A 138003-nucleotide genomic window follows, 5' to 3' on the forward strand; every position below is an offset into this window, starting at 1 on the left:
GAGATTAGTGGGAGAGCAGGAGGGAGAGCATCTCCAACAGATACTCTAAATGGCCAATAATAGCTATTATGGGCCATTTTCTTCCTCCAACAAATGTTTCAAAATAAAAACTTTACATGTATGAAAGTGCACCGTAGCAGCTTGAACGATTTTTTTTATATTCTTTTCTATCCTTTCTCTCTCACAAACATGAACACAACCATTCCCACATGTGTCATCATTTTATTGGTGTTGACGTAATACACTAACAGACTCTGTCAAGTGATTTGATAAAATTTGACAGCAATAACTTATTTTGGTCTACCTGAGGGACTTTTGAATTATTTTTTATACCGCAAGAAGTGATTTGTAAATTATGCTAATCACTGTGATTGATTTTGCATTTTTTTCTTAAAAATAATTGAAAATAAAAAGAAATAGATAATCTGTTGAAGTTTGTATTGAAAAATGAGTAGCTAAAAAAAGAAAAAAAAAAAAAAATTTTAGATAACTAGAGCCACTACTGAAGATGCTTTGAGGACCAAGAAAGGGAGCAACGGTAGTGAAAGAGATTTTTTTTTCTTTTTTTAATTAATATACTCTATATCTTCTCCTTAAGTTTGGCATAATTAGAAGTGCAATTTTTTTTAAGGTCCGCAAAATAGGAATAATTTTGTTTTGTTTTTTTTTTTTTGTTTTTTCTCTTGAAATTGAAGAAAAGCACGGCTAATGGACTGATAAAATCGAAAACTTGGAGAGCTAAACTAAAACGAATGAAAACACGAGAGGATAAAAACATCACTTCTATTTGAAAGCTATCTTCTCTCTCTTGATTCTCAAAAGCAAAACACCCCCCCCTCCCCCTTCCCCCTTCCCCCTGCCCCTGTCCCCCTCCTTTTCCCACTTCTTATGAGGCTCCAACTGCCTCTTCAGAGGTCTTACATGCATCATTTAAGGCCCTAACAGCCTCCTTAGAAGCCCTATCCGCCTCTTCGGAGGCCTTATCTTGGTTCATCAACTCTGCCAGCTCCGCCTCTACCGCCGATGGCCCCGCCCATCTCCGTCCTCCATTATGTCTTCAGCCATATTTGTCAAGGATGTTGGGTCGAAATTTTCTAAGCTAGATCTACCTTCATCTGCTAGATCCAAATTGACATGCGCCACTCCATCGTGTTTCCCGCCGTCTTCCGCTTGTGCCAACACCAGCATCGCCTCCTACAGACATTTGCGCACCGAAGTATGGTCTGCAAGCGCCAGCGAGTGGTGGCCATGTTCTGTTCCTAACCTTCCCTCGTTGCTGCTGTCAATTTTTCGTTGTGGCCCTCTACCTTCCGGCTACATCTGCTAGTGTTGGGTCTTCATGAGCCAGTGATTGGCTTTCACGCACCGAGATCACGTGTCAATTTTTTAAGGGTGATGACGTGGATTTCTGTTAATTTTTAGACAGAAATACTTTCTCTGCCTTTAGCCATAAATGAAGTACCATTTGAAATACAAAATGAAGCATTGAGGGCAAAAAATAAAGTCTTTAAACCACATGGGACAAAAAGGTATTTAACTTTTTTTTTAAAAAAAAAATAATAAAAAAAAAAAATAAATAATAAAAAAAAAATAAAAAGAAAAAGGAAGAAAAATTAGGGAGTGCCAACTTTTCTATTAGGAAAGTTAATAGAATAGGAATAGAAAAGGTTGATTTGAAATTAAAGAAAGGCATAAAAAGGAGGTGATCGATAAAATTGAAACCCAAAAAACACAATAAAAACGAGCAAAAGCACAAAGGACTTATATTTGATTATTTCCATTTTCCATCTACTTGGAGCAAAAGCATAAACTCGACTACCTTTCCCTCGATGTTAACTTACAAATTAAATATCGGCAAGGGGAATCCACCATTAAATATGTGGAACCATATGATGGATTTGTCATGACCAACATGTAATCTTACAAATTCAATGATGGATTTAAAAAAAAGGTGGGAAAGAGATGGAATTGTTACATCTCTCTTCTCAAAAGGAACGCTTAGAATGTTCAAACGAAATATTGAAATTTTGGATTTGTTGTATGCTAAATTCCGTGCATTCATGGATCTCTTTATCATGCAGTGTCTCTCTCTTGAAGGCATAAAGAAAATTTTTAGCTTTTATATGTCTATAAATATATAAGTGGATAAAGAAGCATTCGCTTTTACCAGTCTATGTACATTCCTCAACCTTCATCAAATGAAATGGTCCCCAAACTTTGGTCCACCACCTTGAAAACTTGGGACTTGATCTCGATCAAGATAGAATTGCATTTGGCCGATAATGTAGTTTTGTAGGTAGAATATCTCTGCTCATAAGAAAATACAGTAAGCTCAAGCCAAAAATAAGTTTGATGCTCATCTCAAATTGCAAAATCAGTGCACCAGAAAACAAGGCATATGATGCTGAGAGCTACCTATCCTTCCTAGTTAAACTCATTTAGCCGATATTTCTCACATGAGATAGATCATTTCTGTACATTTCAACAGCTAATAACCACATACAAAGTGAACTAGATTTTCTAATAAGGTCATTGTTAACGGATGCACTCAGGGCAATTGCTAAGGTGTACTTGATGCACCTTGGTAGTACAAAAATGTTTATAATAACCACTGGTTTCTGAAATTAGATTTTAAAATTTATAATAGGAAGGACATAATTGTATATTCACATCACTTTTGTTATTTATATGAGGGAAAAAATAGATGAAAGTCTTAGATCTAAGTAAACTCGGATATTAAATTTTAAAAATTGGAAACTGGGGTTTTAATGTCAAAAACACTTGAAGTACAAGGGTCTTAGCACATTTTCCCCAAAAAAGACTAAAAATTTACAAAATATGTTGAGGGTATTTTGGACAAAAGGTATAAATAGATACGAAAGCATATATTTTCTGAAACATTAATTGTATTTTAATGACATTTCTGCTGCATTAAGTACACCTTAACTAGTGCCCTTAACTCATTAACAAGACTATCCAATACAAAATTAGGTGCATGTATTCTGATAAGTTGCAATTTGTGGGTGCTGGTGATTTAGCTATTATCAACGCCTTCATGTGATCACCAGTGGTGGAAAGTTACTCCAAGTTCTGTGAATTCAGTTGCAATAAAGGCTGAGAAACAGTCTCCTAATCCCATTATCTAACAATCCAATCTTTTTGTTTATTTATTATATACTCAGTCATGCATATGTATCTTACATGTGCACAAATGGGAGGTCAGTTGCATGAAAATCTAGATTTTCTATGATAGTATAATGAATACTGCATTCTTACCTTTGTCTAACTTTGAGCATTCCGGTGCCTATTGGTATTGGTATACCCATGATTATGCATTCACTCACTCCTTCAATCCTGTCATCCCTACCGTTTATAGAAGCACTGAAAAGATGATCTGCTGTCTTCTCAAAAGAAGCCAGCATCAATATACTTTTTCCCATTTTTTGGATGCCAAATCTTGTGATCCCAAGCACATCACCCTGTTACAATAATCATCCATATATGAGCATATATCCTAACCATAACCACATGTCAAACACACCAAAGCATAATATGAGTCAGTTGCTTTAAATTTAAGTTCCAGGTTATAAAATATAATACTCCCTCCATCCCAAATTGAGTGCCCATCTTCAAAAAGAAAAAACATTCAAGTTTTTGGGCATTTTGGGAATAATATTCTCCATTAAAAATTACTGTCATTTGTAACCAAGAGAGACTCATTATGGGAAAGAGGGAGTACAATGTTACAAGATGGGGAAAAGGACGAACCCTAAATGTCATCAAATCTGCCAAGAGCATCATATGGCGAATGTCGATGCTCATTCCATGACTTTCCATTGTATATTTTATCTCCTCGATAATACACTTCCTTGCAGCTTCAATGCCAAGTGTCTGCAGCACTTCAAGAACATGATTACTTGTTGTTTTACGTCCGTCAATTCCTTCAGTTCCCATAACTTCTTTAAGACCCGTGCTAAAAAGATGCATAACATATATTAAGATCACATGAAAGAACAGCTTGTGACATACAGCAAAAAAAAGAGTGACTATAATTGAGTACTATCTATCCCTATTGTGATGTTATGCAAGATGTCAAGCGATATGGTAAAAGCCTCTTGGATTTCTTGCCTGCTATCATGGCAGTGGTGAAATTATCCTCTGCCATCATTTTTGACTAAACATTTCACATTCAACAAGAATACTTACAATATTTAATACAAAATAACCAATTTCCATTGAGGCAGGTCAACTTAGCTGTTTCTCTACCAAAAAAATCAATCCTGAGTCACCATCAATCAAATAGTTAACGCCATCAATCAGTAGTTAATCTGATTGCTATCTCCCACCTTGATCTCTCAATTGAGGATCTTTTTTTTCTTTTTTTTTTTTTAAGTAATGTCAATTCATTAATAAAGTGCAGAGGGGTACAACCCTAATATACAGAAAGTATACAAGAGTGCCCCTAATAGGAACGAACAAAAAACAAGTTTAAAAAATCTACATAAGTATAAACACTCAAGTTATGATGAGACGCTATCCCTAATCTATACAATGAAAACTAACAAATGAGCTTGTTAATTTGAGATAAAGGAATTCTAGGGCCTTTTTTTTTTTAATGCAATAAGTTCGGGGGAAGGGTTTAGGAGAATTGCAAATACTGAATTCATAAAATTTGAAGTTTTGGAAGGTAGGGTACGCTTCGTAAGAAATCTCACTTGGTAAGTCACAACTAGAAAGGGGTAGAGTTAAAAACAATTCACCCCCTCAAAGTTGTCACTTATTTTCAATTTGGCTACCAAAGTTTAAAAATTTGCAATGTGCCCCTACAAAGTTTCCAGAATTTTCAATGTCGCCATTCCGTTAGCCTTTTCCGTTAGACCAGACGGAATGGGCATCACGTGCGTGGCATGTGACTTTTTCGGTGCTAAAGTCTCCATTTTACCCTCACTCCAAAATGTCGTTGTTTATGCTTGCGATTGGTATACCCATCTTCTCTAGAACTCCATTTTACCCTCACGTGCATCACGGCAAACCAGACAACGCTGGAGACACCAGACCACGCTGACAACAACGTTGTTTTTTGACAACGAATCTCTTGAAGGCGTCTTCGTGTAGATCATCGAACCCCGCTGCGTAAACGAACTGCTCGGTTTCCAGATCCTTACCAAATTCATTTCAAAAAGTTCAAGTACAGAAAGGGGCCAAAAAAGAAGCAAAGGAAATGCTCCGTTTTAATTTTCGCTACGAAACTCTGAGAAAAAACAGAAAATTACATTCGCAGTTCTTGAATTTTCCATCATTCAAAACTTAGGAAACTAAAAGCCAAACAAACACACACACAAAAAAAAAAAAAAAAAAAAAAACAGTTAAACAAATAATCGACGCCTTTAGCTCAAAACAAATGTTGTGGGTTGGTATTCAGCCGGATGTGTATCTTGGGTTTGAGTCGTATGTCGACGTGGTTAATGCTTTGATCACTATGTATGTGAAATCCGGCGATGTTCAAAGTGCACGATTGGTGTTCAATAGAATGGAATGCAATAATTTCTGGGTATTTTGAGACAGTTTGGAGTCGATGTTTCAGTGTATAATTCTTTAATTCATACGAACATTTACAACTACTCGAGTCTCGTATGGGCACATAACTGACCATATTTTCGACTTGGGTGTAAACTATTTATGTCCGAGGTATTTAGCTCAAAAAGACTAGAGTCGTATGAGTATATTCGTGTCAAAAAAAGGAGTGCTCTTGTGTCTCGCCTATGTCCCTTGTCTGGGAAGCCCATGAGCGTGAGAGAGCATCTCTCGCGCCTCACTCTAAGCGTTATAAGCAGAATTGTATTGGGTAAGATGTATTTCAGTGAATCCGAATCCGAAACTTCTGCAGCAACATTCAAAGATACATCATTTCTTATGAAATCAAGATGCATCAACTTTATGTATCTTAAACTTGAAAATAGCATAAGAGGGAAGGGGGGTGCGATCCCTGTCATTCGCTCCCTTCCAGTTAAATTTGCCAAATCAAAATATCAGAGTAATTCAAACCAAAACCAATGTGGCATCCTCATACCTTTTCAAAGAAATTTTCTTCTTAATTTACTATGTGAATTGAGAAAAATCTCCAGCCAACAAGACAAACATAAATAAATACCAAATTTGCAGAACAACAAAAATAAGAAGAGGAGCTGCAATTACGCTTATTGGAAGAAATATAATATGCAGGTATCATAAATAATTACTCAAATATATTGAAAAACATAAATAAACTAACCCTTCTACTAGCAAACTGTACTTGGTGGTCTTCATTTTTTTGTTTTCTTCTTTCTTAATGATTGCACGCTCAACCGTTTTTATACCCTGCCATCCATAAACCAGTGAGTACCCTTCTGTTCTAAGCTCGCAATTCAACTAAATGGGAAAAAAAATAGTATAGTCTTTCATCAGATGATAAATTATGAAAACCATAGAGGGTTTTACCTTTACTACAACTGTTGGAAGCAAGTTTTTAAGAGAGTGGAGTTGAAAATGAATTTTACTTCTATCAGTTTCTGGAGAATGAATTTCCAACTTCCCAACATCCAAAACCTTAATATGCTGCAGAATAATACGACCTTGAGATATTAAGAACATAAAAAGTATAAGAATAAAAAACAATACTAGAAAATTCTCACCTCTTGCTTCAGTTTGAGTTTTGGAGTTTGTATAATCGATTCTTTCACAATATTAGCATCTATACACAATTGTACATCTCGAATTCTCTCCATATCAAGCGTGACAACTAATGAAGCTAATCTTGAAGTCATTACGAGTTTTATACTCTTAGCAACCTGCATCGTGAGGGGATGGTCAAATAGGTCACCTAAAACATACTTTATGAAGAGCTGAAGGGGATACAAGACTATGTGCATCTCACCACAAGACAAAAACCGTGGAATACTTAAATTAATCTATTAAGGAATTATTGAGCAACTTAGGTTGAGAAATGATAAAAAAGAATAAAAGAAATAGCATAATTACTTCTGATATAAATTGAATCACTATTTTGGTATTTTCACTTCTTAGTTGTTGGATGACCTATTTTTCGACCAATGAGAGAATAATACCAGCTAACTTATCAAATCTGTACATGAAGGCAGACTTCTTAATGTAAATAAAATCACTAATTTTCATTAATTAAGAGCATTATATAAACTTCATTTAATGATGAATATCACATAGAAAGCTAACTTTTTGATAAGTAATAATTTCATTGAAAAGTGCTAAGGGGCGTAACCCTAGTACACAGGAAGTATACAAAAGAGCCCCTAATCAGAGGAGATAAACAAACATGAAAGTAAAAAATCAGTAAACGACAAACGACCCGGGCTATGTGCCGACACCCGCAAATATAACATATTAAGCACATTTCTACAAAGAGTCCCAACCGTAACCTCCACATCCTCAAAAAGCCTAGTATTTCTCTCACGCTACAAGTCCCACAAAACACATAAAGGAACCTGCTTCCAAATACGGATAGCAAAACCACAACCTAGCAAGGTGCCCCAAGCACTCAATAAATCTAAAACACTAATAGGCATAACCCACTCCACCCCGAATAAGCTATAAAAATAACTCCAAACAGCCCGTGCCACGTCACAATGTAGAAGAAGGTAATCAACAGATTCCCCATGCTTTTTGCACATAACACACCACTCTACCACCACAATACCACGCCTACGTAAATTGTCATGAGTTAAAATCTTTCTTAAAGCAGATATTAGAAAGCTAACTTAAAAAATTAAGAACATGACACAAACATTCCTCCGATGAATAAACATACCTGGCCTAAATTTGTTTTCTCAATGCGACCTCGCACCATCCGTGCAGTATTCACATTATCATCATGCTTGAGAGCTGCAGTGATGATGGGTGTACTTATGTTTTTGGCTCCATTTATTATTTCTTTGATACGAGGAACTCCAAGTGTAATGTCTAAATAAGAGTCAAAGGACCACGTTGAAATCTAACCAGTTAATGGCCAAAGGCCTTAAAAAATATTAACCAAGTCATACTTGGACATTACAACGGAACTATTCAATCAAGGATACTCATGCTTGCAACTCCAGCAAAGTGGAAAGTTTTAAGTGTCATTTGTGTCCCAGGCTCTCCAATACTTTGAGCTCCAATTGCTCCAATTGCAGTTCCAGCTTCAATTTGTTTTAAATGATAACGAGAGATACAGGTATTCAAGAAAACCTAAACAATGGGTAAAGAAAGCAAATTGTATTAGATGGGAATCATAAAAAAAGTTCTATATCAGAAAAGAAAAGAAAAGAGTGCAACCTACTAGCATAGAAAAGATAGAGTAGGAATAGCAGCTCAATGTAGGAATCCTATATAATAATCTCAAATTCAACAAAGGAGAGTGTTTGACTACATTGTCTGATTCTCCTTTTATCAAATGGTTTCTCTTTTGTTTTCATATAGTCTCTACTACTTTAATCTGCACCATCAACAGAAAACGTGTCAGGTTTGTTCCAACTGTCATAAGCTTTGACATTCACCGAAGACAAGTTAGGTACCATGTATTTGTAAAAAGAATCATTCTCTCATTAGGTCAGAAAACCACTTTGAATGCAAAAGCTACTTCAATTTTGTACCTCACGATCAATCTGATTCCATGAATTATTTATGTTGTAGGTACTCTAGGCCGATACTTTGACTTTTGTGCCTTGATAATCAAATTTGCAAATTACATAGCCAGCTTCCCCAGGTCCTAAAATGGTCAACGTCTTTTTTTTTTTTTATAAGTAAATGAAATTTTATAAAAAGCGTAAAGCGCCCCCCTAAGTACACTGGAAGTATATACAAGGAAACGTCTAAGAAAACATAGAAAAACGAACAAGAAAATCAGAATAACTAATTGACACGGGTGACAAAAAGGCCTCCGTCCAAAGATACAACATATGAAAAAACGAGGCTACAAAATCCTCCATGGAATTCTCCAAGTCTTTGAAACACCTAAGATTTCTCTCATTCCAAAAACACCAAAGAATGCAAATAGGCACCATCTTCCAAACTACAGCACTCCTTGACCTACCCGCCTTCCACCAACATGCAAATAAATCGACAACTCTTCTAGGCATAACCCAAGACATACCAAACCGAGAAAAGACATGATTCCACAAAGTAGAAGCCACATCACAGTGAAGAAGGTGGTCCACAGATTCCCCGTCTCTTTTGCACAAGTAGCATCTATCCACAATAATGATCTTTCGCTTCCTGAGATTATCCACTGTAAGAATCTTCCCTAGGGCTGTCAACCACGCAAAGAAAGCCGCCCTCGAAGGAGATCCGCCACACACTCTTCCAAGGGAAACGACTACCCTCACAGCCCGCCAAGGAGCTAAAATATGACTTAACCTTGAACACACCTTTCTTGGAAGGGACCCACCGAAGCCTATCTGCACGATCTCTACTCACCATGGCTAAATGTAACACATGAAAGAATGAGGCAAAGACACCCACTTCCCAATCATGCGCCTCTCTAACAAAGCTCACGTTCCACTAAATAGAGCCGCCCAAAAACTCCATATTATCCGCAACGGAAGCATCCTTCATCCGAGCAATACCAAAAAGAACAGGAAATGCTTCCTTCAACACCATATCCCTGCACCACAGATCATGCCAAAATTTTGTTATAACCCCATCCCCCACCTCCAATCTAGAAAAACCAGAGAAAATCCCCCACCTTTTCCTGATATTCTTCCATAGCCCCACCCTATAGGCACCTACAGGCTCGCAGGAGCACCACCCACCCCATAAACTACCATACTTGGAATCCACCGCAACTCTCCACCAAGCTTCTCTCTCTATTCCATACCGCCACAACCATTTACCTAACAAAGCATGGTTGAACATCAACAAATTCTGAATACCCAACCCCTACTGAAATTGGGGAGTAGACCTTCGACCACCTCACCAAGTGAAATTTAGACTCTTCACCCAATCCACCCCAAAGAAAATCCCGTTGAAGCTTTTCTAAGCGAGCAGCAACACTTCTCGGGAGATGGAACAGAGACAAAAAGTAAGTAGGCACATTGGCAAGGGTACTCTTAAGGGCAACTCTACCACCCTTAGAGAGATACATCATTTTTCAACTAGCCAAACGATGCTCAATCTTCTCAACAACCCCGTCCCAAATATGAGTGGACTTATAGGAAGCCCCCATAGGAAGACCAAGATACTTTGCCTGCAAAGTGGCAAACCCACACGCTAAAATGTCGGTTAGCCTTTCCACTTGATCAACATGCCCCACTGGAATTAGATTTGACTTTGCCAAGTTAACCTTCAAACCCGAAGCTGCTTCAAACAGGAGGAAGAGACTCCGCAAATTACGCAACTGAGAAGAATGGGCACTACAAAAAATCAGAGTATCATCTGCAAACAGAAGATGCGAAAAATTTGCGTCACCTACTTTAAAACCTTCCAACAAACCCCAACTAACTGCAGCTGAGATCATGCGGCTCAAGGCTTCCATCACAAAAACAAACAAAATGGGTGACAAAGGATCCCTTTGTCTCAGACCTCGAGAGCTACTGAAAAAACTATAAGGGAAGCCATTGATTAATACCGAAAACCGCACAGACGAAATACAATGAGCTATCCACGTACACCACTTTTCCCAAAAGCCACACCTCCTCAACATATACAAAAGAAAATCCCAGTTAACATGATCGTATGCTTTCTCCAAGTCCATTTTACAAATGACGCCTGGCACCTCGATCTAAGCTTGCTATCAATGCATTCATTAGCAATAAGTATCGGATCAAGAATCTGCCTCCCTTTGATGAAGGCGCTCTGAGATTTGGATATGACCTTCTCCAAGACTGACTTCAATCTGTTTGCTAGAACTTTAGCAATAATCTTGTAGATGCCTCCCACTAGGCTGATAGGCCGGAAATCTTTGATGAAGTTGGCTCCTGGAACCTTCAGAATAAGAGAAATAAACGAAGCATTCAGGCTCTTCTCAAACAAACCTCTGGAATGAAATTCATAAAAAACCTTCATAATGTCCACTCTCACGACATCCCAGCACGCTTGGAAGAAAGCCATAGAAAAGCCATCAAGACCCGGTGTCTTATTACCATTCATAGCTGATACTACCTTCTTGACCTCCTCCTCTTTGAACGCTCTCTCCAGCCAGCTAGCATCAAAATTTGAAATAGAATCAAAGGAGATACCATCCACCATAGGCCTCCACCTACTCGGCTCATGAAAGAGCTTTTGATAGAACTCGACCACGTGTTCGCCAATTTCTGTCTTATTAGAAGAAAGAGTATCCCCAATCAATAAAGAGTCAATAGAGTTTTACCTTCTGTTTGAATTTGCTATGGAGTGGAAGAATTTAGTACACTTATCCCCTTCTTTCAACCACAAGACCTTGATTTCTGCCGCCAACTCACCTCCTCCAAAAGAGAACACCTTTCTATCTCTCTGACTATCTCTGTCTTCTTCTGAAGCTCCTCCTCAACTAAAGCCCTACTTCCTTCAATAGAATCAAAAGCCTCAAGTTCTTCAAACAACTTCCTCTGTTCCTCTCTACCTTACCAAAAACCTCTTCATTCCAAATCTTCAAATCCTTTTTCAGGGCCTTTAGTTTACAAGCTAAGGCAAAACTAGGAGTACCATGAAACGAGTAAGAATCCCACCATTGTTTCACCTTCCCCACAAAGCCTTCCGCTTTAAGCCACATGTTCTTAAATTTGAAAGGCCTGCTCCCCCTAGAGATGTCACAACAATCAAGAAGAATCGGAAAATGGTCTGAATAAAGGCAGGGAAGCCTCTTTTGAGATGACACAGGAAACCGAGCCTCCCAATCAGGAGAGACTAGAAAACGATCAATCCTAAACCAGACAGGGGGATCAAAGTAGCGTGACCAGGTAAAAGCACCCCTAGCGAGAGGAAAGTCCACGAGACCATGCTCAGAGAAAAAATCAGAGAAAACTCTCATAGCAAACCTACAACCCTCACCAGACCTTTCACTAGGGAAACGAGCAACACTGAAATCGCCTCCTATACACCACGACAAGCTCCACCAACTAAGGATCCCAGCCAACTCATCCCAGAGCAGACTCCTATCAATATCAGAATTCGGACCGTAAACACCTGCAAAAGCCCAGACGAATCGATCCACTACATTCCTAAAGGAAACTGAGAGAGTGAAAACCCCCAAACAAACATCAACTTTCTCCACCACCCTTTTATCCCACATGACCAATATGCCCCCTGAGGCCCCACTTGAGTCTAGACAGTACCAATCCACATGATTGCAGCCCCAAAGACTGCGCACAAAGCTACTCGAAATATCATGAACCTTTGTTTCTTGGAAGCAAATAATATCTGCCTTCCAATCTCTGAGCAAGTTACTAATCCTAAGGCGTTTGTTCCTCTTATTCAGCCCCCTCACATTCCAAGACAGAATTCTTGGCTTCATAACACAACTAGATGACCCCTCGTCTTCCTTTTCCCATGGCTTGAGCATGAGCCTCTAGCTTTGTAGTTAATGGAGCACTCCAAATTCTTTACCTCCCTTATTCCCTTCTTACCCCGACATGACAGAGCTCCCTCCTCTTCAATAAAAGACAAGAAATCCAACAATTGTAGCTTATGACCCTCAAACGATATCCCTAAGATGAGATAAATGGCATTCGCACGCTGAATGACCCAATCAGAGTAACCTGAGAGATCCCCCTCTGAATTAGAATAGGTATTAAGAGGAGACACCGTTTCCAACCTAGCTTCTCTATCCATCACATCCACGTCCCAGAGAACCTTCCCACTTTCTGCCACTGCAATAGGCTGATCACCCTCTTGAAACACAACCAAATCTGAGCACCCATTTAGCTGGCTGTTGGAGTTCCCCACACCATCCTTTGCTTGCAGAAATAGGTCAACGTCTTATCTGATTCTCAGCTCCGATGATTGCCACCATATGACACATTGTTTCCAACCCCCTACCCCATCTAATTTTCCACACATAACCACCTACTTTCAGGAGTTCTTCATGCAATATACATATTTTCAATTCTGAAAAGGCCTCAAACGCCTACGACAAGAGAATGGAGGCAAGTGAAGCTTTGTAGACTTTCCAAGACCAAGAACTACAAAAACAATCTGCATATAGAGTTCTTCTGCTATATTCATTTGTTATGCTAAGGTACCAGTGTTCACTTCAACCTGCACTTTTTTCTATGAGCTCTTCAACTTGCTTTATTGGTATGAGTATCTCTATCCACCATCTTTTATCCCCCCCCAAAGCTGATGTGACGTGGTTCCCCCCCCCCCAAAAAAAAAAACCCATTTTCATGCACCATGTGCTGTAAAGGACCACGCCACATCAGCTTTAAAGAAAAAGGAACCTGAAGTGCAAAGGCAGTGTACTAAAAAACCCTAAAAATGACACGGGCTCATCAAAGATATTGAAGGATGTTCCAAATACAGGCTGGTGACTTTGTGAATCAGAATTATTTAAAGTACGCTTAACAAAACTCACATCAATCAATAATCAACAGCATCCTCTAGTTCTAGATTTTGTTTTTTTCTTTACTCCTAGACACTTCTAATGACATTTTTAGCACCTAACACCATGCAATCAATTCTAGATCCATCAGAAAATATGAAAAACTGACATGCATGAATAGAAGGTGCTTACAATATTTGAACTTGAAATTCAGTGAGTAAAGCATTGGCATTTAAGAAGATATTCATTTTTTTTCCCGTTACAAAAGGCAAACTAACTCCTGCTTGCAAAATTTTGAGAATAGAACATTAAGTACCTCAAGCTGTTTTGGGGTAACTCCAGATATATTTTTGACAATTTTTTCCCGAATTGCTGAATTTTCCTTTGCAGCAAGATTTTCAACTGATTCAAATGCCTCCCTTGTTTTTGTTAATGATTTTACATATTCATCTAAGAAACTCTTGAAAGAATTTTTAAAAGCCACAGAGCAACCACCCTCAGGTGTCATATCATCTTCAGAAAGCCTGCTTTCTACTCTTTCAGACACTTCAGAAGGAGATAGATATTCATTTCCTCCAGCAGGACATGTGGCCTGTAAATAGACACTATCAACTCAACTTCCAGAATATGAATATCATGGTAAGGCAGGGTTTCAAACCTTGGCTTTCAAAAACAACCGGTCAAAATTTAAAGGAGCTCCACTTTTTCCTTCCATGTATGCGGGATCCATGCCATCATCTCCATAGCGAAATTGAACTATACATCCACTTGCATTCCGTACTGTGTTATCATAATGAATGGCTAGGTCCTCAAGTGCTTTCATCAATCGTCGTGACATATACCCGGTGTCAGCTGTTTTTACCTGCAATAATCACAGCAATTAAATGATAACATGTTTTGCAGCCAAAAGCCCACTTTGTCTGTTTGTTGATGATAAGAATTGAACTAAACCCCCACGCCAAACTCTGAAATACCATCCCTGCACCACTGTTCTATAAAGGCTTCCACAAATCAACAGATGATGGCACAACTATGTATATAGAACTATGTTTTCATGTCACAACTATGGGTAATACCTAAAAAACTATTAGGTAGCAGCAATAGTGTTAACCGTATCAATTGGCATCACGCATGGGAAAATGGACAGCCATGACTAAATCAAAAAGTGATCCATGCGATTTAGGTGAGACAAGACGTGTCTTAAATGTGGCTGACACAAGTCCGTTCGAACAGAGGTATCTTCCTCTTGAAGCGAATGTAAAGTATGCAAAAATCCGAGTCTTTAAAACCTGAAATGAAGGGAGAAAGTTTCATTTCTCCCTTCCAAACATTCTAACAACCATGAGAGGTGAGAGGTAAAGCTTGAGGGTGTTGTAAGAGTGTTAGAGAAAGGTTTTTGAAAGGGAAAAAGAGAGGAAGCAAGGGAAGAGAGAGAGAGAGGCTTGAGAAGGAGGGGAAGGCTTGAGAAAGAAACTCTAAGGGTAAGTTTCCACGCATTTCGAATTAGTTACTACATTTTAATGTTGATTTCATTGTTGTGGATCATGGGAAGTTGCTAGCAATTTTGAGACGTGAGTTTGTAGTTTCAAAAAGAAAGAAAGCTGAATATAGGGTTTATCGATGTTATAAGTATCATGTACTTAGGGGCGCCTTAAATTTTTTTTTTTATAAAATTTTATTACTTATAAAAAAAAAAGTATCATGGGTCGTGTTGTTGTGCAAGCATTGCGAGTTTTAGTTGTGTTTATTGGATGGAAGTGGATAAAATGTGAGTTGTTTACGTTTTGGGAGAAGATGAGAGAACAATGTAAAGTTAGAGTTTGAATAAAAAGGTGGGATTTTTAGAGATGTAGTTGGTGTTTTTGGTTGTGTTTCAATTGATTGTGTGGTATGGCATAAACGAAGAGATTGGTGAAGGAAAGATTGGGTTTTGAAGTGGTTTTCACGAAGAAAGGTTTGGATCAGGGGGTTTCAATTTGAACGGGAAGGACCTTGTTCGAACGAGGAAGTAACCGAGAGCTCTGTTCGCAACTGTCGAACTCTGTTTGAACAAGCTAGACCTAGAGAGCCCCATTCCCAACTACGTTTGCAGTCCGTTCAAACGGGATAATCTAGAGTTGAAAAGTAGGGTTTTCTAAGGAAGATTTTAGGGTTTGAAGCGAGATAGGATTCGCAAGAGGGATTCAGAAGAAATTAAATAGGCTTTTAATCCATTGTGAGAGGTTGGATCAGAACATTGGGGTTTAAGGAAATAGGTTCAAACTAAATAAGGTATAAAACGTTTTAAGGTCGAAGGAAGATAAGAAAAGTAAATAAAGGTTTAGTTTCAAAGCCTAACCTTAGTTTAAAGAAAAGTGAGAAATGCTACATGAGGACGAAAAGAAAGATGGTGGGATGAGAAAATTAGTTAACGGAACTAACAGATTAGAGTGTCCTTGAGAATTAGAGTTTTAAGTGGGGTCTCTCTCTAACTAAAGAAAGTCGTGTGAAGTAATTGTAGGTTTTGAAATAAGAACTCCGCAAGGGGCATTCGAAATAGAAGTGATTACAAGTGATGAAACAACACGTTGCAGTAAAGGTATGAAGGGATTTAAGCATATCGAAGTAAGCAAGTTTATGTTTGTGCTAGTTCTTTTCATGAATGTTGACGCAGGGCATTTTATAAAGAAGGTTATGCGATGTTTTCAAATAAAAGTCCAGGTGCCTTTTAGAATGTAAATGATGAAATGTACGAAAGTGTTTTTATGCATGAAAATGTGGGGTGAACTAGTTTCCAAATGTTTTTACAAATGATACATGTCTTACTACAATGTTTTCAGGTATGTTATAGTATGCATGTTTTCTAAGTTTTATGAGAAGAGAAGAAAGGCTAAGTGGTAAAATGTTTTTAAGATAATGTTTGTATAAAGGGTTAAGAAAGAAAAAGTAATATAGGAAATAAGAAAAAAGAGACCACAGTTTTGCGTGTAATAAAATATTTATAAACTTCAAAAGTTTGGGTAGTGCAACACACCAGAGGGTGTGGCCCCATGGTGGATTTATCCCCTGCTGAAGCCCTAACCAAAGGAGGCCGGGGTACAAGGAAACTATAGAGAAGGGTTTAGCATGCCAATCTTGCTGAAAGATGTTGAGCACAAGAAGCACAACCTTTACTCTGGGGGTTAATCAGAGCAATGATATGAGCACAAAACAGGAAAGGAAAAAGGAAAAAAAAAGGGTTAAAGGAAAAGTATAAAGAATATAAAATATAGTAAAGAAAAGAAACAACATAAGCCTCCCAGTTTTAAATTTACAGTAAAAGTGTAATGTTTTACAGAAAAGGGTATGTTTTTGGGTTTACAGAAAGGTGTGAAAAGAATTACCAAGGGACGTTTTCAGAAAAATGACCAATGGATTTTAGCAAGTTGATTTGTGTATGGTTATGAAAGGTTCACACAGTCACACACTACTACTTGCTTGCTTACTGAGCCATGAAATTATCATTCCACCTATAATCATCGTTTGCAGACACAGGACAGAACAATGTCAGGTAGCAGATCTAAGACGACAGAGATCAAAAGCTCAAGCTAAGTGGTAGTAGAATCTAAGGTATAAGTTATGGGTTTTTTTTTTTTTTTAATCTAAAAAAACACTAACGGGAAATCCCTCCAAGTTAAGGCCACTTTGTGTACCCACTCCTAAAGGGCAAATCCCAAACCCATACAAGGCGCCCTTCCAACACGGATCGGGTAAGACTCGGCTTCACCACAGGTGCGGTCCCAAAGAATTATTTGCAACCAAGGAGATTTGAATCTTAAACCTAATGGAGATACCACAAAGTCCAAGGCCTTCACCACTTGAGCCAACTCCTTGGAGTTAGTTATGTCATGGTTTTATGTAAAATTGTGAGCATCATGATGTATAAAGTTGTTAGTTTGTAGGATGGTGATGTAAGGAATAATGAGTGATAGAATGTGTTAATTCTCACAATAATTTACAGTAGACTTGGTAATTCAAGTTGCCGTGTCAACCCGTCGGGTTAGCGTGTCAACCCATTTAGCTAACTTGGTAAAAAATGTGTCATTAACGCATCATAAATATATCATAAACGGGTTAACGGGACATAAACGTGTCATAAACAGGTTGGCGGGTCATGAACGGGTTGCCGGGTCGTAAACGGGTTATAGCCTAAACCCATACCTTATATATTCGTGTCGTGTTCGTGTCAGATTCGCGGGTCGTATCAAAATTGCCAAGCCTAATTTACAGTTGATTAGAGCTCTGATGAACTTGTATGTATGCAAGAGAGAGAGTTTTTAAATTTACCCACTGATCTAGTCTTATAGTTTTATATATTTACACCGCAATATGTTAGAGAAAATACTTTAAGGTCAAGGAGGAAGAAAAACGTGCCAGATATTAACTTATAATAGGTGTATTTATCCGGAGTGTTACAATAAAAAAGAGTGGACTGGTCTGTGTTGTCCTTGTTATTGTTGTAAAACTTACAAATTTCAAAGCAATTAGCAGGAGCATTCTTAAGACTATAAGATATAGTAACAAGCACATCTGACGATCAAATTTCTATCAATAGTTGATAGAAGACGGGTTTCTTCCACTCTGCCTTTTTCCCTCTGGCTTCTACAAGAGGTTGAAGATGGCTTTTGATGGCATACGGGCTCAATGACTGATGAGCATTGGCAGATAATGGGTAATTTCTCGCACATAAATATTATGTGCTACTTTCAATCCATGTTAGAGAGAGATGCCAATGACAGTACCACATTTAAAAAGACATCAGGATTTAGAATTTGTGGCAACCCACAGTAAAGGCACTTAAACTACTTATACATTAGTAGAGGACAGACATAGACACAGGCCAGACATTAACCTCATTTGTATTGCTAGACAATTACAATTCACTGTATTCAAGCCAATAGGTTGTACCAACAGATAAATCACACAGTGAGGAAAGTGATAAAATTTTCATCCAAATGCACTACAGTTTATCTCAAATATCCACAGTTAAACATAATTGAAAAGCTAGATAGAGTGGTTATACCGCCGTATCCACAAGGCCTTCTCGTCCTCCCATAGTATGGAAAAAAAACTCGGTGGCTGTTAAACCACTATAGAAAGAATTAGCAACAAAGCCTTTAGCCTGCATCAAGAATTTATAAAGGCCTCTCAATGCTTCAAACACATGATTTACAAACAATTTAAACATATTAAAATGCACCTATAACCCTATGTTATCCCCAACATTCAGTATTTACATATATACATCTCAATTAACTTGCTCAACAAAGAAAGGTTGATCAGTTGACAGTTTTTTTTGTAGTAGATTTCAATCATTTAAAAAAAAGAAAGAAGTAATTACCTGATTAACTTCGAGATTTATAAAGCCATACATAGTATACACTTTGAAGCCATAATGACAAAAAAAAAAAATTGAATCCTACTTCCCCCTATTCAATTAAGAACCCCATGAAAGATAAGAGGTGCACCCACTTTTTACTGTGTTTTTTTGGGCGTACGAAGTGCATTCATGTTAGAGTTCAGTGACCAGATTAGGTTTTTTTTATTAAGGAACAGATCAAAGGTGCATAAATTCTTTTTTGTGCTGAACTAGGGACCATGTTAGAAACAGAAAAAGGGTTTTCAGCTCTAGCTTGAGAAGGTATTGATAGTGGCAGAAATAGCAAGGCAGTCAAGGTGGCACCATGGTGCCAATGATTCTATTTAATAATGCATGTGGTAATAGCTTAATGAGGGGCCACTGTTTGTGGTGACATTGTAGTTGAATAATGATGGGGGTGGTTACAGGAAAAGGAGTATAGCAATAGCAAGGATGTAGTGAAAACAGCAATGGCAACCACATCGTAGGTTCATGACAATAGCAACTTAGCATTGGTGATGGCATTATACAAGGGCACATGCTATTCAGAGTATATAACATGAGGATGATAGCAAAGGCAGCAATTGAGCAGTACCAAACTAGTAGAACTTCTGGTGCAACATAATGTGGGCATGGAGATGGTGACAGCTGGAAAGCTGTAATCATGGGAGCAAACAACCAAATAGTGAATTGGCAATGTGATGAAAGTGGAAGAAGCGGTTGTTTAGTTTAGCAGGTGGTTTTCGCATCAATGACACAAATAGGAGTGATGACCATGTGCTTGTTGCTGGTGATTTTATATGTATATAAGTAATTCAATATTAGTAAATAAGCGCAAAGAGAGCACAACCCTAGTATACAAGAGAACCCCCTAATCTAGAAAAAAAAAAGTTAAAAAAATCTGCAAAACTCAAAAACAAGCAAATTATGATGTGCTGATATATTGATATCCACGTATAGAAAGTGTTGAACATGATCTTCCGCAACTCTAACACCGAAGACTCAAAATCTTCAAAGCTTTGAACATTCGCTTTCTCCAAAGGCACCACATTAAACACAATGGAACCAACCTCTATACTTCCATAAGTTTACCACGCCCTACCTGACCTCCCCAACTCACCAACAAATCGATCACCCGCCTAGGCATAACCCAATCAATACCAAACAGATTAATAATAGATGCCACCCACACATCTTTTCTACGTGTAATATTGAACAAGTCTAGATTAGATATCTTCAATGAACTATCCCCACACCACACATCATGCCAAAAATTGACCTTTGACCCATCACCCACCTTATATCTAACAAATTTTGAAAACATTTCCCACCCACTTCTTATAAATTCCAACTTTTTTTTTTCAAACTCCCACTCCAAAAAAATGGCCCAGTTACCTCCTTAGAGCACCAATCTTAGATAAATAAAGTTCTTTCCATCCAACCAGCCGACATTCCATTTTTTTCCCACCTCCTTATAAGAAGCACCCAATGACAAACCCAAATACTTTATCGGCAACGAAGATACTCTACAACCAAGAATACTAGCCAATTCTTCTACATCTCCCATATCGCCTACAAGAACGATTTTTTATTTTGCTAAATTGATCATCAATCCCAAAATTTCTTCAAAACATAAGAAAATACACCGCAAATGTCGTAGTTGTACGAAATTTGCATCACATAAAATCAAAGTATCATCAGCAAACAGTAAGTGATACACTGCTAACTCTTCATTGTTCCTCGACCCAACTGAAAATCCGAACAAAAGTCCCACATCCACTGTAACAGCCATCATCCTACTCAATGGCTCCATAACCACCACAAACAATAACGGCAATAATGGATCCCCCTGCCACAATCCATGAGTTACTAAAAACATCCGGACGGTGAAACCATTTACAAGAATGGAAAACCACACCATAGTAATACAATGTGTTATCCAATCCCTCAACTCAATTTCTCCCCAAATCCACATCTCTTCAACAAATAGAGTAAGAACTCCCAATTTACATGATCATACGCCTTCTCCAAATCCAATTTGCACAACACTTTGAGTTCCCCAGATCTAATGAGACTATCCAAACATTCATCAGCAATCAGCACTGAATCCAAGATTTGTCTACCTCTGATAAATGCATTTTGTGAATCAGAGATAACCTTTCTTAATACCAATTTTAGCTTGTTTGCTAAAACCTTGAAAGGAATTTTATAAACCCGACCCACTAAGCTATTTCGCTGGAAGTCCTTAACGTCCACAACTCTTGCCTTCTTTGGATAAGAGAAACAATGGTTGCATTAAAACTCTTCACAAACTTCCATCGACTATAAAACTCCTTAAAAACTACCATGATTGTCCTCTTTCATTACTTCCAAAGACGTTTGGAAAAAAGCCATAATGAAACCATCCGGCCCTAGCACCTTTTGTTTTTTATAAGAGTAATATCATTAATAACGCAAAGCGCAATCAAGTACACAGGGAGTACACAAGAAAGGCATCTAAAAAGAAGAAAACAAAACAAGGAAATCATTAAAACTAATCACTAAAGGTGTGAGGAACACAGCCGTCCAAGAGTACAAAGAATGAAAGAAAAATGAAATGAGCTCTTCAATGGTTCTTTCTTTGTCCTCAAACTATCTATCGTTACGTTCCCTCCACAAGCACCACAAAAGACAACAATGAACCATCTTCCACACGACCGCACTCCGAGAGCAACCACCCATCCACCAGCAAGCGAATAAATCAACCACCCAAAAAGGCATAACCCAAGACAAACTGAAGTAACTAAAGATGGCATTCTATAGAGCGCGTGTGACCTCGCAATAGATAAGGTGATCCACAGACTCCCCATTCATTTTGCACATGCAACATCTATCAATTACAATGACACGCTTCTTTCTGAGATTGTCCAAGGTAAGGATCTTCCCTAGCGCTGCCTCCCAAGCGAAGAAAACCACTTTCAAGGGAACCTTAGTCCATCAAATACTTTTCCAGGGAAAATGAACACCCTCTTTGCAAGCAAAAGCCTTATAAAAATATCTAACATCAAATTTCCCTTTGTGAGAAGGAGACCACCAGAGCTGGTCTTCCCCTTCACAATCCACTCTAGAGGAGTACAGTAAAGAGAAGAAGGAAGCCAAGACGTCCACCTCCCAGTCGTGGGCCGCTCGAAAGAAGCTAACATCCCACTGATAGGACCCGCTCACCACAACCAAGTGGTCTACAACGTGTGCATCCTTGTTGCAAGCTATGTCATACAAAATTGGGAAAGCTTCCTTAAGTGACATCTCACCACACCACACATCATCCCAAAATCGGATCCTGGACCCAATTTCCAAAATAAGTCTGGTATGGCTACGAAACAAACTCCACCCCTTCCTAATGTTCTTCCAAAGCTCCACTCCGTGAGACCCAGGGGGGTCTAAGGAACACCAACCAGCCCAAGTAGAATTGTACTTTGCATCCACAACAGATTTCCACCAAGCCTCTCTTTCATGGGCATAACGCCACAACCACTTCCCTAATAGAGCCTTATTGAAGATCCTCAAATTCTGGATGCCCAAACCACCTTCTGAAATAGGGGAACAAACCATAGACCAACTAACTAGGTGATATTTGAATTCTTCACCTATGCTTCCCCACAAGAAATCTCGATGCAGCTTCTCTATATGACTAGCAACACTAGATGGAATAGGGAAAAGAGAAAGAAAGTACATAGGAAGATTGGAGAGAGTGCTCTTTATAAGGATAACTCTACCACCCTTCGACAGATACAACCGCTTCCAGCTAGCCAGCCTCCTCTCAATCTTATCAACTACCTCATCCCAACTGGACTTCTCCTTAAAAGGGGCCCCCAACAGAAGACAGAGATACTTTAAAGGAAGAGAGGAAACTCCACAGCCAAATGCAAGCAAATTCATCCATATTATCCACATAACCCACAGGAACCAAAACTAACTTAGCCAAACTAATCTTTAAACCTGAAACAGCTTCAAAGGACAAGAATAACAAACTTAGATAATGAAGATGATCAGGATTAGCCCCGCAAAAAACTAAAGTATCGTCTGCGAACAACAGATGAGAAATGTTAATCACCCCATTGCTGCCAGAACCCACAGAGAATCCTAAAAGGAAGCCCCTGTGAACAGTAACAGAGAACAACTTACTAAGGGCCTCAATCACGATGACAAACAAGAGAGGCGACAGAGGATCACCCTGTCTAAGACCACGAGAGCTGCTAAAAAAACCAGATGGGGTGCCATTCACCAAAACAGAGAAACGCACTGAAGAGATACAATGCACTATCCAAGAACACCATCTCTCCCCAAAGCCACATCTCCTCAACATATACAATAAGAAATCCCAGTTGACATGATCATATGCCTTCTCAATATCCAGCTTGCAAAGTAACCCTGGTTCGCCTGATTTGATGCGACTATCCAAACACTCATTGGCTATAAGAACTGAATCAAGAATTTGCCTACCTTTCACAAAAACATTTTGAGGATTTGAGATAATCTTCTCCACAACCCTTCTAAGTCTATTTGCAAGAACTTTTACAATGATCTTGTAAACGCCACTTACAAGACTGATAGGCCAAAAATCTTTAAGATACACAGCCCCAGACTTTATCGGATTTAAGGCAATAAAAGTGGCATTAATGCTTTTGACAAACTTGCTATGAGTGTGAAAGTCCTGGAATACCCCCATGAGATCTGTCTTGATCACATCCCAGCAGTCTTAAAAGAATGCAAGAGAGAACCCATCAGGACCTAGTGCCTTATCACGGTTCATGCCTTTAACCACCTCTAAAACCTCCCTTTCCTCAAAAGGAAGTTCTAAAAGGCCTCAATTGCATCCAAAGTGTCGAAAGCAAGGTTATCCAACCTAGGCCTCCAACAGAAAGATTCTGCAAAAAGAGACTCATAAAATTGAGCAACACAATCCCTAATAACCTGCTGATCGGAAGAAATAAAGCCATTGACTGAGAGCGACTCTAAGGAATTGGACCTCATATTCGAGTTGGCTACCCAATGAAAAAATTCAGTGCATTATTCTGTCTCCAGCTAATCTCCTCCTGTAGAATAGAATTCTCCAGATCTCTGATGACCACACATTTCCTCACCTTTTCTTCAGGAGTTGAGCCACGTTGTTCCTCCAACCTATCAAGAGCACACAATTCTTCCATGTGCATTTTTTTGCGGGACTCCACATTACCAAACTCTTGTTCATTCCATCTCTTGAGATCATTCTTTAAAGCCTTAAGCTTTTGAGAGAAGATGAAGCTAGGTGAGCCTTGAAAATGGTAAGACACCCACCAAAGTCGCACCCTATCCACAATGAATAGGCCTTTAACCACATATTCTCGAACTTGAACGGTCTGGAACCCCAATGAATGCCACCACAATCAAGAAGAATAGGAAAATTATCAGAACACGGTCTTGGAAGCCTTTTCTATAAAGTACTTGGAAACTTGACTTCCCAATTTGGAGAGACAAGAAATCTATCAAGACGAGACCAAGAGGGATTCTCCTGATCATTAGACCACGTAAAAGACCCTCTTGCAAGAGGGAGATCCATAAGACCATGCTTGAAAATAAAGTCCGAAAACTCCATCTTAGCAGCGTTAAGACGAACGTCTCTCGATCTATCAGCAAGAAAGCGTGTGACATTGAAGTCGCCCCCAATGCACCAAGGCAACTCCCACCAAGAAGAAAACCCAGCCAACTCATCCCACAAAGAACTTCTGAAAGCGTCAAAGTTAGGACCGTAGGCCCTAGCAAAGGCCCAAGAAAAGTCATCAGCAACGCTTCTGAAAGAACAGGCAACAACAAACTCACCCACATACACGTCTATCTTCTCTACAATCCTTCTATCCCACATGATCAAAATATCACCAAAGACCCCACAAGAGGCTAGGTAGCACCAATCAATAAAGTGACAACCCCACAAACTTCTCACTATACTATTAGAAATAAACTCCAGTTTAGTTTCTTGCAAGCAAATAATATCTGCCTTCCATTGCCTAATTAAGTTTCTGACTTTCAACCACTTGCCACACTCGTTTAACCCTCTAATATTCCACGAAAGAATTTTGGGCTTCATAATAAACCTCCATGCGCCCTCCCTTTGCACCTACCACGAGAGGTGCCGCCACTATGCGCGTCATAATTAATAGAACAGAGTAATCTGTTTAGTTCCCTCATACCTTTGATGCCCAATATCGAGCTAGGACCCGCTTCCTTCTTATCATTACTGGCAATGATAGCCTCAAACATGGCCGAAAGCGGACCTTCATAGCCATCACACGTAATCCCCACCGAGTGGCTGTACTCTAGAACCGCCTTCAAAAATCCCCCTGAAGACTTCTTGCCAGAAAATCCCCTAACCTTGTCAATAGGACAACAAGACAAAGGTGAAGGTTCTTCCTCTGGGATCAAAACTAGTTCCAACCCATTCCTGAGCCCCAAACCAGAAAGCCCTAGCACCTTGTCACCATTCAAATCCCTAGATTTTTGTATTTTTATCCGGCCCTAGATTTTTGTCTTCACTTTCTAAAGAAGAATAACTTTCTCCAATTCCTTAGACATATCTTCCTTCCTCCTCCTTTCATCCTACCTTAAAACTCGATCCTCTGCAATAAAATTCAGCTCCCTAATACTCTCCAAAAATCATCCTTCTTTTTTTATAAGTAATAATTCATTAAAAAACGCAAAGGGGCGCAACCCTAGTATACAAGAAGTATACAAAAGAGCCCCTAATCAAAGAAAATAAACGAACATGAAAGTAAAAAATCAGCAAACGACATACGACCCAGGCTATGCGCCGACACCCACAGATATAACATATTAAGCACATTTCTACAAAGAGCCCCAACCGTAACCTCCACATCCTCAAAAAGCCTAGAATTTCTCACGCAACAAGGCCCACAAAACACATAAAGGAACCTGCTTCCAAATACGGATAGCAGAACCACGACCCAGCAAGGTGCCCCAACCACTCAATAAATCCAAGACACTACTAGGCATAACCCACTCCACCCCGAACAAGTTATAAAAATAACTCCAAACAACCCGTGCCACGTCACAATGAAGAAGAAGGTGATCAACGGATTCCCCATGCTTCTTACACATAACACACCACTCTACCACCACAATACCACGCCTACGTAAATTGTCATGTGTTAAAATCTTTTCTAAAGTTGTTGTCCAAACAAAGAACGTCACCCGCTTTGGAGCTTTAACACGCCATATACCATTCCAAGGAAAATAAGCCGCCTCCGGCGCCTCGTGACAAACTAATGCTTTATAAAAAGTCTTCACTGCAAAATGCCTCTTCTTAGAAAGATTTCACACCACCCTATCAACCTCTCCGTGCCGAATCTGAATAGAGTATAACTGTTCACAGAAGGATATCACCATCTCCACCTCCCAATCCTGAGCATAGCAAAAAATCCTTCTTTTTCTTCCCTATATCACCAAAAACCTCTTCATTCTATATCTTCAAATCTACTTTCAAAGCTTTCAACTTACTTGCCAACATAAAACTTGGTAATCCTTGAATGCTATATGACACCCACCAAGTTTTCACCTTTAACACAAATCCCTATGATTTCAACCACATATTTTCAAACTTGAAATACCTACTACCTCCACCTGACACCAAACAATCCCACATCAATGTAAAATGATCTGACAAGATTCTTGGAAGTCTCCTTTGTAAAACATCAGGAAAATGTTCTTCCCATTCCGAAGATAGAAGCAATCTATCAAGTCTAGACCAACCCTGCAAATCTAAATTATTTGACCAAGTAAAATTCCCACCTACAAGCGGGATATCCAAACGGCCCTGCTAAAAAAAAAAAAATGTCTAAACAATCTACCATAGCTAGTTAATGTCTGGAATCACTTGATTTTTCACTCGGAAACCCAACAACATTAAGCCAACTAACCAAAACAACAAGAGACTCAAGAAAAGACAAGCTTAAAGACAAAATAGATAACAAAATATGGTCCAAAACAATCTAGGGAAATTGTATCTTATCCTTATATGTCTTTTAACTAATACGGTGGATTTGTTTCTTTGAGCTTCCATTAATTCTACGAGTCAAGAATATTATGGAAAATTGAATATTTGCTAGAGGTGATGTATAATAGAGCTCGTATTGTTGTCCATCAAAAGGTTTTACATTGGTCCTGTTCTTTCAAGTATTTTACTTCTTTTCTCATTCCTATTACAACCGATGAACAAATGCCTGCCAGCCCCTAACAAATCTAAATGTAAAGAGGCCAGCTTATACACAAGTCAAGTTTCCTTTTGTTTAAAGAAAAAATGATCTTATAAAATTAATAGAAAAACACACACACATATTATAATAGGTGATATATATATTATAATAGGTGATGGAAAAAACAAGAAACAATCACAGTTTACCCCCACAAACTACTACCCCATTCTCAAACACACCACCAAACTATATATCACTACAACTCCTAATTTGAAATTTTAGTTTCAATTTATTCTGTCTAAATCAGGCATTAATTTGAATGAAAAAAGTATGTAAATACAACTAAATAACCCTGGACATGAAGGATAAGGCTGATTTCAATTGTAGTAAGACTCGATTTTCATGTCAGGGGCAATTTGGTTACTTCACATGCTTCTCCATCCAATTTGACAGTTGATTTGGATGGAGGGGGTAAATTTACTTCGAATTAGGTAATGAGTTGCAACAATTTAAAATTTGGTGGCACATTTGAGAATACAGTGGTACTTTTCAAGGGGGGGGGGGGGGGGATAAAATGTAAATTACCCAAAAAAAATAATTCAATGCAAAATGCCAACTATGCCATAGCTAATGTACTCTAGAAGGTGGGTGCAAGAATCTTTTTTCCCCCTTCATAATACGCCTTAATTACTAATAAATTATTCATTGTTCATCCTTACTTGCATACATACCGTAAGAGATCATTCATAAAATCCCAAAGAAAAACCAAGATAAGAAAAACAAAAGTTCTCACATAATTAAACCATTCAACAATAAAGATCTGTAAAACTTACAGCAGGGGTTTTTGCTTTTCGAGGGAAATGAGGAAGGCTCCGATCTATGAACCCATTAGGAGCACGGCGACCCCCAACGGATTGCTGTCCAACACAAGCAATCATTTGGCTAATATTGATAGGAGAACCTTTGGAACCACACTGGGACATAATCAAGGGACTATTTCTCCAATGTAGCTCTTTCATGCAGACCTATCAAAGGAAATAACATCACCAACCAATAGCTACTCCTTTAAAATACTTTCCTCACAAACAACAATGAACTTGAAATGGCAAATGTTGATGAAAAGGTAATAGTCTTCAAACAAGAAACTTCCTCTAACACTCGTTATCAGGAACATACGATTGTAATCACAGGCTATGCTTCACGATTTGTACTCGGCATTCCCGAAAGGAAACCTTCAACAAATACAGGTAGGAAATGTTTCAAAAAAATTAAAGAAATCAGAATAGTACCTTGCCAGTTTCATCTCGAATATTATTTAATATTCTAGTTATCTCAGCCTCTAGTGTTTGAGCAGCATCACAACCAGTTTCAGGTGGTAGATTTCCTTCATTGTACAACTGTATTTTTTTATCACAACCTTGATAACCTTTAAAGATTGTTTCCTGTCTCCTATCGTTCAAATATTTACTTGGTTGGACATCATCGATCCCAATTGAGAACCCATGATTACCTATCCATCGAGCACTGCACATATGCAGGTTTCGACACAATTATTCACACGATAGTGTTTAATCTTTGTTTAATTGAAGACAGTATTGATGATATCAATAATAACAGGAGTATCATTAAAAAAAAAAAAAAACAAAACAAAACAAAAAAAAAAAACAAAAAAAAAAAAAAAAAAAAAAAAAAAAACAAAACAAAACAAAACAAAAGCATCAAACATCGACATAGGAAATTGGATTTAAATCAGCCGCCTACAATTATGATGAGATGACAACTAAATATTACAACTATATACATTCTACGTGTACAAACAGTATGTTGAACATATATTCTACTGCAGTTATTACATAACAAAGGCAACAATGAAAATGAAACTTCTACAGGAAATAGGAGACATGATAAAAAGATCACCATCAGATGACTTCAACTTAAAAGTAGAGAGAAGCAACCTTTCTGGAACGGGGTAAGTGTCCACGAAGTAATCCACATCCTCTAGTAGTTTTCTCTTACTCTCTTCAAAAGTAGGGGTTTAACGCCGTACACTCCATTACCTCCCAAATTGATCATATCCTTATTCACCACTTCTACCAGACAATTTTAGACCTCCCTCCTGGTCTTTTCACTTCAACTTAAATCAAATATTGACAAAAAAAAACTTACATTATATAACTCTTCCTCATTAGGAAGAGAAAAGTTCATTATTGCGGAAGACAAAGTCTCAGATATTTACAAATATTTCTGTAAGTCTACTTATCTTCCATTCAGTAAAAGTAGTTCATTTTTCATAATCAGGGATCTTAGATAGTCTCTCAGATCCCCGGTGACCTTCACGACTCGATGAGGTTTTAACGTACGTGGTCAGTGGAGTCAAAGGATTTCGAAATGGAGGTGGGGGGAGGCACTGCAGGTTTGAGGATCCAGGAAAGATGTCGAGGCTCATTGAGGTCCATTCTCCTAAATAGAGACAAAACAGCATTGTTGAATGGCTATTTTGAGAAACTGGTTGCAGTTAGAGACTCAAGGGTCTTTTGGAACCAATCCATTCCTGGTTATCCCAGGATCCTAGCCCAGAGACACTCAAACAGGTATGGCTACTTTCTGGTGTTAGAAGAATTTTGAAGGTGGGAGAACTGAGAAGGACTGGCTCGGTCCTCGTGCCGGAAGGGAAACATGGTGAAGGGTGGACTCGCGTTGCCTCTGAGTTTTGTTTGGCCAAGGGTCCTCCGCACTGGACAGGATGAAGGCTATAGGAAATAGCCTAAGGCTAAGACAGTGATAGGAAGGAGGTCCTATGCAGAGGTTCTAGTGGAGACGTTACCACCGCTCGAGGAGTGTTTTGGGGCTCCTTTGGAGCCGCTCGCAAGAGTTCCAAGCTGGTTGCGATATTCCACTAAGAACTCGTCCCAAGTTACGGCAAAGAACCATAGCAAATTGGGGACCCATGCTCTGACGAAGGTTCTTCGCGCTCGGGCGAAGTCTATCAAAGTTCCGACGAAGCCAGCGGCACGGCATCCTCTGGTGCTGGGCAAGAAGAACCAGAAGATGATGGTGAAGACAGTGTTCCAGGTGAAGGCTCCGGTGATGTCAACGTCTCAAACGAAGGCTCCGACCGAGAACTTTACTACTTTTCCCTTCCAGCGATGCTCTGTTTCTGTTAAGTCTACTCCGAATGGACAGGCCCTCTCTGACACAGCATCATGACATGGTGGCTGCACGACATTCCTCTTTAGTGAAAGCTCTAAGGTGACATCCCTTAGAGAGACATTAGAGTGCCTAAAATTAGATATTGAAAAATGCCTGAAGAAACTGGATACAAGCCTCTGCCCTTCCTGTGCGAACGAGCTTTTGGGCCGCAAACCCACGCCCTCTAAAGGCCTTGTAGACCAGCACAAGAGACATTTCACCCGTGCTGAGAAAGGGAAATCCAAAGTGGGCTCTATCTCGTCCCATTACAAGCCTTCGGGTCAACCTTTTTTCTCTGGGATGGACCCTGATTCTCTCCCTTTGCAGGACCAGTTAAGGCCCATTGGAGGGCTTGTTTTTGGGCTAGATCCAGGCTCATCAAACTCGAAGGCTTTCTCGGGTTTGAAACCAAATCTAATGGACCCGTGCCCCTCTAACCTGAAGCTGTCAACATACGCAGTCCAGCTCGCTCCGATGACCTCTGAGGCCTCCACTGTCGCAACCTTGGACCATGCTGGATTTCTCGCTAGCGATTTCTTTGTCCCTTTCCGAGCCCTGGGGTGGTCCCTTGCCTCGCTATCCCGAAGATGTCTTCAGGCATGGTTCAGGCTGCTCTGGTGATCTCTAAGGTCTCCATTGCCGCCCTGCCCCTGTGGGTCATGTCGTTGTGCTCTCCTGCGACGAGCCCTTTCTGCCCAATTGCCAGCCTTGGGGTTGGTTTTCCTCCAGCTCTATTTTTTACCACGTCGGAGATTATACCAAAGCCCTCACCTGGGGTGGGTTCTCCTTCAACTCTTCTTCAGATCAAGCCAAAGCTATCGCCGCTAGAGGGATTGGTCCCAGCATCGCCAGGCTTGACTGGGTTGACTGGGGGTGTAACCAACATATCCATGGAGTCAACCTTCCCTAGCTGAGTGCACCGCTGTGTCAATTTTTCTTCCCCAGCAAGAGGCTCGCCAACAAGTCACAGCTGGTGGTTGCATTTTGTTTGATTTGGCTGGGAGGGGTGCCCCTAGGTCTTTTGTGGTTGATGACTCGATTCTATCCTCAGCTCTGAATCCTTCTCAGTCCAGGTTGGTTTTTTCTCCCCTCTCATTCCTCCATCGGTATTGGTCCCTCCCTCAACGGCTCTATCTCCCCCATCCCTAGACTTGAAATGTATCGACTTGGAGGTGGATTTATACTCGGAGGTGGAGCCCACCCCGTTGTTATGTTGTCCAGCAGTTAACGATAAGGAGTATTCTGGGCAGGGGCACTCTGATTGGATCTTTTATTTAGTCAAGCAGTTCAGGCACGTCGTGGTGCTCTCGTGCGACGGTTTTGAGGAACAATTATCGGCCTTATTTGCAGCTATTATTGCCAGCAATGCTAAACAAGGAGTGGGTTCTTCCCCAAAGGCGGGAAAAAGAGGTACGAGAGAATTGAATGGTTGTTCTGCTCTATTAATTATGAAGCGCATAGCGACAGCGCTTCATGTGGTAGGAAAAAGGTGAGAGCTCAAAAAGGTTTTCATGAAGCCTAAATTGCTCTCATGGAACGTGAGAGGGTTAAATGAGGATGACAAGCGGTTGAAAATCAAAAATTTGTTTAAGGCAGTGGAAGGCAGACATTATTTGCTTGTAGGAAACTAAACTTGAGTTTATTTCTACCAATATTGTGAGAAGCTTGTGGTTTTGTCATCATGCCGGCTGGTGTTATCTACCTTCTAGTGGGGCGTCCGGTGGTATACTTTTAATATGGGATAAGAGGGTTGTGGAGAAGATTGAGGTGTGTGTGAGGGAGTATGTTGTGGCCTGCTCCTTTAAAAACATTGAAGATGACTTCACTTGGGCTTTTGCGGGGATCTACAAACCTAATTTCGATAGTCTTAGAAGGTCTCTTTGGGAAGAGCTAGCTGGCCTTTTTAGTTGGTGGGACATGCCTTAGTGCATTGGAGGAGACTTCAGTGTCACCCGATTCCCTTGCGAAAGATCGGAGGTAGCTCGTTTTCGTCCCGCGATGACGGAGTTTTTAGACTTTCAGAGCAGGGTCTCATGGATCTCCCCCTTTCTGGGGGGCCGTCTACATAGTCTAATAATTCCTCTTGGTCAAGACTTGATCGGTTTCTCGTCTCTCCGAATTGGGAAGCTAGATATCTTGGGCATTTTCAGAAAAGGGTCCTAGATTGTGCTTTGACCATTTTCCTATTCTCCTTGACTGTGATGGTATTCAAGAGGGCAAAAAACCTTTTAAATTTGAGAATATGTGGCTAAAGGAAGCTGGTGTTGTGGATAGGGTGAGGCAATGGTGGTCGTCCTATAGTTTTCAAGGCTGTCCTGGCTTTATTTTGGCTCAGAAACTAAAGGCTTTAAAGTTTGATTGAATAAGGTGGAACATTCACGTGTTTGGTAATGTGGATTCTCTTAAAAAAGCTTGCCTCAAGGAACTGTGCACTTTTGATAGACTTGAGGAAGAGAGAGATTAGTTGGAGGCAAAAATCAAGGGTTCTTTGGCTTAAAGGTGATAAATGCACAAAGTTCTTCCATTGGCTTGCTAACTCGAATAGGAGATTCAATTCTATAAAGTCGCTTTCTGTAAACGGCTCAATTATTTCCGATCAACCGGTTATCAGAGATCCCATTGTTCAGTTCTATGATACCTTATTTTCAGAACATTACAACTGGCGGCCTAGACTGGATAATCTTGCTTTTGACTCTTTAGATGTGGAGGAGGCCCTTGGCTAGAGCTTCCGTTTGAGAAGAGAGAAGTCTTAGAGGTGGTAAAAGGTATGCATAGAGATAAGGCTCCAAGTCCCGATGGCTTCTCTATGGCCTTCTTCCAAGACTGCTGTGATGTGATCAAACCCGATCTCATGTGGGTTTTCCTTGACTTCCATGCTCGTAGCAATTTTGAGAAAAGCCTTAATGCTTTCTTTATTGCTCCAACTCCGAAGAAAGCTAGGGCGATTGATATTTCAGACTTCCGGCATATTAGTCTTGTGAGTGGGGTCTATAAGATCATCACTAAAGTTCTTGCTAATAGAATGAGTAGTATCATGGAGAAGATCATTTCAAAGCCACATAACGCTTTTGTTAAAGGTAGGCAAATTCTAGATTTGGTCCTCATTGCTAGTGAATGTTTGGACAATTGTTTCAAGTCTATCGAACTTGGGTTGCTTTCTAAGCTGGATATTAAGAAGGCTTTTGACCATATCAATTGGAAATTCCTGTTGTACATGCTTAGAAGATGTGGTTTTAGGGAGAAATAGTGTTCTTGGATAGCGCATTGCATTTCCTTGGTACGCTTCTCCATCTCGGTAAACGGCTCTCCAGCTGATTTCTTTAGTAGCTCTCGTGGGTTGAGGCAGGGCAATCATCTGTTTCTTTTTTTATTGAAATAGTCATGGAGGCTTTGAGCAAAATGATTACTGCTACTGTTGATAGAGGTCTTCTCCCAGGTTTCTCTTTGGGATCTAGGCCTCCTACCGTTAATATCTCACACTTGCTGTTTACGGATAATAAATTTGGTTTCTTGTGGGGCCAACCCTAATCATCTTCGTTATCTCCGTGTTCTATTATTACTTTTTTGAAGTTATTTCTGGTTTAAAGGTTAATCTGGCCAAGTCTGTTTTGGTTCCTGTGGGCAATGTGGATAACGTGGATGAGTTGGCTGGCATCTTGGGTTGTGGGACTTCCTCTCTACCCTTGAAGTATCTTCGTATTCCGCTAGGGGCTTCTTACAAGGCAAAGTCTATTTAGGATGGCATTGTGGAAAAGATGGAGCGTCAGTTGGGCAGTTGGAAAAGAATGTATTTGTCCAAGGGAGGCAGGGTCACCCTTATTAAGAGCACTTTTTCCTACCTACCTACGTACTTATTGTCCCTCTTCCCCATTCCTGCTAGGGTAGCTAATCGAATTGCGAAGCTCCAACAAGACTTTTTATGGGGAGGGATAGATGAATAATTTAAATATCATCTAGTTAGCTAGGCTAAGGTTTGCTCTTCGATCTCTGAGGGAGGGTTGGGTATCCGCAACTTGAGGATGTTCAATCGTGCTCTGCTAAGTAAATGGTTGTGGCGCTGTGGAATTGAGAGAGATGCTTGGTGGAGAATTGTGGTGGACTCCAAATATGACAGTTTATGGGAGGATGCTCCCTTGAGCCCACAGGAGCCTCTAGGGTGGGGTTGTGGAAGAACGTTAGAAAAGGTTGGGAGACTTTCTCAGGCTACACCAAATTCGAAGTGGGGAATGGGACCGGGATTAGCTTTTGTCATGAAATGTGGTGTAGGGAAATGGCTCTCAAGGTAGCTTTCCCTGCCATTTTTTATATAGCCTCTGCGAAGGATGCCTCAGTTGCAAATAATTTGGAATTTTCGGGCGGTCCAACCAGTGGAACGTGAGCATTGCTAGAGAGGCACATAATTAGGAGGTGGATGTTTTTGCTTCTTTCTTCCAGGTGCAGAATTCAGTTAAAGTAAGAAGAGGTGGTGAAGACAAGCTTTGATGGGTCCCTTCTAAAAAAGATTTATTCAAGGTCAAGTCTTTTTTCTACTCCTTGGCTTGCTCTAAAGGCACTCGCTTTCTTGGAAGAGTGTGTGGCAGACTCAAGCTCCTTAAGGGTGGCCCTTTTTACGTGGTCGGTGGCTCTTGGAAAAATCCTCACCTTGGACAATCTCAGGAAGCACCACGTTATCGTGATAAACAGATGTTGCATATGTAAGAAGACCGACGAGTCCGTGAACCATCTTCTTCTCCACTGTGATGTGGCTTCTGCTTTATGAAATTCTCTTTTCAGTCTTTTTGGGTTGTCCTGAGTTATGCCTCAACGGGTTTTCAATCTGCTTGCTTGCTTGCCGGTGGTCTTTGAGTAGGCCAAGGAGTGCTACGGTGTAGAAAATAGCGCCTACTTGCCTCGTTTGGTGCTTATGGAAGGAAAGAAATAACCGGAGCTTTGAGAATTTGGAGAAGACCTCGGAGGAGATTTTATGCTCCTTTTACCACACTTTGTATCTTTGGACTACGGCTTACATGTCCCATTTTTCTTTTAGTTTTCATGATTTTCTAACTCGTTTCTCTAGTTAGACGTTTCTTTTTGTATACTCCCAGTGTATTAATGGGCGCCCTACACTTTTATTAAGATTGACTTATTACTTATAAAAAAAAAAATTAAAAAAAAAAAAAAAAAAAAAAAAAAAAAAAAAACTCCTCATTAGCACATTCACCAATTAGGATGCAAATGGCCAAACCATTTTAGACAACTCTCCTTTATCTTTTCCCTAATAGGTGCCACCCCAACCTTTAAATACATAACCTCATCCTAAATTCAACCTTTTCTAGTATTTCCACTTATCTATCTTGACATTCTCATATACAGTACACCTCATTTTATGAGCATGTAGCTTCTTAATACTCCAATATTTTTGTAGCAAAGAATATAGTTGGTCTTAGCAGTTTAATAAAAATTTCCCTTCAACTTAATGCGGATTCAACAATCACAAAATACTCCTAATACTTTTCTCCACTTCATCCATATTACTCTAATTTTATGGGCAACATTCTCCATTATAAAATAGGCTTTTGCTATACTCTAGTTTCTGATAGGGTTGCAATTCCCTTTTGTCGAGTGAATGCCATAGATTTGATAGTTACAGTTGCAAACTTCATTTTAGTGTGTGATAATAAGAATGCTCTTTTTTTTTCCCCTTCTTCATTGTCTTCTCCTTTTCTTTTTCTTTTTTTCTTTTCAACTTTTTGTATTCTCTTGAACAACTTCAAACTATAACTAGACCTCAACACCCATAAATCTTAAAAATCATACTTTACCAGGCCCAGCCCTTTCCATCATCACACAATCAAACATAGCAACCAAAAACTTCAATCTCTTACCATTAAAGTCACCGCTCATAGCTTCAAGGTTTGCTCTTCACTTGACATAATTGACCCCCAAAACCATTCTTCCAAACCTTTAGCCACCAATTGAACATTTAATTGAAACCTGACAACTCAAACTCAGTCATAGCCGGGAAATTCTCCACACCTGTCAACTTCAAACTCCATCAATCTTATAATTAGTTCCCACCACCTTTCTTTTGCAAGACATCCCATGAGTTCAAAGGTTGCAAGATTATTCCACATAAGTGGATTTTCCCGCTAACTCATCAGAACTTATGCGCATAAGAAAAACTAGTTCTATCAGAAAGTCACCACTCCATATGCTTGGACCATTTCGAAAGAAAGGAAGAAATCAACCAAGCATAACTTCTAGCTCCAAGTTATTCAAACAAAAGCTATGGGAATGATGTTGGTGGGCCCTCACTAAATTTTTACAAAAGCTTATGATATTAAAGTATTTCCTATTAGGGGTTCTCTTGTATAGTCCATGTGTACTAGGGATGCATTCATCTGCGCTTTATTAATGAATTGACATTACTTATAAAAAAAAAAACATGGTAACCATTTCAGAAGTATTTCTCAGCTTTAGAGAAAAACCTAAACACCATGAGGAAACAAAATGCCTACAATTTCTTGATCTAACATAACCCTACGCAGCATTGACCACATCAATTAATAGACATACTCCGCAATACATATGAGTTGCGGCAGTTCCTCTTGTGGTTGATCCACCAGCTCGCTCCTTCCCACATTCTCAAAGAGAATTCCTTCATACTGGGCGTGATTTTACTCCCACCCAATCTCTCCGACGTAAACCTGACAACGTTCAAATCCCTTCCAATACACCACAGCATTGGCCACTTAGCAACCACACCATCATCATCTGATTCTGACCAAAGGTTTCTCTGAAGTTGACTATTGTTAGGCTCATACACACCTGCCAAAGCCCATTCTTGACTACCCTCTGTATTCCAGGTCAGAACCGAGATGGTGAAAGGGCCAATAGATGAGTCAAGCTTCTAAAAAATGACAAACATTTACTACCATGCTATTATGACATACAAATCACATTTTCTGAGATCCTCAACACTATCCAACATCACATGCAAGTTTTTCTATGTAGGAAAATTCAAGCAGAAAATTATCATTACAGAGCAGAGAAGGCGAAGAGACTAGCCAGCCTCCAAACAACATAAAAACAGCACCAAAAAGAGACTGGAAAATTGAGAGAGATAGACAAAGATAATCGTAATGCATCAGCAAGAAAGATGTGGATGAGAAGGTTTAAATCAAGATGCATACGGTTCAGCAGACAAGTTCTTTTGAAACAAATCACTAAAAAAAATCAAGTCGAATAGGGTTCAGAAAACCAACAAATAATGTAAAATACACTTGTCCCTGCCCGAATGCAAAAAGCATGTATATCAGCATATTTTCCAATAAACATGGACATATAAAGGTCCAGATGCGCAATTGAAAACCTTAAACCAAAGCATTAATAACTAGGATCAAATTACAATTGCACACCAACCAAGATGGACAAAAGGAACTCACAATTAATAGAATTTGTGCCAGACAAATACCTCAATTTAGCTAGACGATTCATGCATGCAGCAGCAGCATGTGCTTTATAATCTCTAAGAAGAACAGAGAAAAGTCCATCCTTATTGCCATTTCCTGGGGAAGTTACATATAAAAGAGCATGCACATTGATTCATCAAAAGCCAATAACCCAAGCTAAAAGAATATCGCAAATGAACTTTATGAAATTGCTCAGAGACCACAAAGCCCAAAAATTCTCACTCAGATACCCAAAATAGAGGGCAAAGCACAAGATACCTAGCCCAGCTACAAAACCAACAATCTTGAGATAAGTTTCTAAAAAGATCAATGGACAAAAAAGTAGTACCCAACTCAATTTACATAAGCAGAACAGATGATAGTATGCCAATACGACTCAGGAAAAAGTTCTTAACTGAATAACCGAATTGAGTACCCTTGCCTTGGTACACTACAAAAGAAAAAAGAAAAGGAAAAAGAAGAAGAAATAAAAAAGAACAATTTTCTCTGACTATTCAAGCATTTTTCAGATTTTGAAACTATGGCCAGTTTAAGGGCACCACTTGAGACGATTTAAATATCAACCCATTCTAAAAACATGAATATTCCAGACAAACAAGAAAACTGTTATTTCACAAACCAAAGATACTAATTCAAAGAGGAAAACAATCTGAAGTTGTATTGCTATTTCATGAGGCAATCCACATTGATGTAATGAAAGCGAGGGCCCTACGACAATGACAGAACAACCTGAATAATCGACCCATTTACCAAGGAGAGTCTCACGAAATCTTCCCTCTTTACCTACAATTAAGGAAGAGTAAAATCCAGAAATCCACAAAGAGTAATGTAATAATTTACCTAAAGTAGCTTTCCCAAGTTGCCCAGATATAAGCTCACTATTACGGAAGTAGACAAACCCATCATTAGGGCACATGGCTTCTGTTTCTCTTTCTCCTTCTTCCTTAGGCTTGATGTAGCTTTTCTCCTTTACAGTAAGATTTACATAAACTCTTACATTTGCATGTGGTCGGACTAAAACACTAAATAATTGCTTACCAGTCCAAAGCTCTATTGGCTGCAGAACAATTACAACCATATCAATGATAGCAAAACGATACCAGCTATCCAAAAAATATATCCATTTCTTTTCTCAAATAACCTGTTTTCATAAGTTTCAACACAGAATATTCCTTTTCATTCCATCACCAGAAGAACACTAACCATGCCAGTATGGACATACTTCCTCAGCATCAAACTAAAGAATCTAATAATCAAACAGAACAGCACTATTGCAAGCAGATATAAAAACAAAGAAGAAATGCATTCAGTTTAGGAAGGTTGCCCGATATAAAACATGTGCATTTGTCAGAAAGAGAAACATCAATATTGTCTTAAAGATACGAACAAATAGGTACACGACCAGCAATTACAAGCCAACAAAAACAAGAAATGTAAACCTTCGACAACAGCACAGGGTACAGAGATTTATAATATTTTGCAAATTTGCTAATTAATTTGAAAACACAATGAAACGAGTAACATCAACAAAGGCACAAAATATATAAAAGGATGACCAAAACAATAACCTATGCGCCTCAAGTTCCTCAAACCGTTAACAATGGCTCATTCTATCAAGCCTAACACCCTTAGTATTCATTGAATATCGATTTTTTGCTACTGTGGTCAATCCCAAGATTATAGGACAATATTTGAGATTTTCAACTTCTAGCCATCCTTTCACTCAATTTGCAACCTCAATTTGTTTTGATGACAATCCAGACCTAGATCTTTTTACAAATATAAAAAGCTCTTCACAAATTGTCTATGCTAGAGCAGATTCAGTTCATTATATAGCAGAAAGCACAACCTATTAATGACCGCATTATACAATTTTCTTCATCATCTGGTTAATTTACAATTTGGTAGAACTACTTCCATTGGTCCCTAAGTACTCATTGACTGGTCACTCAAGCTCCATGATTCAGCTTGCTATCCAAAAAAATCTCCCCTGCTCTACTGAGAGCTTGGCAATGAGGAAAGTTAGAGCAATTTAATACAACATTTTTTTAAAAATAAATAAATTAAGATTTAATATTTTGGCCATTCTAAGAGAAGGAATAATAAGTAAAATTAAATTAAATTTATACTGGTGATAAGAAACGTATATCCAACCATGAAGCAACATAGAAAATCCATCACTTGACCTATAATTTATTGGACAAGTCAACAGCTTAAACACAAAGTAAAGTATTCCTTGACAAACTACTCCACAAGCAACTGAGTCACCAGCACGATACTTATCCAAAGTGGTTATCCCTTTCAAGAAGTAAAATCAACTTGAACTGACATAATCGAAACATTCATTTGGCTTAATACTATCGCTAACCAAATTATAGAAACTTCATGGAGCAACTACTACGACATGATTCAGCCAACGCTACGTCATGTAGTTTCCACACATGAAGTGCAATGGGTGTACACCAAACACTCTTCATATGGCATACAGTTTCCACACATTGCTATGTTTTCACTCGGTTGATGATACAAGTGGATAGAAGAAGACAGAATATCCAAAAACTAAAGTTGTAAATAATAACACCTGTCTTTAGACTGGACAGAGATTGAAATAGTGACAACCCAAAAAGTTAGTCCCCACATTGAATGAGTGGATTATAAAGGTACTGAAAGGTGCTAAGTCTCACATTAGTTCTTTACTAGGTGACACTAGGTTTTCTAAGCGATTCTAAGGAGCTACAATTGCAACTTGACTAGTCCTTTTGGAGTGATGGCACAATTGTGGCTAGTGTTTTCCATGAGCCGTTATAAATGGTATATGAGTACCTAGTAATACCATGTGGCACTGCAGCACTGCATGGCGTGAGCCCTACCTAAGACCTCAAGGTTTTGAGTGGGGGAGATTGTGACACCCCATAAAGTTAGTCACACATTGGGAAGATGATTTGCCCACATTGAGTAGGTGGATTATAAAGGTGTTGATGGGTACTAAGTCCCACATTGAATCTTTACTAGGTGAGACTAAACTTTATAAATGATTCTTAAGAGCTCTAATTGCAACTTGACTAATCATTTTGAAGTGATAGCGCAGATGTGGCTAACATTTTTCCTGGGTCGTTACAAAAACAGACAAACAAAAAGAGTGATGCAAATCAGGAAACCATGTGGACCTTGTAATATTTGCATGAAATTATATATGCATGTATCTTTGCATTACAACATAAATATAACACACACCTTAAGTATTGCAGGAGTTGGCAAATCAACAAAATCCATGGCATCGACCATATAAGAACACATGAGAGAAAAAGTTGCACGGTCATAAAATGTGTCCTTCCTTGTTATGAGAAAAGAAGATGTTAGAAAATCTTGAGTGGAAGCAACCAAAATCTCTCCATTTTTTGGCGTGCATAAATTGTTTTGCACCTGAGAATTACAAGTATTAGAAAAGAAAAAGATGCAACAAATATGAATAGAAGCATAAACGACTTAGAAATTAGAAAACATTCTTTTCCACAAAATACATGACTGAAGATTAAGAACCAAGCATTCCTTTTCATCCTTCAATAATACTCAAAGAGAAAGGATATTTCAACAAGGCTGCATGCATTTGATAAGAGAAGGGATCTAGTCAATCAGAATGGTTAACAAGGAAAGCAACAAAGATGTGTAGACTAGCACCCCGTGTAAGAAACATTTCAAGAATAAAATATAATTTAGAGAAAAGTAAATGAAATAATGAAAAGTAGAGATATGTTATGGTGTAATAGATGGAGCACAAAGGACTCCTAGGACTCCTAGGTTCTGGATCAATAAGATAGTTAAAGTTGGGCAAAAACCATTTAAAAACTTCTAGTCTATGGAATTTCGTTCGAACAAGAATGGAAGTTGTTTGAATGAAAAGGAATCTCCATGTGTCAGTCAAATGCGCAAGCTAATGAAAACAGACAACTAGGATTGAAACCTAAGGAATCTCGATAGAACGAGAATGGCATCTCCACGTGTCATCGCCATCGGGAGAGGTAGGTGAAGATAGATGACCAAGATTGAATTTGTTAGGCTCATTTGAATGAGGTACAAGTTTCCTTTGAACGAGCACAAAGAGTGGACGAGCGTTAGGTAAGATTTGACACTCAAATTAATGAGGACGCCACGTGTTTGTTCGAACGAGGCAGAATCTCATTTGAACAAGATTAAAATTTCAACCATAAAACTGAAGTTCATTTCTTCCTTGAGGAGAGAGAGAGAGAAAGACAGAGAGAGAGATTCAGAGAGATCTTGGTGGAGAGCCTGAAGAAAGGGAAGCTTCAAAGGGTAAGTTCTGCTCTCTAAATTCTTGATTTTTTATTGTAAGTATATGAATTGGTTTCTTGAGGTGTTAATGTTTGGTAAAGTTTAGAAGTGTAAAATTGGTTTTGTGTTTTGAAGTTTTAGTTTGAAGTTGTGAAGCAAGGGTTTGAAGATCGTGGCGTTTAAGTGATGGTATTGGTGTCGTTGTTCTATTATTGTTTGAAGAAAAATATGAAAATGGAAACTAGGGTTTTAATGAAAAGATGAGATTTTCAATATTATAGGAGATGTTTTGAAATTGTGTTTGATTGATAATGTGTGGTAGAATATGGAGGAAGGGATTGGAGAGGAGAAAACTAAGGTGTTGAGTGATTTTCACATTGAAAATCTCATGATAGGTATTCTCATTCAAACGAGATGGTGTGTCGTTCAAACGAGCTTGGACCAAAAAGCCTCAGTCGAAGCTTGTTCAAACAAAGACTAGAATGGGTGCCTCAATCGACCTTTGATCAGAGCTCGTTCGACCAAGACTACTCAACAATGAAAAAGTGAAGGGTTTTCTAAGGAGAGGGAAGAGTTTAGGGTTTAAGGTGAGATAGGTTTCACAAGGGGACTCAAAGAGGGTTAAATTCAAAGTAGGATTTAGGAATTCGTAATCTAGAACTACGACTAACGATACAGTGTAAATCGCATGCAACAAGCAAGACGCAACTAAAGCGTAGTGACATGGGGTTAAGCTATCAATAGTAAGTAAACTTATTTCGCAAGCAGACAAAGATTTATTGCACAAGTTAGCAAATGAAAGAATGCATAAATGCATTTTTGGTCCTTGTCTGAGGCTTTGACAAATAGCTCCCTTGGTTTTAAAATGTGATTAAGCACCCCCCCCCCCCCTATGGTAAGGCCAAAAAAAAAAAGGTGCCGGCTAAAAACTTGAAAAAATCCGTTAATATGCCACATCAGCACTAATCATAGTGTGACATGAGTCACTTATAATAAAATATAAAATAAATAAGAAAAGAAAGCATGGGGGTGGCCAAAACTTCCCCCACTTGACAATAGCTATTGTGCCTGAAAAGTTCACATTGTTGGTTGCCACAACATTATAAAGGCACATTTGCCAAACTTGTGGCTAGGTAATCAGGCTCATGATGATAAGATACATCATGAAATAGCCTCCGAAGTTCATGGCTCCACCAAGGAAGAGCCCAACCCATGTTGGTGTCAGCTGAACAATGAGGCCATTGAAAATTGCCAGGTTTGCTCCAACATCTCTAAGAAAAAGAAAGTCTATTCATGGCGTCTTCATCATATACAAGAGTAACTTTAATCTTTTTGGAGCAAATATTATAGATGTAGGCTGTTCCAACCCCGGCCATAACCAACTTAAAAGGAAAAAACCGAGAATTATTTGCCTTTTACCGTATGCGCCGCAAATGGGAAACAATCCCCTCCGATTATCCCACCCTCAATGCTATAAAGGAAATTAAATTAAAGTAGCCAAAAGAGGAAATTTCTTATACAGGAATAGTAGGGAGAAAATAGGGGGTGGCCGAACCACCTCTATCCATGGGGGTGGCCGAACCACCTCTATCCATTGGGGTGGCCAGACCACCCCCCACATTTTTTTCTTTTTTTGATAAGTAAGAAAGTTTTATTAGAAAAAGCGTAAGGTGCCCCTAAGTATACAAGGAGTATTCACAGGAACAACTAAAGCCAACCCACAAAAAGCACCCAACAAAACCCTAAAGCCCAAAAGGAGCACCCGAGAACAGCCCACAAAAGAACCCAACAAAACCCACAAGGAGGTAAGCCCTAAAACCCGAAAACCTCTAAACCCACGAGGGCACAAAACCCTACTACATGAGAGCCTTGCCTTTCCCGCGCCTAGAGGAAGCGCTTGCATCGCCGTAATTAATGGAACTTTTCAAATTCAAAAGTTCCCTCTTTCCTTTGGTCTTTTGGCAAGCTATTATCTTATCTCGATGGAATTCGTCTTCCATGGCATCAAGGATTGCCAAAGACTCCTCGCCATGAACCCCGTCCAACGTCAAGTCTAAGGGCAACCCATCTCAAAAATCAACATCCTTCTCCCAAACAACTAACTCCCCATTAAGATCAAACCTGACAGGCCATTTCTGAGATTGAGAAGAACCATTGCCCTCTACGGATGAAGGAATGATGCGACATCCTGAGGGAGAGTGAAGCCCTATCATCCCAACATCCTTGGCCTCCCGAGACGCGGTAGGGGCTATCGCAGCCGGGCGAGGGTTTAGGAACCCCTTTCAAAGGAAACCCTTCTTCACAGAACCCCTAGAATTCTTCACCGGAGGCACTGCAACTACTTCCTTTCTAGCAGAACAAATAGGCGTCTTCAAAGTAGCCAGAGAATCAGCTAACAGCCCCTCATTCCACTTCACTGAGTCACCTTCCCTGAGATCCCTAGCCTTCCGGTAATATCTCTAGAAAAGTTTAGCAGACTGTATTGCGGGGAGAGAAGAACGAATCTTCTCACCCAACTCAGCTACCCTTAAGAGAGAACGAATATTCTTTCTTTCTTCTTCTAATTTTTAATTATTTATTTTATATTTTGTTTTTTAATAAATTTTTTTATTGTAAGTGACACGTGTCACACTGTGATTTATGGGTGAAAATGCGGGCGGTCATCCGCTATCCGCATATGCACTGCGGATGCGGTTTTAGGATATGCACATGCAGTTAATAACTGCATCATATATATATTCACTAAAACGACGTCGTTTTGGATTCAATAAGTTTAGGATCTTTAGGTCATGTTAGGTTTTTTTCACTATCATCTCAAAGTCATACCTCACTACATTTACTTTTTTTTCTTTTCTTTGAGTAATCCAAATCTCGATTACTCTATGAAACCATGACCCTCTATGGCTGATATTCATGAATTGTGTAACAAGTAAAATCTTAATTTATTTAAGCTTGCATATAGTAATAACCGTATTATTTAAGCTTGCATATAGATTTGGATAGTAATCCAAAATGGCCATTACCGCATATGCGGATAGCGAATAATAATCGCATTTAATAACCGCACGAATGCGGAACAAGAAAGTGAGAACTGCATTATGCGGATGCGGATATTGCTAATAACCGCATCCGTATTTTCAACCCTACTATGATTGGTGCTAATGTAGCACGTTAACATATGATGTCAACTTTTCTAATGGCAGAGACCAATTTTTTTTTCTTACCCTAAGCAGTGATTAATCACTTTTTAAAACCTGAAGAGCTATTTGTCAAAACCTCAAACCATTGGGACCAAAAATGCATTTATCCCAGGAAAGAAAGAAAGATTTCCTTGAATATAAAAAGCAAATGTTTTCTTACATGTGAGTGTAAATTGAATCTTTATTGCTGAGAAATGCTAGTTAGATATTATAATTTGAGTATGTTAAGATATGGAAGTTAAGCTATGAAAGTTTAGTTTATGAAAGTATGTGTTATGACCAATATGTTTATTCAAGATAAGTTAGATGGTAATAAGAATCACAGTCCCTATAAAGGGTCCGGTACGAGAATTACGGTTCCCTGTAAAGGGTCCGGTAAGAGATTTACGAATACCCGGCAACAGGATTTTGGTACGAAATTATGGCTCCAAAGGGTTCCAATACAAGTTATAGTTACCTTGTGATGGTGTTTTCAGTACGAATCATTTACAATTACCCATATTTCAGAATTCCAATACAATGAGTACGTAAGAAGTATGATGTTTAAGTAAGAAAGTAAGATAATGTATATATGAAGTATTATGACGTTTAATTTAAGTATAACAATGTTCAAATTAAATATTATTTTGTTTCATGCTAACTATTATGAAGTTTTACGTTAAATTTATGATGCTTTATTTTATAATTTAAGATGGCTTTTTTTCAAGCTTGTTGGGATGTGATCAAGGCAGACATTATGCAGGTATTCCAGAATTTTCATGCTAGTAATAAGTTTGAAAAAAAATTCTCAGTGCCTCCATTGCTCTCATTCCGAAGAAATCGGGGGAATTGATCGTAAGGACTTTCGACCTATTCATCTTGTGAGTATAGTTTATAAGATTATATCCAAAGTCCTTGCCAAAAGGTTGAAAAGGTTGTGTAGAAGATTAATTCGAAACCCTAGAATGCTTTTATTCAAGGTAGGAAAATCCTTGATTCTGTTCTTATAACAAATGAATGTCTAGATAGTATAATCAAATTTGGTGAGCCAAGTGTGCTTTGCAAACTAGATATTGAGAAGGCTTATGATTACGTCAATTGGGACTTCTTAATTTACTTGTTGAGAAGGTGTGATTTCAATGAGAAATAGTACTCTTGGATAGCACATTGTATTTCTTCGGATGCAACCAAAACGGCAATCCGTCTGGTTTCTTCAATAGCTCCAGTGGTTTGAGATAAGGAGATCATTTGTCGCCTTTTCTCTTTGTTTTTGTTATGGAAGCCTTAAGTAGAATGCTTTTTACAATTGTTAATGGGAGATTTCTGTCAAGCTTTTTGTGGGGTCTAAGCACTCCGGTGTGCTTAACATTTCACATATGTTATTTGCAGATGAAACTAGTTTTTGTGGGGCTAAGCCTGACCACTTTCGCTATCTGCGTGCTTTATTTTTATGTTTCGAAGCTACCTCTGGTTTGAAGATTAATCTGGCTAAGTCGGAATTGGTTCTTGTGGGTAATGTTGATAATGTGGATGAATTGACTGGCATTATGGGCTGCAGGGTTTCTTCTTTGCCTTTGAAGTATCTCGGTCTTCCATTGAGAGCCTCCTATAAGGCCAAGTTTATTCGAGACAGAGTTATTGAAAAGATAGTGTCTGTTGGCTAGTTAGAAAATGATGTACTTTTCTAAGGGTAGTAGAGTTACCCTATAGAGAGCACACTTTCCAATTTTCCTACATATTTCATGTCCTACTTCCCTCTCCTTTCGGGTGTTGCAAACCGCATAGAGAAGCTTCATTAAGATTTCTTATGAGTCGGGCTAGGCAAAGAGTTCAAATTTCACTTGGTAAGCTGGACCAAGGTTTTTCTCTGGTCTATGAGGGAGGGTTTGGGGTTCGGAACTTGTTGATATCCGATCGTGCTCTCTTAGGAAAATGGCTATGGCGCTGTGAGCATGAGAGAGAGGCTTGGTGGAAAGTTGTGGTGGACTCTAAATTTGGCAGTTCGTGGGGTGGGCGGTGTTCTAATGAGCCTCTAGGGTCGTATGGGGTAAGGTTATGGAAAAATATCAAGAGGGGTTGGGGGATGTTTTCAAGTCATACCAGATTTAAGGTGAGAGATTGCGCCAATGTTAGATTCTAGCATGATCTGTGATGTAAGGCCCTAAAGGAAGCTTTTCCAGATTTATATGGTATTGCTTGCACGAATGATGCTTTTGTAATGGCTCACTTGGAGCTTTCTGGTGGCTCCAATCGGTAGAACGTAAGCTTTGCTAGAAGGGATCATGATTGAGAGGTGGACATCTTTGTCTCATTTTTCAATTTATTGTATTCGGTTAGAATGAGACACGAAGATGAAGATGAAGACAAGCTTTGATGGGCCCCCTCCACAAATGGGTAGTTCGTTGTTAGCTCCTACAATGTCCTTGTTTGTAATGATTGCATTCCTTTCCCTTGGATGAATATCAAGTGGACTAAGATTCCTTTGAGAGCGGCTTTTATTGCATGGTCGACGGCCCAAGGGAAGCTCTTTATCATGGACAATCTTAGGAAGCAACATGTCATTATGATCGATAGGTGTTGTATGTGCAAGGTACAACAAATCCAGCACCCGTTGCGGCATAACCCACTCCACCCCAAACAAAATATTAAAAAAAAAAAAAAAAAAGCTCCATATACAAAATTTAGTTTTCCAAGAATAGATTACAAAGGTTTATGAAAGGTAGTTTTCCAAGAATATTTTACAAAACATAGTTTACGAAAGGTGTTTTCTAAGAATAGTTTAAGAAAGATAGTTTACAAAAAGATTTACAAAAGGTGGTTTCCAAGAATAGTTTACGAAAGATAGTAAATACGAAACTATTTGCAAAAGGTAGTTTACGAAAATACATTTTCGAAGGATAATTTACGAAATGAATGTTTTATAGCAAAACATTTGAAGTTTTTAGAAAAATGCTAACGGTGTTTACAAAATAAAGTCTTAGTGTTTTAACTAGGCTCACTTCATACGCTTCTCATAAATGATGTTTACTTACGAAGTCGTGGACTCATAGTTCCAGCTGTAAAATGTTATTTTACAGAGCACGTTGATGCAGAAGACGAGCAACCGGAGTTATCAAAAGGTAAGAGCTTCGAGGCTATTTTTATTGTATAGTTTTGGTGCAGTTAGAGCTACAACCTAATATGTAAATATGACCAGTGTAGTTATTAGATGGATTATGATGTTTAATTAAAGTTGTAAGTTGAACAGATGATGTATATGTGACTATGAACATATATAATATGTTTATTCTTTAGTGCTCTGGTGATACTATGAATGATGTCTTTAGTTTACAAAAAATAAAATAAAAATTATAGCCATTTCCATTGCAAGTTTAATATCCAAGTGCATTAGTAATGCCTCAAGATAATTATAAAAGGGATAACTTTACTTACCCCCTAATATTTAGGCACTTTCACAATGTACCCTTAAAGTTTAAAAAATTTCAATGTCGAGTCACCATGTTTTAAAACTTTGCAATATCACCCCTCCGTTAGGAAACGGATGATGACAAAATTCCCAAAATACCCCCATTTAAAAAAAAAAATTAAACATAGGCTTGTGGGTCACCACCCATGGCTAAGGCCAGCCTTAGACCCTTTTTTTTCTTTCTTTTTTTCTTTTCTGTTTTTCCTTTTTAAAAATTTTTAATTTTTGAATTAAGGGTAGTTTTGTATTTTATTATTTTTACAGGGGTATAAGGGACATTTGACTTGTTTACCGTCTGATTTAACCCTAAACTCTAAAGGTAGGGGTGACATTGCAAACTTTTAAAACATGGCAACCCGACATTGCAACTTTTTAAACTTCAAGGGTACGATTGCAAAAGTGCATAAACATTACCCATTATAAAAGGAATAGATTATCAGGGGGGGGGGGGGGGGGGGGGGGGGGGGGGTGTTACAACATGACTTTAATATTTGGTCATAGATCATCACCCAACTTTCTATATATTGTTATTCATACCTACCATTAGGTTCCATAAAGGTTGCAGAGACCAATAAAAGCACTAGACATAAAGAAAGAACATAAATAAATATGACATAGAAGTATTAGGACAAATGGAAAGCTAAAATATTAACACTAGTATATCAGGTGGTAGTAGAATACATAAGATTATAGTGTTAGCATAACAGAAGTAGAGACCAATATAAATACAACAACCTCCTGCATCTAGCAATGTCTTCTAGCTGAACGTAAGTAGTCTACTTTGTCCTGGTGTTTTCAACAATTTTTTTTTTTGATAAGAATGTTTTCAACAACTTAGATACTACATTCAAAATCCTCCATATATATTTTAGTATATAGTAGCAATACATGATAAGATACATAATTAGTTACAGACCACCTGTATTATACGCAGAATCACTTATTCAAATTGAATTTTCCAGTCGCTCAATTGCTATTACATAGGTATTTTAAACTATCACCATGATCTTCCTCGTTACTTTTGTAAATCATGACTTTGACATGTCATTATTAGGCACGCATAATCTTCACTTTACCATTCTATATATCATTTGCATATAAATGGAAGATCAATTTTACAATCGTAGATGACATCAAACACATCACAAAATTTGGATCCATAGACATGACAGATAACCACTCCCAAAAACCTAAATGACAGTAAGATCAATACGAATTTTACCCCCATCAACATAACAGCTTCTGTTCGAGCCTCCTCCGTTTGTGGGACATGCAAATTCATCTCATCGCCATCAAAATCAGCATTATATGGATTGCACACAGATTCATTGAATCTCAAGGTTCTCCAAGGCATAACTCTTGCCTGCATGGACAATATGAGAAAGAGTAATCAGATAAAATAAAATAAAAAATTGTGATACTAACTGACAAACCTGTATTAATGGTAATCACCCTATGACACATGATAGACATCCGATGCAAGCTTGGTTGCCTGTTAAAAAGAACAATGTCCCCATCTTCCAAATGGCGATGGACTATGTCACCATATTTCAGTGCATCAGCAAGTTTCCTTCTAACACTAGGAAATAGGATCCTGCAGCACCCAATTGTAAATCTCACATCATTACTATTACCATTTGCTTTTGAGAAAACAGTGACAATAATAATCCTTGCCTCATACAGCCATCCGCATGTGTGAGCGTTCTCGCGCCAGGGTATTTATCGGGGCCATTACTGACACACTGTCTCAACTTCTCTATATTATGGTGGGAAACACGTTCAGGATAGGTTAAGATTAGAGCCATTTGGATGGGAATTGCAACCTAAACCCAATAAATAAATTAAAGAAACAAATCAACAGCAGGCACAATAACAGCAGAAAAGTTGTTCAAGCTTTAGTACAATGCCTGACCTCAGTAATTTTCAGATTAGGGTCAGGTGATATAACAGTCCTGCCAGTATATTCAACACGCTTTCCAGACAAGTTCCCGCGAAAGCGTCCCTGCTTCCCTTTGAGGCGCTGAATAAAACCACCTAATGGCTTCGTAAGTTGCGGTGTATATGGAACACGAGCATCACTATTTATATACAGTGCGAGCTCAACTTGAAGATCAAGCCAACCATCCTAAACCAAAATTCTCATAATAAGCATAGTAATCACACTCTGGGACCAGAAGTAATATTTGCCGTCCCATTAATTTTTTTCTGTGGCATCTAGAAAGATAAAATTAATACACATATCCAAGCACAACATAAAAATATGTGAAAATCAGCCTTCTAAGTAACTCACACGATATAAAAAACCTATAACTCATGCAGATATAGTTTTATTAAAAAACTAAGGAAACATTGAGAAAATAAGCAATAAAATGGGCAATAGCTTCAAAAAGAGACTAAATTCAATACGAAGGAGATAACAAATATAGAGAGAGAGAGAGAGAGAGAGAGAGAGGGCCTTGCAACACAGAGAAATGTAGAAGTCAAAGAAATGTAATAAGGAACGAGTGAACAAATTCACTTAGGAACAGCATATTAAACATCTACAAAATTAGTTATAAACTAGGGGGAGAAGGTGCAGTTAAGCTAAAGCTCATGGAAACTTATAAAGTAATGTTGCAATCATTTTCAACCACAAATTATATGTATGTCATAAAACATTTCAGATCATATTCCAGATAATGTTAAAAATATGAATCTTAGATTCCTCCTCACAAGCAGGGCCATGCCATGCCCTGGATCAAATAGATCGGTCTATTCTAAAGTCAATCCAACTAAATTCCCACCATATAGTAGAAAAAGGCACGTGAATTGTATGACCCCATGAGAACCCATGCACCAAACATGTAGGTTCGAATAATCGACAATAAAAATAGAGAATGTGACTTCAAGGAAAAATATTAAAAAGTAATACTAATAAAAATAATATCACACTCATTCCTGAGGAGTCTGCACATACAGAGTTAATTGACAAACACAAAAGGCAATGGAAAAACAACATTACTTAAGATGTAAAAAAATTAAATAATCAACATCATCTACATCATTTGACACAATCATCAATTACAGTATTCAATGTCGGACAAACTTGCGCATTAAAGGGTTCAAATCCTCCATCATACCAGACATTTGGATGCATAATTTGCTTCTAGTAACTCCTGGCGAAGGGCAGCATTTGTCTGAATAATTTTCTTTAACCTCTCAGTAATGTCATTTTCATTGCTGTAACAAGGAAAAATGAAAACCCATAAGGATAATTTGCAGCTACAACATCATCATAGCACTCACCACAGAAGAAAAGCTAGTTGATAAATAAAACTGAATTTTCTTTAATAGAAAAAATAAATACAGTTGAACTTATTAGACTTATGCTGAATGACCTTTGGGATCCATCCATAATTACGGAAGGACGAATCGATATAGGAGGCACAGCAATATTTGTCATGATGAGTTTCTCTGGTCTATCAGAAAGATAAAGCAACTCACAGTCCTGCAATAAAATGAAATGAAGAGATTTTTTATTTACAAAAAGTGAAGCAAGGAAAAGTCCAACATGCTTCATTTTAACAATTGCAGGCACCCACTATATCCTAAACAACAAATAAGAAAATCATGCAGAACATAATAACGTCCAAATGACAATGGAAGTATACCTCATCCAGCATCCTTTTGAAAAGAACAAGAACTTGGACAGGGTTAAGAATACAAGCCACATTGAAGGGCGCCCTGGCCTCTTTTGTGTGAGAAATCGCTGATCTAAATTCTTCCATACTCGCATCATTAGATTTTTGACGCTCATGAATAAAGCCCGGCAAAGACACTGCTCTCTTAACCGAAACTGTTACACATCACATAACATGGTAATCACCACAACATATCATCAGATTAAAGCTTTCAACAGTTAACAGACATCAAAACAGAAACCACAGCATCATTAAATATTTTAACAAAAAGTAGCAAAGCAAGCATTTAAATAACGAAGTTAGATTTAATGGTATGTTAATGGATAGACCACAGATAACAATTAGCATAGTAATTCCAAAGGGTAGCTCAATCGGCTGGGGACCACGCCACATGAAGCGGAGGTCACCATTTCGAATCTCCCCCTCCCCCTCCCCCTCCCCCCTCCCCTTGAGGCCAATTACATATAAAAAAAAAAAAAATTAAAAAAAAAAAAAAAAGGGTCAGCATAGCAAACAACAATCTAATCTTTCACCTTGAGGATGATAAAATCGTAAGAAGTAGAAGGCTAGAAGCCAAACCATTTACATATCCGCATCTTGAGCACTTCACTGCTTTATTGCTGCTTGTCAAGTTATTACACTTTTTAACTATCTCTTTCATCAACTCAGTCTTCTTCAGAGCCTCCAGTTTAGGACTTCTCATCTTCTTCAAATACTCTATACGCAAGTCCTCCCCCAAAAGTATACGAGCACATGACTGTAAAGAAACCTTTGGAATTAAGAACTGAGAAGGCCAGTAACATAAGCAATAGAAATCAAGACTAGCTCTTTTAAAATACATTCAACAATTACACCCACCCCCCCCCCCCCCCCAAAAAAAAAAAAAAAAAAAAAAAACTCCCTTAAAGAGAGAACCAAAAAACCATTGTACCACACAACCTTATCCCCATTGCTCTCTAAAAAAGTTAAGTGTTTGTTCAGCCATGGAAAGGGCTCAATTTCCGTATGTGAGACTTAAATTTTCAGCATTTATTGTGTGAGACCCATATGCAACTTCTGATGGAGACTCCAATCACATGGTTAATAAGGTGGCAGCATAAGGAGTCTAGGGCTAAGACTGTTTTAAATTTGAGTCCCTAATTATTTCAAACTCCGTTTTTCCAAGCAGCCATCAGCTCAATCAAGATTCATTATTTTCCTCACCTAACCGTCCCAAAACCTGTCAGACATCGAAACCCGACCAAAAATCAGTCAAGAATTCATCAAGCATCTTAATAAAGTGCCAACTTATCACCATGGTTTGATGCTAGGTTTATCTATCTTCTTCTTTCCTTCCCTGTTACCTTTCTATATCCAGTTCACTGCAATCAGGTTACTCCAGCCCCCAATTACAACAAACCAAGGCCTAATTTTTCTAACTTGTCAAAATATTGTAACTTTGTTCCCCCCTATAGGATTTAAAGTGTTTTGGTTAATCTGCATACATTAACGTATGACAGTAGCTTGAATATATAAAGAACCGAAACATCTAGATAACCTCTAGATGTGATTTACATCAATAGAACTTGTAGCATAAACTATCTATCCTTATCCCTTGATTATAGAGACCTAGTATGTTACAACTCAACTAGCTTAACATTTATCTAAAGAGGATGATACTTAAACTAACTCTTTCACTTTAGCTTCATCACTAGTAGATAAGTCGGTGATCCAATACGCCCCCTCAAACTCGACGTGGGTAGCTGAACGTTGAGGTTGGATGTGAGTAGAATGAAGCGTGCAGTAGCCAAAGGCTTTGTGAGGATGTCTGCCAGCTGGTCTTGCCCTGAAATAAAGCCTACGACAAGAGTCTTTGCAGCAACCATGTCTCGGACAAAATGATAATCGATTTCTATATGCTTTGTGCGAGCATGATAGAGTGGATTGGACGTGAGATATGTGGCTCCAATGTTGTTACAATGCAAGATTGGTGGTCATGGAGAAGTTACACCAAGTTCACCGAGTAGAGTTTGAATCCATACTAACTCGGCTGATGCATTTGCAATGGCTTTGTACTCTGATTCAGTACTAGAGCGAGATACCGTTGGTTGTTTCTTGGAACTCCATGAGAGAATGTTTTTACCAAGAAGAACACAATAGCCTGAGGTGGAACGTCTGTCATTTGGACAGCTGGCCCAATTTGAATCCAAGAAGGCAGTGAGTTGCTTGGAGGAGTTTCTGTGAATGCAGAAAGTATGTGAAATGGTATACTTCAAATAGCGCAAGATACGCTTCACTGCAGACCAATGAGAATCCCAAGGGTCTTGCATAAATTGGGAGACTTTGTTGACCGCAAATGCAATATCAGGACGAGTAAGTGATAAATATTGAAGAAAGCCCACTGTGCTTCGGTACAGAGTTGTGTCCGTAATGGTTGATCCTTCAAAACAACTAAGAGTGGTGGAAGCCGCTATAGGAGTAGAAACAGGCTTCGCAAGTACCATGTTAGTCTTTGTTAGAATGTCATGAATATACCTTTGTTGAGATAGATGTAGGCCATCAAAATTAGAGGTGAGCAGGACCCGCCCCGCCCCGACTCCCCCGTCCCACCCCGCCTCGCCCCTATTTTCACGAATTTTGAAGTTATTTATGCGGGCACGGGTTGGATTTTGTCCAACCCGTGCAGGGCGGGGCACGGGTTGGGGTTTTAAAAAACCCTGGGGACCCACCCCGCATAAAAAAAACATAAGGAAAAAAAAAAATAGAAAATCCCTAATAACCTACCCAGCACGCCTCTTCAGTTTTCATTTTATCATTTTGTTTCTAGACTCTTCCTCTTCCTCTCATCAGAAGATTCAGAGCTTCACTTCAATTTCTTCTAGACTTTCTCTTCATTTTTTCTCTTCTCTTCACAGACTTCAGCCTCCCCTTGCACCACTCTTCACCTTCTTCAATCTTCACTTCACTGTTTGGGTTTTGTTATGGGCACTAGTCGGAGATCCAACAAAGATGGGTTCAAGAGCGGAAATGGGGAGAACTTATCAGAGAAGGTGCGAGAGAGATAGGAACATGGGAAGCTTGCAACAGGTTTGCAGGTGTTTTCATTTTTCAGAGAATTAGAGCTTCACTTCATTGTTTTGTATATGGTTTTTGTTGGAAATTTCAGATCTGGTTTTTGTTGGTATATCTATATATGGCTTTTGTTGGAAATCTTAGATCTGATTTTTGTCCTTGTTGGTGTATCCGTATATGTTTTTTGTTAGAAATCTCAGATCTAGCTTTGAATTGATGGATTTATTTGTAGAGTTTCTATCATGACGGCAACAGCAATTGAAGAAAATTGTCTACTCTTTCTATACCCGCGGGGATCCCCGCATACCCGCGGATCCCCGCCTCGTGCATCCCCGCCCCAACCCCACCCGCCCCGCACGGGGGCAAGGGGATTTTAGCGGGGTGCTTGCGGGGCGGGGCCAAAAAACAGGAATCCCCGCCCCCCCGCCCCATGCTCAGCCCTAATCAAAATGCCATGTAGCTTTAACTCCTAGGAAGAAATGTAGAGGCTCAAGATCTTTGAGTGCAAAAGATGAGTAAAGATCACTTAAAAGCTTAGTAATAGCTACAGGATGGGAACTGGTGACGATGATATCATCGACGTATATCAACACAAAGATAGTAATGCCATGTGCTTTGTAAATGAACAAAGAAGAGTAAGACATGGAACTGTTGAATTTCAATTCAAGTAACCGTGCACTTAAGCGCGAAAACCATGCGCGTGGAGCTTGTTTTAAGCCAGAAATGGCTTTGTGAAGCTTGCATACTACTGTTGGATAAGTAGGATGCTGAAATCCAGGAGGTTGGGCCATATAAACTGTTTCGTGAAGACGACTATGTAGAAAAGCGTTGCTGATATCAACATGACGAATTTCCCAACTTGCAGAGACAGCAATGCTTAATACAGTTCTAATAGTTATAGGTTTAACCACTGGGCTATAAGTTTCAACAAAATCAATCTCAGGTTGTTGATGAAACCATTTTGCTACTAAACAAGCCTTGTACCTTTCGATTTGCCCATCAGCCTTTCTTTTAATTCGGAATACCCATTTTGAGCCAACTATATTCATGACTGGTGAAGATGGGACAAGAGACCAGGTACCATTTTTTAGGAGAGCATCAAACTCAGCATTCATTGTTGCTCGTCACTCAGCATGTTTGCTGGCTTGAGAGAAGCAGGTTGGTTCATCTTCATGCAATGCTATGGAGGCCGTGAGGGCTTGAGAAGGTGAATACTTGATCCTGCCATCAGTGAACTTTGAAGGTTTGACAATCAGATTCTGAGACCGTATGGTCATGCCATGGACTCGGATTAGAGGAGCTGACTTAGTTTCAGTTGAAGAATCAAAGGGAATGACAGGATAAATATTTGGGGAGTCAGTGTCGGTTTCTGTGGGATATGAAGCAGATGTATATGGATTTAGGAATGGAATGCTGATTGCATCATTCCTAGAATCAGGCAGTGTATGATTTGATGGAATAACTAAAGGAACAGTCACGGATGTATGAGATTTGGAAGAAAAGGAGGTGCTGTGAAGATTGGATTTTAAGAAGGGAAAGTTGTTTCATTGAAAACAACATGTCTTGCAATATATACTCTACCAAAAGGGAAATGAAGGCATTTGTACCCAAGGTGATTTTTGTTATACCCAATGAACACGCAGGATGTGGAACTGAAAGAAAGTTCGGTAGAGTTATATGGACGGAGGAATGGCCAGCATTCACAACCAAAGATTTTTAAGAATTTATAATAGGGAGAGTTGTGAAAGAGATACTCATATGGAGACTTGTTCTTTGTGACTTTAGAGGGGAGTCTATTGATTAGGTAAGTGGTTGTTTCAAAAGTTAAGTCCCAAAAACTTAACGGTACATTGGCAGTGGCTAGAAGAGATAACCCAATTTCAACAATGTGTCGATGTTTCCTTTCTACAGTTCCCAATTTGATGATGGGTGTGTGGACAACTTAGACAATAGGAAATTCCCATAGAAGTGAGAGAGGTCTGAAGGGGGCGAAATTCACCACCATTATCACTCTAGACAGAGATGATTTTTGTATTGAAATAAGTTTCAACGAGTTGTTTGAACCAAAGAAAGGTAGCACACACTTCAGATTTTGTTTCAAGAGGATAAAGCCAAGTATACTTGCTAAAATCATCAACCACACTTAAATAAAACCTTTTATTGTTTACAGAATTTTGCGGAGCAGGACCCCATACATCAAGAAATAGCAATTGTAAAGGATTGCTAGAAATAGAAGGAGTACTACTGAAATGAAAACGATGACTCTTGCCCTGGTGACATGGGGAGCAAATGGAGGAAGACTTTGATGAAGACACGGGCAGCTTATTGGTTTGAATAACCTTATTGACAATAGGAGAAGCTGGATGACCAAGCCGGAGATGCCATTGATCCAAGGATACTTTCTCACCAATGAAGGCAGCAAGAAACTTAGACGAAGAAGTATGAGAGGATGGCCATGGATAGAGGCCGAACTTACACGGGCCTTGGAGGAGCAGCTGCTGAGTTAGGAGGTCCTTAACACAGAAAAAAAATTTGGATGAAATTCAATGAAAACATGGTTATCTCGAGTGAATTGGTTTACAGAAATAAAATTTTTCTAAATTTGAGGGACATAGAAGAGGGAGAATAAGTTAAAATTACATGAAGGTGTGGGTAAGAGACCACAACCAGAATGTGAGATGTGCAAACCTTGGCCATTTCCTACACGAATCTAGTCGGTGCCAGTGTAGTCTTCAGTATGCATATTGAGGTTGGAGAGTTCATTTGTAAGATGAACATTTTTTTTTATAAGTAATTTCAAATTCATCAATAAAGCGCAGAGGGGCGCAACCCTAATACACGGGAAGTATACAAGAGTGCCAGTGTAGTCTTCAGCATGCATATTGAGGTTGGAGAGTTCATTCGTAAGATGAACATTTGAGCCGGTGTCCGGATACCATGAAGAATCTAATGGAGAGGTGACAGAAGCCATGTTGGCATGCAGAGGAGAGGTGTCAGTCTGGCAGCCTCGATCAAATCGAAACCGGCATGTAGCTGTCGTGTGTCCTTGTTTGTGGCATACTTGACAGGTGGGGCGTTGGGACTGACCAGAACCAGAAGAATAAAATTGTTGAGGTGGACCTCTACCAAGGCCACGGCCCCTGCCGCGAGAGAAGTTGGTGTTGCGGTATCCCGAGTTGTAGCCACGGTTATTCCTTGGATAGGATGGGCTCTGACGTTGGGCAGTGTTGGCAGTTGAGATAGAAAAATCAATGGATGATTTGTGTTGCTCTAAGCGCATCTCATGAGAAAGCATGAAACCATAGAGTTCGTTGAGAGAGATGGAGTCTTGGCGGGTGGTCACAGAGGTGACAAGGGGATCATATTCTGGACCAAGACCAGCAAGAATGTTGGAGACGAGTTCTGAGGCATCAACCGGTTTTCCAACAGCAGCTAAAAGGTGGGAGAATCCCTGCGCTTTTTTATAGTAGGTGGAGATTGAGAGAGCTCCTTTCTTCAAGGTGGCCAATTGTTGTTTGAGCTGCATGATTCTTGATTGAGATTGAGTGGAGAAAAGGGTCTCCAATGTTATCCAGACTTCCCGAGAGGTGGAAAGACCAATAACATGTGGTAAGGCTTCAACAGAAAGAGTAGAGATGATGGCACTGAAGAACATTTTGTCTTGATGATACCATGTTTGGTAATCCGGGTTGGAGACTAGAAGACCGGATGTGGTGTCAGCAATAAGCTAAGATGGTCGTGGATGAGTTCCATCGACATAGCCAAAGAGGTTTTGTCCCTCTAGGAAAAGGACCATAAGGAATTGCCATAAGATTGGTTGAGTTTTTCCGAAATATGATGATGCATATTCTGAAGTGTTATTAGGGTTGCAAAAGGGGAAATAGAGGTTACAGGAAGGGGGTTGAACCAGGAGGTGATGCTTAGTTAGATTCGGCTTTGGAAGTGGAAGTAGCCATAGACGTTTGTCTTGAAAAGGCTCTGATACCATATAGGATTTAAAGTGTTTTGGTTAATCTGCATACATTAGTGTATGGCAGTAGCTTGAATATATAAAGAACCAAAACATCTAGATAAACTCTAGATGTGAATTAAATCAATAGAACTTGTAGCATAAACTATCTAACCTTATCCCTTGATTATAGAGACCTAGTATGTTAGAACTCAACTAGCTTAACATTTATTTAAAAAGGATGATACTTAATCTAACTCTATCACTTTAGCTTTATCACTAGTAGATAAGTCGTGTGATCCAATACCCCCCCTCCAAAAAAACAAAAAAAAAAAAAAAAAAAGAGAGAGAGTAAATTCTCATATCGCTTTGGCGCTGAAAATTAAGATGCTACCTCAGATTTGGATTTCAAACATATTTTCCCCCTGTAGCTTTCTTTGTGATGCCTCTTAGGTTCTAGACTGTCCAGCATCAAAGAGGTAGGTATATAAACCTCTTAAATTGGTATGGCTGTAGCTAGCAGAGGCCAGCTAAAAAACTATGTGAAAATTCTGGAACTCAAACATAAGAACATTAATTGAGTTCTTCGCTTGGACTGAACAATTAGAGTTGGGCTGATTATTATCGCCTTGAAACAGTGGTGCTCCTTGCTCTTTTATTTTTCGACATGCTCGCTGCGTCAATATGAGCTTGCTGGTCATATGCCCAAATAACTAAAAGATGCTAAGTGTCAATGACAATAACATACATCACAACCCAATGAACCCATGTCAAGCACTAGTAAGATGCAAATTATGTCAAAACTGAAGCAAACACTGTGTTATTAACAGTTGCAAAGACCTAATATGGCTGGTTATTTCTAGAGAAACTTAAGTACAATGCTCAATCCAAGATATACCAGCATAACGCAAAAACCATTAATTGTGAAACAGCTCCGCTTTAGTTATAGAAGTTTGTATATGTGTTTCAAAGGGGAAATTAATTTCATTTTCTACCAGGCCTCAACCAGCGGGCAAAAACCAAACAGAAATTATAACTCGCCAGAATCCAGCTAACATGTGCTTCAAAAAAGGCCTCATCCACAAGAAGCTAGGGCAAGCCTTATGATTTCAAGAAAAACTAACTAACTAACAATGGAGAATAAACCTTTTTCTGGGAATCAACTTCACTAAGGCACACCAATGATCAGCCACACCTCACCAAAAGCTTGACAGGCTTCTTATTCTTTTACCTTTTTTTATTATTTTTGAGAATAGAAAGGGGTGAGGGGGATCACATCCTGTGCTTTGGATAAAGTACAAATACAACGTGCATTTATAGGGGTTGTCCGCAATCTGGATGTTTTAACAGGGAATGCTATTATAATTATGTCTTTCTAAGTCAAACTAGAGACAATTATTAGCAATCATAAAAGCAACCTTTTCTAAGCTCATTGCACAGGTAAATGACAAAGTACAGTATTCCAATGAGCCAAGAAACACCATGCTTGGTTAGGTCTTGGAACACAAATCAAGCACAGGCACATAGCTCAACCCTGATTTTCAGTTCAGCCCAAAATGATGACGTTTACATATTTACTAGTATGCTAAATTTATCTACTTTGCCTAAATCCAAAAATTCAAAGATGTAGTGATGGTGAGGAGAGAACATCATAGGTTTAAGTAGAATTTATTTCCACATGAAGAGGCATATCTATTATGATGATGCAATTTTTGCACTCAGATATCAAAATTGTAAATCCAGGCCAACCAGCACTCAGCTAGAAAACAGATCTTATATCCGAATCAAGTCCAGGAGAAGAACTGTACAGTCAAGTTGCTTTATCCGACTACAGGTTACAATTTGTAAAGAGACTAAGCTTGAGGTGGTTAAATTGTGATTGGGGAAGCACGATTAAGAAGTATTTATGTTGCTTAAACCCCAATTTCCCCATGAATACCACTTTTTAAAAACCATTCACTGCCAGTCGCATTTTAAGAAACTATTACAACCTCAAAATAACAGTGAAATAAAGAGTTACTGCAATCATGCATATAACATGCAAAAATTACAACAAATCACAACACGCACAAACCATTTTAGGAAACATAACTTTTATGCAACCTTATAGTAACATGCCAAAAAAGAAAGAAAGAAAAGTGGGGAAAAAATAAATAAATAAGCAGTCTGACCTTACAAATGCACTTCAACAAGTCCAAAATGGCACCCATATATCCAACATTGTAAACAGGGAGGGCGAGTTTTATGTACCCAAAGTGCCCAGGACATTCATTAAAACTACCATCGCATGTTGCACATACGCTAGTCTTATTTGGAGGGCCCTGAAATACGCGAAAGGAAAGCCTTGTAAACCTCTTAATGCAAGGAAAAGTAAAAGTAAAAGTACATCAAGTCACATTGAAAATAAACCATCATAATAACTACATCATTCTACCATGTAAAATTTCATTAGACTAAATAGAAGAATGAGATTGAGTGCGAGCGATGACATTTACAACGAGTGCCTCTGTTGTGATTCATGGCTGTTCACCTGAGCCAGTCCAACCTACGCTGGAAACAATGGGCTTGGTTTGTCCCTAGGTCTAGTCGATTGAACAGTCTCCTCCGATAGATTTGGTGGTCCTTGATCAGCATGGGGTTCAGCACAAGGGAGAGTTCGGGGTTCAGAACGTTGAGGAACCCAAGATTGTGCAATGTGCGATGGAGATTGGCCCTTTATTGAGAATTTCTTGTGGAGGTGATGGGGAAATAGTTAATGAGTCTCTTGACAAGCCTTCATAAGGAACATTGTCAAGAGGTCTCGGCTACTCTTTCTAATCGTGGCACAACAAGCAGAAGAAACTCAAAAACTTGGAATGTTCCATTAATTTTGAAGGCTTTAGTCGTGGCAAAGGGAAGGGGGCTATGTCAGTATTATGAGGTTTCAGGTTGTGTTGTTGGGGGTGTTTTCTGGTAATTGTGGTGGGTCTCAAGGGTAAGGGTGGGGGTTTCGTTGTGGGTGTTGTTTTGGGTTGTTGTGGGTCTTTGTTTCCTTTTTGTTTTCCTCTTTCTAGGTGTTCCTTTTGTATACTCCTTGTGTACTTATGGGTGTCTCATGCTTATCTTTTCTTTTCTTTTTATAAATAAAATTTGACATTACTTATCAAAAAAAAAATTTACATCGACTTGGATCAGAGCATATGAGAAGACGAGGATAGCATTCATGTGTTTTTAGTGTGGGGAGGCAGCCACATTCTTCCTTTAGAGGCTAACCAGGATTTAGATGGATTGACGACAATGGAATCAAACCGCAGTACCTTCCGTTAGATTAAATTTTTGCAAATTATTCTTAACTATATCCATTTTGATTAGTCTGCATACTACATACAAAAACAAATCCATGCCTCCATAATCCCCATTGAATTCATCACCACAATTGTAAATGCGTGTTTCCACAACAAGAGCATTGGATCCTGTCCGATTGAGTAGATTGGACTTAATTTCAGAAATTGAAACAGTTAAAAATCCGTGCCACTTTGAAGATTTTCTTTTTCTTTTTCTTTCTTTCTTTCTTTCTTTTTTTTTTCTTTTTTTTTTTGTGTGTGTGTTTTGGGTAAGTTAGATCACTGAAGATTGCTTCAGCAAGAAGCGTAGCGCCCTTCAAAGGAGCCATAAAACTTGGGTTCCGATACAATTTACTCTCTTAGGCTGATTGCTAAGCACACCTCCCAACCAGCACATCCACACACACACAAACAAACAGAGTAGGGAGGGGGTAGAGAATACCATGCGGGTATCCAATAAGCCGCCTTCGATAGGATTTCTTCTGGCATCGTAATATTGGCCTTTATATACTTGAACCTCCGAGAGTTTGCTGATCTCGGATTCGGAGAAGGTGCTGAATTTCACGCTTTTTCTGCGGAGAAACGTACACTAAAAATTAAAACTACAAAAGCTTAATCATTCAAATAGAGCTATCGAAGAACAAAATCTTATGCCTTTCTTTGCCCACTAGAATATGAAACTCTCGCTCAATCAGAACGAAATTGAGCGCAGCAGCTAAGATTCTCACATTTTGCGGGGCCCCACGTCCTCGACGTACGGTTGCTTGGTGAAGGCTATGCCTTCGGTTTGCGCTCTAGCCATGTTTGATAAAAAAACCGCAGAGGGGGAAACTCTGAGAACCAAGACAGCTGTTAGCGCTTGAGGGCTGGGTGACGAAGATGGCACTGCCTGGGGTTTTAGGCAATTAGGCTTTGGGGGCAATAAAATGCGCGGCAGGGTTTATGGGCGTGCGCAAATGATAAATAAAGATTTTTTTCTTTTTCTTTTTTTTTCTTTTTTTTTTTTTTTTTTTTTTTTATATATATATGCGACTGAAAAGTATAAGCAAGGAAAAAAAATAAGAACTAATTTCTAAACAACAGAGTTCCTTAGATCTGGATCAAGCGCAACACTGACAAACTGAGTAGTAGGGGAATAAGTTGATGAGGAAAGGGTGGGAATGCTGCTTGACGAAAATCGAGCTGCGGCCCAATGTGCCACATAATGGGCACCGAAGTTTGCACTTCTATTGACTTTCCAAGCTGACCAAGAAGAATCAGGAGGGAACATGTCTAGCGTTTGGTGAATGATGTCAGTGATACGCCAATCCTGAACAATAGATGACTGTTGTAAAGCAAGGATAACTACCTGAGAGTCACCTTCAATAATAAAACGATCAAGTTGAAGAGATAAAGCTAGGGAAACAGCAAGTTTTGCAGCTAAAGCCTCGCCTTTATTAGGAGAGCAATTGGACTGGATCTGGGTAGCCATCTTTACCAATCTGCCTTCATGATTGCGACAGATAGCAGCTTGACAGGAAAAGGAATCACGAATGGCAGTATCAAAGTTGAGCTTGTGCCAATTTAATGGAGGACGAATCCATTTTTCCGGCGTAGGGCATAACTTGGCAGACCATGCATCACAATGTTGATGATAAGTAGTGACTATTTGCCTAGCAAGATTACGAGCATCAAAGGACATGCCTTCATGGTAAGCTTTATTGCGATGAAACCAAAGAAGATCACAAGCTACAACTGCAAATACCTGAAAACGATGTAATTCCAAAGAGGGAATATGAAGAAGAGCCTCAGGATATAAAATTACTCGCACCCAGTCACATAAGTGTGGGGAATCCAATGTGGTAGAATCAAGAGGCCAAGGTGAGAGACGCCAAACTACTCTTGCAAAATGACAGTGAAAGAAAGATGCCGAAGGGAATCAGGTCCTCCCTTACAGAGAGGACAAGAAGCATCTGGACGATGTGTAGGAATAATTGACTGTAATCGCTGAGTAGTTGGAAAAATATTCCAAGCTATTTTCCAAATAAAAATTCGGAGTCGATCTGTAAGTTGAAGTTTCCAGATATCCCTCCAAAAAGATGACAAAGGAGACAGATGGGATCCAGTGAAATCATTATTCAAGATAAAAAGGTAGGCCGAAGAAGTGCTGAACCTCCCAGAAGCAGAGGGAATCTAGAGATATCCTTTTTGAGATTCATCTGAAATTGGTAGCCTACCAACAGCCATGGCAGAGACCGGATCAAAGAGGGTCGACAGAAGGCGTTTATTCCAGCAACGCGTTCCTGGCATAATTAGATCAGAGATAGACAAAGGAGGCAAATATCTCGAATTTGGACTACGGGGAGAAGGTCGATAGGAAGGAAGGGTCGGAACCTAGGCCGTTTTCCAAATGCAGTCAGAGCTATTCATAGATACATTCAGACAGGATCCTGCAATAAGATATTCCTTGCATTTCTGGAGTCCTTTCCAAATCCATGAAGCTGTTACAGCAGATGAAGTAGAGAAGAAAGAGCCATAGTGGATATATTTCTTTTGTAAATGCTCCACCCATAAGGAATTAGAGTGCAAGAACTTCCAACCAAGCTTAGTAATGAGTGCTAAATTTGTGATTGCCATCTTCCGTAATCCAAGACCCCCTTGATTCCTAGGAAGACAAATAGAGTCCCAAGATTTAAGACATAGATTACGATTCTTGTCCGGTGGAAAACCCCACCAAAAGTCTTTAAACCGACAATCTAATATTCTACAAAGAGAAACAGGCAATAAGAAGGTACTCATTGCATAAGCAGGAATTGCCGCAGCCGTAGATCTGATGAGAACTGTTCGCCCAGCCTGAGAAAGAGTCTTTGCCCTCCAACCACTAATTTTGGAAAGAACTTTATCAATAATTGGCTGGAAAGCTTCCTTGCGAGAAGAACCAAGTGTCAATGGCAATCCCAAATGGAAAGGCCGTGATGGTGATAATCAGAAAGGCATTATGCCCAAAATACTTGAAACACTGGCTGAGGGGGGTATTCTTACTGAAGAGGATGGAAGACTTCCCTGAATTAATTTTTTGTCCCGACCAACTGCAATATTTTTGGAGACAGCCCGAAAGGGCGAGAGCTTCAGTAGAGGTAGCCTTTGCAAAGATAATTAAATCATCTGCAAAAAGCAGGTGATTTATTGGCGGACAAGATTTAGCAATACAGATGCCTTTGAGCAGCCCCATAGATTCCTGCTGATGGAAAAGTCTAGAAAGTACTTCAGTTCCCAGAATAAAGAGAAAATGTGAGAGAGGATCACCTTGGCGTAACCCCCGAGATGGCGAAAATTTCCCAAAAGGGGATCCATTAAGCAAGATTGAAAAGGAAGTGGATGAGACACAAATCCTGATCCAGTTAACCCATGTAGGGTGAAACCCCAATTTACTCATAACAGATAATAAGAAATCCCATTCCATTCTGTCAAATGCTTTTTCCATATCAATTTTTACTGCCATCAAGCCACCTCGACCTCTTTTGGACTTAATCGTATGAAGGAGTTCATGGGCCATAACCGAATTATCCTGGATCGTCCGAGAGGGAACAAAAGCATTGAAGGCCCAAGCTGCTTTGGACCAAGAGCTATAAAAGTATGGTTGTGCTCCTTCAGAAGATGATGCTTATTAAAGAAATTCCAGACACAACTTTGCACCACTGGTTTAACTAGAGCCCAATACTTCTGATAAAAAATCCCCGTAAACCCATCCGGTCCAGGTGCTTTAGTTGCTCCAATACTAAATACAGAATCATGGATTTCTTGTTCGAAGGGGATTGAACAGATAGACAAGTTGTCTTCATTGGAAATCACAGTGCCAAAAAGATTAAGCATCTCATCTGGAATAAGCGGAGCAGAAGTTGTAAAAAGATCTGCAAAATGAGCACACAGTGTATTCCCAATAGCCTGACGATCCGAGATCCAAGCACCACTGGATAATTTTAGGAAGTCTATAGCAGTCCTTCGACGTTTGATAACTGTGGAAAGATGGAAAAACTTTGTGTTTAAATCCCTGCATGTGAGCCACTGCTCACGGGACTTATTTCGCCAAAGTGTTTCTTCATGACGCCTGAGATTATCAATTGCTATACGCAAACCACGTTCATGAAAAGAACACGTAGACAAGGAGGTGGACTGTTGTAAAACATCCAGCTGGGAGGTCAATGATAGGATCTGTTGTTGATTATTACCAAAAGATATACGATTCCATAGCTTGAGGGCTAATTTAGTTGAACGCAATTTCTGATTTAAGATAAAGCCCAGGGTACCAAAACAAGGCGGTGACCAAGCCATGGAAATAGTAGAATAGCAATCAGGATGGTGAGACCAAAATTCCTCAAATTTGAATGGTCTTTTCAAATTAGAGTCGTAATGGACCGTATTTAAAAATAGAGGATTGTGATCAGAGGCAGTTGCCGGGAGATGCATAATAAAGAACGATGGAAATAGATGGACCCACTGGGAGGAAGCCATTCCACGATCCAAACGTTGGCGAATAAGCTGATGACCATCCCAATGATTAGACCAAGTAAAAGGATTTCCAATAAAACCTAAGTCAATCATACCAAATGAATTAACAAAATCATGGAAAGAATCTGTTGATAAGGAGGCATATGGCAAACCGCCCATCTTGTCTTGCTAATATAAAATCATATTGAAATCACCAATACAAAGCCAAGGACCCGAGAAATTAGCACCCAAATGCATCAAATTATCCCAAAAAGGAGGTTTACCAGTAGCATAAGGGGATACATAAATACATGAAAGCATCCAAGGTTGATTCGGAGGATCAGAAAAACACCAAGCATTTATAATATTTACATTGATTTGGAAACACTCTAGATCCACCCCCATATTCCATGCTAGCACAAGACCTCCTTTAGAACCACAAGGAGGAGCATGGACCATCCAAAAAAACCCAAACCATTCAAAATAATACAAGCAGCAGATGGTTGAATTTTAGTTTCAGACAAAAACAAAATATCTGGAGAGCATTTCTGAACCTTGGCCCGTAAACTGCGAATTGTAGAGGCTCAGGCACAATTCCATGCTAAGATTTTCATTTCTGGGGAGGTAGACCCTCCTGGTCCACCCCTTTTTGATCTGTTGCCTGCACAGAATCTGTTCCTGCTGGAGAACTCACAGCATGAGAAGCCTGGAGTTGTGAAAACACATCTAGTCCTCTTAAAGCACGGGTGAACCTTCTCAGTGGCTTCCCAGAGGATGGACCAGAACCAGGTATTGAACCAGAGGGAACAACAGCAATTGGTACCACTGGCTGGGAGGATACAGTCTCCTGTAAAGCCAAAGAACCTGATTCCTTTTGATCAATGGACAAAAAGGAGCCCACTGAAGCATCTCCATCCTGCAATGATGTTAGGGAAATAGCTGCAAGCTCTAGATTAGATAAGAGACCCGGATACAAAGGATGAGATATTTGTTTTTTTAGAACAGCCAGGGGAACATCATCGTGTGTCCATTTACGTTTAGCATGTTGGATAACCGGAGAAGGAGAACGAAGCCTAATGGCGTCAGGGGGCAAGGGAAGTCTTGGGGAAGTAGGTTGGTCAGCTGGTTTAGTATATGGGTGAAACCTTGAAAGAGCAGGGGAATGTTGGAAGGCACGGGGTGGAGAAGATGGGGAAATGGACTCAGTAGGTACTGGAGGAGGGATTGTTTGAGAAAGGGATGCAGTAGCTGGAGCTAGTGTGACTGTTGTGTATGGAGGATAAATTTGGAAGGGTGGACGGCCTGAGAGACCATGAGATTGAAGAGGTGGGAGGACTTGGGAAGAAGATTCAGCTGCACTGGTAACCGGACATGGCGTTGGCCCCTGATTGAAAGACTGAGCAGCAGGGGTAGAAGAAAGGCTCCCTATAGGTGAATGATAAGACAAAGGCATTGCATGAGAAGGACTAAGAACGGGCATTGAGGAGAATGGATAAGGCCAGCGGCTCAAGAAATCAGTAAAGTGGGCCGGGTTAGAGTTGCTAATTGTGATTGGGCATGGATGGGAAATATTGGATAGTGATAAGGTGGAAACCGGATCAAAGAAGCCCAGAGAAGCAGCTGGAAACAAAGTTAAAGGACCTTTACCTTTATCCACTGCCGACAGCCGAGATCCCAAGGGCAACGTGGAAGGCAAAGAACAAGGAGTCAAAAGTGTGCTGCTCGAGGAAACAAAAGGATTGTCACCCACTCGAGTGCAAAAGTCCAGCGGCAGGAAGTGAAACTGCTGGGGAGAAGACACGTAGCTTGCGTGAAGAAAAGAGCCAGCAGGAGGAGAGAACAACACATGAGGAGGGAGAGACGTCTGGGATTGTATGTGCATGTCATGGGTGCCGAGAGTTGACTCCACGTGGCTGGCTGGCAGAGGAACACTGGGGCTAGGCACGAGTTGAAGACTCAACTCAGCTCCATGGACAGGACTTGAACGAGCATCTGAATGGGAATGGGAAGTCCCAACAGAAGATAGGCCAGAATCAGAGTCCTCTCAGGATGGTGTAGAATGAGGACTTGGGCGTAATCCAACCAAAGAAAAAGTCTGCAAAGGTATACGATATTTATCTGGACAATGACGATGAGAAGGCTGAATACATTGAGTTCGTTTGTGACCAATGAGACCACACAGCGTACAATAGTCACCAAGCCTCTCATAACGAAAGCTAATCCACAGAGGATCACGCCCAGTACGAGGAAGATGAAACCCCGAAAGAAGAGGCTGAGAAGTATCAAGTTCCACTCGAAACCGTAAAAACGGTTGACAAATAAGACCTTTAGCATCATGATGATCCACCGCTAAAATTTTTCCCAACCGTTGAGCAATTATAACTGCATTAACAGCAGCCATATTCTGGCAAGGAAGCCCATGAACCTGAACCCAAAACGAACAAAGGTTGAGATTAACCTCATCAAGTGCAAGATCAGGAGACCAAGGCTTTAAAAGTAGAAGAGAACCACGAACGTTCCAAGGCCCTTGATCGAGGATAGTCTGAATATGTTCTTGATTTGAGATTCCAAATAAGTACTTATGATGGCCCACAACAGCAAACGAGAGAGGAAGAGCAAACTTCCATGCATGCTAGAGCGTATCCCGAACAGTTTGTGAGTTCATTGGCTTGGGAGAAAGGAGCTGACCCAACAGAGAGAACGCTCCATGTTGAAACTGTGGAGATTCTGTAATAGAGGCTAGAAGAGGACTTTCGAGATCAAGAGCTTCAGTACTCTGGATCAAAGCCTGAAGAGTAGGAGGAAGGTGATCCATGGAAGGGAAAGCTACAGGATGGGGTTTGAAGAAGAAAGAAGTCACACCAATGAAGGAATGAAGGAGAAGCTCTCGTGGGAGTTACAGAGCGAGTTTTTTTATAAATAAAGCTTTTTTAATATTATGAACTTCGGTCCATGGACCAGTTGCTTGCATATATGGGTGGGTATTAATAGTAATTATTTGGTATTATCCACGTATGCATATGCAGATACAAATTTTAGAGCATACGGATGCTATTAATAACAGTGTCCGTATATTCTTTATATATAATGTGTATGTGTGTGTGTGTGTATATATATATATATATACACATGCACCACCCCCGGAGCGTCTTGGGTGTCCACCATATGGCATTCCACTGGTGGTCGCACCCACCCCTGGCTCCTATTATGGCTGACCGGTGGTCTGCCGGCCAGAATATTTACATAGTTGGTTTGTAATTTTTTTTTTTAAAAAAAAAGTTTGGGATAAAATAGAAAACAACTCTTTGGGAATTTATATTCATTCTCGTAAAGAAATAGTTATTCCCACAAGTATAACTATTCATAAAAATAAACTCGTACCAAATAAATTTCATTCCAATGTCAATTCTGTGAATCATACAAGCCTTAGTTTTTGTATAACAACTCTTTGGGACCTACTCTTCTTTATGCTACATTTGCTTTCGACCTAAAATGTTTTCCGTCATAAATTCTTTTCAACGAAATCATTTTACAGAGAAAAAAAATTGTTAAAAATATTTTCCGGCATTTGGCTCGTATAAAAAAAGGCCAACTGCTAAAAATCACTAATGACGAGATTTCTTCACTCGTCAGGATTCCGACCAATTTCGCCGAAATCTAAGTTGGCAGGATTATGGCGAAGATGGCCGGAATCTGGCCATTTGTGCCGAATTCCGGCCGTATTGGCCAAAGTCCGACCAAACTGGCCGCAATATGGTCACCAGAATCCGACAACGGTGCTGGAAGTCGCCAAATTCAGACACCGGCCAAATTTTGGGTTGTTTGGCCTAATCTGATGGTAGTCGCCGGCGCCAGAATCCAGCGATCAAAAATCAAACTTCGGGGACCCTATGTTGTAAATTTGGCAACCAACAAATTACAATGCCTGATGGTGGCGGATTCTCACAAACGTGCCTGCAAGAATGAAGAGTTTAAATCCAAAAAATGATTTATGATTTTTAAAACCGTAAATCATTTTCCAAATTTTTTTTTTTTAAAAAAAAAAACATAAATCATTTTTCCAAAAATAAATGAGCCTTTTACGGTTAAACTGAAAATGATTTCCGTTGATTATCATTTTCGGTATCACCAAACACTGAAAAATACAGTAAACTAACATATTAAGTTATTAATAGTGAGAATATATATATATAAACACACATATATCACATCACACATGGTCAAAAATAGTTATATATTATACTTATAGTTTCATCGTTATTTAGAATATATTAAATTTACTATTTGCTCACATTATACATATACTATAGTCTATACTCTTTAGTTATATATAATAACATATTGTTAATTTGTTATTTATAGACTATATTTATGTACTGTATTTTATAATATACCTTATATAGTTACATATTATATATTTATGTTTTTAATAAATGTATTGAGGTTGTTTACAAACTCGGACTTAGACTCGGACTCGAACTCCACTTTGATCACACATTGAAACTATAATAGCCTAACTCGAGCTCTAGTTGAGTCGAGCTTATCGACTTATAAACGAGCCAGTTTTAAAATCTTAAAGCTCGGCTTGACTCGACTCAACTTGATTACAGCCTTAAATTATTAGTAAAAACCCAGAAATGGGCAAGATTGTTTCGATTGAGTTTGAAATCGTACATGGCCCTAAAGCTCCTAATGCATGTCTTAACACTCCTTATGAAGAAACCATATTTATATTCATCGTGTTATATTTTGGTGGCTTAGACTATTTTGATATTCAGAATACTCATGACTAGGGGTGTATTTGTACACCATGTGTATTATTACTCACAAAGTCAATGACTTACACTTGTATCTTTTTCTCCTATAAAATATGTGTTGTTTTATAGTTGGAATACTTTTAGATGTTGGATTGAGATGGACCTCGAGGTTGATAGTGTCGTTTGGCGTAGTGATATTGATTCGGTTATGTTTCAGGATTGATTGTAGAATTTTGAAGATCACTCTTAGTAATTAGTACTTTTGAGTAATGTTGTAGGCTTAGCATTTGAGACTCGATTGAGCATTAATAATTTAATTTGGATCTTTTATATCAATAATTTGTATAATGCGATTTTCAGTTAATGTAATGACTCTTAATAGATGCTCTGATTGTAATTAATGTTGATAGAATATTTTGGTGTAGTCTTCTTTTTTTAAGTAGTATAGATCCCTGAGTCTTATTCCTGGTGGAATAGGACTGGGAGGGGCATTACATGATGGTCCAGTGGTTTGAAAAGGAGAAACTCAAACTCAAAAAATGATTTACGAAATTGAAAATGTAAATCATTTTCCGAAATTATAGAAGCTTTTTTTGGTTATTTTATGTTTGACTATTAGTTTTAGTCGCACCAAACATATGAAAATACGAAAAACATGTCTCACAAAATACTTTACACCCAAACAAACCGAGCATTACATGTATTCATATTTTAACAACCAACTAACTACACCACTAACTATGGTAAATATAGCTAGTAATATATATATAATACATATATTAAAAATCAACTTCTACAAAACCAATTAGGTCCTTACTTTAACCATCATAATTGTTAGTATTTTATGTTGGCAATATTCTGGATGACAAAAATACCTTATGTAACGGTTGCATTTTAAACAGGCTTATCGGTTTATTCAAAGTCTTCAGATTATATGGATAGTGTTCGTTTCAAGCCATGTGGCTGGTCACAAAGTTCTAGAATATATCCATGAAGACCCCATGCATTTTTCAAGTCAAATCAACCGGTTCCTGTGCAACCGTCCAGACAGGCCTTTGAAGGCGTCCGGACGCCCCTCAGTGTCTAAAAGCTTCAGCGTTGAAGACGTCTGGTCGTCAGAGCAACACAGTCCAGACGCTAGGTCAAGCTTCTCCAATTTCTACACGGAGTTGGATTTCAGTCGACACTATTTGGGAAGTTTCTGCAAGACGTCTGGACAGTGTGGCAACATGTCCGGATGCTATCCAACATTCTAGAATATTCCAGGTATCCTTTACGAACACAGAAATGAGTGATAGTAAAGACCGTTCGGACGCTCGGCCAAGCCATTCGGACGTGGTCCAATTATGGGAAGAATCGTGCTATTCTAAAAAAGCGGTTGGAAAAGACCGTCTAGATGAGGCTAACTTCCGTCCGGACGCTCCACAGCCAGAGTTTGAATTTGTCTAGAATTAGGTTTTCTAAAACCTATAAATAGATGGCTCTAGGCTCTTTATTTGTAAGAATTCAGTATAGAATTTCATAGTGCTTAGAGAGGGTGTTTAGGGAGAATTGAAGATCCGCTAGCTCTCTAGCCGTTGCCGGTGTATGAAGTCTATCTTAGATATCGGCCATAAGGTAAATGATTCCTTGAAAACCCCTTCAAATTGGAGACTTGGTTGTGAGGCGTTCACGATGGGCTTCGTGTCAAAGTTAAAGGTATGACTACTGCATCAGAGGTATGTGAGTACGAGTATCTTGTAACTAGCTTTGTCTTCGGTATAGTGGATATCTTGGGTTTGGCTGCCCGGAGTGGTTTTTCTCTTCACAGAGTTTCCACTTCGTCAACAAATATCTTGTCTCTTTTATTTTCCGCATTTAAGATATTTTGCAGCACATGAACACACACTTGGTAATTTAGAAGTCATTATTTATTTTCAATTGGTATCAGAGCGGGTACATTCTATTTAAAAGATTTAATTCCTCAGTGTGACAATTATCTCTTTGTGACTTCTATTTTTTTATTACACCTTTTATCATGGATTTTTCTTAGTTATCTGAAGAATATTATGATATTGAGCTCTCTAAAGTTTTTCTAAATTGGATAAAATGGTTTCTCTAAAAGAGCTCATAAAGGTAAAGCAAGAAAAATAGTCTTTGATTATACAATTGTTTGAATCACATGTTTTGATTGATTCTTCGAAATATGAAAATACTATGTTGCTTAATACTATCAATAAACTTGAGAATAAATTAAAAAAATTCTTAAGTGATAATTTGAAAATGCATGCTTTGTATTCACTCAGATGGCTATAACATGCCTAATTTAACTATTGATGACTTAAGTATTTCTACTTCATATGCTTCTGATTCTGAATTAGATTTTATTGATATTAAGCATGTGATAGAAGATACAGCTTGTTTATATAGTTATTGCTTGACTAATCATGTGATGCTTAAATCCAAGGAATCAAGAATACAAGGTTAATTTATTCCTAAGTATCATAATTGTGGGAAGATTGGTCATATTAGGCCAAATTGTTATTTGTTGAAATCCCACAGGCCTTGGATTAAGCAGGATGCTTTGAGAAAAAGTGAAGTTGAAGATTCTTCTTCATCAAAATATGTCCCTCCGCATAGGAGACATATAAAAGGTAAGGGCAATATTGTTTGTAAGAATGCTAACCATATTTTTGTAGAGAAAGTCAAGCAACATTTCAACAAAAGAAGCCTGCCCACCTGTCATCACTGCGGCATCACTAGTCACATCAGATCCAAATGTCCACAGCTCCAAGCTCAGAAGAAGAAAGCTCAGAGGAAGTTGCCTACTAAGACCACATCAGGTTCCACGGCATCAGCGACTACAACAGCGGTTTGTTTCGAAGAACACATCAAGGCACTACAAGAAAAAGCTGCAAAAGTAACCATGCCTATTGAAGGGTTGCTGAGCTTGTTACAAGGTATGCTGAGGATAATGCACAGTATGAGCAATACTCGATCACATCTACTACGGGTACACCAGGTATGGGTCAGAAAGGATGAGACCATTCACCCCTTGAGGGGGAGTAGACTCACTTAGTATAGGTGCAGTCTCACCATGTCTAGGATTTTGGTTCATAAATCCTAGTACATATCAGGTATGTTTGTATTATATTGATTGTCATGGTATAGTCAAACCTCTCTCCCTGAGGTCAAGTTTGTTCTTACTTACATGCTTTGTCTAGACATATGTTCTTTTCTTTTTAAGCATGTCTTTGTTGTTTTTGTCTTTTATTTTTCAACAAAAGGGGGGGGGGGGGGGGATAAAAGGATGCAGATTTTTATTGTTCCCTTATATGGCTTATGTTTAACTGATGTTTCAGTTCTTGATGCATTAATTATTTTTGCATTTATATAACTGAGAGTTTATACTTGATATCTGCAAAGTTTCCCTGTTGTATCCATACTAGACAGTTGCTTTTCTCATGCAATGAAAAATGTGCACTATCCAAGGCTTCCCTAAGGTACACTTTTTATCACTGATTTTTTGCTTTTGAAAATTATTTAAAAGATATTTTTGTGTGCTAAGATGGTCAAATTGGCCAACTCGCTAGTTGAACCTAGACCTCATAAATTCTAGCTTTCTCTCTAGGTTGCAGCACTAAGTGATACAAGTAATTATAATTCTGTGTTTATTGATATATAAATAAATTCACTGCTTCTGTGCTGACTCAGCTATTAATCTTGTCCTCTATGGTGCAAGTAAAAAAGAAAAATAGTGCTGCTTCTTAGGGGGAGAGTATCAGATGTGGGTGAATAGGCTTTAGTAAGATAACTTTTGACTGATCTAACTATGAATTTCTCTCTTATTTAGAAAATTCATTTGCTTTAAATCATATCATCGAAGACAATACCTTATTGAGAAAGCTTTCACACACACACACACACACGCATAGTATGAGTTAAGTTTACTATTGAAAAAAATTTATTTGCAGGAAAATTTTTGTGCTTATTGACTCTTAACTCTCAATTATATCTTGGTATATTTTTGAAATGCTGTTGAACTGTTGTATCAGTTATTTATACATGCGTGTTCTGAAGCTAATGTTAGAGAAAATATTTTTCTAAAAATTTTCATCTAGTTTCAGCTTTCCTGTGTGAAATGTCTGGACAGACCTTTTGTGTCCGGACGCGTATGGCTTTCACGTCTGGACGATGTTGTGCTATGTTCGGATGCACCTGTTTTTTTTCCCCGAATGTTGTTCTTACAGAAGGCGTTCAGACAAGTTAGTGTTTCGTCCGGACGGGATCTTTTCTGGGTAAATATTCGCGTTCCTTTTGCTTCTTGCCTTTAGCACAACATTGCATTGTTTGTTTATATATTTTTTTTCTTTCATGTTGTTTTTTTTCTCATGGTTTTATCCCGAGATTTTGGCATTCTCTGCACATCTCTTCTCATTCCCAGGTATTTTCTTTGAGTTCTTTTATTCTTTTAAGCTTTGGTCCTTTTTAGAATATTAGAATAATCGTTGTTTGTGATGTTGATTTGAGATATTGAGCATGATTATTCTGTCTTTGTAGTAGATGGATATTAATATATCTGTATCTTTTGGATTGCTCTATTTTTGCATTCATTTGTGCATCCACTTGACAGCCGTCTTTACACCACATACTTCTTATGGATAAAGGAAAACCATTAGTATTTTTGTCTAATCTTGTCAGGAATATATCGTTCTGCAGCTTCTAGCATAGTATCAGACAGAGGGCTCTTTGGAAAACTGACTAGTGTTGAATTCATATGTTCAAAATTCCAAAGGTCTTAGATTTCAGATGAGCTCGTTCCCCCCGCTCATACATAGTCTTCTGTAACTTCTTCCTCTAGATCTGCACCAGCTAGAGATTCAGTGGTTGAATCTTCTTTATCGTCTTGCAGACCACTTGTTTAGAGGATTTCATTTTGCGGGTGATTGGTTTTAGGCTAAAAGACTCAAGTGACTGAAGATTTTCAGTCTATGGTTTCCCATCTTTAGTTGCAAGAAGTCGAAGTGGCTCAAATTCAGGAGATGTGATATCTTGAGGTTTTAGTTTTATCTTATGTTGATTTGAGCTTTTGATGAGACACTTTACTATTATTCTTGTTGTTTTGAGTTTTAGTAATTGTGTTTTTCTCTTATATTCTATTTACCCTTTATCATTTTGTGACAAAAAATGTGAGTATTTTTTGTTGTTTTTGGACTGAGAATGTATTTCCAAACCGGTCAAGTATTTTTTGTCCCAGAATGGGCATATGGAGAGTTTGTTAGTATTTTATGTTGGCAACATTCTGAATGACAAAAACACTTTATGTAACGGTTGTATTTTAAACAGGCTTATCGGTTTATTCAAAGTCTTCAGGTTATATGGGCTGTGATCGTTTCAAGCCATGTGACTGGTCATAAAGTTCTAGAAGATGTCCATAAAGACTCCATGCATTTTCCAAGTCAGATCAACCGGCTCTTGTGCAACCGTCCCGACAGGCCTTTGAAGGCGTCCGGACGCCCTTCAGTGTCTAGATGCTTCAGCGTTGAAGACGTCCAGATGTCAAAGCAACACCGTCCGGACGCTAGGTCAAGCTTCTCCAATTTCTACACAGAGTTGGATTTCAGTCGACACGATTTGGGAAGTTTTTACAAAACGTCCAGAAGGCGTGACAACATGTCTGGACGCTATCCAACATTTCAGAATATTCCGAGTTTCCTTTACGAACGCGGAAATGAGTGATAACAAAGACTGTTTGGACGCTTGACCAAGTCGTCTGGACGTGGTCCTATTATAGGAAGAATCGCACTATTCTGGAAAGGTGGTCGCATAAGACTGTCCGGACGCTCTACAGCCAAAGTTTGAATTTGTCTAGAATTAGGTTTTTTGAAGCCTATAAATAGATGGCTCTAGGCTCGTTATTTGTAAGAATTCAGTATAGAGTTTCATAGTGCTTAGAGAGGGTGTTTAGGGAGAATTGAAGATCTGCTAGCTCTCTAGCCGTTGCCGGTGTGTGCTCTTTGTTTCGTGTGAAGTCTATCTTAGATATCGGCCCTAAGGTAAATGATTCCATTGAAAACCCCTTCAAGTTGGACACTTGGTTGTGAAGCGTTCACGATGTGTTTCATGTCAGAGTTAAATGTATGACTACTGCATCAGAGGTATGTGAGTACGAGTGTCTTGTAACTAGTTTTGTCTTCGGTATAGTGGATATCCTGGGTTCGGCTGTCTCGGAGTGGTTTTTCTCTTCACAGAGTTTCCACTTCGTCAACAAATATTTTGTCTCTTTTATTTCCTGCATTTAAGATATTTTGTTGCGCACGAACACACATTTGGTAATTTAGAAGTTATTATTTATTTTCAATAACAAATGAAAATATCATAGGTACACATTAAGTAATCAAGGATCTATTTTACAACAATTTTTTTTTTGATAAATAACGTAATATTTTTTACTTGCGTTCACTTTATACTAATTGCTTTCATTTATTGTGTAATATTTAATTTAAGGAATATTATTGTTCCCTATCTCTCTGATTGTTTGCCTGGTGATAGAAAATTACCCCAAATTTCTATTTTTGATAATTAATTTGGCTAAGTAACAAGCAAATCCTTCCATAATATTATCTGTCCCATTTTCAATTGCAGAACTGCCGCTGATATCTCTTTCACGTTAGCTCAATCAAATTTTGGGTTAAATACCTTTTTGTCCCTTGTGGTTTAAAGACTTTTTTTTTTTTGCCTCCAATGTTTCATTTTGTATCACAAATGGTACCTCGTTTATTAATAAAGACGGAGATGATACTTCCATAAAAAATAGACGAAAGTTTACATCATCACTCTTAAAAAACTGACACTAATGGGAGTGGCTGAAACCACTCCCAAGGGCCAAACCCTAAATCGATTCCTTTTTCTTTTTTTTTTTATTTGCCCTTGTAAGGGTGGCTAAACCACCCCCAGACAGTCTGGTATGGGGGGGCTAAACTCACATCTAGGCAAAACGAGGGTAGCCAAGCCACCCCCAAGGCTTGGAGGTGCTTGAACCACCAATAGTTTTTTTCTTAAAAAATTATTTTTTTAAAGTTTTTATTTATTTTTAATATTTTTAGTTAGACATAGGGACATATGTCGATTTTTTAAGACCAGTGACATAGATTTCCATCAATTTTTGGATGGAAGTTGGACGGAGGTACCGTCTCCATCTTTAGCCATAAAGCAATGTATCATTTGTTATATGAAATGAAGCACACAAGAAAAAAAATAAAGACTTTAAACCACATGGTGTCAAAGGTATTTAACCCTAAATTTTTTCACGTGTATCAAGAATCATATTATCATGCCATGCACATATACACATTATGCCTGAAAAATTAAAAGCACATAAAAAATATAAAAAATAAAATAATAGAAAAAGTACACATATCTGCCTCATGCAAACTATCACCTTATTGTCAATGTCCCCCCAAACTACTGATTGTTGTTAATTTCTCGCCTAAACTATAAAAAAAATGTCAATGTACACCTCTCATTTATAAGTAAATTAATGGGACATTGATAAAATTGGTAGTTTGATGGAAATATTGACAAATACTTTTTGAAAGAACAGGGTCTACCGCTCCTTTATAGGTTGGACCTCTACCCTTCCACCTTTGTAGTGGGGGGCTGGGGTGGAGCCACACCCAATTGTCCACCTCTACAGCAGTGAAGAACCATCACTATAAAAGAGAGTGCATGAATCTCTACCCCGACAGAGCTGGTAGGGGGTGAAGCCACTCCTACCATCAACCTTTACGAGGATGAAAATCTACCCTTACAAAGGTGGTCGGAGGTGAAGATCCACCATCGTCCTTTGTAGACATCGTTTTCCATACTCGCAGAGGTGGATAGTGGGAGGTGGTTGTTTCACCCCGCTACCCTTTTTGGGAGTGGAAGGGTGGAGTGGACTCTCTGCCTCCCCTCTCTCTTATGGGACATGGTAACATGTCTCTTAAGGGTGAAAGCCCACTCCTCTGAGCGACGGTGGACTCTACTTTGATCACCCCCTGTTTAGGCTTTTTTTTTTCTTGGGGGGGAATGCCAAAAGGGGCACTTTTGACATTAAAAATTGGATAGATAATATTATGGAATGACTTATTCGTCACTTAGCCAAACTCAAATCATTAATTGTTAAAATTAAAAATTTGGGTCTTAGATAAATACTTTCTCGGCTTCAATAGATCGAGTCAAAGACAATTTGCAACCAATAAAAAATAGGTACTAACTGGATATATATATGAGAGCTCTTTCTATAAGGACCATATGTAAAACCCCCATTTTACAGCCTTCATTCAAACATTGCCACGTTAGCTAAAACCACCTTAAAGAATAAGAATGAAAGCAGCCAATCCCTTCATGGATACGAACACCCATGACCCTCAACTACCGGCGACTGCAGCGGCCGGCACCACCCTTGCCATGATCGGTGCCACCCTCAACCATGGCCGGCTCTTTCTTCTTTTCCTTTACCCCTGACCCACCGCACCAATCCACCGAACCACCTTGTCAGGCTGCCTTCACTGTGATACCCAACCCCATTCGACCCATCCGGCAACCACTGCCATTCAACAATCAAAGGAAATCAGCACCCAACCATTGCCAATACGACCATATCCCCTTCACTGATTTTTCTTTTCCCCCATATCCAGATTTTCAGTCCGCACAAAGCTCGTCAATTGGCTTGCAACTCTCATCAATTGGCCATGAACTTGGCATTTCCTCAAATCACAAACCAAATTGACCCATACAAGCCACCGACGACGAACAACCAAGCCTCTAATATGGAAATCATTCCACCACCCCCAATCAAACTAAGCCAATACCCAAATCCCAGCCACCGTTGATACCCAAACCGCAAAACCCACAAACAGAAACCTATAAACCCCTCACGACACTGCAATCCACCACTGCACATGAAATGGTATCCCTGCCTCCACCAAAAATTTCATTTTTGCTGCCAGTGATCTGCGCCATCAACTGGTCCTTCGGCGACAGAGAGATTCTGGGAGACTGAGAGGTGCGTGGCGTTCGGTTGGGAGAGGTGGGGCGGCGGCGTTCGGCTGGGAGAGATGGGTTGGCGGCGTTCGGCGTGGGGTGGTTTGTAGGTTGCTGGTTCTTTGGGCAATCCATGGGAGATTAGAGAAGAAAGTAGGGAAAAGATCGAGTATTTTCGTGTTTATTGTAATTTTTTGGTTTTTGATGAGTTGTTTGCTTATAATTGGTTGCTGTAAAATAAGTGTTTTACAGTCCATCCTTATTGAAGGTATTCTCTCTCTCTCTCTCTCTCTCTCTCTCTATATATATATATATATATTTAGAACAGGTACTAACTGAATATTGAATTGAAGAAACACTCAAGAAAATTACACTTTACCTCTTAAAATTTTACTCAAATTATAATTTTGCCTCTAACGGTCATTTTTTCTCAAATAACTATTTTCTAACAGTCATTTTTTTCAAGAGAGCCACTTTTATATGGTTGTGGCAAAAACAAGGCCTTTTCTGCCTTCCCATGAATGGCTGACATGATAGCCTGAAAAAAAAAAAAAAATGTAAATACACTGGATCTAGTCTCTTCAAGTTTTGCTTTGCTAGAAAAAAATTCTGGAACATCACTCTCCTTCGCAGAGGCACCGCCACCATTGTCAATTAATTGTCGTCATCTACAACTCTTAACAGGATGTGTTGTTATTTTACTCAAATCCATGAATTTGCTTTTTGGGATTTCTTGTTTTTGTTACAGTCAGTCTCCATCGTCGTACTTTTCTTCTTCTTTTTTATATGCAGTCAAAGAAAAGTCATATTAAGTGCTCAACACACGCAGCGAGAGAGAGATTATTTGTTTATGGTGTTGTTTTGTAAATCTGGGGCCTCAATTTCAGTGTCGAAAGCTGCTGAAATCAAGTAAATGGCCGAGACCTGGATGAATAAACAAGGAAAAACTCACCGCCTCAGATGAAGAAACAAAAAAACTGACCGACCCACATGGGGAATCAAAGGACTTTCAACTACCTAGATGAGGAAATCAAGAAATATCGACAACCCAAGTGAGTTCGCAGCTTGTAAAATCGCAATATCAAAGGGCAGAAAATTGACAAGTATACACATAGCAAGCCCACACAGAAACCGTTCAAATCGGAGATGAAGACCAAATGAGCCGTGCTCAGATGAAACGCCAAAGCTCTGCAAATCACACCTGGAAGCCGAAATGAACCAAAGAAAACAGGGAAGGTGGAAAAAAACCAACGAAAAATCACAAGGTGATGGGTCAGCCTCACAAGGAGGTGGAAAAGCCTCACTAGAAGGTGGGTAATCCTCACAAGGAGGCCGGAAATCCGCACAGGGTGGAAGAGGCAAAAGGGGAAAAAGTTAGGGCAGAGTTTTGGTTAGCCCATATTATTACTCGTTCTATCAAGCCCAACATTTGATGATAAAGTGATGAGGACAAGTCCTTCATCCATTGATTTGCTCTCTCAGGCGCTGTGCTTAGCCAATGTGGGAGACGACGTGGCGGTGGCGGTGGCCTTGGTGATCGGCGTTTCTTTTCTATAGAGACGCAGAAATAGGTAAATGAGAATTTTGTGGATGAAGATGAGTGATAGAGAATAGGTTCCAGTATTTTTGTCTCACTTTAATTTGTTGTTTCAGGCCGACGTGACACCCTCTTATTGGAAGGCATAAAAGGCCTAGATTTTGCCATGACATGATAGAAGTATGGCCTTTTTTCAACTGTCTTTTTGTTAAATCTATCATTTTTCTTAACGCAATAATTTTTAAACGGTCAATTTTCTAATGGTTATATTTTTAGCAGGTGTATTTGCCAATGATAAATATAAATGTAATATCTTTATACCAATATCAAACATATTTATGAAAAATACATAACCAATCATAATTTTTAAATTTCATATTATCGCATTATGTTAATTTTAAAATGACAAATTCATTTTAATTAAAAACTCATCTTCACAAAAAACACCAAATAAAACCTTTCATTTGCCAGCAGCATGAACATATTCCACCAAAACAAACTGAAATTGATGAACAAAATTTTTTTTACTAACAAAGAAAACTTTACAAAAGTCTCTAGTTTGAAATAAAATGCAGCAAAATCATTTACAAACAACACTTTCATAGAACTAAACTGTAGAAAAACAAGATAACTCAAGATCTTCCATCCAACCCAAGATCTGCAAAACCCATTCAGTCAACTATCAAAATTTCATCAACAAACAAAAATTAAGAGACTCCCAAAATTAAAAACAACCCAGGGCCAGTTTGGCAAATCACTCCCGCCCCAAATTTTTGCCTTTTTTCCTGTCATGAACAGTGACAGGAAATTTAAACCACTGACTTCATGTTCCCTTTCTCAGCTCAGTTTAACGTCTTGCGAATTGTTTAAGTTTTTCTTCTCCCGTTTTTCGAGTCCGTCTTCTCCACCTGCTCAGCTTCAGCTTTTACTTTTGACTCCTTAGTTTCTTCTTTCTTCCGTTCTTCGTCAACAACATCAGGAGCTGCCCATTAGAATTGTTTTTTTCTCCTGCTTCGCTTTTTCGTCGACCCAGAGGAGCCACGCCTTCACGTGGGTTCGGCCATGGTTCATAATTCTCTCCCCCCATCTTCTTCAGTAGGTGGCCAATGGTAGTCCTACCCTACAATATAGCTCCCACGCCATGCGCAGACGTACGGTCAAGGGTCAGAAATTTTTCCCCCATTTCCCAGCGATTTTACCCATCTTCTTCCTCACATTTGTGACTTATTACCCCAACCACCAAATAAATCCCAACCTGCTACTAATCAGACGGAAATCCAAGAAGGATCTCCCCATCACCTCTCTCAGTGTAGCTTTTGAATTTCCACTCCCTAGCCATCAACCGTCCCTTCGTTCAACAGATATACCCCGTACCAACAAGTCCATCTACAAAAGGGCATAACTCCTTGCCAGCACTAACAGCATGGACAAGAAGAGAATAAGGAAATCTACCTTTATTTTGAAGACCACCTATGCACTCAGAAGCTTGGGTCATCCTAGAATATCAACCCCCACCAAGAAGCAGCTACCTAGCCGTGCATTCGCAAGCTTCACCGGGCCACTGACTCGATCACGGAGTAAGGTTAGATCCCTAATTACGTGTATGTGGTTTGTGTTTTGTTTATGCACTATGTGTATGCCGAGTAAATATAGGGGACAATGTTCAATCTCTTTACAATTTTGTCTTGGCTGAACTCTCATGCTGTGTTGAGAACTCTGCAAAACCAAAATGAAAAAAAAACACAATAGGAACTTGTTTTGGTTGCTTGTATTTTGGATTTATATAAATATTCCTTATTGAGTCACACCTTGGATTTGGAAAAGCTCCCCGAAACCATATTCGTTGACCAAAATCTATGGCTCATCCGTCTATGTCAAGAGTTCATTTCAAATATGTTTCATTGCTCTAAAATGTTTTTAGATGCACACCCAAGGGACACCATGGAAATCCCCGCGAAATCATAACAATAGGTCTTCCAACTAGTTCAAGCCTCCTAACGCTATTTGGCCACGAGAAAGTGAAGAACGGTTGGTGTATATTTTGGTTGGGCTGGTTGAGAAAGGTGTCCGTTCCTTCGGCACTCACTTGCATGTCATCACCGACGACCTCAACGAGCAGTGCAACCTGGGGCAATACACCATAGAGCAAGTTAAGCAAAAAATTGATCGCATGAAAATGAATTATAAAGATTTTACGATGCTATTAACGGGGAAGGTTGGAACTGGCTTCGGATGGGATCAATCAACTAACACGGTCACCAACAGTGACCAAGCTTGGGAGCAACTCAAACATGTAAGCGTCTATTCTAATGTGTTTTTAAATTTCATATACCATATTGATTAAACTATTCATGTGCAAACACTAGTAAATGATACATCATCACAAATTTTGCTTTTTTTTTTTTTTTAAATGTGTAATTAGTCCCTGGCTGTCCTGTTTTTCTTCATTAGCTTGGTATTAGTAATATTCTCTGTGTTCTTTTCTTTTACTTTTGGAAACTTGGGTTTGTTGTATATATTTGAAGGACAAGTTGCGAGTTGATTTTTGACTTCTTGGGCTCTGTCTATTTTGATGATTATTTAGAATTTATGTGAGTAACCAACCCTTCCATCTGAAGGTGATTGAAGAGACTTGTTAAAAATTACCCAGAACTTGTTGTGAATAATGTGTTCTCTTGTATTACTTTTGTGGAACTGTTTCCTGTTGAAACAAGTGAAGCCTTAAGTTGAGTGTTTAAAATTGTGAGAACCTTAATAACGTTTTTCAGCATCATCACTTTGTGGAAAATCTTTTAAAAGAAAAACCTTCTTGGAAACACTGATGTTGGTGCGGGGTTAGTGGTAGACAGAATGTCCGGTTATATGGGGAGAAGAAGAGAAATTACAAGTTGTTTGATGGACTTTTTGTGATGGCAATACGTTTACTACAAAGAAAGAAAGTATGCTGTCATGTTTGTTTTCTGATTTCTGTTATTGGGTGTTGCAGAACTTCGGTGCTGATAAGTATTATAGATTTAGAACCAACCCACCGCGCAACTACCCATTGTTGTCATACGTATTCACGGGCAGCTTCGCAACCGGAGATCTTGGACATGCTAGCACACAATCGCCGCCCAACACAGATGAGGACTGTCAATTTGATAGCCAGTTCATCGACCTAAACAATCCATGTGCTGTTATTGACTTGGAGGAGCCTCAGCTTCAACAACCAACCCATTTGAAGCCCAACCCGAAAGGGAAAAAGCGTGCCACACCCCAACAATCTCAACGCAGCAGCAAGCGTACGGCAACAAGATCCACAGACCCGGAAGTCGAGAAATGGTCCGATGAATGGTCCGAGATGCGTAGACATTTTAACAAGGACCTTGCCAACTTGGGGAAAGGAAATGGGGAAGGATCAAGTCGAGAATCAGATCTAACGCTTCAGGCGATGGCGCTCCTTAATGAAGCAATCGCTGAGACTCCGTGGCAGAGGAAAACTACTGAAAGGCAGCGTACTCCTTCATTGATAAACATAAAGTGAAGATTTTCATAAGTATGGCACCAGAGATGAGAGTGGCATGGCTGCAAAGAGGGATTAACAAGGACGTTTGAATTGCTTATGTTTATTTGCATTGCCACTTACTGTTAGACCTTGTTTGTTGCTTATGTTTATTTGTATTGCCACTGACTGTTAGGCTTTGTTTGTTGTTTTATGTTTATTTCCATTGCCACTAGTTGTTATGCTTTGCTTCCTAATTATGTACTGCTTCTATTGTTGATGATATTAATAGGTACTGCTTTTATTGTTGATGCTTCATTATTGCTTATAAGTATAATACATTTACATTATACATTGTTTACGAGGCAATTTCGAATACTTGTATTTATATGAAATTATTATCAGAATAGAGAAGTCCTAATTGCATATTCCTTCCAAATATAAGGCTTCAAATAGTTGTCTCAATGATTCAAATAGGTTGTCATAAATGGACGACAGTGGACCGTCAAGTTCAGAAGCTGGGCATTGGGAAGATGAACTAGATGCGTGTTCTAATTCTGATAAGTCATGGGGTGACGAGACTGATGATGACAGAGAGTCAATTGCATCGTCCCTTGATAGTGACGACCCTGTGTTTAGTCGTCCAGATGTTTTGGAGCTTGAATTAGAACTAATGCTTATGTACGTTTGGTTATCTGAGTGGAAACAACAACGTGGAGGAATACGAAGGATTCCTATTCCACAGAGAACTTCTATACTAACGGGCCCGATGTGGATTCATTGGGTTTTAACAAATCCCAACGAAAATACATGTCTTGAACGCTTTCGAATGAATCCCGACGCATTCCTTGCTCTTTGTAATACGTTAAAACATAATAACTTCTTACAAAGTAGTCGATATGTGAAGATAACGGAGCAGGTTGCTGTATTTTGCCTCCTAATGGCACACAATTGGACACAAAGGGACATGGCTGATAGGCTCCAACGATCAACACATACTGTCAGCGTATACTGCAAAAGGGCGTGTAAAGCCATGTGTAGGTTGGGAAAGACCATCATACAACCGACTGAGACGCGCATGCCACACCAAGTCGTCGCTCAAAATGGAAACTACTACCCATGGTTTACGGTGAGCAATGCTTGAATAGTCCATCTTTACAATTCAACTTGTCTTAGAGTGTTTTTTTACACCGATTATTCTCTACTTAGTTGTCAAAACTCTGATTGCAGGGCTGTATTGGTGCTATTGATGGCACACACATCGATGCGAAGGTGATCAATGGGGATGAAGACACATACCGAAGCAGAAAACATACAACCACTCAAAATGTAATGTGTGTGGCGGATCTAGATCTGAACTTCACTTATGTATATGCTGGTTGGGAGGGAAATGCGCACGACTCCCACATCTTTACTATGTGTGTAAATGATCCAACGCTACGATTCCCAACACCAAAAGAGGGTATTGTGCCATGAACTGATACCTATAAGTATTGTATGTTATACCATGTCCGTTATTGTGCGGTACATACCTTTTACAAACGAATTTTCATGTTGTGCAGGATTCTTTTACCTAGTGGATTCGGGATATGGATGCTATCGCGGGTTCCTACCTCCATTTCGTCGTGAATGGTACCATTTGCCAGAATTTCAACATGGGCAAGACATACCCAAGAGTATGCGGGAGCTATTTAACTATAGACACTCAGCTTTACGGTCAGCGATTGAGCGTTCCTTTTTGATATTGAAGAATCGATTTCCTATTTTAAGAAAAATGCCCCCATACCCACTACGATACCAGCGCCTATTTGTGATCGCATGTTGCACTTTACATAACTACATAAGGAAGTTTAGCGGGGTGAATGATCCATATTTTGCTGATGCACTACGTAGAATAAACCCTTGGATAGATGTTGCTTATCAGGTGGAAGGAGAAATTATGTCTTTGGTTTCCCCTGGAGAACGACCAGATCAATTAGATGCGAGTGCAATGCATATGGGGAAATTAAGGGATGCAATGGCCAGAAGTATGTGGTCCCACTTGTCTCCGTAGGATGGGGATGTAAAGTCGACCCACTTGTTTTTTCATGTACTATGATTTTGCTATGTGGTTTATGTAAAAGCATCTGTAGTGGACTATTTTAAATTTCTGTCAATTTTAGTTACAAAATTCACTTTTTTTTTTTTAGGTTAACTGTCACTTTTAAAAAGTCTAATGCATTAAACTTATTAATAAATCCATTGACTGGAGGGAACAGAGAAGATGACAGGAAAAAAAACGACTACACTAGGAACACTAATGTTCGTCCAACCAAGAGTTTGCTTCAATTGTGGGTACTCCATGAATGCTATTGAAGGTGCTGCAATTTCTACCATCCATGTTACACCAGAAGATGGGTTCAGTTATTCAAGTTTTGAAGCTGCTGGCTATGATTTTGAAGATGTGAATTTGTCGCAGCTAGTTGAGAGGGTTTTGGCTTGCTTCCAACCTACTGAGTTCTCTGTAGCTTTGCATACTGACATTGCGGAAAAGGAACTTGGAATCAAATTCCCTCTGTAATATATAATATTATATATTATAATATCTATTTTTATCGTGATCCTCTCTGGATGTTTTATTTTTAATTTTTGGATTCGACTATTTTGAGCCCGGCGTGGAGTTATTTAAGGTTCATTGATGTTGATTTTGCTCTCTTGTAACATGCATTATGTGGACCGTCTATGGTATACAAAACAGATTATTACTTGATACTTGGTTTTTATTATAGATTTCCTCTATTTCAATATATATATATATATATATATATATATATATATATATATATATTTTTTTTTTCTTTTTTGGGGTGTTTTCCATATCTGCTAAAAGCCAAAGACATTTTAAGAATATAATCATTTTTTCAATTTTTTTATTAATAATTATATTATTTGAGACGACTTTTTTTTTTTTTTTTTTTTTTTTTTTTTTTTTTTTTTTTTTTTTTCCAGAGGGACTCAGGGAGAGTACTACTACTGAGTGCATTAGCTTAGTATAGGTGATGCTTGGTATTATGGAATAGCGTTTGAAATGAGCAAAAAAGGTCAAGCTGCCAAACTGGACCAAGGCATAAGAGCCAAGAGATCGACAAGCATATTTTGAAAGAAAAGCAAATGAATTTGATATAGTGAGGAGACAGTTGGGTTACCAAAAAGAAGGGATGTCGGCCAGAAAAAAAAACAGTATAAACACAAATGAACACTACTTTCACCTACACAACACGTATTAAGATTGCCGTTTTACATCATCTTCACCAGTTCAACGAGAGTGTTCATACTGATGCAATGGAAGCTTTTTATACTGCTGATCGACAACTACCCAATTTTTTTTTTAAACTTTCTTTCCCACACTACATAAAAAATGCTTCAATTGGAGCCGCTTTATACAAACGCCTTCATGTCTTATTGCATAAATCTATTTTGTCATGATGTAAGAGGTAAGTTCAACTCACATATCAATCTATATGACACAAAAGATAAATCTATTTTGTCATGATGTAGGAGGCAAGTTCAACACTCATCAATCTATATGACATAATAGACACGGTTATAATAAGAAATACCTAGAAACATGACTATCATGTGGAAGAAAATAGTGTACACGACCACCCAAATAACATTACAACATTACAACATTACAAGAGGTCCACGATTTACCTAATGTCACATTAATGTAACAAGATCCAAGGGTACATTGTTACAAAAATGAATGACAACTCAATATAAACAAAATTCATAAGTGCCATAATATTGAAGCCTAAAAGGGCAGCATCCCTTGATTAACACCTCTACGTGCTATAAGTATACAAATTAGAATTACCACAAGTGCTACGCATAGGGCCCGTAGGGATTTGAGTTCGAAATATAACCTGCGATCGTTTGCAGCTTTAGAACGTAGTTCACTTTCCAACCGCATATTCTTTGCCCGCAATTCCAATATCAGTTGTCGGTTGCGGGCATCAACTTCTTCTTGGTCAACCCATACAAAGAACTTACAGTGGGTTCCGACCCTAAAATTTGGGCAACCATAATACCTTCTGCCTGGATTTGTCTCTGTCCACGATGTTTTCATATAAGACGTTAAGCCACAATAGCAAGTGCGAGTCGAACCTTGGACGCGAGCGGATGAGGATGTTGAAATCTCTGACATCTACTGAAAATACTAGTGAGAACAACAATAAAAATAAAGAAATAATAGATTTTAGACAAAGGATGAGGATAATATTAAAAGATAGTATGACTTTTTTGGTTCCTTATTAAGAACATTCCCGAATAATATGCCATTTTTTTCCCTTTTATGTATAAATGTATACGAACCCTAATTGTGGATACATCTATCCAAGAGATTGCCATTAGTTATTGTATCCATGGCAATGACTACTGCTCCCTATATTATAATTTATAAGGGGAAAGCTAGGTCAAGAAACAAGTGGAAAGGATTTTCCTTTTTCCTTTCAAATTTGTGTCCTATTTTTTTTTTTTTTTTGGCCTTTTTTTTTTTGGCCTTTTTTTTTTTGGCCTTTTTTTTTTTTTTTTTTTTCTGTATAAACGTATACAGTCCTTTGAATTTTAATCTTTGCTTACGTTATTTGGGTTCATGTGAGCTTCCGGTGACAATTTGGCTCCCGTCAATTGACGAATTTACATGTTGGGGCTACCTTTGTTTGGCAGTTGAAATGCTTTCTCTAATGTTTGTAGTTGGCTCAAGTATCATCTTTTTAATGATACAATATGTACGAAACATTCATAAAACTGGGTACAAATGATGATAGGCTTGCATTCATTTCACAAGGAAAAAGACACTGAAAGCAACTAATTCCAACCAGCAACAACTACCTTCATTCACCACTCAGCAACAACAAAAACCACAAAGGTTGATATAAACAAAAAATACAAGCAATCAAAACAAGTTCCTTTTTCTTATAGTTCTCTACAACAGTTTTTTTTTTTTTTTTTTTTTTTTTTTTTTTTTTTTTTTTTTCGTCTTGCAGAGATCTCAACACAGCATGAGAGTTCAACCAAGACGAAATCGAGAAGAGAATGAACGTTGTTCCATATATTTCCTCAGCATCCACACAGTGCATAAACAAAACAAAAAACCCCATACACGTAATTAGGGATCTAACCTTACTCTGTGATAGAGTCACTGACCTTCTAACCCTTGGCCGTACTTCTGCGCATAGAAGATGGGAGGAGAGAATTATGAACCATGGCCGAACCCACGTGAAGGCGTGGCTCCTCTGGGTCGACGAAAAAGCGAAGCAGGAGAAAAAAACAGTTCTAATGGGCAGCTCCTGATGTTGTTGACGAAGAACGGAAGAAGGAAGAAAATAAGGAGTCAAAAGTAAAAGCTGAAGCTGAGCAGGTGGAGAAGACGGACTCGAAAAACGGGAGAAGAAAAACTTAAACAATTCGCAAGACGTTAAACTGAGCTGAGAAAGGGAACATGAAGTCAGTGGTTTAAATTTCTCGTCACTGTTCATGACAGGAAAAAAGGCAAAAATTTGGGGCGGGAGTGATTTGCCAAACTGGCCCCAAGATCATTTACAAACAACACTTTCATAGAACTAAACTGTAGAAAAACAAGATAACTCAAGATCTTCCATCCAACCCAAGATCTGCAAAACCCATTCGGTCAACTACCAAAATTTCATCAACAAACAAAAATTAAGAGACTCCCAAAATTAAAAACAACCCAATATTTCTCAAACCACCCACAAAATCAACCGCAGCTTTGCCGACTATTAAAAATGCTCTAAAGTAAAAAAAAAAAAAAGTTGCAATTGACTCAATAAAGTTTCAAAAATTTGCAATATAGTCGTTACGTCAGCCTATTCGGTCTTCCTGATGGAATGTACTGCAAGTGTGGTTTTTGGACCAAACTTAACGGAAATGCCCTCAAAAGATCCGACGGAAATGCAACCCGAAGACCCACCGCCATCACCAGTCCCACCACTCGCTGCAATGATTGCATTCAATCTCATCTTCTTCCACTTCAGCACCAGTTTCTTCGGTAGCTCGCCGGACTCCGATTTGAAGACGAAGCTCCGTCGCCAACGCCTCTCGGGTCCGGACCCTTTGGCTCCGTCGGTTTCCATGAGTTGAGGGTTTGGATCGACGCGACGCAGCACTCTTGCCAATTGAGGTCTTTGAGGTCGGCGATTACGTCCTCCAGTGCGACGAATGTTGTTATTCAGTGTCGAGCGCGACGGTTCCACGAGATCGAGTATTTTCACCACGTCGGCTAGCGATTTCTGTCAAATTGTTGAAACAGAGAATCGTAATTAGTGTCCGTTTGGTTGGTGAGAAAATGTAACATAATTTGTAGTTGATTTGAGTGAGATTTTGGCTATGTTTAGGAACAAAAATAACGAGATGTTCATAGTATCACATTCACTTTTCCGGGCTAAGATTTCCATTGATTCAGAGCAACAGATAGAGAAACGCAATCGTGACAGTAATTCTACGGTTCTCCTGGGTGTACCGATTGGTTCCAATCCCATGTGGTACCGAACCGCGTGTGCTTCGAGGAAAACCCTAGTAAGCAGAGGACCTAGAAAAACACAGCACCCAATAGAAAAATGGAATCAAAACAGAGAAAGAAAGAAGCAAATCACACAGAAATCCAAGTGATTGTCACCGTAAACGCCATATATTTCTGAGTGATTCTCTCTGAGAGGCACAAGAACAAGGTGAAATTTTATATGATAAAAAAACTACGTGAAGAGGTACCATCTCCTGGAAGAGTGAGCTAAAACAGTGAACTCGAACCTAGACCCGTTTCAATTAGAGACGAAAATTGGAAAATATCTGTGTGTGGTACTTACTGGGGCGACGATAAATCGCTTTTTGGTTGATTAGGAATGCCAGAATCGCAGCAAGAACACAGGAATTTGGATCCTCGATTCCCTCCATTTCTTGTATAAGTGAGGATATAGTTGTCTTTTTACATTTTATGAAAAGACAACTATACCCTCAGAAGAGGATCCTTGTATTCAATCCCTACTTCCTAATAGCAAATCCTTGACCATGAAGAAATATTTAAAAAAAAAAAAAAAAAAAAATTCGATCAAAATGGGCCTGTACACTTTTATTTATTTATTTATTTTATATATATTAACTCTGTATCTTATTTTGGCTGGAGTCTACATTTGCAAGCGTTTTCGGTATGCAAATTTGCATAGATTGTATTTTTTTCCCCCCCTCCATTTGACTATATTCATAAATTGTTTGAGATTGCATTAAGGAGTTTTAAAAGTATTTTTAGTACATAAAATACTATGTCAGACAAAAATTGAATTGTTTGATAAAAAAATATTACAAAATATTTTTTTGACATTTTTGGTATAAAAAATCTCAAAACTTCTTTTGAGAAAAACTTAAAAATAAGGCATTTCTAAAAAGCTTTTTCTTACTTTTTCTATAGAAAAAAAAAAAAAAATTATATTTCCCAATGCAATTTCAAATGGGCTCTTAAAAGTCTCTCTAAGGGTGCGTTTGGGATTGCGATTTCGTAGACAATAAGTGCGATTTTAAACCAAATCGCAGAACATAGATCGTTTGGGAACTGCGTTTTTAAAAATTGCGATTTGAAAACGCAGAAAATCTGCTTTTTCAAATCGCAAATAAGATGGTGCTTTTTTGAAAACGCAGAATTTTAAAGGTAAATTCACGATTTTAAAGGCCAAACTGCGATTTTGCCAAACGCTTAACTGCGTTTTTAAAAATCACTTTTTTCAAATCGTACATTTTAAAATCGTTATTTTAAATCGCACTTTTTGAAATCGCAAACCCAAACGGACACTAAGTGCCCTCACCGTGAAAGAAAAAATGAAAAACGAAAAATTAATATATCTAATGAGTACACCCACCCAAAAAGTATGAGCTAAGACTAAAAAAACTAGTAAAAAATAATAATTTTTTCATACAACTAGTATAATTTGTACAGTAAAAAAACTAGTAAAAAAAATTACTCAAATGAGATAACATGGCTGGAGAGAAAAGTTGTGGAGCTGAAATTAAGGTTGCACAAAGAAAGAAAGGGAAGAGAACATATATATATATATATATATATATGGATAATGATACCTTACCGTCCCCCAGCCGACTTTTTTAATAAAAAAATAATTTTTTTAATCAAAAGCAACTTTTGATGTGACATCTGAAGTTGCTGATTAAAAAATTTCCATTTAAATGACATCAGAAGTTGCTTTTGATTAAAATTTTTTCATTTAAATGAAAAGGGCCGGGCTCATTGCTTGATGACCAGCGTTCCAGATCACAAAATTATGATGATTTTAAGAAATCCTAAGCATGTCTCCTACAAGAGCCAATGGTAAACTAAAGATTTTTACCAAGAAGAATGTTCATAAGCCTCCTGCTTACGCTTAAGGTTTGAGAATCCAAAATAAAAACCCATCTGCAAGATTTGACTACAATGAGCCCATAGAATCAAACATGCATATGTATCGAAGCAAATCACTGCCCCACTGATTTGTGTGAGAGAGCGAGAGCAAGAGCGCCAAATACACAGTATTGCCAAATGAATGAATGAAACACGTTCGAGAATTTTGATATATAAGACCGAGGAAGCTTTTATGGGCTCGGCCAGGCCTGGCCCACTTTAATGTTATTACTTTTATTAGGGAAAAATAATAATAATAATAATAATTATTGTGGAATTGATTGTTGCCAAATTTCATGGATATTTTAATTTAATTTATAAGGTTTGATGTTTTAAAATAGTGTTTTTGCCTAATAGTAAAAGTCAAAATTGCCACATAGACAAAGGTGCTCAAAAATTGTGTTTTGGAATGATAATATATCATATCTCAAAAAAGATGAAGCAAGAAATGTAAAAGCTGGGGCAGAAGAGGATATGAAGTTATGAACCTTTTTTCATAGTGGGGAAGAATAGAGGAAAAAAGAAGTTTAATGGATAAAGGTTGTTGTTTGGTTTCCAAGAAAAGTTAGAAAAGAAAAGAAATCAAAGTTGCAAATCTACCAGAATTTGGCCAGTTCTTCCGAGCTTGGAGATGCTCCTGACAGGTGCTAGAGATTTGCTTTGCACGCACCGCCTCCTTTGTGCCTTTTCTGATCAGTTTCTTGAGCCATTCATGTCTAATTGAACGAAATTTTGAAGGACTCAACCCGAGTACTTCATGAATTACATCTTTATAAACACATCAAAAAGATATGTATAGAAATAAACTGGAGTTTATTCATCTTCTTTGAATTACGATTACAATTTATATGGACACCATTTGACCCTAAAACCTTAAAATTGTTCAGTGGAATGGCTGCAGCAAAAGGCCTCACAAACGAGCTATAAAATCTGAAGAGGAAACTCACGTCAAAGATAAACTTGAGTCCCACAATTTTGAAATCAAAAAGTAAATCACTCATATCAACAACAGAATAAAATGATATTGAATATTAAGCCCTAGTATCAATGGATTGGAGAGTCAAGTACAACTATGAACAACTAATACAGACTAATGATACAATACTTTTTCTATCCATACAAGTATGAGAGCTTTTAATACCTTTGTTACATCATCCTCTGTTAGCATGGGGATCACCGACAGAACTGAGGTCACTTCACATTATCTGCCAACTACAAGGGGCACCGGCCCAAACAATCAGGCCTCAAGCATCAAAGCCAAAAAGTTTTATTCATCATCCATCGAAAGCGCAAGCAGGCCAAACTCCTTGGGGCCAAATGATCTGAGCCGAAAAGTTTTAGATCATTCTCCAATTCTGCCTGTCAAGAGCAAGTAGATCTACAACCCCTCCTCTAGTTCATCCGGCACATGCAACTTCTCAATGGCAGACTGTTATAAGATTAGAAGAAAGGATGAACATAGCAAACATTCCTTGCTCTCTAGGAAGAAACAACTTACTGAAAAAGAACAAGAAAAATTGCAATCTATTTGTGCAGTAATCAGACCTAAAATAAATGCTTTTGTTCTTTCCAAAGAAAAAAAAAAAAAGCACATTGACGGTAAACATACAAAGAAAAGGCTAAAGAAGATGCATAACAATCTTATGACAAAACTCAATGGCAAATTTGTTCGTAATAATGAGATAAGGGGGCTGAGAATCACAAGAATTGAGAAGGACTGCATAAAATTGAATGAATGGGAAAGAAAGATTTGGAAATAGCAGATCAGGAGGAGGAACAGCAGCCCGAGGCCCCCACCCCTAAATAAAGGTGTATGTACATAACAAAAGAGGCTGGTTATGGCTTTTACTTGATAGGGTCCCTTCCCATCTATCTTGAGCGGGAAGAGGGGTGAGAGGCCTTTGAGGTAGCACTGCCCGTGCTTCTCTATTTTGTGGGATAATTGAAACATTAAACCCTTCTTAACTATGATAGAAGAATCCCTAACTCCACAAGTCCCACGCTCATATTGGGTCAAATCCCAAAACTCCTTCCTGAATGAGAAAACAAATACTGCTAGACTATAAAGGCATTGGTTCACAAATTAAAACCTTGATGAATGTATTCCAAATAAATTTGATAATACCAATTTCATAGAGCTGACAATTACTTGTGAGAATCAATGGGAATATAGTGAACTGTGCCCACTCATTTAAACTCCCACGATCCTCAAAAAGAGAAAATCTTTTCTTATGTGGAAATCTACTGAATTCTGAAAACTGAAGGAGCATTTCAATAATAATATCCAATTTTACAGACAATAAGATAAATATGAAATAAGTCAATCACCTTTTTTTGATAAGTATATTTCAAAAAAAGCGCAGAGGCTAAGCCAATCACCTTAATGGCAGCAACATCTGTTGCAGGTGGTTTCAAATCCAAAGCAAGACCAAAATGAAGCATCGCTTTTTCATGCATATTACGCCGCTTATAAATGTTACCCATCAAAGCAAATACACTGCTTTCACTAGGGATATACTCTTTAAGCTCCTCCAGGACTTGTAGGGCTTCATCAAAATTTTCCAAGCTCACTAGTATATTAGCCTTCTGATACAAGGGAAGAGGATTCTTCTTATCAGCTAAAATAGCCTTCTCCATGATCACCAAAGCTTCGTCATTTCTCTGTCGGATGATAGAAACACAATTAAGAGAGCTTTCAAAAACAGCATGCTGCCTGAAGCCACAATATTGGAATCACTATAGCAAGAGGTCAAACCTTTAAGGCATGCAAAGCTGTACCAAGATAACACATTATAACAGAAGAGCATGGATTTATCTGAAAAGCCATCCGGAAGTGATGCTCTGAAAACTCATACTTTTCTTGGCGAAGATATATCATTCCAAGCCCATACCAGGAGTTATAATGTCTTGCGTCAACCCGAAGTGCACTCTGGTAGCTCTTAATTCCATTCTCAAAATCCTCCAAAGCTACATATCTGCAGATAAGGATGCAATAGCAAGATCATAAATGCCTAGCTGAAATAATAAAAAGTAAGAATTAACCATCAATGCATAATCACTCTCGTATATATTCAATTTCATGGGTTAAATCAGGGCGGGAAAAGAGACTGTCATACTCGTGACCACAAAGTGTGTGTGCATATGCAAATGTTGGATTAAGTTGAACAGATCGCTGGAAATTTCTCAGAGCAGTTTCATGGTCTTTCTGCAAACTATAGCAATTTCCCATAGCACACCTGCATGTCCATTCAGAAGGAAACATATAAGAAATAATAATGTTGATAATAACAACTCACAAGTCCTAATACAGCCATAAAAAACAAGAATCTAAAAGCTTCACAGCTTTTTGATCCTCAAATTTGCAAAGACACATTCCTAACTATATGTAAAGTAGGTAATTAATGCCAAAAAACAAAAAATCGCTGAACTGCTATGAGTAGCCATACAATTACAACCATTTAACAGGAGGGCGGAAACAAACACAGCTCATAAGGCAAAATTGAAGGATAAATACCAAAAAGACCTTTTCTTCCTTCCACTGAACAACTAGGCAGGAACAATTTATAATTCTCTAAATATGAGTCTGCATATCTCAAGATTTCAGAATTTGATAGAGAATAGTAATAGTACTTTTCCATTTGAGCACTCCAAGGTCTGCAAGTTAAAGAGCTTGTGGCGCACAAGAGTAAGGAAGAAACCAAAATCCATGTTCGTTAAGTCGAGATAATTAAAATTTTAATGCATATTGCAGTGACACTTTAAACACAAGATTAAAGTAAAAAAAAAATTTGATAGGAGAAACAGCTCTGAGGATGCGAAATATGGGAGTAATTAAAGGTCACTAACAGAATTCTAATGCTAAGCAGTTTTATAAGAAAACTAAGACTTGAATGCACTGTGTTATTTGAGGAAAGGTTGATAACACTACCAAGATTGAGGAGCTAAGCGGTCAGTTGAAATAAGTTCTTGAGCCAGGTAACTTAACTTCATATCTTCCTTCAAATGCTGCAATGGAGATAGAATAACTGTCAGTGAAGCAATAAAGTAAGGGAGAAAATTTTACTTCGACCATCCAGTATCCTAAATGCAAGATAATAGATTAAGAGTTTGCTTGAGATTAGAGTAGTTATGACAGAATAAGTAGAATAACAATGACTTTAAGCCCCCATTTTGTGGTTAGCTTAATTCACTTAAGTTACCCATCTAAGGGAGTTTATTTTCAGATTGCATCCTGGGGAAAAATGAACAATTTTTTCAAGTACAAATTGTGGGAACTCACATAAAGAACTGTAGAATACATATCCATTCCTTCTAAACTGTAAGGGGATGCCTGGCGGGCAAGACTGAAGGCCCAATCAGCTTCTAAATAATCTACCAGTTCAAAATATGCTTTTCCAACCTGCATTTGACACATGAACTAATTAACGTGCCAAATAGTCAATAATATTCAGGCATTCTACTGTTCTAGCAGAAGAGTCATTTACAACTCACAGCTTATGTAAGTACATGATCAGAAAAGTAGAAAAAAGGTATAAAATCCAGAAAAGGGTTAAAAACAGAATTTTGAAAAACCAAACTACCTGGGAAAGCACCCAGCCCGTGTTATAATGCTTCTGTGGAAGCTTAAGATAGACATCCAGTGCTTCCTGTACAGACAATTAAGCATGAGACAGGAAATACAAAATCATCTTCTTCTCCCCGTTTTGTGATTACTAATATAATTCCACTATTATTAGCCAAACAAATCTTCTTTTCTGTTCTATTTAAATAAAAATTCTATTTAGTTTATTCAAGAATAATCATGTAATACCTGGCACCTGTACATGCAGGAAAGTCTGTAGCCTTCCCCAAGAGTTCTCAAAAGGCCCATTATTTCTGAAGCACCGCTAATGACTCTTGAGCCATTCATGATACCTGCACTAATTGGAATGGTTGCTCCTTCTTGTTCAAGAAATCTAGTATCACCAGAATGAGATGAACTAGAAGTTGTCAATGTGGTATTTGATCGAGAATCATCAAAAGTCTCATTCCGTATCCCTATATGAGATAAAATTTGAAAGCTCATAGAGTGTCAGTTCAATGGCAATTAGGCAGAAATATAGCATAATAAAAGAATTTGACTTCTGGTATGACCAAGTTCACATTAACATATTGGAAGTCATCATCTGTAATCTATAGTAAAGAAATCTAGGATCCATAATGCAGTTAATTTGAGTTCACGCATGGCTTAGATAGCTATTATAGCTATAGTCACAAACAAGTCCTATCGTAAAAAAGCGGTAGAGAACAATTAATAGTAAAAAATATCAGTGAAAGACAATCATTTTTGCACTTTTCAATCCCAATATGATAGTATAAGGCCACTGAATTAGTAAAAGATAAAAGAGATTCATTACCTTCATCAATACTTTCATTTGTCCATGACTGACCCTTACGAACTGTCACAGCACGAAATGCGATAGAGCTCAGCTTGGAACCTCCAAGATATTTAGAAGAGTTGCTAGTTCCATTTCCAACAACCATTGTGGCACTCACATTTGTGTTGGCCCCTGCATCTCCAGAAAGCCTTGTACTTCGACGAGGGCCAGAATCAGAAAATAACCTCCCAGAAATCTGAAAACAAAGGAAACAAAATAATTTCAAGGGGGAAGATTCCAAATTATGCATAAAAGAGATCTAAAAATGAAATAAGAATACTCCTCCCACAAACAAGGTCTACATGGATATACCAAGCAAGCAATAGAAAAATTACTGCAAGAAATGTGGTTATTAAGACAAATGCCAATCACTTACTGAACAAGATGAAAATGTCACCTTGAACACAAAAACAAGAACAACCACTCCCACCAAATTTTTAAGATCCGGCAGAAAGATGCCATAAGATGTGTAGACAAGTTAAACCTACAGATTAAAGTATGACAGTGCAACCTATGTAAAGAACTTTGTACCCAGAAAATGCAAGGAAAAGCAGAAGAGAATAATTTCTATAAGGACCTGGTGTAAACCAGGTCTATTATGCCCTCCAATAGCAGATAGACATGTAAGCTTGGAACACCAAAATGCATTAAAACGATAACACCAGATCAATCTCTATTCTCTTGAAACATAACCAAGCCATCGATAAAAGCCCCAATAGCCCCGTTCCCAGTTCAACAGCCACCACCGCCAAAGCCTCATTCAACCGTTGTTATGGCGCTGTTAGCCAGAACCCGGAATGAAAGCAACCGTTAATGACCCAATTAAAAAAAAGAACAATTCATAACAGAATCCTTGCGTAAGAGACTTGTCTGCTTCTTGTTCGCCTCACACAATGTTCAGGTATTAACAATTTACAGCTAACAACAAAAAAAAAAGAGGCTTTGACCAGTTCATATTCCTCGCTGAGGAAGCAAGGACAATTCATGAGAAAAAGTTCTTTGTGAAGTCTTGTCTTCTTAGATTCGACTTCAAGAACAGTCGGGCTCTAAGTTAATAATAAATAGCTCAATAGGTACCTCTGAAGGATCTTGACTACTTTATCATGTCCATTTCTTGTGTTTTCCATAGACTCTTCCAACCCTCACCATCTCATCCTTAGGCATGTCTTCAATAGTGGTAGAGGCTTGAAGCAGTTCAAGAAACACTTCGAATTCTAGAAGAACTTTAAAGTTGAATCAATATATCAACCTTTACACCACAAGCAAGATATATTACAATCTTGCCTTTCAAACATCTCAATAAATGAAATTAGTGGAAGAAAGCTTTGTCACACTATTCCAGATTAAGCCAAGCAATACTGTAGTCAAGACCTTACCCCTGTTTGCTTCATATCAAACAAACACTTTAAGTGATTTTCCCCATTTAAACCCAAATCTAGTAAATCCACAGGGGGGATTTCTGGAATTTTGACAGATAGGAGTGAAGCGGCACCTTCAATCAGGTTTTGTTTGGTAGCCGAGAACTGTTTCTCTGCATCTTGAACATTTGAACCAGGGCCTTTCAGCATCACTGAGAGTATACTTCCAGAGGACCGAAAACGGGTGGTTCAACCAATCTTTAAATTCCAATATTAGGAAGACCTAAGATATGCCAAGCAACAGTCAGCACAATCATGACCGAGAAAAGACAGTGAGTTACAAAATTCTGCCTCTTACCTTCTTCGGCTCTTTCACTATCTATTCTGTACCAATAGCAAATAAATTTTAATATCAAAAAAGCTTGTGTCTATCGAATGGGGCTTCAGATGTGGCGTTCAGAGGAGGAACAGTGGTGGTGGTGTTGAATGGGGAATGGGGCTTTTGTCTGTCGCTTGGTTTTGTTTCAAGAGAATAGAGATTGATCTGGTGTTATTGTTTTAATGCATTTTGGTGTTCCAAGCTTACGTGTCTATATGCTATTGGAGGGCATAAAAGATCTGGTTTACACCAGGTCCTTATAGAAGTTATTCTCAAAGTGGAAACTACTGAATAGCCTAAAAAAAGGCAGAACCAAACAACACAATCATAAAAGGCAAACTAATAGATTGGTGTCAGCTGTGAATTCTACAACTTTACATAGAATTTTTTTTTTTGATAAGTAACTTTACAAGCAAATTTTCAACAAATCAAACAAATTGATACCTAAAACAATTCAAACTTGTCTTTTCAAGCAAATGTGTATCTAAAGCTGAGAGTCCCTGCGCAGTTACTTATTCAAAAGACACATACAGCCTCCTGACACGTTACAAATAGCTCATATAGGCTTCCTAGTTTTATGCACAATAAATGCACTCTGAAAATCTGACCAACTAATTTGTTAAAACAAATGCTCCACAAATGAACACCTGACAATTTAAACTGTGAAATTTATAACAAGGAATTACTGCATAATCGTATTATCACTATATTCTGACCAAAAGAGGTCATACATCAAGACCGTGCTACGTGTAATTATGCTTTTATCTCTATATCACACGGAGTAACATTTAAAAAAAAAAAAAAAAGCATGAATATACAAATCTATAACCTTCCGTAATTTTCCTTCATCCACAAACTTTCTTCGAGGGGCTTGAATAGTAGAGTTCACGGTTGACCTTGGAGAGTTATCAGCACTGAGTATGCTTGGGTTTGGGCCATTCGGCTGCGCATTTCTGCACAAAGGTGGTGGAGCAACACCTGACAACTGTAAAACATAGGGGAACTAAGAGCACTGATTGATCTTTACAGTAAAAAGGAGATAGAAACTAACAAAGATGTAGATAACTCAATATATTTAATCTTGTTAAGTAAATCATGTACATAATCTAAAGGTGCAAAAGTGGTGGCAAATTTCCACATATTCACTACCATGGGTTTTATGTATTATGAGCAGCATAAAAAACGATTATGAATGCAGAACTTCTCATATAAAAGTTAAGTGCAGCCTACATGAAAAATAAAGCAACTACACTGGAGAAACTTCCATTTCACTAGCATAAGATTAAGAAAGAAGCTAAAAGGAATGAGATAAAGGCTTACTCCTGGGAGAAAATATAAATATATAAAGAGAACTCTGTACTTAGTCTAAAAACAAGAATTATGACGGAACTTACGAAATGTGGGAACTGCAAAGTAGTAGGGATTACAAAATCCAGACCTAAAAACCTTAGGGGGTGTGCAGCCAAATGTAGAGTGTAAGTACATAAACCATAAGGCGGAAAAAAAATAAAAAATAAAAAAAGGGGCAACGTCTTTGCCACCATAGTGTCACCTGAAAATTCAAAGTTTCCTAGTGCAGGCTGAGACCTGAGCCCACATCTTCTTTGTTAAAGATCTAAAAATCCACAAAGTACAGAGATCCTACCTACTCAGCACTAATAATTCTCTGAACTTTTAAAACCACCACATGAAAAAGGCCAAAATCTGGTGTCTTAGATAAAAAAGTAAAGAATAAAAACCAGAAGACAGACAAAACAAATGTCTTTGAGCAAAAGTCTCACCTAGACAATATCATTATACCAGAAACTAAAGATACATGTTCTTATATATGAAAATGTTAGGGAGATTGAGACTTTGGGATGTTTTTCATGAGACCATGATATAATATGTTGGGAGACAACTAAATCCAAATACTTAAGCCTATGGGTTTGGGCCTGGCTATATTAACCACCCACACATGTAACATCTTTCAAATGTGAAACTTAATCTTTTTACACTCACATGTGTATATTCAACAATTTTCCTTTCCGATGTGAGTCCATAACCACATTGCTACACCCTCCCCTCAAAATCAATCTTATGAGTTGTCTCCATGATCACTTGTGTGCTATGTGGGTTTGCTCGTACTGTGCACCTTTGCCCCTACTCCAGGGACTCTCGTTTGTACTCAAGCTATGAATCTTTTCCCCTTACTCTGGAGACCATCGTCCATGTCCACACCTTCCATCTTTGTCCCTACTCCAAGAACTCTTGTCCGTGCATGCACCACTCCACTATACTCCACAACACTATCGGCTCCGATACCACTTGTTAAGGAAATTGAAACCTTTGAGAGTTTTTCAGTAAGACCATAATATAGCATGTTGGGAAACCACTCAATCCAAAAGCTTAAATCTATGGGTTTGAGCCCAATTATGCTATATTAACCTCTCACTTATGACATCTTTCCAATGTGGGACTCAATTTTACATATGTATATTCATAAAAAACAACCTCTTCCTTTCATAATTTTTATTTTTATTTTTTTTATTTTTATTTTTTTATATATAAGTAATAGAAATATCATTAAAAGCGAAATGCACTACTCAAGTACATAAGAAGTATATAGGAGAAATACCTAGCTAGGAGAAGAAAAAAAAAATTATGAAAACTAAGCTCCTAGGGAGCTACAAACGCAGCTGTCCAAGTATTAAGAGAGAGAGAGAGAGAAAAAAAAAAAGACTCAAGCACCACCACCGTCTTCTCACGATTCTTAAAACTTCTGTCATTTTTTTCCCTCCAAAGACATCACAGGAGGCAAGAAGGCACCATCTTCCACACAGCAACACTCCGAGTTCTACGCACTAGTCTACCAACAAGCAAACAAGTTAGCTACACTACTAGGCATCACCCAAAACAGCCAAAACGACTGAAAAAAGCGCAAGCGACTTCACAATAGAGTAGAAGATAGTCCATAGAATCCCCATTCCTCTTACACATAAAACACCTATCAATCACAATGACATGCCGCTTTTTAAGATTGTCCATAGTAAGGATCTTCCTTAGGGCCGCTGAGTAAGCAAAAAAGGCCATCCTCAAGGGAACCTTAATATGCCAAATACTCCTCTAAGGGAAAGGAGTGTCATTGTTACAAGCAAGGACACTATAGGAGGAGCTAACAACAAACAACCATTTTTTGGAGGGAAACCACCAAAGCTTGTCTTCACCATCCTATCTCACTCTAACCGAGTACAACAAATTGAAGAACAAGGCAAAGACATCTACCTCTCAATCATGAGCCGCTCTAATAAAGCTTACGTTCCACTGAATTGAGTCACCAGAAAACTCCAAGTGAGCCGCTATTGAAGCATCTTGCACATAGGCAATACCATATAAATCTAGAAAGGCTTCCTTTAAGGCCTTGTCCCCACACCACAAATCATGTCAGAATCTAATATTAGTGCCATCTCCAACCTCAAACCTAGTATGACTTGGAAACATCCCCAACCATCTTGATATTCTTCCAAACCCCCACCCCATAAGAACCAACAGGCTCATTAGAACACCAACCACCCCATGAGATGCCAAATTTAGAATCCACCACGCCTTTCTTTCATGCACATAGCACCAAAGCTATTTTCCCAAAAGAGCACGGTTGAACTTCAACAAGTTCCAAATGCCCAACCCTCCCTCAGAGATCAGAGAGTAGACCTTGGACCAACTAACTAAGCAAAATTTAAACTCTTCACCAAGCCCACCCCACAAGAAATCATGATGAAGCTTCTCTATGTGGTTTGCAGCACCCACAGGGAGAGTAAAGAGGGACAAGAAATATGTAGGCAAATTGGAAAGTGTAATCTTTATAAGGATAACCCTACCACCCTTAGACAAGTAAATCATTTTCCAACTAGCCAAATGACGTTCTCTCTTTTCAATAACTTCGTCCTAAATAGACTTGGCCTTAAAGGAGGCCTCCAACAGAAGGCCAAGATATTTCAAAGGCAAGGAAGAAACCCCGCAACCCATAATGCTCCCATCCACATTCTCAACAGTACCTACATGGATAATTTCTGACTTGACCAGTTTGATCTTCAGGCTGGAGGCATCTTGAAAGCATAAAAATATAGCACACAGGTAGTGAAGGTGGTCAGACTTAGCCCCACCAAAAACTAAAGTATCATCCGCAAACAACATATGTGAAATGTTAACCACAACCCGAATACCTAGAACCCATCGAAAAAGTCTAAGAGAAAACCCCCATTAACGGTGGCAAATAGCATTCTATGGCCTACATAACAATAACAAAGGGAAAAAGCAATAGAGGATCTCCCTATCTCAAGCCACGAGAGCTGCTAAAGAAACCAGACGGAAAAGCGCACCGAAAAAATACAGTGTGCCATCCAAGAGCACCATTTCTCCCCCAAACCACACCTCTTCAGCAAGTAAAGCAAGAAAATCCAATTGATGTGATCATAAGCCTTCTTAATATTCAATTTGCAAATCACCTTGGCTCAACATATATGATTCTACTATCCAAGCATTTGATAGCAATGGGAACGAAGTCAAGGATTTGCCTACCGTGATCAGACGCATTCTAGGGCTTCAAAATAATCTTCTACACAACCCTTCTCAATCTATTGGTAAGGACTTTGGCAATAATCTTATAAACTCCACTCACAAGACCAATAGGCCGCAAATCCTTAAGATCAATAGCCCCAAATTTCTTTTGAATGAGAGCAATGAAGGTGTCATTTAGACTTTTTTCAAATGTACTACGAGCATGGAAATTATGGAACACCCCCATAATGTCTACCTTGATAACATTCCAGCAAGCTTGAAAGAAAGCCATAAAAAAAAAAAATAAAAAAAAAAATAAAAAAAAAATCAGGCCCAACCGCTTTGTCACTGTTCATACCTTTCACCACCTCAAGAACCTCCCACTCTCCTCAAACCGGCTCTCTAGCCTAGCAGCTTCCACCACTTCTATGGAGTTAGGCCATCCAACTTAGGCCGCCAGCTAAACTATTATGAAAACAAACTATTATAATATTGCACAATGTGATCCCTGATAGCAAATTGATCAGAAGGGCGGCAAGGAAAAATACCCAAAGGGTACGTAAACTCTCCATCCTCATCCTATCACTAACTGCCATCTCCGAAGACGGACCAAATCCATACTTCTCGGAATGAGAACGTGACAGACTGATAACATCGAGAGCTTTTGAATGGTCATTGTGGGCATGCATGCATGCCAGAATGTTAAACATGGCCATTGTGAGAGCGGTTAATTTGGAATGCAATTATGACATGTCTTAAATGGATAACATGGAAGGAGAAGAAAAGTCGGACTTTTGAAAGGTTGAGCTTGATCAAGTTTCAACTAAATCTTTGTATAACTAGATGACTGCTTAAGGCAGTGTCCGTTCATCTTTTCTTTTTCTTTTTTGAATTTCTTGAGCATTCTCTTCTTTTTAATAAATTGATTATTAAAAATTGAAAACAAATGGGATAGAACCACCGGCAGTAGAGTTGAAAATTTTTTACATGACGCTCGAATCTTACATGAACTCGACATGAAATTAGCATATTAGAGTTTGGTATAATCGGGTTCGGGTCACTACCAGGTCGACCCACTTAACCCATGAGTGACCCGTTTATAAATAAATACATGTCAAAGCAGGTCAAACAGGTCGTGTTTGGGTTGAAATGGATCATGCTGGATTGACCTAGTACGACATGTTTATTAAATAGGTTATGCGTGTCAAATCGTGTCAGGTCAACCCAACATGACCCGTTTATTAAACGAATCAAATTGGTCGTGCTAAGATTAAAGGGTCTGACCCATTTAACTAAACAGTTCGAGTTAGGGTTGACCTTTAACGGGTTGTCAGGTCGACCGGAACCAATACATCAACTTGGATTGCAGCCCTAACCAGCAGTTTGGAAGAAAGATAGTCATTTTTTTATAAGCAAAGCTTAACTAACTTGCCTTAGAGTTTCAAAGATTTAAACATAGCAGTAATTAATCATTAACATACCAAAAGAAAAAAACAAATTTAAAACCTTATATACTGTTATAACATTATGAGGTGTAATTTAAAGTATTATACCTGTGAAACCATTGGTGAAGGAGTATTATAGAATGATATGTTTGATGAACCACCATTTGAAGGCTGAACAGAAGCTGCTCCATGATAATTTCCAGGAATATCTCTTAGGTTATTGCCTTGCATGTGTTTCAATTGCCTTGGACTGGCATCATCTGGGCCTGGACCAAAGTTCCTAGCAGAAACTGTGCTACGATCCTCATTTGGCATGTTCAAGCTTTGGGAAGCAGATCCATGGGATAAGTACTGTTTTTGTATGCAAAGAGCAGCTGCTTCACCAAAAACTGCAGTTGCTTCTTCAGCAGCACCTAAAGTGATCACAAAAGAAGGCCTTGATTAAATATGGATCAAATGTACAAGATCAAGCCCCAAATTATATCTCTCAATTACATGAGCAATGTTAATTCACAAAAAAAAAAAAAAAAGACTCAGCAGCAACTGCAGTTATATCCATAACATAGAATGCAATTACTACAAACTTTATTAAGAAAAGAATTAATCCGGCCCTTCTAACGATGGCTTAATTAACTTCCAATCTCAAACTTCATCAGGCTAAAAGGACACTATCCTATGCCCTGTGGTAAGAACTGCATATACATTGAATAGAGGCCAAGTCAGCAAAGGGAACTAAAATACAGACACAGAGACATGGTATATAAGTGGAGATGTTAATGGTTCATATTCATAATTACATGATCATGGTCAGATAGATTTTTTAAAAAAAAAAAAGAAAAAAAAAGAAAAAAAGAAGATTCAGAACTACTAGAAATCACAATTAAAGGACAAAGTGCATGTCTCAGTAAAAAGGTGCCTTTTCTTATTGTCACAATAGTTTCTAATATCCTCATCCCAACTCCACCAACGACACATTGATGGTTACATTATCAGACTTCCTGATAAAGGAGGATCACTTTAAACAAAGCCAGGTAAAGTTATAGCTAACTTCTCCACAATACATTAAAAAGAAGAAGAAGAAAGAAGATAAGAGAAAAAAGAAGAAGGAAAGAGCTCTTCAAATTATTAAAGGGCATTGATCGTAGCACTAACATCATCGATCACGACCATTCCAACATGCAGGGCATTATCCCTTAACTATCAAACTCAGCTGACAACATATTAAACAATCAGTTTACCTTGAACTGCAAACTCAGATTTTGATAATGATATTACACATCCATGAGGCCTAGTCCAATATTGTGGAGTTTACATTCTAACGACAAAAGGTACAGAAATGAGATAATATGGGGGAGGGAGGGGGGAAGAACATCTGCTAATAATGATAACCAAATTGAATTTTACTCCGCTAATTAGCAATTCAAAATGAAACTCAACTTATGAAGTAAGTTGGCTCTTAATCAGCTTAAATTTCTAAACATAACATTTTAAGCCCCGAGAATTAACTGATCAGTTGCTACATGAAATTACCAAGTATGCTGGTAACACAGCAGTTCAAGAACTTGGACCATGTGGAAATTTTTTGTACAAACCTAATACACACAGCTCCTCATATGCAGCCCACATTAAAGGATCTACTGATAATGCCTGCTTAAAATGATGTACAGCACTTTTCCTTCTATCAGTGTACCTAAAACAACATAAAATCTCAATAAATAAGAAGCTGATATTCTGAATTAAGAAATTGCACAAACACGCATAGACATAATTTTTTTTTTGATAAGTAATTGCAATTTATAAAAAAAAGTGCAGAGGGGCGCAACCTTTAAACACGGGAAGTATACAAGAAAACCCCTAAAAGGGATGAACAAAGAATAAATTTAAAAAGTCTAATTATGCAATATGCACGTCAATAACAACTAACCATTTCAGACTTTATGTTAGTTCGGAAATTCAAAGATGAGAATTGAATTAAATTCGGACTCACTTCCTAGTCATAAGACGAAGGAAGTATAATTCATAGAGCACAAAGGATAAACGATATATAGTAATGAAATTCAATTAACTGTGCTTAATGACCCAGTTTACATCGTTCAAGCACTAATTCAATCCAGTACTTTGGATAAGCTAGAGTTGCAAGTAATAGAAACAAATTAAGGAATAGAAGCTAACACAAAACAAGAGAATGCAGCGTTGTACCTCTACTACAAAGAATCAGCGAAGAAACATGAAAGGACACAGAGAGTGGGAGAGTCTGCTTCATGGGGAAGGAAGGGGAAAAACTTTAATTAAATATGCTTCTTTCACCAGATATTCCGTCAAGTGAAATGCAAATAGATTTGTAACTTTGAGAATAAGTTTAAGACCGCTTCATAAGACATCAACTTCATAAATAACTGTATGATAGAAACCAGTTTTAAGGATGTCTTTTTCACTTCTTTTTGTTTTGTTTTTTGTTTTTTGTTTTAAATGTATTGTATCTACCTATTCGTCTCTCATTTGTACTGTACATGTATTTCAAGCAACAGGAAATAGATTTCTGGAAGTTTATAAAATGATATATGGGACAACAAAAAGCAACCTACTTGACCAAAAAACAAAGAAAAAAGATAAAAAAGAGTGACCTGTAAATAAGCCCTAGAAGGTAATGACCGGCTGCACCATTTGGAATCTGCATAAAGAAGATAAACACAAGAAGCAAGTCATCATCATCCTAAAAAGCAACTGAAAATAGGAGTGATAGAACATCCAAAAAATTAGAGTGACCAAAGTATAAATCATGCAACTTGTTTGAATCCCATTTTTGAAGAAAACAAATGTAATGGTTCAGAATATTTTGCTTGTAAACAAGTTACTCTCCAATACATACCTCTGCACCTGGCTCATTAGCAGGACATAATGCAGCTTCGGATTCTTTAAGAAGATCCAGCTGAAAGCATGATAGTGCAAACAAGTAGCGGGACTGAGCCATTTGCATTCCTTCATAGAACAATGAACGAAAAAAGAAGAGAGAGATTAATGGATGATAAATTTTTTCAAAAAAATCAACCACAATAAAGAAACGAAAAAGAACACTAACAACAAATTGGTTCAAAAATGGCAAAAACATTAATACTATGACACATACCCTTCAAAATATGGTACGCAGCATAAGATTGATTGTTGTGCAAGTAACAGTCAGCTAATAATTGCATATTCGTCTGCATATAACAAAAAGGCATAAAGGGTTCAAGAAAAACTAAGAGGAATGATTCAGAAAAGCCAAAACTTGATGTGTCCCCTGATGAACAGCGATCAATTCTTAAACAAAAAACCTAAAAACTACTTTGCTTTGTCTTCCTCGGAAAATTGCAAGATAGAGTTCCTAGTTAACCAAGCCCATTGAACCGCTAATGCAATTTCTTTTTTGGGTAGAAAGTAAAAGAGTAAGTGGGAAATACCAAAAAAGAAAAAAAGAAGGAACAAGAACCTCAGAGGGGAACTCAGCGCAGAGGCGTTCGCAGATGAAAATGGCGTTTCGGTACATGAAATGACGAAGGCTGTTCTGTACGCAGTCTGTGAGTATTGCTTCCATGGCTGCTTCGAGAGATTTTTAGTTTTTCTTAGAAGAGAGAAAGAGTATAAACAATGGGTACGCTCTCTAGAAGATTTGCTCGGGTCTGTTCACTTTCACTTGGTCGACTAGTATCTTGAAACCTCTTTGCTTGCAGGAAGCGTTGCTTCCATGGATGCTTCGATCCTCACAGAGAGTCTCGAGAGAGAGAGAGGGGAGGGGAGGGAAAGGGGGCCGGGGTTTCTAGTTGGATTCGGAGGATTCGATCCACGGCAATTTTCAAAAGAAAATTGCCGGATCCACAATAATGACAATCTAGACCGTTCGTTACATCTAACGGTCTGAATATGCCACGTGTACAAAAATTTTGAATTTCGAAATTTAACCTAAACGATACCCCTCATTCCCCCTTCTCCCTCTCTCAGTCTCTCTCCTGAAAACCATTCTTGGAGGGCGTCCAGAAACCGTGTGCTTAGTCTCGTCGAGGACCACCGGAGGGAGGGCCTCCTCTTGCCGGATCTCAAACTGAGGTCTTCCTCCGACCGCCACGAACGCCACCTCTAATCGCAGACCGCAGAACGCCGCTTTCAATCACCAGAGCTGTTCATTTGGGGTTTAGTTACGCATTTTTTGTTTTAGAAATGTTGCAGAATTATTTTGAACTGCATCAAGCACAGTCCGCAAATGCTTTCTCTTCCGAAAATTTTGATGGTTTAATTCTCAAAAACCCCCCCATGTAATGGTACATGTTTTTGCATCACACCAAGCTAGTCTGAGAACGTGTGCAATTCCTCCTTAATGTTGGAAGAATATTTTTTTTTATTAATATAAGAAATATATTATATTAATATTGTATGGTATTTTTCTTGAATATATTTTTTATATCAAAAAGAAATATATAATAATCAAATCAATTAAAATTAATTACCTTACTTATTTCAATTCTCCTATAAATAGGAGTATTCTGTATTATAATGTAGCCATAGACCGAATCATATAAAATCTCTTTTCTTAATTTTTAATATTTTCACTGTTATCTTTATTTTTTCTTTGTTTATCTTTTCTTTCATGGTATCAGAGCTATAGGCTAAAGACAGTATTCGATCCAACGGTTCTGTGAATTTTTCGTTTCCTTTTATCTTTATATTTCTTTAAATCCAAAATTGTCATGTGTAATTTTCTTTTCTTTTTTTGTTATATTATTTTTCCTGCCTTTTCACGATTTTGTCATCTCTATCTTAGATTGTTCATTGTTTTCTTTTTATTTTTCATCATCACTATTTTCTCTCTCTATTTCCTTATGCTTTTCTTGTTCTTTTGTTGCTTTGTCTATGATTTTACCCATTATATCATACGACGAGGCAATATGGAAGAGTCTATTATTTTCTTTGATAATAGTGTGTGATTTTTTTTTTTCTTTGTTCTATTTCTTATCCCTTGTTTCGGATTGATTCTATAATTAAAAAATCATTGTTTTTACGTGGTTCGATATATGACCTACATCCATAAGATAAAACCTTAAGATTACATTATACTCTTATTGCTTGATAAATTTACAATACAAAATACTTCTATTTATAGAAAAATTGATATAAATAAAAATGGTAAACAATTTTGATTGATTTAATTACCATCAAACCTAATTAGAATCACCTCTATAAAAGGAAAGTGTCGTATAATATGTTTATTTTCAATATTAAAAATATATAAGAGAAATAATGTACAATATCAATATAATATATTTCTTATATTAATAAGAAATATATTATTCTAACACTTAATTCTCTTCCTCTTCTTCTCCATCATTTTATCCATTGATTTAGCTGCTTCCTCCTGTCCCATGGATCTCAGCAGCTTTATTCCACTCCTCAGGCATACTTGGAACACTACATCCACCTCCTCTGTGGTTGGTGAGGTTCGTCTTCCAAACTTGCTCCTGCTCTCAGCTCTCCTGGGAGGACGAGAACAGGACCTGGACATGGTCAGGTCCGATCGTTACTCACTGTGCCATTGCGAGAGAATGTTGGTAAATATGGGTATCATGAAGCAAATCCGATACTAGGACGGCTTCGCCGGTGCTGCTCAGTTCGTCGCAAAGTTAGATATACGCAATACCAAGGTCATTGCAAGTGGAGCTACATCAGAACTGTACGGGTCAGAAGTTTTTATCAGTTTGTATAAACGAATAAACGATCGTGTCCTCGTGGAGACACAAATGAAATGAGACTTCTTAAGTTGGCTGAGGAAGCCCTCATACCTCCAGCTCCGATCCCCCCTTTAAACGACGAACAAGGAGAGCGATTCAAGACGACAAATAGCTATTGTGGACTCGGACCAGAAAATCTGGGCACTTCTTTGGGCCAAGAAGAGAATCGCCACGGCGGAGATGATGTATTTTCTGCGGGACAGAAACATCTAGAACCGGTAGGTCGAAGATTTTCTACGATCCATATATAAGAGTGATATGTATTCTTTAAGCATGTAAGAATGAGATATTTTTTTATTAATGTTATTAAAAAACGAAATAAGAAAGATATGCTATTAAAACAATATGTGTTTTTTAAATAGCAAGGGATACATGTTAATATTAAATATAATTTGTATGAAATTTTTTACAAACCGATTTATTGGAAAGTTTTGCCCTTTTCTAGGGCTATTGCACTATTTTTTTTTTTCTCTGGACTATGCGATGTCGATGGGTCATCCTATCGTCCAAAAAGTTGTTAAAGAGCTACGGAAGTAGGTGCTGTTTCAGAGGGTGCTGAGTCGGTCGTTGAGGACCTATCCCGTCGGATTCGTAAGTTACATGAGCATTTCATAGGGCTTGGAATTCACATGTTCACCGTTGTTGTGTTCCCACAGGCAATCCTATACGTTATACTCCGTTCTCATAGGTGAGTTAAGTCCTATACACTCATTTTCTTTTTTACCTCTCTCATAGGTGAGTTAAAGTCCTATACACTCATTTTCCATCAGATGAAGCAAACAAATCATGCCACCCAACGTATTCTATTCATCCACTACAGACTTCACGTATGAAACAAATTGTCGCCTAAATTGTCCTAAATTAACTCTCCCCCGCTTTTGCAATTAACCTCATAAACTTAAAAAATTATCAATTTAACCAATTTGTTTAGATTTTTCGTTATATACTATCAAAATTCATAAAATATTCGTGTCTTTTATATATATATACACACAAAAATTACAAATATTCAGACGTGAGTATTTTTACAAATTTCGTTAAGAGTAATGTTACACATCATCCTCTTGTCCTCCTTTTGTCCTCCCAAATTTGATGTGGCTCGTAAAATCACCATTGAATTTATGATAGATCATTATTGAATTTTGATCCAATGGTGATTTTAAGAGCCACATCAATTTTGGGAGGACAAAAGGAGGACAAGAGGATGATGTGTAGCATTACTCATTCGTTAAATCCCAACCAAAACACCAAATCCTTGCAACTTTTTTCTTTTTTCTAAACCAAAAAAAAAAAGCTGTAAAATCTTAATGGATTGGTAAAATTGAAAAAATGAATACACTAAATTAAGTTTTTTAAGTTTAAGGGGTAATTACAAATGTGAGGGAGGTTAAGTGGGTTAAAAATAAAATTTCCCCTATGAAATAATCACAAAAATCCAATAACTGAAGTTCAGTTTGTACAACTGCTAAAGTCCATATACTAATTGTGACGGTGATTATGCTATAATTAAAAGAGACAAATGCATGAAAACAAGTCCATTGTCGACCAAAAGAATCAAATGTTTGAACAAATGCATCAAACAATCTGATTGCGTCAAAATTTGGAAATATGCTTCCAATAAAAATGGGACATCTGCATAGAAACAAATACGTCGTTAACAGATGAAATTATAATTATTATTCACTTATATATATATATACCTGTCGAGAGTACAGAACTTGTATTCAACTGTTAAGAGCCATGGATTCATGCAAGCTCCTTGTCTGTCTTACTCTTCATCTTCTCTTCTCAACGGTTCCATCAATCCAAGCGGCCCCAGCAAAGCCGAAGCTCTTCAGAGAATGCTTTGGAGCTGAGGGAAAGAACGTTACATTTTCAGACGTACCCATCAATCCCAAAATCGACATTCACTTTGTTCTATCCTCTGCCATTGACTATACATCCTCTTCATCTTCCCCTTCTTCCCCCACCAATGGTGTCTTCAAAATCTTCTGGGACACAGAAAACCTCACCCCTTCTCACGTTTCCTCCATCAAAGCCCACCAGGCCACCATTCAAATGTCAAGGTAGCTCTAAGTCTTGGGGGAGATACCATAGGCAGCCAACATGTATACTTCAAACCTAAATCAATCAACTCTTGGGTTAGCGATGTCATTCAATCAATAACTCAGATAGTGAAAGAGTATAATTTGGATGGAATTGACATTGATTATGAACACTTCACTGCAGATCCCAACACATTTGCTGAGTGCATTGGGCGGCTCCTATTATTGTTAAAACAAAATAAGGTTGTGTCATTTGCATCAATAGCACCATACGATGATGATTCTGTGCAGCCACATTACTTGGCTTTGTCCAGGAAGTATGGGCATCTCATAGACTACGTCAACTTTCAGTTCTATGCCTATGAGAAGGGGACAACTATTCCTCAGTTCATTAGATTTTTTGAGACAGCACCAATTGCAAAGGTGGTAAGGTCTTGGTGAGCTTTGGTACAGATGGAAGTGGGGGTCTATCTCCTGAGAATGGGTTCTTTGAGGCTTGTAGTAGGCTTCAACGTCAGGGAAAACTTCATGGCATTTTTGTTTGGTCTGCCGATGACTCCAAGAAGACCAATTTTCGTTATGAGAAGCAATCGCAAGCCTTTTTGGCCAGCACAAAATGATCTCTTTCTCATAGCTTAATTCATGTCAAATATCCGTGATTATGAAAACAAGGGTCAATTTATGATCCAAGTCCCAAAGCTTTGAGATTTCATACATGTTATTCACTATTATTAGATTTCATACATGTCATACTAAGAGGACCATAAAATTGAGAGAAGTATTTGATCACCTGCAATTCATTTGACACCATTTCCTTTTAAGAGAGTTGATTTTTTTTTTTTTTTGATAAGTAATTGCAATTTATTCAAAATAAGCGCAGAGGTACACAACCCTTATACACGGGAAGCATACAATGGAGCCCCAAAAAAGGACGAACAGAGAATAAATTTAAAAAATTTACGTAAGTAAAAACATTCAAATTATGATGGGACGCTATCCAACTATATAATGTATTGAACAACTGCTTACGTAGTTCCACCATAGATGTCTCTACATCTTCAAAGAGACGCGCATTCTGCTCATACCAAATACACCATAATAAGTTTAGAGGAGTTGACCGCCAAGCTACTTTAGCACGACCATACCCAATCGCCGTCCCCCAACTATTCAACAACTCCAATACCGTTCGCGGCATAACCCACTCTACCCCAAATAAAATAAGAATGTAGCTCCAAAGATCCTGGGCGACTTAGCAGTGAAACAACAAATGATCAATAGACTCCCCACTCTTTTTACACAAACAATACCACTCAATCACTATAACATTCCTCTTACGCAAGTTATCATGCGTCAATATTTTGCCCAAAGCAGCTGACCACACGAAGAAAGCCACCCTAGTTGGAGCCTTAACACGTCAAATATTCTTCCACGGAAAAGATAGAAATGATGGGCCATCTTTCTTAATAAGCTCTTCATAGAAGGATCTCACCTCAAATAAACCCTTTTTAGAGGGATTCCACACTAACCTATCACCCTCTCCATGTCGAGCCAAAATGGAATACAATCGATCGAAGAAAGAAAGGACCATATCCATCTCCCAATCTTGGATTTGCCGCGTAAAAAGGACATTCCACTGAATAACACCATTATGAACAACCAAGTTATCCACCACCATCGCATCCTTGTTCCTCACAATACTAAAAAAAGCTGGAAAGCATTGCTTCAAGGATCTATCCCCACATCACCAATCATGCCAATATCTAATATGTGATCCATTCTCCACCTCAGAACGAACAAAATTGCGAAACTTCTCCCACCCCCTCCTAATATGTTTCCACACATCCACTCCAAAAGAACCCAAGACCTCTTTCGAGTACCACCCACCCTTTAGACTCTCAAATTTGGCAACAATCACCAATCGTCATAAAGCCTCTCTCTCTCTCCCTACCAAATCTCTACAACCACTTATCCAGGAGTGCTCGATTGAACTGGATGAAATTGTGAACTCCCAACCCACTTGCATGCAAAAGAGTACAAATCTTGTTCCAATTCACTAGATGAAATTTGGCCTTATCACCAATGCCACCCAAAAGAAAATCCTATTGAATTACCATAGGCAGCCAACATGTATGCTTCAAACCTCGCTATGCTTCCCCGAAGAGTAGCAACAAAACCAAAAACCTGTCTCTGCCTTTGCCTCCATTCCTCAGGACCTTTCAACTTAGTGGCTTCCTAACTCTCCGTAAACAATCTTATTCATTCACCAATGAGAATTGAGCAAGAGCACCAAGAAAAGTCCAGAGAGAGAGAGAAGCACTTTTTTTCTAGTCTTTTTCTATTTTGATTTGTCCAATTAATGAGGATATTATTGGAAAATGAAAAGAAGATACCAAAAATTTCTACTCTCTTTATATGGATAATAGAAGAACCTAATTCAATTAATCCAGAGAGCACCCCCACCCACCAACTCCAGACAAAAAGAAAAAGGTTGATATGCAGAAGATTATACAAGATGTCAGAATAAAATATAGACAGAGCAGACATGCATAAGTTGATGCAAGAGCAGATAACCTTTCAAGGATATATGAATACGGAAGCTTGTCAATGGAGTCCTCACCACCCTGGACATCATTTACTAAAAAATAAGTTTTAATGATTGAAGGACGAGCAGGGAAAGGGACTCTTTTTCCTTTCTTTTAGCTGAGGCATAGAATGCATGCAGTTGAGGCTGTGTAGAATGAACCGATTATAAAACTGCACAATCTAATAATATCAATACAAAAAGTGTGGCGAATTTTTCAAGGAAGCATTGTTCACCCCTAAAAATGAAGAAGCTGGGCTCATAAAGTTGAGAAATTTTCACTACTTATTGGAAGATGAGATGTAAAACATGTACACAGAAAGCTAAGTAGCTTATTGTTTGCTGATATTTATACTGCTTTAGAGCAAAAACATATAAATTAGAGCACACAATCTTCCTATAGGCACAATGACTTTGCTTTGAAGAAGATAAACAGGGCTCATACATCTCCATTAGTATTTTTTTAATGAAGTTGCTTTATTTACTAAGGAACAAAAAGATTGCAGGAAAAGTATATACCTAATTTTGGCTGTTGGAAAGAAAGAGGAATGAAAATGGTTAATGTAAATAATTCTGTAATCATTTTCCTTTCCACAGTTTTTGTGAAACAAAAGTCACAGAGTTCACGAATTCAACAGCAAGCTTTCCAAACAGATAGTACATGCATTGCATTTAATAGTTAATTCCCCGAAATCATACTATGTTGGAGATCATCGGATATCATTCCTACATCTGAAGCATTTGGCTTCGCATAATGTTTGGGTGCAGAGCAGATGTGTGCTTAAGAGGGTTTTGCAATGAACACTGATTGATATGATAATTTGAAGATGGCAATAGAAAATAAGTACCCATAATTCCAGAACTCAAATGAAGTTTGTTGCTACATGTCAGAGACCATTACATCTAGAACATCCCAATCACACCATTATCCAAACTGGTCTGCATTAAAAAGATAGTAAAGCAACTATATGAAGTCATCACTTCCATCAGCACCCAAAAAGCAATGACAAGTGGAAAACAGTCTCCAAGATGCCTAAGCGAATGAAAGCTATCATAACACAAAATGCACTTGAAAATATTTCCCTGTTGACATCACATTGGCATTAATTGAATTTGAATCCTATAACTCAATCAACCAAGTGAAGAATAACTTCTTCTATAGATCATTAAGGTCATGAAAATCAATATATACATGTTTAACTCATTAGCAATGAAGCGAAGCACAAAACCCATTTTTTCATCAATCATCTAATTGCAATTGACACAAACATTGTTACTTTGCCGCTCAATTCGCGGAAAAACAATCCATGGTAAAACTCACAACAGATATAACATTAACCATCAACTAGATCTCATTGCAATCAATAGTTACTAAGAAACATATTCCCTCAATATTACACAAAAAAGTTACCCTTATGCCAGGCCGAGCCAATGGATTGCTTTGAAACAAAATCTCCACCAGTTTCCAAATACAACGCCAGCAAAATTGCTAAACCACCTAATACTCAAATCTATCTCATTCATTTCTCCTCCTCTTCTTCTTCTTACCCCTCTGCTCCTCCGAACCATCCTCTGCTTTCTCCTCAACCTCCTTATTCTTCCTCTTCTTGCTCTCCTCCTTTACTTTTTCAATTCCCATTTCACCCCTATCATCTCTGTCCTCAGCTTTAATCCCATTATTCTTAAAATCACTACCATCGTTTATCTCCTTCTTCTTCTTCTTCCTTTTATTACTCTGTGGTTCCACCGAATACGAATCGGCTAAACCTAACTCTTTACTTTCTTCTTTAATCTCTTCGGCTATAATCTTCTTCTTTTTGTGCTTCTTTCTCTCGCTCTCAATTCCCACATTGCCCTCATCTCTTCGACCCGGATTCACTTCAGGCTCGATTTTCACTTTAATTTCAGAGCCTCTACTCTCCCCAACTTCACCTCCATTATCCCCAAATTTACCAAATACGCCCTTCTGCTTATTCTTCCTATGCTTCTCTCTCTTACCCTCGTCTCCAACCCTGTGACCCGTTTCCTGACCCGGAACGACGATCCGGGTGGTTTTTTTGTCCCTTTCTATCGGGTTTCGGCTGGCAATATTACTCTCCGGCTCATCTCTTTTTTGCTTGTGACTCACATCGCTGAGAGTCTCCGATTTGGGCCGGTAGTGCCTCTGCTCGTATCTTGGACCTCCGAGCTCCTTCCCGTGCTGCCTCAACTCCTTGAACGAGGCAAGGGCGCGTCGGAGGTAGGCACAGACGGCCGGCGACGCGCCGTTCTCGGTGGAGACGAAGGTGGAGAGGGTCGAGGTGGCCTTCTTGAGAGAGATTGGCTTTGACGAGAGGACCTCACCTATGACCGTCTTCATGTTTGGTTGAGAGCTTGGGCTTGGGTTTGCCCAAAGCTTTGAGAGAAGAAACACTAGGTGGGTTTTCTAGGGTTTGAGATTTTGTGGGAAAGCTTTCTGCCGCTTGACTGATTTTGGGGCTTAATTAGCGAAGCCGTCAATATAAGCAAATTATGAAGAGAAGAGAAGAGAACTACTACGTGTAATACGGACAATTACAAAGGAGCTAAGAACATTTGTAGTAAAGTTGTCAAAATTTAAGCAAATTTTGGCTATAAATATATTTTTGTTATTTTAACTACCTAGTTTTCGAAAGTTATAAATACAAAACTCTCTAAATATTTTCTACTTTAAAATAAATATTACTTTTTATTAACCTTTCAACCAACCAACCACATACGCCTCCAGAATCCAGATTTCCACCAAACCCAACCTTTGACGACCGGTGGAAGCTCGACTGCCAGCTTTTCATCGTGAAAATGAAAGATCGACGTACTGTGGACCTTCTCTGCTTCTAGATCCAAAGGAACCGGCTTTTCCTAGATGGCCGACATCTTCTTGACCTTCGCCGACCCGCAAAAATGAAAGATCAGCTGACTATAGACCTCCTCTAGTTCTAGATCCACTGAAATCGGCTTTTCCTCAATGACCGGAAAAAATGAAAGATCGACGACCGATGGAGGTTGGCTATCAACGACATTCGTTTGCAAAAATGGAATAAAAAATTGCAAAATAATAAGAGACGATCGATTTTGCCCTCGTCTCATCAGACGAGGGTTTCTCACAAACCGCAAATCTACTGTAGGAGTAGAGAGCTTGCTGCAGACGAGAATTTGAGCAAAATCATCTGATTTTGGTGATTTCGCCTGTTTGACGACTTCACTACAAATGCTCTAATGGGATGTGTTATTTCGACGTTTACATTAAGTCTACACCAAAATATACTCCAAAATACACTGGTTGTCAACACTGATCCATTCAAAAAAAGGAAAAACTATTCCCAGTCAACAATGATCTACACCAAGACACATCGTTTCGTAGAATAACTACCAAACGAATCATTAGGATTTCGTGAATCAGATCAGATCAAATGAGCATTTATGGAGAAAATAGATGAGAAATTGTGCTTGATTAATTCATAGGAGAGGAGAGGTTGGATCTAAATACGGAGGGAAAATGGATGAGAAAATGATATATTTTTTTTATTAAAAAAAAAATTGACGTAGCCATGTCAGTGTGTAATAATTGTTGTATATCACTTTGGTGTACACTTAAATCACTTGATATGCAAATAATACATCTCTTCTCAATTAATTTATGAATGCTAAAGTTCAAAAGCTACAATGGTCATATGACTCTAGATGCTGATTAATTACAAAGAAAAGAAAGTAAGCCCAAGAGTTTGTTGAAGTCTGCCTTCAGTAGCACCATCTAAGAAGCATAAGAAGTCTCGTAAGCATGAAGAATATAGAAAGCATAAGAAAAGGTATAAAAGATTCAAGAGAAGAAGCTTTGAGCCGAATGATTTCTATAAGAAAGATAAAAGTAAACCTAAGAAAATGTTTAAAAGATTTAAAAACAATAAAGATGGTTATTATAAGTGTGGTAAGTCAGGTCACTTTGCAAAGGATTGCAAAGCTAAAGAAACCATTAAGCAGCTAAAAGTCTCTAACGAAGAAAAGGAAAATTTAATAAGAATGTTAGAGATAAAAGACACCGAACCAAGTGATTATGAGTCTGAAATAAGCTTAAGTGAAAATTATTGCTCTTGTAGCAGTACTAAGTCAGGTCCTGATATAAGTCTTGGTTGTAATGACACTTGTTGTAAAACAATTAGTGTTATAACTAAAGAAGAAGAGCAAGAAAAATTACTTCTTGACCTTATAAGTAAAATTGAGAATCCTGAGTTAAAGAGACAATACTTAGAAAAGTTAAGAAAACTCTTAACAAAGAAAGAAGTTTCTAAATCTAAAAGCCAGGAGATAAGCTTAAGTAATACACTTAAGAGATTTGATAAGCCCAAGGAACAAATCACAATAAAAGATTTGCAACTTGAAGTTAATCAAATTAAGTTCGAAATTAGAATACTCAAAGAAGAAAATCAAGATTTGAGACAAGATGTTAACATCTTAAAAATAGAGCACAAGCTTAAGTCAGCCACTAATAGTCAAAGTGATAGCGAAGCCGAACCTGAAGACGCTCCCCCACAATTTGAAGAAAATTGTCTAAGTCTTATCAACCGAATCCATATTAGAAAATGGTATTCAAAGGTTAGGATTAAGATACAAGATTTTGAGTTATCTGTAGTTGTATTGATTGATACAGGTGCAGATTTAAACTGTATACAAGAAGGACTAGTTCCTACGAAGTATTATAGTAAGTCAAAAGAAACTTTGCGTTCTGCCAATGACAGCAAGATGCAAATTACTTTCGAAATAAACAAAGCCCATGTATGTCAAGAGAATGTTTGCTTCAAGACAACATTTGTCTTGGTTAAGAATATGACTGACAAAGTCATATTAGGTTTGCCTTTCATCACTCTGTTGTATCATTTTACAACGGACCATGATGGTCTAATTACCTACCCCATGGATGAAAAGGTTAAGTTTAAATTTCTAGCAAAACCAGAAAAAAGTCATTTGGATGCCTTCAAAAGCAACTCTATTTCTAAGTCTGTTAGCTTGATTAAGTTAAAGACTCAACAGATTGAGTTCTTACAGAAAGAAATTAAGGTCAAAAGAATTGATGAACAATTGAGTCAAAAATCCCTTCAACAAAGAATTCAACTCTTTGAAGATATGGTTAAAAGTGAAGTATGTTCTGATCTTCCTACCGCCTTTTGGCATAGGAAAAAACACACGGTAAGTCTTCCTTATATCAAAGATTTTGACGAAAGAAAAATCACCACTAAGGCTAGACCCATCCAAATGAGTCAAGAAGTCATGGAATTTTGCCGGAATGAAATAGAAGATCTACTTTGGAAAGGCATAATCCGTAAAAGTAAGTCCCCTTGGTCTTGTTCTGCCTTTTATGTTCAGAAAAATGCTGAGCTAGAAAGAGGAGCCCCAAGGTTAGTTATCAACTATAAGCCCCTCAACAAAGTCTTGGAATGGATCAGATATCCAATTCCAAATAAAAGACTCATTTTGGTCTAAGGCAGACTGGAAAGTCGGCCGATCTTAACAGTACCATCCAAGTAACACGTGATGACTTGGATCACGAGATCTGAACATATATATATGGAATCAAACGCATCTTATAAATAGACAAATTAAGTACATTGCTCAAAAACGATAATATCATAAATACAGTGGGGAATTTCCTCAAGACAAAAATGGACCTCACTTAGAAACGATAATTACTAATGGCAAAAATTTTGAGTACAAAAAAGTTTTTGGAGCAAAAACTCTTCGAGTTTTCGAGCCCCACTGTGAGTTCCCAGGATTAATCTATATCCCTGAGAAAGAATATGGTCTCTCAAGACAACTATGGAATGGTGACTGGGATCATTACGAGATTGGATGTCCTGAATTAGCAGCACAGCTCTTTGAAGAAGGATTTCTTTCTTATTACCCAGTTAAGTATTTAGAAGAATTACGTGACTTCCCTTTGATAGTTTGTAATACTGTTAAGAGCATCCAAGAGAAGCAATTAAGGAGGAAGCTGAGCATCAACAGCCCTATTATCTTGAGAATCTGGAGCACAGTTCCGGAATTTGATCCAAATAACTTCATGGAAGTTAAACCTGCCAAGCATTGCATTCTCATTAACCCTTCAGCTAATGATTATTCCGCTGAGTTAAGAATGGGAAGAATCCCTTTGAAGCTTGATGATCCTCTAAGTATCATGAATCTTTGGAGAGAAATAAAGAAAGGTTTCATGATCAATGATGTTCAAGAGTTATCAAATAGACCAGTTCTAGCAAAATATAATAGGATAATTATTTTTGGCGAAGACATGTCTGTTTTAGGAGTATGGGGACAACTCCTCAAGATAAGTAATTATCGCTACAGTAATGGAAGATGGTGGAGTAAAACAGATATGGACCCAAAAGACCTAATAGATCATAATATGCTCTCAGGATTTGATGGAACATGGCATCTTGACTACTGCACCACCTGTGAAGAATGGAGTCATAATGATTGTGATTTTGAAGAATTTGAAGAAGCTTGGGAGCCAATATCACCAGATTACTATGACTACGTCGATGACTAAGCAGTGCCTACTTCCGTCGGCACAAAAAGACAAAAGTGAACTATGGTTTGTCGGCCACCCGACAAGGTACTATTCATGAATAGTGACTTTTTCACTATTCACCAAAGTTTCACCTTGCTTTCGGTGCGGTTTACCTAAAGTAAAAGCAGAAGGAATCTGCTTTTAGCTACTTTCGGTGCACGCCTGACAGCACTAAGTCTGCTGGCATCCCATGATTCCAGCAATCAAGTCTCCCCTTCAAGCCTATTTAAGAAGCAGAAGTCTGAAGTTGAAGGTAGAGTTGGTTACGCAGTGTTAAGCCAAAACACTTGTAATCCAACCTTGTCTCTCATAAACCAAAACACTTGTAATGTTTTATTCCAGTGTTTCTAAGTCTAAACTTGTAATCGTCAGAGTTTCTTTGGCCTAAGTTCATTTGTAAGTTTTCATTTAAGTTATTTTGAATCTAAGCATTACTTTGAAGTTTATTCATGATCTTCGAGTATTCTGTTATTTTATACTCTGATTTTGAATTTGAATTACGTATGCACACCACCATGTTCATCTATGCTCACCACTTCTCTGTCCATTCCACTTACACCACTCTCTATTTCTAAGTATACTCTGCTTCCGCCCCCTTTTTGTTATGTATATATATTTTTTTTAAACATAGATGGTGTACAAAACCAAACCTTAATATATATATATATATATATATATATATATATATATATATATATATATATATATATATATATATATATATATACTATAAATTAATGTGTGTATATATATATAGCATCAAATTAGGTTTAGTTTTGTATATAGTATGCATATGCATATAGTACAATATGCAAATTAGTATACTATTTACAATACGTCCATAAATGTAAACGCTAACCCTAATTAGGGTTAGGGTTTACTTATAAGTATACCATATATAAGGAACTCAACACATAAACCTTAAGTATACTATTTACATATAGTATATAACCCTAAAACCTAACCATATGTATATATACTATATATAGCCGCTAACCCTAACCCTAACCCTAAGTGTATATACTATATATAGCCATAAACCCTAACCCTAAATGTATGTACTATATAAGGGACTAAACCATAAGTATACTATTTATATATAGTACGGAACCCTAAAATAAGTGCATTTACTATATATAGCCATAAACCCTAAGGTTAGGGTATATACAAGTCATTATGAATGTATATAGTTTCTAAACCGTTTACATGTATGCATATATATATATATATATATATATATATAGTATTAATTATAGGTTTTTTAACTTTGTTATGTATATATATATATATATATATATATATATATATATATATATATTTTTAAAACATAGATAGTGTACAAAACCAAACCTTAATTTGGTGTTATATATATATATACTATAAATTAATGTGTGTGTATATATATATAGCACCAAATTAGGTTTAATTTTGTATATAGTATGCATATGCATATAGAACAATATGCAAATTAGTATACTATTTACAGTACGTCCATAAATGTAAACGCTAACCCTAATTAGGGTTAGGATTTACTTATAAGTATACCATATATAAGGAACTCAACACGTAAACCTTAAGTATACTGATGAGTGCCAAAAAGTGTATATTTAGACCACTTAATTTACATAAGCTAGACCTTTAATTTTGTTATTTTTAATATTTTTTGTTAGTTTTGGTGTTTTAGTATTTTTTGCAGGTGATTGATAAAAAAATATGATATTTTGGTAGAAGTGCAAATAAATTGGACAAGTGGGGCCAATCGTAGATGAAGTGATAAAAAGGAAAAAAAATATGTATATATATATATATATAAAAGACAAAAGAGAGACATGTGACCTCACCATCAAGACTTTGCAACACCTAGCAATAATACTCATGGACTTTGTGAAAGAAAAGAAGGCAAATCCGTGAATGAAAAGAGGAGAAGAAAAAGAAGAAAAGTAATAAAGCAAAGCAGGCCACCACATGCAATCAAGTCTTCCTTTTCGGCCACCACATGCAATCAAGTCTTCCCTCCTTTTCGGCAGCACATGCAATAAAGCATCTCTCTTTCCACTCAACAAAGTCTGGAAGCACCAAACCACACCATTCTCGTGAGACACAAGGTGGAAAAGATAAAAGACAAAGGAGACATTAATTCTCTTGAGCTGGCAGCAAAATAAAGAGACTTGACTCTTTCCAAAATGTGCAGCACGTGAATCTCTCCACTCAAATGTGACAACATCATTTCCACCTTTCGGCCATCTTCCTTCCACTAAAACCGCATCTCTACCTCCACTCTCTCTACCCATTCGGCCAGCATATATATATATGTGGAAGAAAGAGTGGTTGAGGGGGGAGTAGAGGCGTGAGCCTCTTTGTACATAACTTCTTCTCTCCTTCTTGCTTCTCTTCTTCTTGTAGCTTATTTCTTTCCTTTTGTAACTCTTTGATTTTTATGCTTTTAATTTAATGTTTTAAGTTGTAGTTATTTTATCATGTGTAGCTAATATTTTCGTTTAGGGTTGAGGATGAAACCTCACCATTGAAGAGAAACTGAGTTTCATGCTTGTTCATGCTATTTGAGTTTATGGGTTTGATTTCTCATTGTTCTACTTCGATTTTTCTGAGATGATGTTTTGATATCTCTTGTGGTTTCCGGATACAAGTGATGATGTGGAATAAGTTTCATTAAATCGATTGCTTGGTTTTTCATCTATCAAAACATTGGATATTCATTGTGTTTCGTTCGACTAATACATTTGATGATTTGGTTAAATCCTAATATCTTTTGTGATTTGTGCAATGAACGGATTCATTGAATGATTCAAATGATTTTTGAAGCAATGTAGAGCATATCTAAGATTTGTATGTGACAACCTCAAAATATGTGTGATGAGCATGAGATTAGGTTTTTGTGATTTGGTGAGTGTGGATTCCAAAACCCTAGACCCCTTTATTTTCATTATTTTTGTTTATGTTTTCTTTTATAAAAAACCCCTAAATTTGGAACTAGGTTAAAATAGGATTAGTTTGAATAGAGATTAATTTTCGCAACACAATTCCCTGTGGGATCGACCTCGCACTTGCAATACGCTATATTGCATAACGATTCGTGCACTTGCGAGTACTATTTTAAAACAACAACATATACTATTTACATATAGCATATAGCCCTAAAACCTAACCATATATGTATATACTATATATAGCCGCTAACCCTAACCCTAAGTGTATATACTATATAAGGGACTAAACCATAAGTATATTATTTATATATAGTACGGAACCCTAACAATAAGTGCATTTACTATATATAGCCATAAATCTAAAGGTTAGGGTATATATAAGTCATTATGAATGTATATAGTTTATAAACCGTTTACATGCATGCATATATTATGCATATATATATATATAAAACCTCGGCTCTCAGCTGCGCTGACGGCACGTTGACGGCAGTGTCATCTTCCTAATAGTCCTAGAATCTTTACAGAGATTGATGCAAAAAACAGACTGAAACAATAGCAGTTCAAAAAGAATAACCAGCCACTTGGGCGGATGTACAGACTTAACAGGAATAACTCAACTTGGCTCTGATACCAAAAGGGGGCGGAAGCAGAGTATGGCTTAAAGAAGACTAGAAATAAGTTGTGGTGAGAGTGGAGTGAACAGAGAAATGGTCAGCATATAAAAACATAGTAATAAGCATACGTACTTCAAGATCAAAATCTGAATATAAAATAACAGAATATTCAAAGATCATGAAAACTTTTAAAATAAAGTAATGCTTAATTAAACATAAACTTGAAAACTTACAAATGAACTTAGGCCAGAGGGACTCTGAGAATTACAAGTTTACATAAGACTTGATGAGGCATTACAAGTGTTTGCAGAGAGGAATTACAAGTGTTTTGGGTTACAAAACTTTTTTAGAGGGGTCTCTATAGTTGTCACTCGAATGAACTCTGTCTTCCACTTCAGACTCTTCGGTCTTAAATAGACTTAGGGGAAGGCTTCTGTGCTGGAATCACAGGACTCCAGAGAACTTAGTGCTGACAGGCGTGAACCGAAAGTAGATTCTTTTGCTTTTACTTTAGGTAATTCGCACCGAAAGTAGGGTAAAACTTTTGGTGAATAGTAAAAAAGTTACTATTCATGAATAGTACTCTGTCAGGTGGTCGACAGAAAATGATGACTTAGTTGTCTTCTTGTGCCGACGGGGACAAAAGCTTAGTAGTCACAACTTAGGTCATACCCATCAAAGGGGTCCTGAGCATCTTGGAAAAGGTCGAACTGGCTTCTGGGGACTGAAGACTCTGCAGTTAGGGTTGTACAAGCGGTTATAAGGCGGTTATTGGCTAAAACCGCTAACCGCCTAGCGGTTATTTTTATTTTACCAACCGCAACCGCTAACCGCCTAGGCGAAGGCGGTTATTTTTATAACCGCCGGTTAGCGGTTATAACCGGCGGTTTGAAACCGCTTTTGAATTCCGGTTTTGGACTGGGTTTAGACCGGTTTTGGGCCTGGTTAAAATCGGTTTTGGGCTATTTTTACACCAGTTTTGGGCCAGGTTTACACCTGTTTTGGGCCATTTTTTGTACAGATTTTAATTTTTTCAAGAAAAAAATTTAATACTTTTTTAGCCTTTTGTCCTTTGTTACAAAATTAACAAATCTAAATACAAAAATACAAATCCAAAACACAAACATAACGAAATTCAAATCTAATTTTTCAAATCCAAATAACCAAATTCAAAACCAAAAAATTACTAATCCAAACATATTCTAAATTCCAAAACCAAACAAATCCACATACTCCAATTTCCAAAACCAAACAAATCCAAATAATCAAATACTCAAAGACATTACAAATCCAAAATAACCAAATTCAAAAGCAAAAAATTACAAATCCAAATAACCACATAGGCACATACTCTAAATTCTAAAACCAAACAAATCCAAATAAACAAAACAAATACTCAAAGACATTACAAAGCCAAAATAACCACATAGGCACATACTCCAAATTCTAAAACCAAACAAATCCAAATAAACAAATACTCCAAGACATTACAAATCCAAAATAACCACATAGGCATATACTCCAAATTCCAAACCAAACAAATCCAAATAACCAAATACTCCAAGACATTACAAATCCAAAATTCAAAAATTACAAATCCACATAGTCACCGTCACTGATGGTCATCTACGTCCACAATATATTCCTCCTCCCTCCTCTTATCACAAGGGTGAACTCCCTGCAATCAAAGATATACAAAGTAACAAACAAAAATAGCTCTAGAGGTCAATACAAGCCGACATAAAAAATTTCAAATAACTAAAATCAAAACATTACAATCAAATTAATCAATAACCCTTTGATTTGATACTAACATCCTTCTAGATATTAGATCAAGTCCAAGGATGCTTCGTTCCTTGATTAAGCGCCATCTACAAAAGAAGAAGCTTTAGTTAATTGAAAAGTAACTAAGTAAGTTTCAAAAATAATAATTGTACAAATGAAAAGTTACAACTAATTTACAACATTTACCTTCTTTTTCAAAGCTTTCCACAAATTCCTCCAACTCCCGAATGTCAATTGGAGTATTCCTTATCCAATTTTGTGTGCAAACCAACGCCTCAACGGTAAGTGGAGACAATGAACTCCTAAAGGGATCCAATATACGTCCCCCAGTGCTAAAGGCGGACTCAGAGGCAACAGTGGAAATTGGCATAGCCAATACATCACGGGCTATTGCTGCAATGATAGGATATTTAGGTGCATTAATCTTCCACCAACCTAAAACATCAAAGTCCTTTATTGCTGCTTCACACCCATCCAACAAATACCTATCCACCTCCGACTTACATTCAAAATCATTCTCTTCCTCAAGGTGTTGGGAGATGAGATTATGAATTTTATCCACTGCACTTTCTGTATAATCATCATCAACATTCAAGTTAGTATTATTTGCACTTCTTGAAGTCGCATTAAATTGAGACACCGCAATCCCCTGAAACTTACTATATTGCTCAATCAAACGATCCAAAAGCTCTCTCACCCTTTTCTCTATTTTATCCGCCCATATTGGCCCATTGCACCTTTTCAACCACCACACCAAAATCTTCATCTTGTAGCGCGGGTCAAGGAAAAAAGCAATATATAACATCAAGTTCATCTTATCCATACTCCCCCAGTACTTCTCATACTGACAGCCACGATACTCATGATGTGATCAGAACTAAGACACCCATCATTCAAGGCATCTTGAATAATACAAAGCTGCATGAAAAATAAACTGACAGTGACATAATTTGAACCAGAAATTATCACTGTGGCATCATAAAAAGTTTTCAAATACTTCACAAATGCCCTAGCATTTTCCCAATCAATATATGTAGGAACAACTAACTGACTATCCTCCTCCCCCAATACTTCAAATGCTCTTTGGTACTTTTCAGCAATGCTTAGCATTAAGTATGTTGAATTCCATCTAGTAGGAATATCTAGACACACCACTTTCTTACTTTGAATATCTAGTTGTTCTATACATCTTTTAAACTTTGCCATCCTCGCCAGTGAAGACCTTACAAATCTCACTGCATTTCTAACATTACAAATAGAGTCCTCTAACTCTTTCAAACCATCATTTACTACAAGATTCAAAATATGAGCAGCACACCGCATGTGAAGAAACTCACCCCCTAAAATAGTTGAATTTTTTTCCTTTATCCTCCTTCTCACATAATCAATACCTACATCATTAGATGAGGCATTATCAACTGTAATTGTGAAGATACTATGAATCCCCCATTCTTGCATTGTATTATCCAACACTCTTCCAATAGTCTCACCCTTATGATTGGGAACTAGGCAAAACTTCACGATTTTCTTATGCAACACCCAATTACAATCTATAAAATGAGCGGTAACACACATGTAATTCAAGTTTTGTATGGATGTCCATGTCTCAGTAGTGAGACAAACCCTTTGACTGCTCATCAAAGCCTTCAAATGAACCTTCTCTTCCTTATATAATTTCAAACAATCTCTTTGTATAGTAACACGACTAGGCAAATTGAACCTAGGTTCCAATCCATTCACAAATAATCTAAACCCTTCACTCTCCACATGACTAAAAGGCAACTCACATAAGATGAGATACTGAACAAGCAAACGCCTTACACGGTCCGGATCATACTTTATATATCCTAGTTGGGTGCCTTCTACCGCCTTCTTAACTGACATCTGCAACAAAGTTTGATCTTTGGCAATTTTTGGTTTTCTAAGTGGGGAGTTTGAACAGTTATAGGTAAGGTGGGTCATCATAGCTGAAGTGCCTTATCTTTTATGGTGACACCCTATCAATCTCTTGCAATGATTGCAACAAGCTTTAGGGTTCTCCTTATCAATTGGTTCCACCCTTTTAAAGTGCTCCCATGCAAGAGATTGATTAACATGTCGTTTCTTGGATTGTGAGGGGTTCTGAGTATTTATGGAGGAAGGTGTTCCAGGACTATCCTCATCCATAAGAACAGGGGCAGGGCTACCCGCGGGAGTCGAAGAAGTATCAATTGCACCACTATTACTATTAGCATCCTCCATCTGCCACTTTAATTCAAATATACATTTAAATACAAGTAACAATTCTTATGCACAATAAGAGGAAACTAAAGAGATTACTGTAATGTGTATATTTGAATATAAAAACTACAAATTCAATTTCAAATGTACACATTTATATACAAATAATTTTTTCTTTTTTAGCAACTACTCCATGCTTTTAGATAACATAGCTAGTGCTTACAAGTTAAACCTAAGGGCTTTTGTTTTCCACTGAATTTTGCAGCATATAAAATTTTGCAGCATAGCTAAATTTGGGCCGTAGAAATACATATAATTAAGCACCAAATACTTAGTAATCAAACATAACGAAATTTTGCAGCATATAAGTGTTTTATGTTTGTTAATATTTTTGTTTTGAAAAAACAAAAAGCTTTAACCAATGGAGTATGTTTGGAACAAAATTTATGAAATTAAACTATTTTTGTTTCCTATTCAAATAAACTCCACAATATATTTTTCTTATTCTTTTTCTATATCACTTAAATATTTTTTAAATATTATTTCAAATAAAATGTTAGAGAAAACAAAAAATGATTTAAATATTATTTCAAATAAATACTAAAAGAAAGAGAGAGTTTGTTTATGTTTAGCTAAGCAAAAATGTTATCCTAAATTTAAAGCAGCACTTGTAATTCTCTTTGTTTAATTAAGTTAAGTTTGACACGTCAATCACCAGCTCAACCCAGTCCGCAAGTCTTTAAAATAATATTATTTTAGTCTTAAGCTTTAACCATACGTCACTAAGTTCAGTTTGGAGAAAATTCCATGAAAATGAAAGTATCAGTATGCTAGATGTGGATCTGCTCCACCTTAAGCAGCCCATGTTTCTATCTGTGGTAAGAACCACGCATCAGAATAGAAATGGGCTGCACTGAGGCCGAAGAGATATATGAGAAAACAAAACTTCTTAAATAGATGGGTGTAACGAAGATCAACAGAAGCAACAAAATCAAGCTTGATAGCGCTGAATATTTTAAATTTTGCAAGATCTACTATAACATGAGGATCAAATCTGAAGAGAAAAAATTGCCAATCAACCAAGGAAAAGGAAACTAAGATTCCCAGCTTCTCAATTTAACTTTGGAGAGAATAAATAACAAATCAAACAAGTAAGGACTAAGTGAATTCTGTATATGTGCCTTCATAACATAAGAAATCTGAAACTTAATACAAACAGAGAAATATAGATAGAAAACGCTTCAGATCTTACAGAGTTACAGATATGATCATCCAAGCAAAGAGATTCACTAGTATTTAATCACTGTACAAGTAGAGCATACAAATACAGAATACAATAACCTCTAATATATCTATATACATTTTTTTTTTTAATTTTTTTTTTTTTATTTTTATCATTAAATTAAATCTACGAATATATTCACTACAAAAGGAAAAAGGACTATCTACCAAAATTGAGAGAAAAACAGATCTAAAGAGAAAATATTGGCAATCCACAAATATGCACCCAAAAAAAAAAAAGGAATAAAGCATAACAGACAAAAGCGAAGAATCAAGCTTGCTCTTCAAATAAATAATTAAGAAATCACTCAGGAAAAAAAAAAAAAAAAAAAAAAAACTAGAGAAACTTACAGTGTAGTGGCGGCGGAGACGAGCGGCGGCGGAGACGAGATGGGCAGAGACGAGAGGGCGTCGGCTACAAAAATGAAATGGGAATTGGGAAATCTAAAAGATTTGAGATGGTTTATATATATTATCAAAACGGTGTCGTTTTGGGCATTGAGCAATGCCCAAAACGACGCCCCTCTAGGCTCTCAGGTCAGTTTTTTTTTTTTTTTTTTAATATATATATATATATAAAAGCGGTTAACCGCTTTTAAAACCCTATAACCGCTTTTAAAAGCGGTTAGCGGTTTTAAGCGGTTAGCGGTTTTAAAGCGGTTATAACCGCTCCGTTTGAACACCCCTATCTGCAGTAGATTCTTCATCTGAATTTACTTCATTTTCCTCATAAAATTGCTCAGCAAGGGCAAGGGCAAATGCCTTGAAATCCTTTTTAGCAGGCCTTTTTTCCTTTGGAGGAAGTGGGCGACTCAGACTTAGGAGCTTGCTCAGTGATAGGTTCTGGTGGCTACTGTGATTGAGCCATTATAGGATGTTTTAACTGAGGGGCTTCTTTCTTGAGCGGGTACTCATGATGGAGGCGAGTTTGGACTCTAGAGAAGTCAAACTTATCGAACCACTACGGTTAAAGCCTCACCCTTTAAGGTTGCATCTGAAAACACAGATGTTAAGAAAATCATTGAGCAAGCCAATTACACCAACCAGTACCTAAACACCATAGGGAACCAGCTGGATAAAATTGAAGAAAAGATCGATAATAAGCCTCTTCCAAAAGAGAAACATAAGCCTTTTAAGCAAGAGAAACCCATAATCAAGTTTCCAGAACTAAAATCGGGAACTAGTTTAAAGGTTAACAAGAATAAGTCCTCCATTGAGAAAATTGAGGAAATGCTTAAGGATTTAGTTAAGACCAAACAAGAACAGCCCAGTAGTTCCAACACTGTGTCTGTGGCTAAGATCCCTGAGTCGTCTGAGAATTCATCTGAGACAGAATCCTCTTCGGAATCCGAATCTGATGAAAACATCAGAAAAGTTGAAAAAACCCTTTCAGCTTTAGAGCTAAATAGAATAAAAAACCCTAGGTTTTCCCCAACAAGTCTTACCAAGAATTGGTATCCTAAGCCTACCCCTCCGGATATCCAATTTGAGGAAAGAAGTTTTCAAAGTCAATTTACAGTCTCTGCCGATAAATTATAAGAGTGGAACATCGATGGTTTAGCAGAACAGCAAATTCTGGATAAGTTAACCCATATGACCATGGTTTCTAGCAGTTATGTTATGAACCATAACTTGAGCCAACCAGAGGTTGTTGACCTCTTGGTGGCAGGTTTCACAGGAACCCTGCAGTCCTGATGGGAAAAGCATCTCATCGAAGAGTCAAGAGCCAGCATAAGAAGTGCTATTGAGACCAATGAAGAAGGAATCCCTATATTCAATGAGAAAGTTGGATTAGGAGATTCTGATGCTGTTAATACCCTGTTCTACACAATTGTAGAACATTTTATTGGCACACCAAGCCACCTTGCGTCTAGGGTCCATGACCAACTAAGTAACCTTAGATGTCCAACCCTAAGCGACTTTAGATGGTACAAAGATGTATTCCTTTCTAGAGTCATGCTAAGAGATGATAGCAACCAACCGTTTTGGAAAGAAAAATTCATAAACGGTTTGCCTCACCTCTTTGCCCATAAGATTAAAGAAGTCTTAGTTAATGAAAACAATGTGATAGAATATGATAATATTACTTACGGGAATATCATAAGTGCTATCCAAAAAGAAGGTCTTAAGATGTGTATCGATATGAAAATATCGAACCAAGCCAATAAGGATAAGAAAAAGGCTAAGTATGAAATGAGTAATTTCTGTGAGCAGTATGGTCTACCTTCGATAGCACCATCAAAGAAGCATAAGAAGTCTGGTAAGCATGAAGAATATAGAAAGCATAAGAAAAAGTTTAAAAGATTCAAGAAAAGAAGCTTTGAAGCGAATGATTTCTATAAGAAGGAGAAGAAGAAACCTAAGAAAAGGTTTAAAAGATTTAAGAACAAAGATAGTTGTTATAAGTGTGGTAAGCCAGGTCACTTTGCAAAGGATTGCAAAGCTAAGGAAACCATTAAGTCTCTAAAAGTCTCTAACGAAGAAAAAGAAAATTTAATAAGAATATTAGAGATAAAAGATACTGAACCCAGTGACTGAGTCTGAAATAAGTTCAAATGAAAGCTACTGCTCTTGCAAGCAGTGACAAGTCTAAGTCAGGTCCTGACATAAGTTTTGGATGTAACGACACTTGTTGTAAGACAATTAGAGTTTTGACCAAAGAAGAAGAGCAAGAAGAATTACTTCTTGATCTTATAAGTAGGATTGAGAATCCTGAGTTAAAAAGACAATACTTAGAAAAGTTAAGAAAACTTCTCACAAAAAGAGAGGTAAATAAGTCTAAAAGTCTTGAGATAAGTTTAAGCAACACGCTTAAAAGATTTGATAAACCCAAGGAACAAATCACAATTAAATACTTAAGGAAGAAAATCAAGAGTTAAAACAGGATGTTAACTTCTTGAAAATTGAGTATAAGCTTAAGTCAGCCGCTAGCAGTCAAAGTGATAGTGAAGCCGAACCTGAGCCTAAGCCTGAAGACACCCCACAACTTGAAAAAAAATTGTCTAAGTCTTATTAACCGAATCCATATTAAAAAATGGTATTCAAAGGTTAATATTAAGATTCAAGATTTTGAGTTGTCTGTGGTTGTATTGATCGATACAGGTGCAGATCTTAACTGTATACAAGAAGGACTAGTTCCTACGAAGTATTACAGTAAGTCAAAAGAAACTTTGCGTTCTACCAATGGCAGCAAGATGCAAATTACTTTCGAAATAAACAAAGCCCATATATGTCAAGACAATGTTTGCTTTAAGACAACATTTGTCTTGGTTAAGAATATGACTGACAAAGTCATATTAGGTTTGCCTTTCATCACTCTATTGTATCCTTTTACAACGGACCATGATGGTTTAATTACCTACCCTATGGATGAAAATGTTAAGTTTAAATTTCTAGCAAAACCAGAAAAAAGTCATTTGAATGCCTTCAAAAGCAACTCTATATCTAAGTCTGTTAGCTTAATTAAGTCAAAGACTCAATAGATTGAGTTTTTACAAGAAGAAATTAAGGTCAAAAGAATTTAGGAACAATTAAGTCAAAAATCCATTCAACAAAGAATTCAACTCTTTGAAGATAGGGTCAAAAGTGAGGTATGTTCTGATCTTCCTACCGCCTTTTGGCATAGGTAAAAACACACGGTAAGTCTTCCTTATATCAAAGATTTTGATGAAAGAAAAATTACCACTAAAGCTAGACCCATCCAAATGAGTCCAGAAGTCATGGAATTTTGCCGGAATGAAATAGAAGATTTACTTTGGAAAGGCATAATCTGTAAAAGTAAGTCCCCTTGGTCATGTTCTGCCTTTTATGTTCAGAAAAATGCTGAGCTAGAAAGAGGAGCCCCAAGGTTAGTTATCAACTACAAGCCTCTTAACAAAGTCTTGGAATGGATCAGATATCCAATTCCAAATAAAAGAGACCTCATTAATAGGTTAAGTGGATCTGTGATCTTTTCTATGTTTGACATGAAGAGTGGATTTTTGCAAATCCAAATCCATAAGAAAAATAAGTATAAGACTGCTTTTGTCACGCCCTTTGGACAATACAAATGGAACGTAATGCCCTTTGGTCTTAAGAATGCCCCTAGTGAGTTTCAAAATATCATGAATGATATTCTAAGCCCCCTAAGCAAGTACTCCATAGTTTACATAGATGATGTTCTAATCTTCTCTAAGTCCATTGAAGAACACTGGAAACACTTGAATTCGTTTCTAGAAGTTATCAAGATAAATTGCTTAGTAGTCTCTGCTACTAAGATCAAGTTGTTCCAAACCAACATCAGATTTCTTGGATACAATATCCATCAATCGAAAATAAGCCCAATCAGCCGAGTCATTCAATTTGCTGATAAGTTTCCTGATGAAATCCTTGAAAAAACCCAACTTTAGCGGTTCCTTGGATCTCTCAATTATGTTGCTGATTTTTATCAAAATCTTCGGAAGAAGTGTAAGCCATTATTTGATAGACTTCAAGCAAACCCCCCCCCCCCCCCATGGACAAGTACTCATACTTCCATTGTAAAAGAAGTTAAGCTTCATGTCCAGACATTACCTTGTCTTGGCATTCCAACTATTGATTCTTTTAAGATTGTTGAGACTGATGCCTCCGACATTGAATACAGTGGTATTCTCAAACAACAAGTCCATTCCAACCATCATGAACAAATTGTTCGTTTCTATTCAGGTGTTT

At 38.1% G+C, this 138003-nt stretch overlaps 3 protein-coding genes and 1 pseudogene across 4 annotated transcripts; 1 reads left to right on the plus strand and 3 right to left on the minus strand.

The window, feature by feature from the left end:
- Window positions 1-1826: 1826 nt before the first annotated feature.
- On the minus strand, window positions 1827-63611 carry LOC133877411 (DNA-directed RNA polymerase III subunit 1). The gene is made up of 27 exons (XM_062315693.1): window positions 63410-63611; window positions 63124-63253; window positions 61530-61679; window positions 52938-53115; window positions 52329-52513; window positions 52056-52165; window positions 51798-51897; window positions 50591-50803; window positions 50353-50501; window positions 50131-50272; window positions 49901-50041; window positions 40978-41166; window positions 38584-38800; window positions 37746-37839; window positions 28393-28627; window positions 27937-28128; window positions 18543-18641; window positions 14160-14363; window positions 13818-14093; window positions 8088-8235; window positions 7820-7971; window positions 6672-6827; window positions 6478-6594; window positions 6272-6357; window positions 3769-3973; window positions 3277-3479; window positions 1827-2307 (listed from the first exon to the last, which is right to left on the minus strand). Exons 1-27 carry the CDS (start codon window positions 63481-63483, stop codon window positions 2256-2258), a joined length of 4197 nt encoding a protein of 1398 aa, XP_062171677.1. The 5' UTR covers window positions 63484-63611; the 3' UTR covers window positions 1827-2255.
- Window positions 63612-95366: 31755 nt separating this feature from the next.
- On the minus strand, window positions 95367-111305 carry LOC133878102 (cell division cycle protein 27 homolog B-like). The gene is made up of 16 exons (XM_062316602.1): window positions 110974-111305; window positions 110632-110704; window positions 110374-110483; window positions 110129-110175; window positions 109097-109194; window positions 107613-107917; window positions 102353-102508; window positions 99766-99982; window positions 99180-99406; window positions 98950-99015; window positions 98649-98768; window positions 98298-98374; window positions 97486-97605; window positions 97125-97344; window positions 96749-97030; window positions 95367-95798 (listed from the first exon to the last, which is right to left on the minus strand). The coding sequence occupies exons 1-16, from the start codon at window positions 111076-111078 to the stop codon at window positions 95748-95750; spliced, it is 2274 nt and encodes a 757-aa protein (XP_062172586.1). The 5' UTR covers window positions 111079-111305; the 3' UTR covers window positions 95367-95747.
- Window positions 111306-115000: 3695 nt separating this feature from the next.
- On the plus strand, window positions 115001-116076 carry LOC133878531 (chitinase 2-like; annotated as a pseudogene).
- On the minus strand, window positions 115258-120409 carry LOC133878532 (vicilin-like seed storage protein At2g18540). 2 transcript variants are annotated; one of them, XR_009901922.1, is made up of 2 exons: window positions 119301-120409; window positions 115258-115384 (listed from the first exon to the last, which is right to left on the minus strand). XR_009901922.1 is itself a non-coding variant. In XM_062317090.1 (1 exon), exon 1 carries the CDS (start codon window positions 120246-120248, stop codon window positions 119406-119408), a length of 843 nt encoding a protein of 280 aa, XP_062173074.1. In that variant the 5' UTR covers window positions 120249-120409; the 3' UTR covers window positions 119219-119405. The 2 variants fall into 2 exon arrangements, 1 of the variants encoding a protein (XP_062173074.1); XM_062317090.1 differs by lacking the exon at window positions 115258-115384 and having other exon boundaries at window positions 119219-120409.
- Between the last annotated feature and the right edge of the window lie 17594 nt (window positions 120410-138003).

This window comes from Alnus glutinosa, chromosome 9, assembly GCF_958979055.1.
Source record: "Alnus glutinosa chromosome 9, dhAlnGlut1.1, whole genome shotgun sequence".
Classification (NCBI taxonomy): domain Eukaryota; kingdom Viridiplantae; phylum Streptophyta; class Magnoliopsida; order Fagales; family Betulaceae; genus Alnus; species Alnus glutinosa.

Coding starts and splice junctions, on each gene's coding strand:
- LOC133877411 (XM_062315693.1), bottom strand. CDS start 63,483: ATGGCTAGAGCGCAAACCGAAGGCATAGCCTTCACCAAGCAACCGTAC. Junction 14,364..18,542: donor AAGGCCTTGTGGATACGGCG/GTATAACCACTC, acceptor TGATTATTGCAG/GTAAAAACAGCTGACACCGG. Junction 6,828..7,819: donor AGAAAACAAATTTAGGCCAG/GTATGTTTATTC, acceptor CTCACGATGCAG/GTTGCTAAGAGTATAAAACT.
- LOC133878102 (XM_062316602.1), bottom strand. CDS start 111,078: ATGGAAGCAATACTCACAGACTGCGTACAGAACAGCCTTCGTCATTTC. Junction 99,983..102,352: donor ATGAAGGAAAATTACGGAAG/GTTATAGATTTG, acceptor CTTTGTTTTCAG/ATTTCTGGGAGGTTATTTTC. Junction 97,031..97,124: donor CAGCTTTGCATGCCTTAAAG/GTTTGACCTCTT, acceptor ATCATCCGACAG/AGAAATGACGAAGCTTTGGT.
- LOC133878532 (XM_062317090.1), bottom strand. CDS start 120,248: ATGAAGACGGTCATAGGTGAGGTCCTCTCGTCAAAGCCAATCTCTCTC.